This window comes from Chenopodium album, chromosome 3 (assembly GCF_948465745.1).
Source record: "Chenopodium album chromosome 3, dcCheAlbu1.1, whole genome shotgun sequence".
Taxonomy (NCBI): Eukaryota; Viridiplantae; Streptophyta; class Magnoliopsida; order Caryophyllales; family Amaranthaceae; genus Chenopodium; species Chenopodium album.
The window spans coordinates 70,112,237-70,256,415 of record NC_137836.1 but is presented as its reverse complement, the minus strand read 5'-3'; the positions used below and the strand labels follow the sequence as shown (position 1 = coordinate 70,256,415).

Genomic DNA, 144,179 nt, shown 5'->3' with positions numbered 1-144,179 from the left:
TGCTTTTAACGTAGGCGCACTTCGAGCGACGCCTACAATTTGGCGACTCCACTGGGGAGGATTCTTAATTATTTATCGATTTGAGTGATCGGTATTTAATTAAGATGAGTGGATGAGACTTGAAAGATTCTTGAAAAAATATTCCTGTGATTAATTTGTCATTTTTCCATGCATAGACGTTTTAACGTTGCGTTCAGGTCTGTCCCGTAGGAAAAATTAGATAACTTGGTTGCGCGCGAAGGAAAAACAGGGCACCAGTCAGATTTTCTGACTGCCGTGTCACGGCAGAATCTGCCATGTCACGGTACAGTGCACCGTCTGACGGTGCACAGTACCGTGACACGGGAACTCCTGCCGTGTCACAACAGTCCTAAAATCAGTCCGGTGACTTATATTCTTTCCTCACAGTCGACTTCCTTCGATTTTTCTGAAAAACGTATGTGTTCTACATGCGTCTTAGCCCCGGGGGATTTAAGCTCTATCGACCCAAAAACGCTCATGGCAATAAGGGTTCATCCGAGTTTTTAAATCCACCCAAACCATGGAGTCGAGTTCGATTTCATCACGAACTCGCGGAGCCGCCCGTTGGCATACAACCTCAAGGGAGGCTGCCTTGCTAACGCGTCCAAACTCTTAACCATGGTACTCTTTTGACACCCAAAGCTTGACCAATAGCTGAACATGGATCTCGACTCTAGGTTGCGAACTTTTTTTTTACATCATCGTGCCTAAATGCTATGTGGTTGTTTGATGCTAACCTTTATGTGTTTGCTCTTTTGTTTAACCCATGACCGAGGGTTTTTATTCTCACATAGTAATTAGTACGGACCTAAAATCGGTTAAAATCTGGAAAAATCACAAAACTGACCTGGAACTGCGCACCGTGTCACGGCATTTTCTGCCGTGCCACGGTGAACAGTGCCGTGACACGGGGTTGCCTGCCGTCTGACGGTAGACTGCACCGTGTCACGACAATCTGTACCGTGACACGATGCCCAGGAAAGTGTCCTGTTAGTCTTTTTTTCGATTTTTTGTGCGAATGCTGTGTCCAGTTTTGTGTCGTGTCTAGCTATACGGTCAAAACACGCGTCTATAATCTCACCTAATCACTCACATATCGTGTTTACACACTTTTTTAGTCGTGCACCACTTTTTGACCGTATTTTAGGGAAGTCTCGTTTTTGTGTCGTTTTTTTTCGGAGTAAGTCGGATGGTATTCTCCCATGTTTTTTTTAAAAAGAAAATAAGTAGAGTTTCAAAATTATAGATTTTTAATAAATTTTTTTTTTCTTTTTAATCCGGATAGGTTAAGGTTAAGTTTGGTCGTTAAAGGTGTGTTTGTTTCGGTGTCACAGCACTTGGACAAGAAGCAGGGGTAGATTGTTACGGTTCGAGTCCATACCTCAACAACCTCTTATACCAAAGAGGCGTACAAGGAAACCACCTCAATCATCTCCACAAGATCCATCTCCAGTCTACTTTCAACCAATGGCCACTAAGGAAGACATTGAGAACCTCAACAGGGCAATTGAAAGATTGTCTGACATGATGCAGACACTCACCACTAGAGTCAACACTGTAGAGCAAGACAATCAAAACAATGTCACTACTGCTGCAATGGACAAGATTAAGGAACAGATGAGCAAGATTTATGAAGAGTTCACTTATGTGGAACAGCCTGTCACCTCTTCGTCCATAAGAGAGAAGCTTCCTGAGAAGTTTTCCACTGCTGACATTCCCAAATTCAAGCCTACTGATAATCCGCTTTTCCATTTGAAGGTTTTTTCTGCAACTATGGCTCTTAAGGGAGTAGATGTGACACTCTTCCCTACGGTGTTTCCTCTTTCCTTAGAGCATGTCTGTCAATAGTGGTTCTATTCTTTGGAATCCAAACATGTCGCGACCTGGGAGGATGTTGCTGAAAGCTTTATGAATCGGTACAAGTGTAACATCCAGGCCAAGACTTCTGAACGTGAACTCTCCATTCTCAAACAGAAAGAGAATGAAGGCTTCACCACTTACTTAAGCAGGTGGAGAGAAACAGCTGCGCTCCTGGTGGATCCTCCCAAGGAGAAGGAAATGGTTCGCTTGTTCATTGCCAATCTGACTCATAAGTACAAGCAACACTTGAAGTTTCTGCCTCTAAGTACCTTTGAAGCTGTATACGATATTGGACCAATATCGAAGATGAACTGATGAAGTCTGTTGGTAGCAACAATAACAACAACACTTGGAAAAACAAGAAGAACGACACTCCTTATTCTTCGTCTTCTAAGCCCAACAATGCTACCAACAATATCAACATCAATGATGTGCTGACCCTTAATGCTCCTCCTCAAAGATTCCAAAGGCAAAGGAGGGTTTATACGCCTTTGGGAATGACTTATGATGCTGCTTATGATCGTTTGCATGGTCAGGGACTGATTATGCCAATCGGACCATTTCCAGAACCTCGACCTGAGAATAGGACCGCTGGCTATGACCCCAATGCTTATTTCAAGTTTCATCAAGGCAAGGGTCATAACACTGAGAAGTGTTGGAGGCTGAAAGATGCAATCCAAGACCTGATTGATGCTAACCAACTTCCTGTCCCTCCAGAGGGCAAGAAGCCTAACATTCAAACAGGTCCTCTTTCTGATGCTTTGGCTATCATGGGAGATGAAGTCTCCTTTGATCCGTCAATACTCATTCAACCTGTGAATGAACCTCTGCCGGAAGTTGTATTTATCTCAAGTACTGAAGAAGTGAATGGGATCTGGGATAGTGATGATGAAGACGTCTATCTCAAAGACATAGCCTGTTCATCTCTTGGCACCAGTGAAGATGTTTGGGGGGACTTTGAAGTCAAGGTTCTCACCAGAAGTGGACAGTTGCAACAACCTAACCCACTTTCACCTCCACCTCCACCACAATCACATCCGATAGTTGATCCCATCGACCCTGTGAACAACGATGTGGTCAAACAACTGCAAAAGACCAAGGTGGAGATGAATGTATGGAAGCTTTTGGCCACTTCCCACGAGCATCGAAAGGATGTGATGAATTCTCTGGTGAAAATAGGAGTCAATGATGACATGACTCCTCAAGGATTGGTCAACTTTCTTACTACTGAGCTGCCAAGTACTAGCAATCTGATTTCCTTTTCTGATAAGGATCTACCCCCGGAAGGGGACCAACATAATAAGGCCTTACACCTCACTGTAGTGTGTAGGCAGATGAATGTTCCCATGAGCCTGGTTGATAATGGCTCTGCAATCAATGTGTGCCCACTCCGTACTGCAAAGAAGTTGGGTATAAATAATGAAGAATTGACTCCCTCCACTCAAGGGATTCGAGCTTATGATAATACTCGCCGTCAAGCCGTGGGTACTATCATACTGAATATAACTACTGGGGCCATTGAACGTTGCACCAAATTTCAGGTGGTGGACATTAAGGCCTCTTTCAATCTGTTGTTAGGACGCCCTTGGCTTCATGAGCTAAAGGCGATTCCGTCATCGCTTCACCAGAAAGTGAAAGCCATAGTTGGAGGGGTTCCGATTACTATCGATGCTTCTCCTATGCGCATTCAAGTTATTGATACTCCTATCGTCCATGTTGAACATGACGAAGAAGATGAAGATCTTTGGGGGTTTTCACTAGATGATGTTCTCGTGATCGAAGAGGTGGAAAAGTGCCATCTCGACTTCGATCCCTATTCAAACACCAGTATCAATGCCATTCTGAAGAAGCAAGGTCATTTCCCTGGAATGACCCTTGGACTCAAGAAGAAAATGGCTGACTCTTGGGGCCATCCTGGTGCGCTCAAGAAGGATACTTTCGGCTTGGGATTCAAGCCAACAAAAGAAGATCTGAAACAAGTTGCATTGAAGATGAAGGCTCGCAATAACGCTCGAATCACGAAGACGGAAATGGCCATGGATCCGTATCCGTTCACCCTCAATGGCCAGTACATCAAAGAAGGGGAAGACTTCCCATGCTATGAATTCCCTAAGCCATTCGTCCATGATGGGATCCGTGAACCAGGATTCGAGGTGTTCCTCGATTGTGACTTCGTTGACGAAGACGAAGAGCTCTTCACAACCGAGAAGCCAGCTAGCCTGAACTCTGATGATCTAGGAATCAACCTTCTTTTTGGAATGGAGAAAAATGAGTCCAAGACGGTCCGCAATGATAACTCCGAGCTCGTTCAAGCTGTCATAGCGAACAAGGATTTTGACCCCTCCGAGTTAATCGTCCAAGCTGACAACATTTCAAGAGGATGGCGCAAGACATTGAGGATCACTATGCCGAGTGGAGAGAAGTTGGAAATAACCGTTGGCGAGGGTCCTATGTTTGAAGAGTCTGAGTCGTCTGGGTCCGAGTCCGAGTCTGAGTCTAAGTCTGTAGACGAGTCCTTAGAGTCTGAGGCCGACCCTCTTTCTTCTATAGAGTTCAACCCTAAGTCTCTTGTTGAGTCCTCTCTTTCTAGTCCTAATAATTCTGGTGAGGTCGCAGCCGACCTTGCCTCTCTTGATGTATTAGCCAGTGAATTCAATAAAATGAGTACCTTTGCTTACGATGCGTGCCATTCCCCTAGCCCTAATCAATATTGCTTTGCTAATGATAAAAATGACAAAGAAATAATAAAAGCAATGGAAGAACACGAAAATAAAACAGCAGTTATTGAAGATACAGAAACAGTTAACATTTCCAATGATACGACTGTTAAAGAAGTAAAAATTGGATTAACACTAAGTCAAGATGAACGCAAAGAGCTAATTAACTTGCTTAGTGAATTTGTTGATGTATTTGCTTGGTCATACCAAGATATGCCAGGAATTTACAGGGATATAGCTCAGCATACAATACCACTCATTCCAGGTATGAAGCCTGTCAAACAAAAGCTGCGCCGAATGAAACTAGATGTGGCTCTCAAAATCAAGGAAGAAATCAGGAAGCAATTGGCCGCAGGTTTCATCAGAGTATCCAAGTATCCGGAATGGATAGGAAATGTGGTTCCAGTTCCAAAGAAGGATGGAAGGGTCAGAATGTGTGTTGATTACAGGGATCTCAATAAAGCAAGCCCAAAAGATGGGTTCCCTCTACCTCACATTGATATTCTGGTCGATAATACAGCAAACTATGCACTCCTGTCATTCATGGATGGTTACGCCGGATATAATCAGGTATTGATGGCCGAAGAAGACATGGAAAAAACCACATTCATCACGCAATGGGGTACATATTGCTATACGGTAATGCCATTCGGGTTGAAAAACGCGGGTGCCACCTACCAAAGAGCAGCTACAGCATTATTACATGACATGATGCACAAAGAGGTGGAGGTCTATGTCGATGATATGATCGTTAAGTCTAAAGATCGCCCAGACCATATTGTTGCACTTCGCAAGTTTTTTGAAAGACTCCGCAAGTACAACATGAGATTAAATCCAGCAAAATGTGCATTCGGAGTCACGTCACGCAAATTACTTGGATACGTGATTAGTTCTCGAGGGATTGAAATAGATCCTACAAAAGTAAAAGCGATCATGGCCATACCACCACCTAAAAATGAGAAGGAGATTCAAGGCTTCACTGAAAGGTTACAGTATATAAGTAGGTTCATATCAAAGCTCACAGCGATATGTGAACCTATATTCAAGAAGCTTAAGAAGAATGCCCCAGTCACATAGGATGATGACTGCCAAAAGGCTTTCGACAAGATTAAAGAGTATTTAGCAAACCCACCCGTGCTAGCGCCAGCAATACCTGACTTTCCTCTTCGACTCTACCTTACGGTCACAAGAGAAACGATGGGGGCAATGCTAGCACAAGAGATCGAAAGCAAGGAGAATGCAATCTATTACTTGAGCAAGAAAGTTCAAGGATATGAGACGCGATACACACCACTTGAGAAGTTGTGTCTCGCACTTGTATGGGCCGCACAGAAACTAAGACATTACATGCTCACTCATACAGTGCATGTCGTTTCCAAGATGGATCCTCTCAAGTACTTGTTCGAGAAAGCAACACTCAACGGCAGATTATCAAGGTGGATAGTCAATCTGGCTCAGTTTGACTTGAGATTTGTGCCACAAAAAGCCATCAAAGGTTCTGCAGTTTCCAACTTCTTAGCAGACTTTCCGCTAGAAGAAGCCGAAAAAGAAGAAGATGAGTACGATTTCCCTGACGAAGATTTACTCATGACCGAAGATGATAGCTAGACGCTCTATTTCGATGGAGCTTCAAACCAAAAGGGATGTGGTGTAGGAGTCTTGCTCGTATCACCCAATGAAGAACACATCCCAATTTCCATGAAGCTCGACTTTGATGTCACCAACAATGTCGCAGAATATGAAGCATGCATTTTGGGGTTAGAAACAGCTGTCGCCTTGGGAATTAAGAAACTCAGAATCTACGGTGATTCTTCACTAATCATTAACCAAATCTCCAAGAGATGGAAAGTGAAAAGTGAAAGTCTCGCTACGTATCAAGCTCATTTAGAAACTCTCACGGAGCAACTAGATGAAGTGGAATACACGTATTTGCCAAGAGAAGAAAACTAGTTCGCCAACGCACTAGCTAAATTAGCATCAATGGTGCGAATTCCAACTGATACAATCAGAATGCCACTGACCATAGAAAGAAGATATGAGCCAGCTTATGTTCATGCACTTGACGATGAACAAGAACCACAAGAAGAAGATGAAGAGCCATGGTATACGGACATCCTTAATTATGTGACAAGAGAAGAATACCCTCCTAATACTGATAAAAGGGCACGCCGTGCTTTGAGGCTCCTGGCCTCATAGTATGTGCTCATCAGGGGAGAACTCCACAAGAGAACTGCAATGGGAAGAAATCTTTTTTGCATAGCCAAGAAAGAAGCACATAAAACCATGGAAAACCTTCATGCTGGTATATGTGGAACACACATGAATGCAAAGATGTTAGTCCAAAAGATTCAACGACAAGGTTACTATTGGACTACTATGGAGAGAGATTTTCACGAATACGTCAAGAAATGTATGAAGTGTCAAGTCTACGCAAACTTACAGCATGTTCCACCTTCGCTTCTCTACACGTATACTTCTCCATGGCCTTTCTCCACTTGGGGGATTGACATCATTGGAAAAATAACACCACCAGGACAAGGGGGGCAAGAATTCATTCTCGTAGCAATCGACTACTTCACCAAATAGGTCGAGGCTGCCTCATATGCCAAGCTGACGGCAAAACACGTAGCTCAATTCATTGAGAAAAATATCATATGCCGCTATGGGGTACCACATGAGATGATCAGTGATAATGGAACACATTTCCAAGCCGAATGCGCGGAATTATTACAGAAATATCATATCAAGCATCACCGATCATCACCTTACAGACCACAAACAAACGGAGCAGTCGAATCGGCCAACAAAAATGTGAAAACTATCATCGAAAAGATGACAGAAAATTACAAGGATTGGCCAAGTAAGCTACATTTCGCCCTTTGGGGTTATCGAACCTCTGTTCGTACATCAACAGGGGCTACCCCTTTCTCTTTGGTCTATGGAGTTGAAGCTGTACAACCAATCGAGCTCGAAATCCCTTCTCTTCGAATCGCATTGGAAAGCTAACTAGATGAAGTCGACTGGATTAGAGCAAGATACGACGAACTGGTCTTGCTTGATGAAAAACGCTTGGCAGCTTTGCATCATGTCCAAACCTACCAACAGCGCATGGCACGACATTTTAATAAAAAAGTCAAGACCAGAAATATCAAAGAGGGTGACCTAGTGCTTAAGGCACTTCGTAAAAATGTGTTAGATCCAAGAGGAAAATTCAGACCGAACTGGTCAGGCCCGTACATTGTTAAAGTCATCCTGTCTGGCGGAGCGGCACAATTGGTAGACATGGATGGTAACGGCTTCCATAATTTAACCAACTTGGATCAACTCAAGAAATTCTATGCCTAGTCGCATGGGTTCATGACCCAATAGAGCTACGTTTGGCCTGATTCCTTTTTAGGATACGTAGGCAACCCCTCAAGGGGGCCCGGCCACTTTAAAATAAAAAATCCTCCCTCTGTTGATCAAATATGCGCGTCAGTTCAGCATTGCGTCACGGCCAAAAAAAAAAAAAAAAAAGGAAAATTGATGCGACACGGGACATCCCACCGTGTCACGGTACTGTTCACCGTGACACGGTGGGCCTGAACGAAAAAAAAAGGGAAGGGAAATTCCCGTGACACGGGATTTTATCCCGTCTGACGGGAGAAGTTCCCGTGCCACGTCACCTTTTGTCGGCCAACAAAAAAAAAATAAATAAAAAAAGGAAAATTGCCGCGACATGTTCAATAGCTACGAATGGAAAATTCCCTCTTTGCAAAGAAATTTTTCCAATCTTCATACGACATGTTCGCAAAGTAATTCTTTTTCCTGCGGACTAGGTCGTTAGGGCCATATTTTTCAACATCGTCGGGGGCTTCGAATAGTTCCAAACGCTCCATCAACCAAATCTGCAAAAAAAAAAAAAAAAAAGAAAGAAAAAATCAGTCTAAAACAAAAAAAAAACGTGTAAAATATTCCCGTGACACGGGATTTCATCCCGTCTGACGGGAGAAGTTCCCGTGTCATGGCAGCAAAAAAAAAAATATCAAGCAGATTCCCGTGACACGGCAGGTTTTGCCGTGTCACGGCAGACACTCACCGTGACACGGTGCCTGTTTTGTGTCACGGGGGCTACTCGGAGCGTATTTTTACCTGCAGTAGTACCAGAGAGCCCTTCCTGATGGCTTTCTGGTCAGCTTTTGCCTCGTCAAGGCCACGAAATGTCTCTCCAAGGCACGTCGGCATAGGAGATCTTCCAGATTCGACATGCTCAAGAACAGACGCTAGACAAGCATGTCCTACCCTACCGTTGGCAAATAGAAGCTTGCTAAACATGCAAAAATTATATGCCCTTCTACGATACACATGATAAGACTCAGAGATAGGGCGATTAAAATATAAATTAGCAAGTTTTTCTAAATCTACTTCATTGCCATAAACAATTCTATTTAAATCTGGATCTGTTAGATTCAGATGGCGTTCAAAATCTTGGTAATAATATTCACGTAGGGTAGGCATGGCAATAAGATTTCTAGCAAGAAATCCAAAGATTGCACCAAATTCCTCCGGCAGAGGACAGATTTCATCATAATCAAATTTGAAACAGTGTGTTTCTGGACTCCAATAATCTAATGCTGCCCTAAGAAAATCATATTCAATAGCTATGTGTCGCAGGGCTAGCAAACCCCTGACATGAAATAATTCTAACTCTCTTTTTTCAGCATTGGTCAAAGAATAAGACCAATCGCGCAATGTATTATCAAAATTCCGAGACATGATTATTGAAATATGAAATTCTAAATTATTTTGTGTTTCGTAATTATGCATATCATGAATAAACTGGTCTTATTTTATAGTAAAAGCGCTCGAAACTGCCCAGAATTTATCTTTTCATACGCGTAAAACACACCGCTGAGTAATACGCGTCCCGTGACACGGGAAGTCCCACCGTGTCACGGGAACTTTTGCCGTGACACGGCAAGTTCTGCCGTGACACGGTACACAGTGCCATGTCACGGCACTTCACGCGTTTTCTTTTTTCATCTTTTCCCGTATCTATCCGGATTTTTATAGTATTTTATCTTCGCCGTCTATTTTTCAGTTTTTCTGAGAGTTTTATTTCTAATAAAATTCTCATTTTTTTTATCTATATTCTTGTTATTATTATTATCTTTATTTTATTTATTTATTTATTCATCACTTTAAGATTTTATTTCTTTATCACTTTATTTATTTTTTGTCTTTTTATTTTGGGGAAGGTAATTTCATTTATTTTATTTCTTTATCATTTTATTTTTTGTCTTGGGGAAGGTAATTTCATTTACTTTATTTCTTTATCATTTTATTTTTTTTTTTCTTTTGGGGAAGGTAATTTTATTTTGCTTGTCTTTTTATTTCTTTTTCTTTTGGGGAAGGTCGGTACCCTCCATTACTCCACTTATGTTTTTTCGTAGCGTCGTTAATAAATACACAATCACACACAAGGAGTTTCAAGCACACACTAACACACAATAATAAATACATAAACCGTGAATAATGTACAAAGAGTCGTAATAAATAAACATGTCAAATGTCTAGTATGTACAAATAAAAACCCTCGGTCAAAAGTCTCTAGAGCCAGAGTCAGTATCATCTCCACCCTGCGCATATGGGAACGGTGAGCCGAAGAGTCCCTCCACCATCCGAGTATGGGGAGTAGTTTCCCTACTAGTCCCTGTAACCCCAGCAGTAGTCAAGCTCAAGGCAGGACCCGTCCAGCCGGAAAACGGTGTAGACTGGCCCAAAGACACTGGAATCGTCGGTGAAGGCATCGTCTTATACATCGGAACTGAGAACAAGCCCGACACCGGTGGAGGATTCCCGGACAATGGAGCTGAAAATGAACCAGGATCCAAAGGAGTCAAAACAGACCCAAGCTCAGGCTGCGGAGGCTGTGAAAACGACTGTCGCTGCCCCTGACTCTGGCCCGGAAAGCGCTGGGAAGACTGAAGCTGCTGCCACTGAGCCTCCTGAAATGGCTGAGTAGTCTGAGGCTCTCGCTGAGAATGAGAACGCCGGCGAATCTCAGGAGATCGTCTACCACGACCAAGCTCCTCCTCGTCCGAGCCTCTAGGCCTCGAGCGCGAGCGGGACCTCCGTCGCTCCTGAAAGATACAAAATCAAAAGGTGTCAACAATGCAAAATAAAACAAATGGTAGAAGTGAAAAAATGAATGATACCTCAAGAACGTCGCTAGAGTTCCGACAACTCGCACCACGCCGAAGCTTGATGATGCAATACTCCAGGGCGTCCACCAGCTTCATGAATCCCATCATCTCCGGGCGGTTAGGCTGAGGATAAAACAAAGAAAAGTCAGTAACAAGCAGTGTTAAAAGGGTCAATAATGCGTCGAAGAAAACTCACCAGCTCAAAGACCTCGGGCAGAGACTCCTGCGCCTGTCTGTAACCCTCTGGCGCGTCAGCAATATGGTCCTCCGTGATACCAATCGGTCCTGGATAGCGGACAGACTGAGGAGGAATCTCGATCCTCCCCACAGGGCGGATGGTCGTCTGAAAATATGATCGAATAATTAAGTTATTCGACTATTTAAAACAGAGACTAGTAAAGAAGATCCTTAAAAGAAATCATACCTCAGGAAGACGGGGTGGAGGAGCCAGAGAGGGAAGCAAGTCCCGCGCATAGTCACTCTCCATGTGAACAAGCTCCTGCCATGGAAGAGTATAGCGCTCTCCCCTGTTGATCAACTCTCTGATCAAGCGGGAGTCCAGCATCGACTCTGGTGGAGATGAGGGCACCACAAAGCGATCGCCGCTATGCTGACGGACGACTCGCTCCCCCAAATACCAGACAAAGCGTTCGGTACCAACCAAAATGGTACGGTACGCTGAAAGACGCAGGGCCTCAGGTAGATCAGTCATCCCGGCCAAAGGACGATACTGGACATCAATGGCAACCTGAAAACCATAAAAAGTCGGCATGAAACAACGGAAACAACGTCAGAGGGAAAATAACAGCAACAAAACTGAGTCTTACGCCGACAGAAGAGGTGCCTCGGCGTAGCAGCCCACGCAGTGCAGGGACAGACTCCACCCACGACTCTCCTCGATCACGCCAGCTGGCCCCGACAGGGAAATCATGGACCGCTCCACGACGCCGGCGAGGAGCCAAGCCTGGGAAGTACTCGTAGAACCATAGCTGCAATGAAAAGTAATCTTTAGCACATGATTCGAACAAGCTAAAGTGAAATAAAAAGGGAAAAGATCATCACCTCTACGACTCTCCACAGACCATAGACGGTGATGGGAGACTCGTCATTCAGCTGCCGACAGCCATGACGTAGCGATAAGAGGAGATCGGCGTATCCAAGGCTGGCCCAGCTATAGGATCCTATCTCATGGATCCTGACCAGAGCGGGGAGGTAGCAAAGGAGTACACGTGAACTCCTATCAGGAGAAAGGGTCATAGAGATCAGGATCAGGACAAAGATCCGCACCCGCTGCTCAGCTGTCGTATCCTCCATCTCAAAGCCACGAGCTAGAACTGAAGCCAGCTCCGATCGTCCACTCCTAGGACCACCTCGAGACACTGGTCGGGTCCTGATGTGCTGGGCGATCGGACCCAACAAATCAGCTGTCTCAGCCGATCCCCAAGACAGATCAGACATCTGAGCTACAGCCCGGTCGGTGAAGCGCAACCCGCTGATCATACTGAAGTCTAGGGGGGTCACCGTCATCTCCCCCCAAGCAAAATTAAAAGTGTTGGTAGTATCCCAGAAATACTCCAACAATGCGCGAACGACCGTCGCACCGCAACCCCGGGGGCGGCGAAACCCTACAACCGCCGTGTAGAAATCTAATAAGCCAGCCGATTCCCATAAGGCGTTCGTAGCAGGATCCCTCGTAATGATCTGGTGAAGTCAAGGGATCAAATCGCCGGCTCCGGAACCATGTTGGCGAAGCGTGCCATCGACTATGCCGGAGAGTGGGCGATGAGAGACATGGTTTTCACGGCAGAAAACCAACTGGTCTGGAGTCCACGGAGGTGGAACCCACCTACCCCTACTCGTAGAAGTCCGAGGCTCGGACTCTAAGACCTCGTCGTCCATGCCCTCAGGAACGGTGGGTGTGTCCTCCCGAAAAGCACGACGCCGGCCTTGGGTAGAAAGATCGCAATCTCGTCGTCTAGGCATGCTATTATCAAAATCTAAATGTTTAGCATCATTTCCTAAACATTTAATTCAAGTTGCATATTTATAAAAATAAAAATAAAAATACTTAGCATCATTTCCTAAGTTATTTAATTATCTGTTGAATTATATGCTAATTTTTTACCTCCAAGCTAAAAATTGGCAAAATTATGGTATTTAGTTTCTCCATGACAAACTAATACTACAGTTCTCCTAGTCGCATGATACTATGTTCTCCATGACAATATAGTACATATGCAAAATATGAATCAATACATCATTTCACAAGGTTCACCACCATTTTTTCACCATGAACATCCTTTCACAAAGTAATACCCAAAAATGGTGATTTACTCAATTCTCCATCAAATCATGCAATTTTTGTCTTAAATTTCTCACAAACACACATACATACATATACAAGTAAAATCATGGCAAGAATTTCAACATAAAACCTCAAAATCAAAAATCCCCAAATTGATTTTTAAGGGTTTTTTTTTTCCATGAAATTACTTATTTGAAGCAAATTCAAGACAAAAATCAAAGGAAACTTACATGGATACCTGTAGAGGGTCGAAAATGAGGAAGATAGCAAGAAATTAGAGCAAAATTGGTGGAAATTTGAGCTCCAAAAGCTCGAAGAACCTCGAAGAACTGCGCGGCCGCCGTGACACGGCTGAGTTTTGCCGCGGCTCGGTGGAGAACAGACGTGTCACGGGGACCAAGTCCCGTGTCACGGGAAGAGCACACGTCGCCGGAGCCTCGTTGTGCAGCAGCAGCACCGACGAGCAACAACAGCGAACCAGTAGCAGCAGCTCGCAGCAGAAACAAAAAAAAAAAGAAGAAAGAAAAAAAAAAAGAAACCGCCGTGTCACGGTTGCCGTTACCGTGTCACGGTGACGCCAGACGTCCGCCGGATTCTCTTAACCGTGGCGCGGCGATTTGTGTTAGCAAGGAAGTAAAAATGGAGAAGATAGAGAGAGGAGGTGAGCAATGAAATGGCGATGGTGAAGCAAAAGCGTGAATTTAAAGCAAAAAAAAGGTAACCGTTGCGCACCCCGTTCACCGTGCCACGGTTACCGTTATTGTGTAACGGTACAATTTGACGTGGCGCGCTGATTCACGTTGACCAATTCAAACAACAAAATAAAAAAAAGGGAAAAAAATATTCCCGTGACACGGGATTTTATCCCGTCTGACGGGAGGAGTTCCCGTGTCACGGCAAAGAGGTGACGTGGCACGGCAGACTCTGTGCATTGTCTGCGAATATTCCTGACATTTTTGACCAGTTTGAATGATTTTTTGAGCTTATTGGGTGATTATTTTTCGCTAGAATTACGCGGAAAATTCTAACTGATATTTAAGGGGGACTAAAATTACCATTTTACCCCTAGCAAACATCAAAGTCTATTTTTCGGCATTTTAAGCACTTAATATGGTCGGATAATCGGCTTAAAATTATGAAACATCTGCGGCCCACGTTCGGGGATAATCAAACCATCATAGACTTACAAATTTCAGCAATCCTCGGCTTTCCTCAGACTTGGAAAGCGTTATCGGTGGATTTTTCTTCAAGTATAGAAAACCGCCAAGTCGGCTTTCCTCAGGCTTGGGAAGCGTTATCGGTGGATTTTTCTTCTAGTATAGAAAACCGCCAAGTCGGCTTTCCTCAGGCTTGGAAAGCGTTATCGGTGGATTTTTCTTCGAGTATAGAAAACCGCCAAGTCGGCTTTCCTCAGGCTTGGAAAGCGTTATCGGTGGATTTTTCTTCAAGTATAGAAAACCGCCAAGTCGGCTTTCCTCAGGCTTGGAAAGCGTTATCGGTGGATTTTTTCTTCGAGTATAGAAAACCACCAAGTCGGCTTTCCTCGGGCTTGGAAAGCGTTATCGGTGGATTTTTTCTTCGAGTATAGAAAACCGCCAAATTCTTTTGTCGGCTTTCCTCAAGCATGGAAGGCATTATCGGTGGATTTCTTCAAGCATAGAATGACACCAAATTCGTTCGTCGACTTTCCTCAGGCATGGAAAGTATTATCCGGTAACTTTCTTCAGGCTTAGAAAGGTACCAAACTCTTCAGTCGGCTTTCCTCAAGCATGGAAAGCGTTTCAACAAATGTCACTCGGTGGATTCCTTCAAGCTTAGGAAGCTGCCAAATTCGTTTGTCACCGATACACTGGTGCCAGATACGTATTCTATCCCTTTACTCTTTTATATGTGGAATTAACATTTTTTCTGCAGGTATCGGCGTATGCAGAGTGATTTAGGATCGCAGAACGTCTTAAATCATTCTCCGTCCCTATCGGCTATTTTGACTATCGTTTTCGAAACTGATGTTTCTACAAACCCAGTCAAAGTGGGGGCTTCTGTAGACACCTAAAAATGTCTCCCCAAAACCAAACCCGATGATAAATAACCTTTCACCGCCACTATTGGTCGGGTTTAGTATTTAATCCCGAGAGTGCTTAAAAAATCATATTTTATTAAATTCATACTTTTGAACGGTCCATGGATTAGTCTTGATGTTTGGTAAAAGCATAGTTTTAATTTCAGCCCAACTTATTTTAAGTCCAAACCTTTTTTATTTTATTGTTTTATTATTTATTTTTGGCCCAAACCCTTTATTTATTTTTATTTAATTATTTTCTTATTTTAGCCCGAATAATAAAAGTCAAAAAAGGCCCGAAATTATCAATCGGCACTTAAAAAGCCGAAGGAAATTAGGGTTAAAAATGTATTTAGATGGAAAATGGACTGAAAAATTCCTGCGCCACGGCAGACTGCCACTGTGTCACGAGAATCCTTCCCGGCTGACGGTGGGACTTCCCGTGACACGGGAGGTCTGCCGTGACACGAGACATTCCGTGTAAACCCTTAACGCGTTTTTTATCCCGTTTTCTGAAAATTTCCCGCGTCACATCAAAAATGTACCGTGTCACGGGAAATTGTACCGTCTGACGGTGGAGCTTCCCGTGTCACAGTACAGTCTGACCGTGTCACGGGATACTTTTTTAGGGTTTTTATCATTTTAGGGTTCCGTGTGCTCCCTCAGCACATTTTCCCTATAAATACCCCCTCATTTCTGATGTACGGGGCACCAAGAATTTTATTATTTTATTTTCTCTCTTCTATGCTTTAGCCTAAACACTAGCCTACCCTTTTCACTTCAAAATTCCTTCTTCGAGCACTCAAAGGAGTCCATATTTTACTCGAGGTTCTGTCCTTAAGCCAAGGCGTGAAAGGTAGAACTGTTTGAGGGTTTGACCCCAAAATCAACTTTATCATATTTAATTTAATTTAATTATTGTTTATTTATTTCCTTGAAGTTACTAACTCGTTTATTATTTTGTAGTTGCAAACAAAAAGAATCAAAGTAAGGATCATGCTCCTTTTATTTTTATTATTTTTCTAACGATTTTATGTTGTTGGAATTGTGATTAAATTGGTTTTAATATTAATGTTGTTTTATTATATTTATTGATCACCATATTGCATGTTCAAAGGGAATATGTAATTGAAAATCACGCCTAATAAGATAATTTGGACAATCGGTTTAGGATCCTTTTAATCTTATTATTAATTGAAGTGATCACCAATATTTTAGAATTATGTGTGCATTAATCTTAAACCAATTTAGTTAAATAATAGTTTGGAGCGAATTGAATTATTGTTTGTATGCCTTTGAGATCACAATAATACTTTTCACTATAAGAATCGAGTAGAGGCCAATACGGGCGAATGTGACTCCATGACTCACTTCGTACCATCATCCCCGATCCTCCTTTCGTGGTTCCGAACCATATGGAGTTAGTAATCTCATGGATTATGAATGGGGTGTAACCTTCACGGGTCAATCGTTGTTGCCTATCGTTGTCCCTTATTCGTGGTTGCCTTTTTATGATCCGTGAACGGTTTACAAGTTCCTTAAAAAATTGTTGGCGGCTCCCTACTTTCCTTGTCCCTAATCGTAATGTCAATTCCCACTTCCTATGAGTGCCAAGCATATTCACACATGCTTTTAACGTAGGCGCACTTCGAGCGACGCCTACACTCGTTCGGCCTATTCACCATCTTTGCAGCCTTGTTTCTCCATCTAGTAATGAAGGCGGAAAACGTCTCATTAGGATTTTGTGCAGTTGTCTCCAAATCCCTCCTTGTCACATCGATCTCTTCATTATATTTTTATTGGCTAGAAAATTCTCGCACAATATTGGCCCACGAAGTTTTCTTTGAATTTTCCAGATTAAGAAACCAATGAGCGGCAGCCCCATCTAAATATTGCTGAAACAATTGCGCCATTAAAGGTTCATCAACACCCCAAGGACTCATAGCCCCTACGTATAATTTTAAGAAATTGGTGGGACTTCCTGTACCATCAAATCTCGTGAGATTCGGCATCTTAAACCCAAGTGGCAGTCGTGCTTTCGGAAATAAGGTGAGACCATGAATATCTAACCAAGGTTCTGCTTTGGTCATACCCTTCAGTACTTCCTTGAGCCTGAGAATATCTTCCTCAATTTTGGTAGGAGCTTCTCTATCACCATTTCCATCATCCAAATGCAACGGTGAAGCTACCTCTGAATCATGGTGAGGAGGAGGAGCACTTGCACTCTGTCTTAACAAACTCTGTATTGTTTGCTCCATAGTATCTTGACGATCAAGGATAGCTCGCATCATTCCTCGAAGATCATTGGATGGATCAGGGTTTAGCGAACTTTCATGGCCAGGAATCTCGGACATTTCGCTTGGTGGTGGAGAATGAATTTCCCTTGGTGTCGAATGACCCGGTGAGAAGGCTACTGAATCGGATTGTAAACTGTGAAAAGAGGTTTTCCGGACAAGCCTAGATCCTGTGCGGGTCCAGGTGGATTTCCTGGGTAAAAAGGGAACATTACAAAAAAAAAAAAAACTTCTTCAACAAGCTAAAAAAAAAAAAAAAAAAAAAGTAAATAAATGATTTTTTTTTAAAAGAAAAATGAACACCACTTTTTTCTAAAAAAAAAAAAGAATTTAAAAAAAAATAAAATAAAAAATTTTGGACCCTACTACGAAGATTCCTTGCGTGTTGAACACACTATTGGTTATTGGCTTATAAAAAAACTAAAACTTGAACAAGGATTATTCACCCAAACTTCTTCTCTCTCTAAAATCTCAAGTGTTTTCTTTTGAGATTTTGCTTACTTTGCTTAAATTTAAGTTATGGATCCTAATGCCTCACGCGTTAGAGATTTAATTCACTTCTTCTCTGACACTTCGCGCTCCTCCCTCCAAGAGTTACGAGAAAGAGAACGCAACGAGATTCTTAGTTCAATACGGCCAGAAGATCATCCATCTCAATTTTCTAGGGAAAACCTCTATCTCCCTTATGATCAAAATTCTACAGCTATCCCACCTTCAGTTCCTCAAGTGAAACTTGCACTAGTGACTGGTCCACCCCAGGTATTCGAGATAAATAACTCTCCAGAGTCACTTTCCTTATTTGTGGCAGATAAAATGGTGCTAGCTATGTCTCTATTTCTACGTTTCTCTGAAGACTCGTTTTACCCTATCATAGCTACTATAAGCCAACAAAACCTCCCATTCTCTAGCCAACTCGTAGAGAGTCCGAACCTGCCATCACATTTCCCTTTTAATCTTCCTATGTACTCATCTCTCAGGTTACTGTTTTGGGATGCTCGTGGGTACTGTACGAGTCAAATATTACATAATATCTCCCTATTACACAAAACCCATATTCCTACTTGTTTGGTCTTACTCATCTCTAATTTGTCGATTGGCAAGGAGGTCTCTGAAAACATAGATTTAACAAGGTCTTGTATTCTCGCAGGGCATAATTCTCTCCCATCAACTCTATTCCTATGGAGTGACACGTGTTTCCTTTCACTCACTCGATTGTCTGAAGGATCAATAGCCATATCGGCTTACAATACCCCTCGCATTATTTATTCTGGGACTTCCTCACGCCAAGGGAGAGGCCCACCCCAAAGCTCAGTTAATCATCCCTGGTTGGGTGTATCAGACTTCATAACCTACAATCACTTAACAATGATGATGGGTGGTCCTTCAAACTATCGAGAATCTAAGGAGAATTTTCTTCAAAAACTACCTCCGCGTCATAGGCGTTACGTGTCTCGTCTCCCTGAGACTTTATGGTCAATAGGTCAAAGGAGTCTCTTCATAATAATAGATAGATTAACTAAGGCATTGTCGACTACTCCTTGGTCACAAGAAGATCCTCATACTCTATCTCTAACAGCCTTATCGGACGGCTCAGATGGATGTAGAGGTGGGTATATATTGCGAGAGCCCGGGCATGTTTGGAAGTTTGGTTTTGGTTCAAGGCTTAGAGGACCTAGCTTCTCCTTTTTCTCGCTTTGTTTACTTCAAAATGGATTGCAAAAGGCTCGCTCTCTAGAGGTGAAACAATTAGAAGTAGTGATGGACGTTAACCGCTTCATCTCATCTCTGTCTAGGCTTGACGTCTACCCAACAAATACCGAGCAAAAGTTATGCGACATACTACTCCTAATGTGGTCTCGTGGTTGGGAAGTTAGTATTCGACATTCCCCTCAAGACATACTTCGAGGAGTCTGTCTTATGGTTGATCATTGCCAAGGGTTTACTTGGGGTCAAACTGAGGTGTTCGAAGCTCCCCCGTCTCCTGAGATTCAGTTAGGGCCTTTTTGACTTTTGCATTATGTATTTTTTTTATTTACTGTTACGGTTATATCACTATGTAAATAGGAATTAATGTTCTTTTTCGTCTATTTTCCACCTCATGATGAAGGAAAGCAAAATAAATAAATAAATCAATAAATAAATAAGTGAATCCTGCAGCAATAACAAACTGTTAATGGTCGGGCTCGAAGGCTGCCTACGTATTCCTGAGTGCGGAAATGTGCTGAGTGTAATGTGATTCAGGAAATCAGGCCTATCGTAGTTCGACACAATAAGGAAACCAACTTTTAAATTTTTGCGACTGCACTCAAAGCGAGCTGCCTACGTACCCTGTTACAAGATTTTTTTTTTCATTTTTTTTTCATTTTTCATTTTTTTTAGGGATCAAGTCGCTCGTAGTTCGCAACAAAAAAAACTTTTACAAAAATAACTTTAATGAAAATGACACTACCATGCATCTATTTCCCCGGTCAAAAGTCTCTTCTCCCAAGCAGCTTTCCGTTTAGCAACATAGAAAGGGTTATCTTCTTTGTCCAAGATCCATGATGCCCATGCTTTACATATTACGGTGCATGATTCCGTTGTAAAAAGGTCGATGTTGTTGAGGAAGATGTAGGGTTCCATGATTCCTAGAAGAGATGCCACTTTATTTGCAGATGTTTCAACCCCCTCACAAGGAACTGCTATATCTTGGTCGTAAAGCCAATTAAACCTTCTTCGGATATCATCGGCCTTTGCCTTATTAGGCATCCAATTTGTCTTGTCCTGTTCATTCTCCGGAATAGGAAAATATACTGTTCTTTTTGCAAAGGGTGGACGCCTTATTACTTCAACAGCTTCACTATTTTCTATGCCATAACCTGCTGTGCTTATGGTGTTTATCCAACCACCATACTGTGACGAGATTTCTCCTTCATAGGCTCCCCTGCTATAGTCACCACATATAGTGATGATGCCCCATGACGCTCTCATTCTTAATTTTTGATGTAAGCTAGACGAGACTGCTTTACACCCGTGAAACCATGGTCTCCCTAGTAATAAGTTGCATGAGAGTCGAAAATCCACTACCATAAACTCTACGCTGAACAGAGCATTCTCATGTACCAAAGGTAAGACTATAGACCCCGTCACTTCCCTGGTTAATTGGTCAAAACCTCTGAGAAGAATGGAGCGGTAAGTGATATGTAAATCATTGTACCCTATCTCGTACAGGTATTCTAAGGAACAAAGATTAACATCAGATCCGGTGTCAACCAAAATGTGATTAATATAACTTGCACCGTGTCGAAGAGTGATATGCAGTGGTTCATTGTGATAGTGATTAGGGGGTAAATCGCTATCTGTAAAGGTGAGTCCTGGATCAATATCGTGATGTTCGACATTTTTCCCTTTTTGTGAGGAAGAGTGAAAAGCGTCTAAGGTTTTAAATACGTTTTGAGAATACATCGATTCATGGATAGGCACATCATATAATAATTCTGGGCTAGTTTGACGAGAATGGGGGGCAATGTTTTCTTGGCGAGAGGCCTTGGATCGTTCTATAGTGGAAACTTTTGGATGTGGGCTTTTATCATTTGGAGATTCAGGCCTTAAAGTTAAACTCTTAGAGCCATCATGGAAGGTCAAGAATTCACGAAGTTGGGCCGGCGTCTTTTGGGATTGAACTAACATAAGGGGATGAAATTGGTAAATCCAAGGCTGACCAAGTTTGATATCATAGGGAACTGGTATATCACAAATTATGAAACTTGTGGTGAAACTTACACCTTTGTATTTAACAATTGCATCAATTTTACCACATACATTTTCATATAAATCGTTGTTACAAAAATCATCTATTGTTACAGGTTTAAGTTCTTCTTCCTCGAATTCCCAATCAACAAATGTATGGTACGGGCACATATTAATGGAAGATTCTTCATCAATGTGAACATGATAATACTTGATGTTATGACATATCGTTGCATGATCCAGTGAGTCATTTATAAAACCCTTTCTAATCAAATCGTCTTTGACCTGGTGCGGATCAAGTTTGAAGATTTCCCTCAAATCTCTAAAAGGGGTTGAGGTGTTTATGATTGTTCTTTTGAGATAAAAGGGGTTGAGGTGTTTATGAGGGGTAAAGGTGAGGCTTTCCGGGTCGTCGATTACTTGAAACTTAGCATTACAAACCCAATCATGATATCCTAATGGTAAGGTGATTTCCCTAATTGCCTGCATGAGAGTGCGATCGCTTGTTCTAACCACCTTCTTCGAGGGTCTTAAAGGAGCGTCTTCACACCCTAATTTCTTGAGAATCGTTTTGCTGCAGATGTTGAATGTGGACTCTCTATTTACCAAAATTCCTGAGACCTTGTAACAATCCGATACCAAGGTAATGGACAAGGGCCGGTCATTACTGTAGTCATTCGGCAAATCTGCATCGGTAAATCGTAGAGTAGGTGGAGTCCACGATCTTGGAATTGGAACTTTCCCATCATCAATGAGTTGTTGGACTGCATGTCTCAGATCACTACAAACATTTGTATTGTGTCCGTAGTCATGACAATAGTTACAATACTTTCCCATATCAGCCCCAGGAGACGGCATAGTGTAGTTATTGTGTTTTGACTTGAGGAAACCCTGTAACTTTAGCCGATGATATATAGAACTTAGTGATTCACACCTCCTAGAGTAAATCTGGCGAATGGAACCCCAACGTCGTCCTCCAATACACATTTGTGCTCCTGTATCCATATCTCGATCTCTAAACAACAAGTAAACTGCAATTTCAAGAACATGGTTAAGAAAACCTTCAAGGTGTTGAGGGGTATAAGACTTTCTTTTGAAAAGAACATTAACTCATATATTAATTCATAGATAGTGATTAAACCATTCTTTAAGTTGAAAAGGTTTTAAAGGGAGGTTTTGGCATTGCTTAAAATGCACCACATGTGGTGTTAGTAGTCTTAGAAAGTTAAACTCTCTTGAGATCATATTAGGGAAGGTCTAAGGATAACTCTTAGTTTATTGTTGGGTCCATAAGTAAGGTTTCTAAAAAAAAAATTCACTTAAAACAAGTTTTTGTTGAAAAAAAAAAAAAACTTTCATGACAACACGAATGAATCATTAACACAAATGACCGTAGAGTCTTCATGTATGTATTGATGCACATGTTTCTTAATCTAAAGGTCAATCCATTTTGAGGAAATTATTAACCAAGTGGCCTCATATCACTTCCAACTGTGAACACCGAGGTTGGACGTTCCTAACAGAGCCGATTGCAGTAGCGCACGGATGTAGGTTTACATCCTTAATTCATTAATTTTGTTGTCTAAATCCGACCTTACCAATAGGCAGAGGTGCCGGCCTAAAAAAGAAAAAAAAATGAATGCTTATGCTCATGACAATTGATGAATGACCACATGCGTACACTTAAACAAATTAACAACGCAAATTCAGGTTTAAACCACTACACATTTATATATAAAAAAAAAGTCCCCAGTGGAGTCGCCAGACTGTGGTACCTGGTTTTTAGTGGACAGAAATCAGTCTATAAAAGGTTCCACTTAGGTGTCTGATAAGACTTATAAACAAAACTTAGAGTCGCCACCTTATTTTTATCCGAATAAGGACGGATTTTAGAACAGTCAATTTTAAGAAATTAAAACTTAATAAAAATCAACTGCTAACTCCATAATAAGGAATAAGGCACAGGGTTCGGGGTTTAGGTTAAGATAATCGAACGTCTGGAACTCGTCTTCTCTTCCGTTCTATGGAATGGGCTCTTACTATTGCGTCAAAAATCAAGTTTTAAGACACATTAACCACATAAAAAAAATAATTAATACAAGGTAGGTTTGAGCACCAAAGTTGCACTACGTACCGATCATAGTGAAATTTTGAATTCACTCACGGATCAAAACCTTCGTAGTTCGGACAAATGCCATGTTTTAAATAACCAATTCCATTGGGTTTTTAATTTGGGTTGTTGACATAAACGTCATTTTTGTAAGTGGGATTTTAGTGATCTTTGACGGATTCACTCATAAAAGTAAAATGAACCACCGTGGTTGAGGAAAATCACCCCGATTAGTGATCACCAAAAATGTCTTTTGAATAAGACAATTCAACAAATGCGTCCCAATTGACGACTTTTTAGTGGGTCAAGGTATTTTTTGGAGCAAAACTGTAAGGGTTCACTATATAATCTCACTTTGGGTTTAAATTCACTCAAGGTTAATTTTTGTAAGGTTTTAAGGGTTATGTGTTTAGGCTTAATGGAATTGGCCAAATAAAGCACGACACCTGTCAAGGCCTTACATCCAAATAAAAGGGAACAATAAACTATTTAATCATATCCGATTGTCAATTAATCCATCGAGTAATTATGATGAGATTCAAGTTTATTTTCATGGAGATGGATAATTGTTACAACCTTATACAACTAAATAATTAATCTTAACCTCATGTTTGGAAATGAGGCCATAACCTCATATTAACTATCATTACTTATTAAAAACAAACAAGCAAAGTTATGATTCATTCTCGTGTCACAAAAGTATTTGAAATAAAAAGGTTCACGAAATTATAAAAGAAAATAATGCTTGTTAAGACTTTATTTCTGAAGTCATCTTTAAAAGAAAATTAAAGTTCTTAGGACATTAATTATTTCAAAAGTCATCTTAAAATTAAAGATTTTTAAAACAACGACATTTAGAATTAAAGACTCTTATTTCTGAAGTCATCTTTAAGGTAAGATTAAAGTTTCTCAAAATAACACTTAGAATTAAGGCTTGTCAAAACTCTTATTTCTAAAATCATTTTTAAAATAAGATTAAAGACAATTTCATTAAAACTTCATAAGTTAAGAAGTATATATATAATATAGTGTAATATAGGTTTCATACCACCATTAATAAAAATTTTAAAAAGCAATTAAGAGAAAAACGTGCATATTTCATCTTTTTGATAGTTTGAACTAAAAGAATCATTAAAAATCATAGAAAAATCGAAAAAATTATTGTGAGATATGGTTGGAAAGATCTTGAAAAGTTCTATTACTTGAGCTAAAGAACTGGAACTGATTCTGGTCGTAAAGGTTCTTTAATAGGCCATCTTTGGGACGTGGTAAGTAGTTCTTTACTCTTGAACAACCTTTGCTTAAACTCTTAATTCCTTAGGTCTTTAAGTTCACATTAAGAAATACATCATTCTTTTAATAAAAATATTAGGTAGTCACGTGAATGCATTAACCTTTTATATTTAAAATGCATTATAAAGAGATACAATGCAAAATGCAATTAACCCCTCCACTTTGTAACCTATCACCTCACCAATAGGCTTGGCTTCCTAATGTGGAGTAATGAAATATTTAGGGCTAATTTAGCACCTAATATCGTCATTACCCCTATTGGTAACACCACATGAAAACAAACACATTAGTTAGCATAATAATAATAATTAAGGAAATTAAGAAAGGAATAAAGATAATACGTTGAACTAGATGTAGCAATATTTTTGGATAACCCTTCTTACTTATCAAGAATGAAAAGATGATTACTCCTTAGTTAAAGTGTAATAAAGATACTAAGTGATTTTTTTTGGAATTTTGAGATATTAAAAGAAATTAATGCAAAATAAAGCTAAAGAAATTTTTTTATGATTTTTTTTTTATTATAGAAAATAATCTTGAAAAATAAAACTAAATCTTAAGAAAGAATTTTTTTTTTTTTTTGATTTTTTTAATATAGACTAGGATACTTGAGCAATTAAACTAATATTTTTAACAAAGATAATAATAACAACAATACTTGAACTTGAATTTTTTTTTTTTTGTGTTTTTTAATATAGGAATTAAAGATAATAACAATACTTAAATAAAGAAATAGCAACTTAATTATAAGATGCTTTTAATAAGCTAATAACTTAAAAATAAAGCTAAATTAGAGAGATTTTGACTAAAACAAAGATTAGAAGAGAAATTTTTAGAGAGAATTTTTAGAGAGAGAAGTTGTAAGAATTTTTTGATGTCCTTAAAACTTGAGAATTAGAGGGGTATTTATAGGAAAATAAAGGGGTTAATTTGTAAAAATAAAAAAGTAAATAAGTTAAAATTCAAGGATTACTTTGGTAAATATCAAGATTTTGGTAATAATGAGAATCTTGATATTAAATTCTCTTGTTTTACATGTAACAAACTTGCTAATCTGTTTTGCAACGCTTAAACTGGTAAAATAAAGAAAACCGTAATAAAATCAACTCTAATATTCACATAATAAAAAGGTTCTAAAATGCCATGGTATATATATATAAAAAAAAATATGTATGACCAAGTCGTGTCATAACTCAAAAAAAAAAAAAAATACTCACATGGTATACAATAAAAGAGTGCCTAAATTTAACTAGTCACTATTATACTCACCAAGGTGTTAAAACAACACTTATAAAAAGTTAGTTCTGAGATGTCAGCTCTAAAAGATACACAAAGACATTAGGTTACAATACTAAAAGGGTTGGACAAAATATCTCAGAGTTAGTAAAAAAAAAAGAAAGAAGAAATAACCCCTACTCTTATTAGATAGTACATATAAGTTTACCCAAGAACATCTGAACATACGACAAAACCTTATACATACGAGTATTTCAAATAATAACCCTTACTAAAAAAAAGCGGATCATATAAAACCATAAGATTGACATGGTCAACGTGAAAATACATCATACAATACTAAGTCATACAACATAAATTTAAGGTGGTCAAGAGTAAAATATATTCCCTTAACCGAATGACCTTAAAAAAAAAAAAAAAAGTGAACTCTTATCTTACTTTACTCTACTAAAACGCAAATTTATATTTATCATAGTCGTAAAAAAAACAAAGACAAAAGATACAAAATTAGATCAAAACAACAGGAAAACAAATAAAACATAAGCCAAATATATGTCGGCAAAGTAAATTTTCATAACAGAAATTACTATTTGGAATAGTGCCAAATAGTGTTTGCATAGTGTCAAATAGTGTTTCGAATAGTAAAATACAATACATGACGCGTATGAAATCCTGCTGTCCCAATTAGCGTCGGATAAATATTGATACAATTGATCTAAATTGAAATTTATTGGATACCACATTAATCGCGGGGGATAAAAAAAAAGTAACGTTAATTCACTATTGACAATTGCTCATCAAAAATTGACAAAGGAACACACAAACTAGACTGAAATAAGCAAGTTATACAGAAATATAAAAGATAAAAAAAAAAAAAAAAAAAAAAAAAAAAAAAAAAAAAAACGACACTGAGCAACGTACAAATGATGAATGATTGAAAAGGAAGAAAAAGACAAAAAAAAAAAAAAAAGTTCCAAAATGCATGTCTGATGTCTCCACTTCATATATGTCAGTAGTGATTAAAACCATGCATTGGCATGGTGATCCGCAAAATGCGCCGCCAATACAATAAATCCTAACTGAAATCAAGATAAATACTCCACTGTCTGTACTCACCGAAAAACAGACCGTATTATTTCTATACGCGTAACATTCTAACCATCAAATTCCCACTGTCTCGCAAATCGCTCACGTCTATATATCTATCATGCTAGATAAATGTTGGTACAATTGGCCCGAATTGAAATTAATCGGATCCAATATACATTGAGGGAAAATAAAAAAATAAAAAGGTAGTATTATCTTAGCTCATACCTCATAATGGTAAAAAGTGTTAATTCAAGGAGGTCCCTTTAGGACTACAACATGTAGTACCCATTTAGATGTGGGAATGTTTGTCACTTCCCTATATTGGTTGGACATGAGTCTTTAGAGTAATGGACTTTATAGCTTAGGTAAATTGGTCATATAATAGGGTAGTGCACAAGTCACAAAAAAAAAAATACTAGATAAAATAAAAAGCACCCTAACGGTCTAAGCGAACATATTAATATACTTACTATACTCTAAAGGGTTAAACGATACTTGTTTATAAGGAAAATGACATATCCCCCTGGCGAGACAAAAAATATTGTACTTTATACTATACGATTATTATACATATACGTATAAAAATACGGTCTAAAATACTTACTTTTACTATAAAAAGAAATTACCCTTATCCAAAATCTCCACTCACCACTTAATTCTTATCTTCCTCCATCTTCCTCCTTACCCGAAAAAAATCAAACAAAAACCACCATTAAACTCAACCACCATGATTCAAGAAAACCAGGAAGATCAACCTGTCTTCACCTTTGAGGAAGACATGAGGATGATAAGGGTGTACTTCATGTACATTGTGGGGCTAGTGGTCCTCCTAATGGCTGTATTAATTTACTTGTTAATCCATAAGTAAAAATCCGAAAATTACTTCGGTGGAGCAGGGTAGAAATGTATGTAGTGTCAGTTGTACTTCAATATTTTGTAATTTAGTAATTTAGAAGTACAAATTGTAACATGTATTTTGGAAATTATGAATAAAAATCATTATTATTACTCGTTTCCTTCGTTTTATGTAATAAAACAAACGTCATTAAGTTTATAAAAATAATTAGCAAAATAATAATTATTATTTGCAAAAAAAAAAACAATAATTTTAGTAATAAAAAATAATTAATAGTGATAATTAAAAAGGTAGGATCAAAATTTGGTGTCTACAGGAGTTTACTTTGTATAGGGTAATATTTATCTTGTAATCTAACTAACTCTTCCTTCATGGAAGAGGATTCTACTAAGCCTACTAATGATATAGCTAATACATCATCTATTAATTCACCTTCTAGTGATAATATGGATGTTTGTCACCCACCTGTTTCCAACATGGATAACATACAATCCAAAATTATGCCTTCTTCAGTCTCTTTTAGAGAAGCTGTAGCAAGTTCTACTCGGTGGTTCAATGAAGCAAGGAATATTGCTAATACATCTTTAGACTAGGATGATAAGGTTGTAGGGAATTATAGGTACTACGCAGCGGAAATAAACATGAATCATATTCATACAGTACCTAATCCCAAGATCTAATGCATAACACATAAAGAACATATAATCGTACCTTTGAAGCGTGATTCCACGTGCGATCGAGCAAGAACAATGGGAGATAAAGAACCTCAAGCGTGATTCCTCTACTTGGTCCACGGGCACAGATTAAGACCTCCACTAATGCTAGTTAGTTGCAATTGAACCCTTCAATTGACCTTCTATGGAGAAGTGCGAGCAACGAACCACCATGAATCACCACAAACCACCACACGTGCCACCAAGGTGGCCGGTCGTACGGACGAGGGGAGGAGAGAGAAAGTCGTGAGTTAGAGAGAGGAATTAGGGTCTTTGGGATTGGTTGCCTTGATGTCAAAATACACTGTGTGTGGATTATGACTACTTGCTTGCAACCCTAGGCATGGATCTTATTTATAGATCTCATCTCTAAATAAGAGCCCATGTCAAAAGCCCAAAACTTAATTCCAATCTAACTATGCTAGCCCAATCCATTTCATGATTAGTTAATTGCTCATGAGGCCCATTAATGGACCTCTAACTTGCTTAACCCAATACCCTTGTGTGTGACCTCATAGGATCCATTCTAGCGGGCTTTGGACTATTTGACTAGCCCAAAGATCATCTCTCATATTCTAACAACAGATGATGACGCCCCAAGAGAACGAACTTATTATCTCCATAATAGTGATCCTTGATATATCTAGTAATTGCACTTATCGAAGACACAACTCCTTCAATCTCCCACTTGTCTGAGACAAGTGCGCAATATTAAAATTCCTTAAGTCAATGTGTGTCGATTTGATAATATGATTGCATCTCATGTCGTGATCATATTAGTTTACAAATCTTTTCTTGAAAACTTAGTGAGATTCACAGAACAAATGATTACTATGTAATGCATTTGAGCACGACCATGCATTTTCTGAATTCTCCCTCTTCAAGGGGCCAAGACACATTCCTAATTAAATAGGTAGACTCTATCCAATCTTGTGGCAACCAAAGCTCCCACTCAACTTCTGAAATAACCGGGAAACACCCTTTATAATCTCCAGTTACGGGCAGACGTTTGAGTGTACCACAGCCATAACATCCATTGAATGAAATCAATGTTCCACTCATGTCAAAGGAATCCACTAATATATCCGGAAGCTTTATACTTGAACTTCAAAGTAGGTCTATAGTTCGATCATGCATCATTCATGCATATCCATGTGATTGACCGAGCTTCACTACGCTCCAATAGCCCATGAAACTGCGCTATCCAATCAATCTTACATGCTAGTCCACGAATTGAAATCATTTATGTCCAGTTTAATGATTCCGAACTAGGAACTTAAATAATATATGAATTTAGTTCACCTGTGGGGTTTCATTCACCAGGTCATCAACCTGATAAGCCCATCAATTCATAATTATTTTGGAAATTTTATTTAATCTTGAAACCACGATTAAATAAGATTGAAACTTTGTTTCAATTGATAAACATAATTCTGCAAATGAATGTATTACATATGTAACTTGTTTTTCTCAAAAAACAAATACAACTTCTAATTACATTATTTGCCTCAATCCAGTTTCATTAGCATGTTTCCCATGCTTTGGAAATGGAAGGGGTTTACTAAGTAGAGTTAATGAGACATTCTCATAAACATGAATTTTGCAATTTCTAAATCTTATAATCATTTTCATCTCCATACACTAAGAATTTTCCTTCGCTCTTTCGCAAGGAACTCTGGAATTTCTAATTTGTATTCCAACGTTACATTGGATTTCGACTGAAATCTATCATCACTTGTTCTTAAAACATGTGAATCAAATATACGGGTATAGTCCATGACATGCATGATGCATCCTTTGCAAACTGCATAAGGATCATCACTCAAGACCTTAATTTCATCAAACTTTCTCAAAGTATTGAATCATTAAGCAATGTGCCATGTTACATGGGATTGAAACTCCTTTCAATATAACGTTGAACTTTATAAGGATCTTATCAATATAAGTTTCTTAACCAAGCTCAAACATCCATCAAAACCTATCTCTATAGATTTTGAATCCCAAATGTACTCATCTTCTTCTTCAAGATTTCCATACAAAATGCATTAGCCATCACTTGACCCTTCAAGAAATGAATAATTGCTCTTTGTACTAGACCAAGAAGACTTCATAGCTCCCACTAAACATCTTGTAAACACAAGACCTTTTCTTCATTTTACGAGAACATCAAACGATTTGATTTACTCACAAAATTAAGAACATTAACTCCATGATGCTATGCATCCCTAGGATTATTGGATCTTCAAACTTTTGATTGTATCATATACAAATCTTCTTTCATGAACAATTCAAGAAAGTGTTTTGAAATCCATCTACCAAATCTTATAAGGTAGAAATCACTGAAACATCTTTAATAGATCTTTGCAACGTGACTAATGTAAAGGTTTCATCGTAATCATAGTCATACTATGAATTAGTTGAATCCTTTAACAAGTCTTTGCTTAGTTAGAAAACACTTTTCTTTCTTGTCTGCTTTGCTTACAATGAGTCTTACTCAATTACGCAAATTATTCTAGTGTCATACACTTGCTTATAGACTTAGAATCTATTTCAGATTTCCTGGTTTTTAAACCACTTGGAGTTATAACTTGTCAAATCATATTTATTACTTGCATTATCATCATGTTCCAAAATGAATATTTTAGAACTCTTAATCAATATGAAATCATATTTCTTTGACTAAGTTTTACATATGCTAGTCATCATTGTGGGTTTTGATGCAACAATTGAAACTTATACAACAACTTTATTTAGTTTCAATGAGAAACGACAATTGAGGATGTGCACTTGGAATGTACTACCTTCGACACATGGTTATTATTCCCATTACACTTAATGAGACCATGCGTTGTCACTTGTAACATGAGGTGAATCATGCTCATATTGTTGCTTTGATTCGATTACTTCTCAAATTTCTTCAAGATTTTCGAAATCACTTTTCTTGAACTTTTCAAGGCTTTCGAACTTTTCGAGATTCTTATACTCCCACTTGCCTTTTTGAGGAGGCACTTTTTAGCATAGGGTGAACCAACCATGGTTTGAGCCATGTTTGTTTGTTGCTTTTCTCGAACTCTTTCGAGATTTATACTACTCCCACTTGACCTTTTGGAACAATTTCCATAAGGGCACCTACTTGAGCAACAAACATTTTGTGCTAAGTATGATTTGTGTGGTAGTACCCTGTGCTCTGTATAGGAATTGATCGTGCATTAAACAATTTAATACAACTTTTATTCCTTGCTTTGTAGAAAGACTTAATAAGAACTTTTCTTATCCATATCACATATGAAGCCGTTGCTACATTTTGATTTGACCTATGTAGCTTTGTTTAGTTTTGTAGCTTATCTTAAAAGTATATCCCTCGAACAATTGTTGGAAGATAGGTAATTTTCATCCATTATCAAAATATATCTCATATAGATTGATAGCTCCCTTCATAAACACTTCATAAGGTTTTCTTTCGGAGTTTGTCGTAAAACAATTTCACAACTCTTGGATGTTCATTAAGGTCTTGGCTTAAATTTTCATTATTACGATCATATCGCAATATTTTGAATGTGTTGCCAAGTACATGTCTTGACTTAAAATTTCACAATTACAATCATATTGTACTGTAAACATTTATCTTAACAAGTTGATACTGAACTCCATACTGAACCTTTTGAATCATTTTCAAATTTTTCACTCTTATGCTTCAACTAAGCACAAGTAGTGTTCGTATCACAAATGAAGTTTCATTGTCCGTCTCTAGCCTTTGAACCTTTGGTTTTCTTACATCGATATGTATTCGACCTCGAGTTCGCATCATCATTTCTCTAAATGGTGACTTTGTCAATACTTTCAAATTAGAATGATATTTACATATATCAATGGATTCATAATCCAATGATATTGAAAGTCCATCCCTTTTGATCTTCCGCATGCAATGTTCATTTTCATTCAAATTTTTGACATTTTAGAGACAATTTATATATAGAATTGGCTTAATTTTTCTATCATATAGAACTTTGAACCTATTTAGCAACTCAAAACACATTATGACTCAATGAAGCATAGAATAACATTTATTCCACGTTTTTGAATCTTCGATGCGTAGTCATTACAACATTGAATGGTGTTTTGATAATGGCAAGAATGAATAACATTTATTTAATTCTAGCCAATAACAAGGTAAGGTGAAATATAGGTTCTACTTGTAAAGTTGCAACTTTTGCTTCCAGACTCGTAGATTCTACTTGTGAAGTAGCAAAATTTGCTTCTAAACTTGTAGATTTATTTCTCCTTTAGTCATACTTCTTCATTTAGTTCAACCTTATTCTCAATAAGAGAGAACTAAACAAGACATCATATGTCCAAGAAGTAGTAATGTGCTAAATCAATTTCTATAATATACTTCTTAAATTGGAACATTTTCCATTCTTTTACATTCCAACAATATGAGGTAGTTTCTAATCAATTGGAATTGGTCCATTTAATTTGAAACATTTGTTATTCATAACAACTTTTAGCATGTAAGTAGTTCTAGGTTTGAGAAGTAGCAACTTGTTTGCATTTCTTGGCCTATAACTTCTTAATGCAATCCTCATATATTCCTAAACCATTCCCATTTGAGCCACTTAGAACACTTCTTTTAGGTTCAAAATGATGCTTTGCTTAACTACTTTAAGCACTTTTCATGATTTTGCTAAGTCTATTCAATCATTATTTATAATAGAGTTTAATCAACTATTTAACTCTTATATAAAGTGGATGAAGAATAGCGTCATTTGATCAACTTTTGATCATAGAGATTTCCAATCACTTTCTTATATTCAATCATATTGAAGATAAGAGATTTTATTGGACTTTTATACTTGTCTTTTAGAGGGTTTGTACCTCCCATCTCATTATATCCCTTGAAACACTTTTCAAAATGAAGATGTGTTGGCATTTTACTCAAACATTTTGAATAAAACCAACTCTAGACATGTGACATGGATTTCTAAAACTTGCCTTTTAGAACCATCTTAGAAAAATTGGAATATAGGTTTATGGATTATCTTTTAAACTTTTGAGAACGTTTCTCAACTTTATTTTCAATCGAGGAGATTATATATAATAAAATTAGAACGACATGTTACTTAAAAGTAAACGCAAAATTCAATTATGTTTAATAAAAATTTTAAAGTACCATAAGCGATTATAAAACTGGTAACTTTAAAACATTCATTCAATTTAATTGATCCCTATTGAATAGAATGATTCCAAGATCCTTTATTTGTGAAATAATTGACCGGACTTTGGCCCTACCATCAACTATTACATTTTCAAGGTGAGTAAACTCTTTACTGATTACAACTCTTTGTAATTCTTGGTTGAATAATTAACCATCACATGTTTAATTATTACCCTTAGCTTCAAGGTTCTAAACTCTTTAGGTAACCTTGTTGAGTATAACCAATCAAAAGTGTAAAATTTGTTTTACCCCCACTCCCCTAAGATATAATATGACACCCTACTTTGGCATGACCCATCATAAATATCAAAGGTTTCATCGGGTTTTTGATTGGAAAAGCAACCTCAATATTACCGGGACCTAGATTTATTATGTTGTGATTAAATAGTGAACTCTAGCGCATCATCACAAAACATCAATAAAATCTAACATGCATAAACAAGACATAACATGGCCCCTAATCCTAAGAAACTAATAAAGCAAAAAACTCTCACTTAAACCTTCATGGATCTCATCCACTTTGCTCCTTTGGGCCTTCACTTCATGGGCTTCTTGGATTAACTGCAACCTGTAATTTTACTCTATTCTATCTACTACTTAAATAAAATGAAATAAAATTACAAAAATACTTTATCGGTACGTAGACCGTACTAAGATTACAAAAAATACATCACGATGCGCAGATCGTATTTAGTAATCTACTGGGCCATACTAGTCATTATATAGCGATAAATAACATCATATATTATAAAATTGCCACATAATAAATCACTCATCATGCTTTCCTAAACTACAACATCGAATGTTCACAATTAAGGAAACATGACACCAAAATATCTCATATTTTAATTAATGCAATTAGATAATATCATATATTATTCATGACCATCAATAAAATATCATATATTCTAAATTAGTCATGAGATAGAATCAAATCTTATTTTAATCTTAAAAGATAAATCATATTTATCCTCAAAGATTATCCTAACAAAATTAGGAAATTCTATCCTAATTACTAGCCAATCACAAAATTTTAAATCAATTATTATCCAAAATTAATTATGGGATAATCACATTATTTAAATCAATTATTATCCTTTTGGAATATGCTCATAATATCCTAACAAATCTTATCCAAAATTAACCACTTTAATTATGGATAATTACCAATTTAACAACTTTAAATATGGATAATATCAAATATAACAACTTTTGAATATTTGATTTTATCCTAAAATAAAATATTTTATCCAAATAAAACCAATTTTATCTTTTAAAAATAAAAGATCATATTTTCAAAATACTTTATCTTATCCAAAATAAAACTGATTTTATCCCAAAATAATTCATAATTATCTTGAAATAATTTTTCAAAACAGTTTTTTTTTTTTTTTTTTTTAAAAAAAAAAAAAACTGCAAGCCACCACCGCCGGCCACCGTGGTTGGCTAGCCACGGTGGCTGGCTGCCATAACAGCAGCCACTGCCGCAAGGCAGCAGCGGGCAGCTGCTCTGCCAGCCGTGCAACACTTGCACGCTGCTGCCCACAGTCACCCCGACCTCCGCCCTCCCCTTCCCTCCCTCTTGGACCACCACCTGGTCGGCAGCTGCCGTGGCTGCGCCACCCAGCCGCGGTTGCCGACCAAACTAATATTTTTTTTTTTGTTTTTAATTTAATTAAAATAACATTTATTAAAATTAAATTAAATCAGTCCATAAGATTAAAATTAAATCACATTCAACTTTAAAATTAGGGTTCATCATGAAATTAATCCCAATTTAATTCTAACTTTTAAAATTAAATTGATCATCATACATAAAACACTTTTATGCATAAATTAATCCGATTAAAATTATGAATCATAAAATAAATCGAATTAAATCAAAATCAAGCACAAAAATCATATTTTAGGGCTAGGAATTTCTAAAAATTCGAAAAATAGGGTTAGGGAGTTCGAAATTTTCGAACATATAAGGGCTAAAATTCGGTCTCTTCATGGCTATTTTGAGCATAATTAAATCACATTTAATCGATTCCAAAAGTTTAATCACATTAAATATAATAATTGAACCATAATTAAATTAATCTCCCTCTTAATTCAATAGGCTAACTGATACCACTGTAGGGAATTATAGGTACTACACAACGGAAATAAACATGAATCATATTCATACAGTACCTAATCCCAAGATCTAATGCATAACACATAAAGAACATATAATCGTACCTTTGAAGCGTGATTCCATGTGCGATCGAGCAAGAACAATGGGAGATAAAGAACCTCAAGCGTGATTCCTCTACTTGGTCCACGGGCACAGATTAAGACCTCCACTAATGCTAGTTAGTTGCAATTGAACCCTTCAATTGACCTTCTATGGAGAAGTGCGAGCAACGAACCACCATGAATCACCACGAACCACCACACGTGCCACCAAGGTGGCCGGCCGTACGGACGAGGGGAGGAGAGAGAAAGTCGTGAGTTAGAGAGAGGAATTAGGGTCTTTGGGATTGGTTGCCTTGATGTCAAAATACATTGTGTGTGAATTATGACTACTTGCTTGCAACCCTAGGCATGGATCTTATTTATAGATCTCATCTCTAAATAAGAGCCCATGTCAAAAGCCCAAAACTTAATTCCAATCTAACTATGCTAGCCCAATTCATTTCATGATTAGTTAATTGCTCATGAGGCCCATTAATGGGCCTCTAACTTGCTTAACCCAATACCCTTGTGTGTGACCTCATAGGATCCATTCTAGCGGGCTTTGGACTATTTGATTAGCCCAAAGATCATCTCTCAAAGTCTAGCAACAGATGATGACGCCCCAAGAGAACGAACTTATTATCTCCATAATAGTGATCCTTGATATATCTAGTAATTGCACTTATCGAAGACACAACTCCTTCAAAGGTAGATTAGCTACCAATATCTTCGTTGGTTGTGGGATTTACCCCTAAAACACTTGCTCGATTAAGAGAGCCTTGGAAGCTAACTCTCATGGGTAAGTGTCTTGGACTAAATATTAGACCAAATTTTATGGCTTCTCGTGCACGAATTATGTGGAAGGTTCGTGGCACATTGGAAACAATTGATGTTGGTAACAATGTTTATCTTTTTCGTTTTTCTATGTTGGATGATTATGAGAGAGCTTTGTATGGAGGTCCTTGGTTTATACTAGATCAATATCTAGAATTATCTAAATGGAAACCAAATTTCAGATCTTCTTCTACAAAATTTGACATTATGTTAGTTTGGATTAGATTTCCGGAATTACCTGATGAGTACTATGATAAACAAGCTCTTTTTGAGATTGCTAAGAGAATTGGTACACCTATAAGGGTGGATTATGCTACGGATAAACTATCTAGAGCTCGCTATGCTAGAGTTTGCATAGAGATTAGCATGACCAAATCTCTAATAATCACCAAAGTCTGGGTTGGCGGTGGATGGCAACACATCCAATATGAGAACATACATTCTCTATGCTTTACGTGTGGTAAAATTGGGCATCAATCCAAATAATGCTCCCAGGTGTTGTATGGCAATCCCACTGCTGCTATGCAAGAGGATGGTGGCCCACAAAAAAATTTGGCACCGAATATGGATCCCACCTCTTCATTGACAAAACAAAGCTCAGTTCCGCATTGGGTTGCTAGCTCAAGTAAGGCCAAGACTAAAGTAGGGGCCCACTCTAATTATTCCTTTGATAATCCGGAAGGGTATGGCCCATGGACTTTAGTTAGTGGGTCTAGAAAGCAAAAAGGCAAATCTCAACCCAATGCCAAAAATAGCAGCAACAATCCAAATGGAAAAAATAAAACCCAAGGGAACAAAGTTCAATTACAGAAACAAATATTACCAAGCAATAAGTTAGCTCAAGGCTCGAGGCATTCATGGCATTTACTTGCTGAAGGTACTACTAAAGATGAAGAGACTCCAGTTGCTATTGCTAGCAAATTAATGTCACCTAACTCCTTCCCATGCAATAAAGATGGTACAAATGCTACTTCCACTCTTCCGAGTACTATTTGTACTCTTGATAAACTAGAGCTAAGTCCTACTTCTCAACACTTGGATACTGTGTCAGAGAACAAAATTAAAAAAGATCTTAAAATTCAAGTTTTACCACAATTGCACTCTACCCACTTCACAAGTTATTCCCACAAATGATATTTCTCCCAAAGCATTAAATACTCAGCCTTCAGTCATTACTACTACAATAATTTCACCTTCTGCTACTTCTACTATTCATCCATCTTCCTCGTCTGATTTTTCTCAAGAAAATGGAAAACAAAAAAGTGATAGTTCCTTCCATTATGACTTTAACTCAGCCACCAACAACATCAACCAACCCATCCATTCCAGTTTGGAAGCCAGTTCCTACAAGGAAAAAACCCATCCCATCTCTTCCAACAGTTCTGACCCCACCCCCATGCACCTCACTGTAGGGAATAATTTGAAGCTTTAACCCCTAGCTTGAACCCCACTGTGATCATACACTAAAGTACGGTGGCGTCCAAAAGGGAAGAATATAGAGCAAAAGAGTCGCCAACAAGTTTTTTAGGAACTTGTAAACCGTTCACAGGGTGAAGGTTACACCCCTTAACGATCCAAGAGATCGTCAACTCCATAAGGTCTAGAACCAAATAAGGGTTCGGGGATGAAGGTACAAATCCAACCTAAAAGAGATTGAACCTGCCCTAATAATAGGCCTCTACTTTATTCTGATCGTATTCATGTGCGCTTTCTAATTAACATGCAATCAATAGGATTAACCCTAAACCTGCTTAATCTATGTCGGTTGAATTTAATGCACAAATAAACTATTATTGGCGATCACTTGAATTATAATCAAATTAACCCTAAACAAGATTATTAATATCTTATTAAGCGTGAATACAAGTATCAATTCCCTTTAAACACGCATAAAGGCGTGATCAAGCAATAAAAATAAATATAATCAAGCAACATAATAATAATCAACATCACAACAATAAAATTATAATCATCATCAAGATAATAATAATCATAAAAATAATAATCATAATAATAATCATCATAAATAAAATCATCATCAAAATAATAATAATAATTTTCATAATCATTATAACAATTATAATCATAATCATGTTCATGTTAACATTAAAGCATAATAATAATAGCAAGATCCTAGGCATGATAGTAACAAGATTAATAACAAACCCTAGCATGTCACTAAGCAATAAAAATCAAATCTTTAGCCCTAACATGATACTAGCAATCATAAATATTAGGAAGAATATAGGAAGCATCGCAGGAATCATAATAAGCATATTTGATATTATAACCTTTTCCCTAAACATGATACTAGGAATATCATAATAACAATATAAACATGATTTCTACATCATAATATCAATTAAAACCATTAAAGAACTTACTTTGATGCCTCGTACCTCTTTCTAATAACAAAATACACACGTTAGTAACTTCAAGGAAAATAATAAACAAACAATTAAATTAAATAATTGAAAGAGAGATTTGGGACCAAACCCTCAGAAATTAAACCTTTCACGTCTAGAGCGAAGGCAACTTCGAATATGGCTAGGTGTTTCTAGATCTTGCGAATGCGGAATTTTGTATTTGAGAAAAGGCTAGTTTAGAAAAAGAGAGAGAGAGAGAGAATAATCAAGAAAATCTTGATGAGAGTTGGTGAGAATTAATGAAATCTGGTTATCGAAAACGGAGTTTTAATACGTTATTTATAGTGAAAATCAGCCAAAAAGATAAATTAACAAAACAGAGTCTGGCGCACGCAAAACGAGGTTGGCGCCAGGCATTGGCCATTGGCGCCAGGCGCTAGGCCTGGTTCCAAGCGCCAATTCCTGGAGTCAGGCGCCAAGCCCGTTTTTAACGCGTTTTTGTTTTTATCATATCTTTTGATCCGGAAGTCCAAATCAGGCATATAATATGTCGTTGGAAAGCTCTTAAGATCTACTTTCCAACCCAATTAGAATCAGATTAAAATATTTTGTAGATAAAAAGATATGGCCAAAATAGTGGAAGGGTGTCAGTTTTGGATAAAGTTTCATGTCACATTCATATCTTTTTCGTTATAAATCGGATTTAATATTATAATATATCATTGGAAAGATAATTTAAAGATCTATCCAACCATATAAAATTTGGATAAATATTATGAGGCACGAAAATAAAATCTGAATATATTCCACTTCGTACAAAACAAGGATTCTTAAAAGGAGTAGTTTTATTCAATTTCAAACTCTTTAAAACATAATTATCAATCCTAACTCCATTAGGATTTAAAAGAACCTTCTAGAGTATTCTAGAAGACTATAATCAATCCTAATAGCTTTAGAAATGATAATTAATAATAGGCCCTCCTCTAGATCATTGGGCCGCATATTAGGCTCAAACCGGGCCCAGTTTGGTAAATTGGCCATAACTTCTTCAATATTCATCGGAATTGGGCTTATAATATATCGTTGGAAAGGTCTTTGCAAGCCCCATCCAACTACACTACTATTGGACCCATATCATGGACCAACCAAACTGGATTGGCTGTTTTCTTAAAATAAGTTTTCAAAAACAGAGAGAAAAGAAAAGAAATTAAAACTATCCGCAAAGCTAGACTTTCCACACTTTCACTTCATTCGATTATGATTCGACGCGAAAGGTACTCATCACTGGGTTTGGTTTTGGGGAGACACAAATGGGTGTCTACAAAAGCCCCCACTTTGACTGAGTTTGGAGAAACGCAAGTTTCGAAAACAAAAGTCAAAGTATTGATAGGGACGGAGAATGATTCAGAACGTTCTGTGATCCTAAATCACTCTTGTAACGCCGATATCTGCAAAACTAGCGTTAGTTAAACAGATAAAAGAGTTAAGAAACGCGTATCTTGCACCGTCGAACACACGTCTCTGAAAGTAACCGATTTGCTGCCGCTTTGCTGTATCCTTGCTTTGATGACCTTCTGCAAGCTAGAGAATGTCATCCCGCTTGAAAACCGCTACGCCTGTAACTGCTTCCAAATTAGAAGATTGCTTCGCCTTAAACTATTCTCTCCGCAATGATAATATTCCACATCCTAGGGAACATTATCGAAGATTATTTCTCTTGAAACAATCCTCATTCGCATTGACAATATTCCACATCCTAGGGAATACTATCGAAGATTATTTCGCTTGAAACAATCCTCAGTTGCTCGTGACAACTCTCCGCAAGCTAGGGAACGCTGTCGAAGATATCTTCTCTTGAAGTCACCTTCGTTTGATGCGATAATTCTCCAAAGGAAATTACCGAAGATCCACGCCTGTCGATCTTTTAAAGTTCGCCTGAACTTTGCTTCCGCTATGCCTGTACGTCGGCGCTTCCGTTGCTTTGAACCAGTATGTCGGTACTTTTTGCTGTGATGACAATCCTCTTTTCTTTGGGAATAGTTGCCAACACAACTCTTGTATTATGTATGACAATCCGATTTAGGGAAAGTTGTCAATGCTTCGTAACAATCCATCCTTGGAAATGTTGCCACGATGAAGCGACAATCCGTATCTCGGAAAATTTGCCAAAATCCAATTTTTGGGAAAAGTTGCCAATGCTTCGTAACAATCCTTCATAAGAACTTTGCTACGATCGACAATCCACATCTTTGGAATATAACTCTTGAAAGCAATCCACCTTGGAAATTTGCCAACGCTATGCGACAATCCTTTTAGGAAATTATTGCCACAATTGACAATCCGCGTCTTGGAACATTTGCAAAAAAGAGTAGACCGACAATCCACTACGAGAAAATTTGCCACTTACTAAAATGAATGACAATCCACGTTGAGGAACCTTTGCCGAAATTTATGATGAGTAAAGACCTACAACAATCCTTTGGGAAATTTTGCTATAGGGAACTGGGTGTATGACAATCCAATCTCGGAAAACTTGCCAGCGATCTATGAATGTATGACAATCCAAACTTGGAAAAACTTGCCAAACAAAGAAGGAGCTCGACAATCCACGCTTGGAAACTTTGCCAGAGATGACAATCCAATCTTGGAAAAATTGTCGTTGAAGAAGATGCACGACAATCCATTTTTGGAAATATTATCAATTGGGGATGACAATCCAATTATTGGAAAACTTTGTCGTTTAATAAGAATGCGCGACAATCCATATTTGGAAACATTGTCGTTTAAGTGCTTGCTTTTGAACCTATTGTAATGAGCCAGTGTTTTAGGCGCTTAAGCTAAGTGAGACGATTTTTTTGTCAGGTCAATCACTTACTACGATTGTAATCGAGCCGACTACTAATCATGTCAAATTGCTTATAGGGGCTAACTGGCGTACCAAGGAACCCGAAATTGCTGTATGAAGTCGAAATCACCTTTCTAAGAGGCTTCGAGCTCTGTCGTTGCTGAAATATCTCTAGCGCCAGGAATTGGAGTAGGGTCTTCCCTATTCTGATGCGCCTGTATTTATTTTTTACTATAGAACTTTGCCAATTTCTTTAATTATCTTAGGGTTGACCTAAGGCTTAATGTTGCTTGACTCATAGACTTGACACGACTCAAGGTATAAACTTACCTCGATATATTTGACTGACTCGAGGTTGACTCGACTCGAAGAGTAATGGCACATGTGTTAGACTCAAATCAAAGTGATATGGCACGACATGACTCAATGTGTACATGACTCGTGTGTGCATTGTAATGTGATTGTGCGACTCGAAAAACGCAAAAAAATTTCGTCAATTTTGTGGAGGATACCGACTTTCTCCCGAAAAAGAAAGACGTGAAAAAGAAAATCAAAAGTTTGAAGATGCATGTTGAATGAGCTTAGTCAAATGTTGTTTGATACTATCTCTCAAGGTTCAAGGATTAATTCATCCTAGGCTATCTCAACTGTTGACTCCATGATGAAAGTATTTGGGTAACTTAGGCACGGAAGCTAAGCACTTCATACTTCGTGATGCAATGACAATTATGAGTGATTTTGACGAAGCATGCTTCAGCGTTAAGATTTCATGACAAAGGGTTCCTAAGGGAAATATATTTGGTCATGTATGCGTGATGTGTGTGAAAGTGACACTAAAGTTAGGTCGCAAGAGCCAAGTGTGTGGAAAAATATATTATTGAAAAGAGTCAAATGGTGGTGACTCTTAGGCTAGGTAAGCTAATGATGTAGGGATCAAGCCCCCAAGTCTAGCTCTAAATGAATAGGGATGAGCACAGGGGATCCCTTGATATGATCATGGTGTAAGTGTGTGAATGTGAATATGAATGCATTTTTATTACGGCCGCACCTTGATGTGAGGTTGCCTACGTATCCGTTAGGAATCAGGCCGAACGTAGCTCTAGCCGAACCTCGCACAAGTGTGTATACCTCAAAAAAGGTCTTTTTAAGGGTTGTAGTGTGGTTAGGCTAAAGGTTTGAAGAAGAAGGGGATAAAGGCTCAAGACCCTAGATAAGCCCCCAAGGTGTGCAACCTTGCTTTTAAATATTTGTATTTTTATGCTTGAGGTTTTCTACTCTTTTTTTTAGCTCTTTCTTTTGTTTTAGCATTTATTTCATTTTTATAAGTGTGGGCAATCTCGATCATGCGGTCTATCACTCACTTGGCATTCATGTTTCTCGAGCACTCGATAAGAGACGCTCTGAGACGTGTTCATATCGAAGATATTTTCATATCAAAGACATTGGAACACTTGCCCGAGAAACGCAAGTTTCGAAAACAAAAGTCAAAGTATCGATAGGGACGGAGAATGATTCAGAACGTTCTGCGATCCTAAATCACTCTTGTAACGCCGATATCTGCAAAACTAGCGTTAGTTACACAGATAAAAGAGTTAAGAAACGCGTATCTTGCACCGTCGAGCACACGTCTCTGAAAGTAACCGATTTGCTGCCGTTTTACTGTTGTTTTGATGACCTTCTACAAGCTAGAGAATGCCATCCCGCTTGAAAACCACTACGCCCGTAACTGCTTCCAATTTGGAAAATTGCTTTGCCTTAAACGACCTTCCTCCGCTATGATAATATTCCACATCCAAGGGAATACTATCGAAGATTATTTCTCTCGAAACAATCCTCATCCGCATTGATAACATTCCACGTCCAAGGGAATACTATCGAAGATTGCTTCTCTTGAAACAATCCTCAGTTGTTTGTGACAACTCTCCACAATCTAGGGAACGTCACCTTGCTGTTTTGATGTTCACTCGTCTCTGAACAAAGAGCTTCTTTTTTATATGACTCTAATTTCCGCTGTGATAGTCTTCGAATAGATCACTGCTTCTTAATGTTTGCTATGCCAGTACGTCGGTACTTTGCTGCTTGTGAACCAGTATGTCGGTGCTTTTGCTGTGATGACAATCCTCTTTTCTTTGGGAATAGTTGCCAACACAACTCTTGTATGATGTATGACAATCCGATTTAGGGAAAGTTGTCAATGTCACGTAACAATCCATCCTTGGAAATGTTGTCACGATGAAGCGACAATCCGTACCTCGGAAAATTTGCCAAAATCCAATTTTTAGAAAAGTTGCCAATGCTTCGTAACAATCTTTCATAAGAACTTTGCTACGATCGACAATCCACATCTTGGAATATAACTCTTGAAAGCAATCCACCTTGGAAATTGCCAACGCTATGCGACAATCCTTTTGGGAAAATATTGCCACTATTGACAATCCGCGTCTTGGAACATTTGCAAAAAAGAGTCGATCGACAATCCACTTCGTGAAAATTTGCCACTTACTGAAATGAATGACAATTCACGTTGAGGAACTTTTGCCGATATTTATGATGAATAGAAACATACAACAATCCTTTGGGAAATTTTGCTATAGGGAACTGGGTGTATGACAATCCAATTTCGGAAAACTTGCCAGCGATGACAATCCGAACTTGGAAAAAATTGCCAAACAAAGAAGGAGCACGACAATCCACGCTTGGAAACTTTGCCAGAGATGACAATCCAATCTTGGAAAAATTGTCGTTGAAGAAGATGCACGACAATCCATTTTTGGAAATATTGTAAGTTGGGGATGACAATCCAATTTTTGGAAAACTTTGTCGTTTAATAAGAATGCGCGACAATCCATATTTGGAAATATTGTCGTTTAAGTGCTTGCTTTTGAACCGATTGTAATGATCCAGTGTTTTAGGCGCTTAACCTAAGTGAGACGATTTTTTGTCAGGTCAATCACTTACTACGATTGTAATCGAGCCGACTACTAATCATGTCAAATTTCTTATAGGGGCTAACTGGCGTACCAAGGAACCCGAAATTGCTGCATGAGGTCGAAATCACCTTTCTGGGAGGCTTCGAGCTCTGTCGTTTCTGAGATATCTCTGGCGCCAAGAATTGGAGTAGGGTCTTCCCTATTCTGCTGCACCTGTATTTATTTTTTACTATAGAACTTTGCCAATTTCTTTAATTATCTTAGGGTTGACCTAAGGCTTAATGTTGCTTGACTCATCGACTTGACACGACTCAAGGTATAAACTTGACTCGATATGTTTGACTGACTCGAGGTTGACTCGACTCGAAGTGTAATGACACATGTGTTAGACTCAAATCAAAGTGGTATGGCACGACATGACTCAATGTGTACATGACTCGTGTGTGCATTGTAATGTGATCGTGCGACTCGAAAAATGCAAAAAAGCAAAAATTTTCCGTCAATTTTGTGGAGGGTACCGACTTTCTCCCGAAAAAGAAAGACGTGAAAAAGAAAATCAAAAGTTTGAAGATGCATGTTGAATGAGCTTAGTCAAATGTTGTTTGATACTATCTCTCAAGGTTCAAGGATTAATTCATCCTAGGCTATCTCAACTGTTGACTCCATGATGAAAGTATTTGGGTAACTTAGGCACGGAGGCTAAGCAATTCATACTTCGTGATGCAATGACAATTATGAGTGATTTTGACGAAGCATGCTTCAGCGTTAAGATTTCATGACAAAGGGTTCCTAAGGGAAATATATTTGGTCATGTATGTGTGATGTGTGTGATAGTGACACTAAATTTAGGCCGCAAGAGCTAAGTGTGTGGAAAAATATGTTATTGAAAAGAGTCAAATGGTGGTGACTCTTAGGCTAGGTAAGCTAGTGATGTAGGGATGAAGCCCCCAAGTCTAGCTCTAAATGAATAGGGATGAGCATAGGGGATCCCTTGATATGATCATGGTGTAAGTGTGTGAATGTGAATATGAATGAATTTTTATTACGGCCGCACCTCGATGTGAGGTTGCCTACGTATCCGTTAGGAATCAGGCCGAACGTAGCTCTAGCCGAACCTCTCACAAGTGTGTATACCTCTAAAAAGGTCTTTTTAAGGGTTGTAACGTGGTTAGGCTAAAGGTTTGAAGAAGAAGGGGATAAAGGCTCAAGACCCTAGATAAGCCCCCAAGGTGTGCAACCTTGCTTTTGAATATTTGTATTTTTATGCTTGAGGTTTTCTACTCTTTTTTTAGCTCTTTCTTTTGTTTTAGCATTTATTTCATTTTTATAAGTGTGGGCAATCTCGATCATGCGGTCTATCACTCACTTGGAATTCATGTTTCTCGAGCACTCGATAAGAGACGCAATCTGAGACGTGTTCATATCGAAGATATTTTCATATTAAATACATTGGAACACTTGCCCTTTTGTACACTTTTATATATTTTTTTGCTTTTGCTTATTTTTACTATTTTTTGAATTTCTAAAATCACTCAAGCTTTGTTCTTTGAAAATTGCATAAGTTGCACACCATCCCATCCCAAGGTTAGATAGATGTAGGTTGAAAAAAGAAAGGTCTATTGTTAGACGAGGCTCAAAGTGGTTTATGAAGAAAGGATTTGTAAATTAGAAAGGCGAAAGGAGATATGATGTGGCTACAAGGGGTGCCTCAAATCATTGGTATACCTTGTGCTTAATTCGACATGGATTTTTTTTTCTTTTTTTATTTTTTTTTTATTATATTTGATGCAATATAATGAAATGATCATATATAAGGAAATAAATGCTCATTTTATTAAAAAGGGAAAAGAAAAGAAAAACTACAAAAATAATCTAAAGGAAAAGAAAAGGTGCCTATGCTAGACTTATTGGGGAAAGGAAAAAATGAAAAAGAAATAGAAAAATAGGTCATGAAATCTTGTCATTGAAGCTCGCCTCTTGTCTTGTGTTGTTTGCTCCGACATCATCCAGTCTTCTCGTTAGCTAGAGGCGATGGGATCTTATTTGCCTGTATGAGATCTTGAATGAGGTTTTGAAACCTGTAGCATTCATCAGTAGTATGACCGCGCCCTCGATGGTACTTTCAATAGGAGTTTGGATTCCATCTCGAAGATCGATTTTCTGGTGTTGGATCCTCGGTAGGGCCAATAGGTTTGATTAATCCTCGATCATAGAGACGATCGAAAGCAGCATCGTAGGTCATTCCAATGGGTGTGAACTCTCGCCTGGGTTTCCTTTTAGATCCTTGATTATCTATGGCTAAGACACCATTATGGTCAAAGGTACTAACATTATTACTAGAGTGGGCGTTTTCGGAAGAAGAAGGATTGTCGTTCTTCTTTCCTTTCCAGCCACCGTGGTTACTATTGTTAGTAGCTTTTTGCTTTGCGAGGTCGTCTTCGATTTCAATTCCGATGTCATAAACGGCCTTGAAAGTATTCAAGTTGTGTTGATATTTTAAGTGCTTTGAATACTTTTCTTGGAGATTCATGATAAACATCCTCACATACTCCTTTTCGGTGGGGACCTCAATCATCTTGGCGGAAGTTTCCCTCCATTTATTAAAGAAAGAAGTAAAGCCTTCATTCTCTTTTTGTCTTAGCATCTCAAGTTGTCTATGGTCGGTTTCAACTTGGATATTGCACTTGTTCCTATCAACGAAAGCGTTCACTATCGATTCCCAGGTAGAGGTTTTCTCCTTGTCAAGGGAGAAGAACCATTGTTGGAAAACGGTTTCAAGAGATAGTGGGAACAGAGAGGGGAAAACCTTCTTATCGATACCCTTAATGCTCATTATTGTTTCAAAAGCTCTTAGATGGAAGTAAGGGTTATCTGTTGCCTTGAATTTAGGGATGTCAGTGGCGTTGAACTTATGCGGAAGAAGTTAATGTCTCAGTCACAGTAGCCAATTGGTTCTTAAGATCATTGACTTCTTCTTGAGTTGCCATTATCTTCTTAGCCTTCCTCTTTTGACGAATCGGTTTATCAAAAAGCGAGACTTGAATAAAGAGGTTGTCCTTGATTAATCGCCCTTCTCTCCTCGACCAAGTACTGTGGAAAAGGAATTTGGGGATATTCATTATTAATTATTTGACTCAAAATTTATTCAACATGCAATGGATGGTGGAAGTGAAGAAAGATTGGAATAGAATGTGAAAGAAGATTTAGATGGAGGGATATGAAGAATTAGGAATAGAATGTACCCCCCAACTCAAATGACGGAAAAGACCGACTTGTGCATGAACCTAAGACATGGTCATGGTGATGCATACTCGAAGTGTGTGCTAAGACTAGTGAGTGTAGGTGACATGTTAAGACTCGTGTCATGACCATGTGGCTAGACAATGTGACTAGACTCAAGCAAAGACTAAGTTAAGACTTCACGTATATGCATTAAACTGGACAGACTGTGGTATTTTAGTCATAACTTTTGATCTGCGACTCTGATTGGGATGAAACCAACTCCAAATTAAAGATAAAACTCGGGGCTACAGATCCATATGTTGTACGACTCGTAGTGCTTCCTAGAACTCCGGCTATGACCAAAACAAGTTGACGTTTGTGCAGTATACGGGAATAAAAATCCGGGTTGACCAAAACAAAGTCCTTTAGTCATTAATCAGTTTATTTAGTCTTAACACAAGTCAAACAAATGGTTAGGAAAAATCACATAGAGTATGCACAACAAATAATGCACAATTAGTTAAGTAGGCACAATATGATGCAATGAGTTTGCAACCTAACCATGGCTCTAGTTCTCTAAAGTTCGGAATATGGGTTAGTCAATAGAGGGTCCATGGTTAATTGTCCGGATGCACCGCGCGGAAGCCTAACCGTGAAGGGTTGGCGCGAGTGGATGGGACACCGCGACTTTTAGAAAAAACTCGCTTCCATGGTTTGGTGAATTCAACATCTCGGATGTACCCTTTGTTGCACGGAGCGTTCAATCGGGTAGATGGAGCATGAATTCCCAGAGGGTTATTTCCATATGTAGAACACATATGGGTTTCAGAAAAGTGAGAAAAAATTCAATCAGGAAGTAGGATCGAGCAAACAATACGAAAAACCGGTCGAAATTAGAACGCATATTTCTGGCTCGGTATTGGGGGAAATTGGCGCCAGCAATCAGAGACTGGTGCCAGCTTTTAACTGTAGCGCCTGGCGCCAATACTGGCATCTGGCGCTACGACTAAAATGCTGGCGCCAAGCTCTGGCCCCTGACGCTACTTCCCACATGCCTCAGCAGCTTTCTGTGCTCGATAAAATTTTCCAGTTTCGCGCGGTGTTATTTCAGTCCTAGTTGTGAAAGATATTCCTCAAATTTCCTACGTGTAAAATCCTATGTTTTTAACTCATTACGGATGGTCTTTCCAATGAGATATTTTTTATGCATATGACAATAATGTTAATCAAAATTACGCACATGAAATACTTAGAACTTTTCGAGTCTCATCCACTCATTCTAAATCATTGCCGAAACAAATTCAGGAATTAAAATAGAAATCCTCCCCAGTGGAGTCGCCAAAAAACTGTAGGGAATAATTTCAAGCCTTTAAATCCCACTAGCTTGAACCCCACTATGATCATACACTAAAGTACGGTGGCGTCCAAAAGGGAAGAAGATAGAGCAAAAGAGTCGCCAACAAGTTTTTAAGGAACTTGTAAACCGTTCACGAGGTGAAGGTTACACCCCTTAACGATCCAAGAGATCGTCAACTCCATAAGGTCATGAACCAAATAAGGGTTCGGGGATGAAGGTACAAATTCAACCTAAAAGAGATTGAACCTGCCCTAATAATAGGCCTCTACTTTATTCTGATCGTATTCATGTGCGCTTTCTAATTAACATGCAATCAATAGGATTAACCCTAAACCTGTTTAATCTATGTTGGTTGAATTTAATGCACATATAAACCTATTATTGGCGATCACTTGAATTTATAATCATATTAACCCTAAACAAGATTATTAATTATCTTATTAAGCGCGATTACAAGTACCAATTCCCTTTAAACATGCATCAAAGGTGTGATCAAGCAATAAAGAATAAATAATGTATCAAGCAACATAATAATAATATCATGATAAAAATCATAATCATCATAAAAATAAAAATAATAATATTCATAATCATCATAAATTATAACAATTATAATCATAATCACGTTCATGTTAATATTAAAGCATAATAAAAATAGCAAGATCCTAGGCATGATACTAACAAGATTAATAACAAACCCTAGCATGTCACTAAGCAATAAAAATCAAATCTTTAACCCTAACATGATACTAACAATCATAAATATTAGGAAGAACATAGGAAGCATCATAACAATCATATTTAATATTAAAATTAACCTAGACATGATACTAGGAATCATAATAACAATGTAAACATGATTTCTACATCATAACATCAATTAAAACCATTAAAGCACTTACTTGGATGCCTCGTACCTCTTTCTATTAACAAAATACACACGTTAGTAACTTCAAGGAAAATAATAATCAAAACAATTAAATTAAATAATTGAAAGAGAGATTTGGGACCAAACCCTCAGAAATTAAACCTTTCACGTCTAGGGCGAAGGCAACTTCGAATATGGCTAGGTGTTTCTAGATCTTGCGAATGCGGAATTATTTATTTGAGAAAAGGCTAGTTAAAAAAAGAGAGAGAGAATAATAAAGAAAATCTTGATGAGAGTTGGTGAATTGAAATAAGAATTGATGAAATCTGGTTATCGAAAACGGAGTTTTAATACGTTATTTATAGAGAAAATCAGCCAAAAAGATAAAATTAACAAAACAGAGTCTGGCGCACGCAAAACGAGGTTGGCGCTAGGCATTGTCCATTGGCGCCAAGAGCCTGATGGCTAGCACCAGGCGCCAATGGCTGGCGCCAGGCACCAGGCCTGGTTCCAGGCCAGGCGCCAATGCCTGGAGTCAGACGCCAAGCCCGTTTTTAACGCGTTTTTGTTTTTATAATATCTTTTGATCCGGAAGTCCAAATCAGGCATAATATGTCTTTGGAAAGCTCTTAAAGTCTACTTTCCAACCCAATTAGAATCAGATTAAAATATTTTGTAGATAAAAAGATATGGCCAAAATAGTGGAAGGGTGTCAGTTTTGGATAAAGTTTCATGTCTCATTCATATCTTTTTCGTTATAACTCGGATTTAATATTATAATATATCATTGGAAAGATAATTTAAAGATCTATCCAACCATATAAAATTTGGATAAATATTATGAGGCACGAAAATAAAATCTGAATATATTCCACTTCATACAAAACAAGGATTCTTAAAAGGAGTAGTTTTATTCAATTTCAAACTCTTTAAAACATAATTATCAATCCTAACTCCATTAGGATTTAAAAGAACCTTCTAGAGTATTCTAGAAGACTATAATCAATCCTAATAGCTTTAGGAATGATAATTAATAATAGGCCCTCCTCTAGATCATTGGGCCGCATATTAGGCTCAAACCGGGCCCAGTTTGGTAAATTGGCCATAACTTCCTCAATATTCATCGGAATTGGGCTTCTAATATAACGTTGGAAAGGTCTTTGCAATCCCCATCCAACTACACTACTATTGGAACCATATCATGGACCAACCAAACTAGATTGGCTGTTTTCTTAAAATAAGTTTTCAAAAACAGAAAGAAAAGAAAAGAAATTAAAACTATCCGCAACACTAGACTTTCCACACTTTCACTTCATTCGATTATGATTCGACGCGAAAGGTACTCATCACTGGGTTTGGTTTTGGGGAGACACAAATGGGTGTCTACACCCTTTTGTACACTTTTATTTTTTTTTTTGCTTTTGCTTATTTTTACTATTTTTTGAATTTCTGAAATCACTCAAGCTTTGTTCTTTGAAAATTGCATAAGTTGCACACCATCCCATCCCAAGGTTAGATAGATGTAGGTTGAAAAAAGAAAGGTCTATCGTTAGACGAGGCTCAAAGTGGTTTATGAAGAAAGGATTTGTAAATTAGAAAGGCGAAAGGAGATATGATGTGGCTACAAGGGGTGCCTCAAATCATTGGTATACCTTGTGCTTAATTCGACATGGATTTTTTTTTCTTTTTTTATTTTTTTTTATTATATTTGATGCAATATAATGAAATGATCATATATAAGGAAATAAATGCTCATTTTATTAAAAAGGGAAAAGAAAAGAAAAACTACAAAAATAATCTAAAGGAAAAGAAAAGGTGCCTATGCTAGACTTATTGGGGAAAGGAAAAAATGAAAAAGAAATAGAAAAAGAGGTCATGAAATCTTGTCATTGAAGCTCGCCTCTTGTCTTGTGTTGTTTGCTCCGACATCATCCAGTCTTCTCGCTAGCTAGAGGCGATGGGATCTTATTTGCCTCTATGAGATCTTGAATGAGGTTTTGAAACCTGTAGCATTCATCAGTAGTATGACCGCGCCCTCGATGGTACTTGCAATAGGAGTTTGGATTCCATCTCGAAGATCGATTTTCTGGTGTTGGATCCTCGGTAGGGCCAATAGGTTTGATTAATCCTCGATCATAGAGACGATCGAAAGCAGCATCGTAGGTCATTCCAATGGGTGTGAACTCTCGCTTGGGTTTCCTTTTAGATCCTTGATTATCTATGGCTAAGACACCATTATGGTCAAAGGTACTAACATTATTACTAGAGTGGGCGTTTTCTGAAGAAGAAGGATTGTCATTCTTCTTTCCTTTCCAGCCACCGTGGTTACTATTGTTAGTAGCTTTTTACTTTGCGAGGTCGTCTTCGATTTCAATTCCGATGTTATAAACGGCCTTGAAAGTATTCAAGTTGTGTTGATATTTTAAGTGCTTTGAATACTTTTCTTGGAGATTCTTGACAAACATCCTTACAAACTCCTTTTCGGTGGGGACCTCAATCATCTTGGCGTAAGTTTCCCTCCATTTATTAAAGAAAGAAGTAAAGCCTTCATTCTCTTTTTGTCTTAGCATCTCAAGTTGTCTATGGTCAGTTTCAACTTGAATATTGCACTTGTACCTATCAACGAAAGCGTTTACTATCGATTCCCAGGTAGAGGTTTTCTCCTTGTCAAGGGAGAAGAACCATTGTTGGCAAACGGTTTCAAGAGATAGTGGGAACAGAGAGGGGAAAACCTTCTTATCGAAACCCTTAATACTCATTATGGTTTCAAAAGCTCTTAGATGAAAGTAAGGGTTATCTGTTGCCTTGAATTTAGGGATGTCAGTGGCGTTGAACTTATGCGGAAGAAGTTCCTTGTCCAGCGAGACCCCTTGCGAACTCATGTCCTGAAATTTATAGTCACTAGATAGCTTGCTTAGACTCTCTTGCATGAGATCCATCTGTTGTTGCTTCACGGGATCATCGACCTTAAATGCGAGAAGTTTCAGTGTCTCAGTCACAGTAGCCAATTGGTTCTTAAGATCATTGACTTCTTCTTGAGTTGCCATTATCTTCTTAGCCTTCCTCTTTTGACGAATCGGTTTATCAAAAAGCGAGACTTGAATAAAGAGGTTGTCCTTGATTAATCGCCCTTTTCTCCTCGACCAAGTACTGTGGAAAAGGAAATTGGGGATATTTATTGATAATTATTTGACTCAAACTTTATTCAACATGCAATGGATGGAGGAAGTGAAGAAAAATTGGAATAGAATGTGAAAGAAGATTTAGATGGAGGGATATGAAGAATTAGGAATAGAATGTACCCCCCAACTCAAATGACGGAAAAGACCGACTCATGCATGAACCTAAGACATGGCCATGGTGATGTATACTCAAAGTGTGTGCTAAGATTAGTGAGTGTAGGTGACATGTTAAGACTCGTGTCATGACCATGTGGCTAGACTATGTAACTAGACTCAAGCAAAGACTAAGTTAAGACTTCACGTATATGCATTAAACTGGACAGACTGTGGTATTTTAGTCATAACCTTTGATCTGCGACTCTGATTGGGATGAAACCAACGCCAAATAAAAGAAAAAACTCGGGGCTACAGATCCATAGGTTGTACGACTCGTAGTTCTTCCTAGAACTCCAGCTATGACCAAAACAAGTTGACGCTTGTGCAGTATACGGGAATAAAAATCCGGGTTGACTTAAAGAAACTATGACTCGACTTTATGTTTATTTATTAGCTCAAATTAATTAATTAATTAATTAAACAAAGTCCTTTAGTCATTAATCAGTTTATTTATTCTTAACACAAGTCAAACAAACGGTTAGGAAAAATCACATAGAGTATGCACAACAAATAATGCACAATTAGTCAAGTAGGCACAATATGATGCAATGAGTTTGCAACCTAACCATGGCTCTAGTTCTCTAAATTTTGGGATATGATTTAGTCAATAGAGGGTCCATGGTTAATTGTCCGGATGCACCGCGCGGAAGCCTAACCGTGAAGGGTTGGCGCGAGTGGATGGGACACCGCGAGTTTTAGTAAAAAACTCGCTTCCATGGTTTGGTGAATTCAACATTCTCGGATGTACCCTTTGTTGCACGGAACGTTCAATCGGGTAGATGGAGCATGAATTCCCAGAGGGTTATGTCCATATGTAGAACACATATGGGTTTCAGAAAAGTGAGAAAAAATTCAATCAGGAAGTAGGATCGAGCAAACAATACGAAAAACTGGTCGAAATTAGAACGCATATTTCTGGCTCGGTATTGGGGGAAATTGGCGCCAGCAATCAGAGACTGGCGCCAGCTTTTAAATGTAGCGCCTGGCGCCAATACTGGCGTCTGGCGCTACGACTAAAATGCTGGCGCCAAGCTCTGGCCCCTAACGCTACTTCCCACATGCCTCAGCAGCTTTCTGTGCTCGATAAAATTTTCCAGTTTCGCGCGGTGTTATTTCAGTCCTAGTTGTGAAAGATATTCCTCAAATTTCCTACGTGTAAAATCCTATATTTTTAACTCATTACGGATGGTCTTTCTAATGAGATCTTTTTTATGCATATGACAATAATGTTAATCAAAATTACGCACATGAAATACTTAGAACTTTTCGAGTCTCATCCACTCATTCTAAATCATTGCCGAAACAAATTCAGGAATTAAAATAGAAATCCTCCCTAGTGGAGTCCCCAAAAAACTGTAGGGAATAATTTCAAGCCTTTAAATCCCACTAGCTTGAACCCCACTGTGAACATACACTAAAGTACGGTGGCGTCCAAAAGGGAAGAAGATAGAGCAAAAGAGTCGCCAACAAGTTTTTTAGGAACTTGTAAACCTTTCACAGGGTGAAGGTTACACCCCTTAACGATCCAAGAGATCGTCAACTCCATAAGGTCTAGAACCAAATAAGGGTTCGGGGATGAAGGTAAAAATCCAACCTAAAAGAGATTGAACCTGCCCTAATAATAGGCCTCTACTTTATTCTGATCGTATTCATGTGCGCTTTCTAATTAACATGCAATCAATAGGATTAACCCTAAACCTGCTTAATCTATGTCGGTTGAATTTAATGCACAAATAAACTATTATTGGCGATCACTTGAATTATAATCAAATTAACCCTAAACAAGATTATTAATATCTTATTAAACGTGATTACAAGTACCAATTCCCTTTAAACACGCATAAAGGCGTGATCAAGCAATAAAAATAAATATAATCAAGCAACATAATAATAATCAACATCACAACAATAAAATTATAATCATCATCAAGATAATAATAATCATAAAAATAATAATCATAATAATAATCATCATAAATAAAATCATCATCAAAATAATAATAATAATATTCATAATCATTATAACAATTATAATCATAATCATGTTCATGTTAACATTAAAGCATAATAATAATAGCAAGATCCTAGGCATGATAGTAACAAGATTAATAACAAACCCTAGCATGTCACTAAGCAATAAAAATCAAATCTTTAGCCCTAACATGATACTAGCAATCATAAATATTAGGAAGAATATAGGAAGCATCGCAGGAATCATAATAAGCATATTTGATATTATAACCTTTTCCCTAAACATGATACTAGGAATATCATAATAACAATATAAACATGATTTCTACATCATAATATCAATTAAAACCATTAAAGAACTTACTTTGATGCCTCGTACCTCTTTCTAATAAAAAAATACACACGTTAGTAACTTCAAGGAAAATAATAAACAAACAATTAAATTAAATAATTGAAAGAGAGATTTGGGACCAAACCCTTAGAAATTAAACCTTTCACGTCTAGAGCGAAGGCAACTTCGAATATGGCTAGGTGTTTCTAGATATTGCGAATGCGGAATTTTGTATTTGAGAAAAGGCTAGTTTAGAAAAAGAGAGAGAGAGAGAATAATCAAGAAAATCTTGATGAGAGTTGGTGAGAATTGATGAAATCTGGTTATCGAAAACGGAGTTTTAATACGTTATTTATAGTGAAAATCAGCCAAAAAGATAAAATTAACAAAACAGAGTCTGGCGCACGCAAAACGAGGTTGGCGCCAATGGCTAGCACCAGGCGTCAATGGTTGGCGCCAGGCGCCAAGCCTGGTTCCAGGCGCCAAGCCCGTTTTTAACGCATTTTTGTTTTTATCATATCTTTTGATCCGGAAGTCCAAATCAGGCATATAATATGTCGTTGGAAAGCTCTTAAAGTCTACTTTCCAACCCAATTAGAATCAGATTAAAATATTTTGTAGATAAAAAGATATGGCCAAAATAGTGGAAGGGTGTCAGTTTTGGATAAAGTTTCATGTCTCATTCATATCTTTTTCGTTATAACTCGGATTTAATATTATAATATATCATTGGAAAGATAATTTAAAGATCTATCCAACCATATAAAATTTGGATAAATATTATGAGGCACGAAAATAAAATCTGAATATATTCCACTTCATACAAAACAAGGATTCTTAAAAGGAGTAGTTTTATTCAATTTCAAACTCTTTAAAACATAATTATCAATCCTAACTCCATTAGGATTTAAAAGAACCTTCTAGAGTATTCTAGAAGACTATAATCAATCCTAATAGCTTTAGGAATGATAATTAATAATAGGCCCTCCTCTAGATCATTGGGCCGCATATTAGGCTCAAACCGGGCCCAGTTTGGTAAATTGGCCATAACTTCCTCAATATTCATCGGAATTGGGCTTATAATATAACGTTGGAAAGGTCTTTGCAATCCCCATCCAACTACACTACTATTGGAACCATATCATGGACCAACCAAACTAGATTGGCTGTTTTCTTAAAATAAGTTTTCAAAAACAGAAAGAAAAGAAAAGAAATTAAAACTATCCGCAACGCTAGACTTTCCACACTTTCACTTCATTCGATTATGATTCGACGCGAAAGGTACTCATCACTGGGTTTGGTTTTGGGGAGACACAAATGGGTGTCTACACTCACAAACAACCCTCAACATCCTCAATCTGAACTTTCCACCACCACAAACTTCACCCCCACCTTCAGTAGTATACCAAATTCAAAAACCAGCCTTTGTGAGGGAATGGACATACAAACCTCCACCATCCCCCCATCAACTCTACCCCTTTTTCCACTAGTTCCTCGTCCTATTTGCACAACCACAAGGATTCCATCGTCCCAATCCCTCCGGACATCATCTGCCATGGCAGCTCTGGATGCTTTGAGAAGGAGGGAGGAGGTTTTACCTCCTTATTCCAGGATGAGCTTATCTCTCAATTGGCTGTCTCACGAGAGATTGCTTCAGTTCAGACGCATGCACGAAAAGTTAGCAATCATTCCCTTGCAATGCGCAATAGAAGGTCAAGACATGGCTCTTCAGGGACTCCCTATGGCGATCTATCAGACACAAGGGGAGGTGTTAGGGATTCAAACTCAACTGCTATGTCAGGAGGAGAACTACAGGATCCTCCTAGCTCTCAGGACTTACATCTTCCCGGTCAAGGTGGAGAATGTTCACAGCCTGGGATTTTGGCAACAGTGGAGGGATTGGGAGGAGTTCTTCCTACCAATCAATCATCTACCAGGTGATATCCCTAGGTTATCCCCTTAGTGAACTCTTCCTAACTTAAAAATGAAATTGATAGTTTGGAATGTTAGAGGTGTTAATAATGATGACTTTTTATCACATGCATGGGATTTGATTAAGATGCATGGGCCTAATATTTTGATTTTGCTTGAAACAAAATGTGATGATGGAAAATCTTGTGATCTCATGAAACAACTAGGGTTTCATGATAAAAAAAAAAAAAAAAAAAAGTTATTCCTGCTAGGGGAATGAAGGGAGGAATCTGTATGTTTTTCAAAGCAACTGTTGATTTGATTCTGTATGACAATGATCACAATAAGTTCCACTCACTCTTTAAATTCCATAATCATAAGCCGGAGGTGCTCGTCACTGGTATGCATGCCCCTAATATTTCTAGGGAGAGGCATGCTTTCTGGAATGACATGCAAAGCAACGTTCCCCCTCCCACTACCCCTTGGCTAGTTGTAGGGGACATGAATAAAGTGACTTCCTAGGGAGAAAAACAAGGAGGCAGACCATTTAGAACCTCTCATTGCAAGGATTACACAAATTTCACAAATGAAGCTGGTCTGATGGATCTTCATGCAATTGGCAATCCCTATACTTGGGAAAATGCAAGATATGGAAGAGCCCTTATTAAAGAGAAATTGGATAGAGCCATTGTTAATGTTGCCTTTATGAAAGCCTTTCCTCAGGTATCTGTTACTAATCTTGTCAAAACATACTTTGATCATTGCCCTATTTAGATTAGTTTATGCTCCCAAAGAAACAAAGGCCCTTTCCCTTTTAAATGTAAGAAAGTCTGGCTTCAACATAAGGATTTTAAAGACTTTTTCAATTCAAATTGGATTAACAATGATCATCACATTTCCTTTTTAGAAGGTAGATCCAATTTCCTTAAAAATGCTCCTTTCTGGAATGATAATATTTTTGGGAATTTAAATAAAAAGAAGAAGACTCTTTTGGCCAGAATAAATGGTATACAACTTTCTTTAGCAAAAAAGTATTCTGCCTTTTTAGTCAATCTTGAAAAATCTCTTCTTTTTTATTTAAATGGAATTTATAAAATGGAAAGAATAATTTGGGCTCAAAAAGCAGGTATTAACTGGAGAAAATTTGGTGATTTTAACACCAAATATTTTCATATCCTTGATAAAGTCAAGAAAAGCAGAAGCAGAATTGTAGTTTGACCAATGCTTCATGCATTTTAATAGAAGATCAAATGCTTCTTAAAGATCTAGCTAGGGCTCACTTCATTTCTTTGTTTTCTAGTTCTCAACCTAGTCAAGCTACTCTCTCTTGTGATTCTATCACCACTTTAAATCCTTCAGATAAAGAGCTCCTTTCTGCTTCCCCTTCACAGGATGAAATCAAATTAAACCTCTTTAGGATGGATCCTATTAAGAACCCTGGTCCAGATGGTATCCAGCCTCTTTTTTACCAACATTTCTGTAATGATTTGGGAGTTTCCATTCATGATTTTGTAGTAACAATTTTCAGAGATTCAGCCATTCCAGATGATTTGAACCATTCCTATATTTCCCTCATCCCCAAAAAAGATCACCCAAGTACCATGAATGATTTTAGACCAATTGGCCTTTGTAATACCATCTATAAATTGGTTACTAAAATCATCTCTTCAAGACTAAAATCTGTTTTGCATAGAATGATTAGTCCCTTCCAATCTAGTTTTATACAAAATAGGTGTATGGAGGACAATATCATTCTTATTAAGGAAGTAGCTCACATCTTTCCATAAAAGCAAGAAGAACAAACATATCATGGCTTTGAAATTGGATTTAGCTAAGGCTTATGACTGTCTTGAATGGTCTTTCATTGCAGATACTCTCAAATGCTTTGATTTCCCAGATTCCTCTATTAGTCTAATTATGCATTGTGTGTCTTCCACTAATATTTCTATTCTTTGGAATTGGGAGATCACAGATAGCTTTAAACCTTCAAGAGGAATTAGGCAGGGAGATCCTCTCTCATCCTATCTTTTTGTTCTTTGTATGGAAAGACTCTCTTTGCTAATTGAAAATAGTGTTAGAAGTGGTGATTAGAAACCTCTTAAAATCACTAAGAATTATAGACTTTCTCACCTATTCTATGCTGATGATGTCTTCATGTTTGGGACTGCTAATGTTCAAAATTTGTCCATAATGCTTTCAACTCTAGAGGATTTTGGTGCCTTTTCTGGTCTTAAAGTCAATGACTTAAAATCTAGCATTATTTTTCCACCAAAAATGGATTATAATGTTAGGAAACATCTTTCTGCTATAAGTAATTTCAGATCTAGTCTTTCTTTTGGGAAATATTTAGGTATTAATATAAGCCCAAACAAGTTGAAAAAAGGAGATTATTGGGAGTTAATGTCTAAGTCTTTGGATAGGATTAGAGGGTGGCAAGCCAAGCTTTTGAATATGGCAGGGAGGTGTACTCTTATCAAATCTGTCCTAAGTTCTTATCCAGTTCATGCTATGCAAATTAGTCTTCTTCCTATTTCAATCCTTACTGATTTAGAGAAACATTACAAAAGGTTTCTTTGGAACATAACATAATCTGCTAGATACACTCCTAGAACTAAATGGAATAATGTAATTATTCTCACAGCTTTAGGGGGTCTAGGGCTTAGATCTTTAAGAGATTGGAATATGTCTTTTATGGCAAAATTGGGTTGGGTCTTTTTGACAAAACCAGATAAACTATGGGTTAAAATCCTAAAAGATAAGTATGTCAGAAGAAGCAATTTACATGATTGCATTCGTAATGCTTCCCAATCTTCTATATGGAGGGACATTTTAGAGGGGATGGATCTTCTTTTTAAGGGTATCATAATTAGGATTGGTAATGGAGAGGATACATCTTTATGGTATCATCATTGGGTAGATGAAGCACCTCTTTATCAACTCATTGAATCAGATGTCCCTCAATCAAAGTGTCACTGGAGAGTCTCTAACATCATTAGAGAGGGGAAATGGTACATTGATGATATCAAATATCTACTTCCTCCTGATTTGATTCCCCTCATCTTAAGTACTCCTCTTTCTATGATGGAAGTTTCATCATTCAGGGGTTTTCACAGTCAAATCTGCTTATTTCACTTCCACTAACCCAAACAAAATTCCTCTCCCCTTTTCTTTTAATTGGAAATCCTTTTGGAAAATCAAAGTGTCTTTCAAATATAAAATGTTCATGTGGAATTGTGTACAGTCCATTATTCCAACAGCTTCTCTTCTCTCAACCAGAATCCCTGGGTTTGATGCAATCTGTACTAGATGTGAAAGCCATGATGAAACTTTCATTCATCTATTCAGAGACTGTAGTTCTTCCATTGTTTTATGAAAGATGATTTTCATGAAACTTAAACCCCCTCCAACCTTTAACTATCATATCTTCATGAATAGTGATTGGACAGACTGGATTGCTTACAATTTCAAACAGACTCCAAAATGGAAATGCATTTTTATCATGGGAATGTGGCAAATTTGGAAGCTTCGAAATGGTGTCATTTTCAATGCAGAGATATATAATTGTAATTCTGTTTTTAACATATTTATTATAGATTATCAGATTAATACCTTTGTCTTACAGGGAGTTTGGAAAGGAAAGGAAAAAGTAGGTGATGAAGCAGGCCCTTCTTTGCCTAAGCTTGCTAGTTGGAGACCCCCAAAGATAGGTTTTTTAAAGCTCAACACAGATAGTGCTTGGATTTCCTCTGAACTAGGAGGAGGGGGTGGTGTTTTCAGAACAGCAAAAGGAGAATGGCATTTTGGATATTCTAGCAAGTACAATGCTCCTAATGCGCTTGGAGCAGAACTGTATGCTTTGAGGGAGGGCTTGAATTATGCTAGAGCAATGTCCCTTCAGTTTCTTGAAGTTGAATCTGATGCTGAAAGAATCAGAGGTCTTCTTAATAGGGAAAGTGACATTATGAACAATGAATTGGCAGCTGTTATCATTGATGTTGCTTGACTTCTAAACAATAGGGAAATGACTGTCATTTTCAACACTATCCCAAGGGAGCTTAATTGTGTTGCTCATTACCTGGCAAAATACGCTATGGACATGAGTCTTGGTCATATCGATCATTTTGTCTGTCCTATCAGTGCTGCAGTAGCTTTTGATGCGGATCTCAAAGCTATTACCCAAGCTCCTTAGTTTTATTGAGCTATGTTTATATGTCTCTTTGGAATGTTTCAAAAACTTTGGTAGTAAATATTTAGAATGGTTTAGTAGACGATGTTTGTTTAATGACTGCATTTTGAACATAAGCAGTTTTGTTAAACTTAGGATGTAATGTTTTAATAGGGTAATACCCAAGTAATGAATGCTACTGTTTAAGTAAAAAAAAAAAAAAAAAAAAACATTTGTAAAACCGGCGCCAAAAAGCACAAAAATAAAAATAAAAAAAAATTAAAAAAAAAATCAATCGTGCACACCACTGAAAACTCTCTCTCGGTCTCAGGTCTCTCCCTTCCTTGGCAAGCTTCTCCTAATTTTCATTTCGAATTCCAACTTTCTTAAATTCAACCGCACTTCCTTTGTCTCTCAACTCCATAACTCAACACACAAAGCTATTCTACTTCTTCTGTAACAAAAATGGCTACCCATTTAAAAGTCCTTGAACTTCGAGCCGAACTCTCCAAACGCTCCCTTGACACTTCCGGTACCAAACCCACTTTGGTAAGCGCGTGATTTTGTCATGCACGAACACGACTAATATTGGTTTCGAACAATTTTATACTTGTATTAATGAATTGGATTTTTGTTGAATTGTAGGTGCGGAGGCTGGAAGAAGCCCTTAGCAAAGAAGGCATTGTCAAGGATGATGATGCTCCGAATACGAGGGCGGCGAAGAAGAGGGAAAGGGTTGATGAAGATGGAATTAATGAGGAAATTGGAAATGGGTATGATGAAATTTGTGAAATTGAGAGATTACAAGGGATGAATATTCAGAAATTGCGGAAAGAAGCTTCTAAAAGAGGGGTTTCTAGTAGTGGAACTAAGAAGGAGATTATTCAAAGGCTTTGTGATTCTTCTGCTATTGATGGGGATGGTATATTTCTTGCTATTTTCTTGCCAATTTTCAATTGTTGGTTTTCGATTTCGAGTTATTTTGTTTTTGTGTATGTTTAATTGTCAAATTTTATATGGTAGATTGGAAATTTAATGATATGAAGCACAACATTGTGATTTTAGCCTATTAGAAATTTTAGAATACTCAAAAAAGTAAAATTTGAAATTCACATTGGTATCAAAACAACACCTTCATTAGGTTTTGGTGGAAGTTAACAATTGTTATGACTTTCGGAAGAAGTTGGTTGACTCATTTGGCTTGTTTGGAAGAGGTTACATTTTCAAATGCGTAGTTATGTTATGTGAATTGTATATACTGAGAAAGGCTAATGGGTTTGGATTAAATTCCAAATGTGGTTAATAGTCAATAGGAAGTGCATTTGAATGTATTGTTTGCACCTTATATAACAAACTCAATGTGGTTGATACAAATATTTCTTTTTAATTGTCCCCAAGCTAGGCAGACTCTATACTTTGCTATTAGTACATTGGAGCAAATATAGTCTTTGTACAAATTATAAGTCCCTTTTAACTTTAAGGAGTCTCTACGGTCACATATTAAGAGCTGGATAAACCTAGTTGAAATCTCATTGGTATCGTACAGATTCTAAATTTTGCATTGTTTATATAAGATTGTCTACAATCCTACATTATTGCTATAATGTGACATTTACTTTTGCAATAACACGTTGCATTTGATAAATGTTTTGGATTAATGGAACTTGAGTGTAATGACACTTATCTCAAGTCAGAGGGAGTTTAATCTTATGATAACTTACACAATTAAGAATAAATGTTGAAAAGTGAAACCTTGGGGGGTAATACGACAGGATTTCCACCAACTTCAAGTTCCATTGATATATATATATATATATATATATATATATATATATATATATATATATATATATATATATATATAAAATAAAAATATTCTTCTGCTGGTTCATGATTTCAATATTGTGGCGGTATGTTAAGCTAAAGGAAGAGAGGGAGAAGAAGATAGACAAGACGAAGAGATGGTAAAGGAGGTTAAGAAGGAGAAGCTGGTGAAAGCGACTAAGAAAGGTTCAGCTGTCTTGGATCAATGGCTTCCAGACCATATAAAAAGTTCATATCATGTTTTGGAACTGGTAACTTTTGTTTACTTGATTAAGTTTGTATGACACGAGGGATATATTTTAATTTAAATTATTATTTTTTTTATTAATTTTTTTTTTTGGGGGGGGGGGGGTGCGGTGGGGGAGGGTTTGAAAATCACTTTAGGTACTGTTGTACTGATAATGAACTTTTCTGATGTTAGGGTGATGACATTTATGATGCCATGTTGAACCAGACCAATGTAGGGGACAACAACAACAAGTTTTATATGATTCAAGTTCTCGGTGAGTTTAAGAGTTTGTTAACTGACTTAACACTCTTTGGTATGCTAAAGATTTTATGTTTAAAGAAAAATATATTTATATATTATTTTTTCATTTAGTGAAGTTAAACATAAGTAATTAAGTATAAATATATTTTTCCAGTCCTTGAAAATGGGTTGTAATTCTTTTGTTCAAAATCTTCAAATTATTTATTAGAATATGTTACTGTGATGTTTATCAATGCATAGTATTATTAATTTATCTGATTATTTTTATAGTGCCTCTATTCTTGAATTTATATATCTGTCAAAGTGTCAATGCTAGTATATGCTTCTTGCACCTTCACTGCTCAGCAAAATTCCATTTACCTGCTTCTTGTACAAGTGCAGAAGTTGATGGTGGTGGTCTATACATGGTTTACAATAGATGGGGCAGAGTAGGTGTGAAGGGTCAAGATAAGTTGTTTGGTCCCTATTCATGTCGGGAAAGTGCTACCGAAGAATTTGAGGCGAAGTTTTTGGCCAAGACAAAAAATCATTGGTCCAATCGAAAAGATTTTGTTTCTTACCCAAAGTGCTACACATGGTTGGAAATGGATTACAGTGAGAAGGAACAGGTATAAATTGAGTTCATTTTCTGTTGTATTGAACATATTTTGTTCTACCTGAATATTTGGATGCAGTAGGTTTTGGAGACTACATCTTCCTTTATGCAGATATCTGTGGTATGCTTGGGGAGTTACAATATAGTGTACGAGTCATTACGTCAGGATTAGGATACAGTATTTGTAGCTTTAGTTGTTAGTTTATAATAGTATATAACTTGGTTGCTGGATGCTCATTTTTCCTGATCTTGAAATATTATGTTTATGTTCACTTTCAGGACCATGAGAAGCCGTCTGCTTGTACTAACATTCAACCTCAGGAAAGCAAACTTGAGCCAAGTGTTGCAAAGTTTATTTCTCTTATATGCAATATCAGCATGATGAGACAGCAGATGATGGAAATAGGTCAATATCTAGATACCTAATTTTTTTTTAATCCTGCTTTCCTTTGGAAAAACTTAACTAAAAAATGTAATTGTGCTGTTAACTAAAAAATGTAATTGTGCTGAGAAGTAGTTTCTGGTGTTTATTATTCATAGATATTCATTGAGTGTTTGCTTTCATTATCAGATGTTCAATTTTTCTTGTGTGGGGGGAAAGCCGAAAAGGGGTTGTGATGTGCTGGTTTCTCAGAAATTGATTGCAACAGAGCACTCTTATTTTCTGCTTAATTAACTATTTTGTGTTATCTTTTAGTTTCATATTTTTAATGTATTTTCCTTTTTATTGTTCAGGATACAATGCTGAGAAGTTACCACTTGGAAAGTTAAGCAAGTCCACAATTTTAAAGGTTATTTAAATTTATTGTTCAAACTTTGCTTATTGTAAAAATGTAAATGTTGATTAGACCTTGAAGTTGTCCTGGTTAGGTAGCATCTGTTGTTATCTAATAAATGATGATGTCATTGTAATAATAGTATACTTGCTGCAAAGTAGTTGTCTTCTCCCCCCAAAAGAAGTGATGATACCCTTACCTTGTCAATTATAATACAGAGTGACTACTAAGGGTTGAGTAATTCACATTGATGTGCATTTCAAGGCCCAAATTTCTGGAATAAATGTGCTAGTGTTATTATTTACAATTTTAGCAAAAATAGTTGATCAAGGCTTAAAAAATCCCAACCTTCCCTTTGGTTATTTCTATCTATAGAAGCTTATGCTTGTCTCATGTTTGTCTACTTTTAAAAATTGATTTAAATGCCAGTATTTCTGATGCTGGTTATTCATATGTTTGATTTAAGGAAATTTCATTTTGATTTGCCAATCAACTTAAAAGTTGGTGGCCTTATGGTAAAGCACATTGTTCAGCAGCTCTTCAATTGTTTAATCAAATATTCAGTTGTATAGTCTGCTTTCCTACATCAGTTATGCACTCAACTTGATTACAGTTTCTTGATCCTGTTGCCTGGATGTAGGGTTATGATGTTTTGAAGAGGCTTTCTGAAGTCATTGGGCAATCAAATAAAAAGCTAGTTGAGCAATTAAGTGGGTGAGTTTCTGTTCACCGTGTCTATTTCCTTGGATACTTCTTGGCAGATCAGCTTGTTATATATGAATATACTTATTGTTTGTCTTTTAAATTCCTCTTCATGTCCATTCTAGTAAAACCCATGCATTGCTATCTTTTTCAGGGAATTCTATACTGTCATTCCTCATGATTTTGGGTTTAAGAAGATGTGTAAGTTAATTTTGCTCATCTAGGTGGAATTATTTTGAAGTTTGTTTTCATTGTTTTGGCCCTTCCTTTACTTTCGAAGTTTCACAAATGTGTATCAGTTGGCCCTTTAACACTATTATAGAGTGTGGCTATAGCTAAGCTTTTATTTAATATATATAATTGTAAATGCTGGCAGGTGAGTTTGTCATTGACACGCCTCAAAAATTGAAACACAAACTAGAAATGGTAAGCTTTCATAGTTGCAACCTTTGACTTCAGATAGTGCTTTCTTATTATCTTGTTACCTTTGTTGGTATTAACTTTTCATTGTATGAATCTTCCTGCAAATTTGAGTTCTAGTCTTATTATTGTTTAACAAGAGATGCTTGATGCTCATTGGTACTGAATGGCTCTGCTACTGCTATGATTTGTTAGGTTGAGGCATTGGGTGAAATTGAGCTTGCGACAAAATTGTTGAGTGATGATATGGGAATGCAGGTACACACTTGCCTTTATGCCTTTTGTTTGTTAGGATACTTATGATAGCCTGTTCTCTGGGCCAATTAAATTGGTGTAAATGGGTTCAGCTGATCTTCCTGTCAGAATAAGTACTATATATTTAGCTTCTTGATCATCACATTTTGTCCTCTCGAGTATCTTATTGACTTTGAAAATTGTCGCAGGATGATCCCTTGTATGCTCAGTATGAACGACTTCATTGTCAATTGATACCTCTAGAAGTTGATTCAGAAGAATTCTCCATGGTATGACATTGGTACCATATTTTCAGATGTTCAAAATACCTTTGTGTGTGTGTGTGTGGCATTCTTCGTGTGGGAATTCATGGTTTAGTTCCTATAAATCATGTAAAAGTCCCTGAAAGAAATTACTTTCAATGCTGTTGTCTACACTGTTGCACTTCATCCCTTGATGTGTGACTGATGTTTTGAGAATCTCTCAATCATTTGGCTTGAAACGTGTCTGATGTTAATGTTCCTGCTCACTATCACACAAGTGAACCCTGTTGATATATTGTAGTTCTAGTAAAAGATATTATTCCAGAAATTTTAGATTTATGGATTGACTTTCTCTGTGTTTAGATCCAGAAGTATACAAAGAATACTCATGCCAAAACACATTCAGACTATAATGTAGATATCGTTCAAGTTTTTAGAGTGTCTAGACAGAGAGAAGAGGAGCAGTTTAAAAAGGTAAATTTCTCATAGCTTCTTATAATATAAATGCATTATTTGTACATCAGAAGTCTTATGTATAGGATCGATTTCAGTGCCTATTTATATATACTCGCTTTGGTTTCTGACCAGTTTGCTAGCTCAAGAAATAGGATGTTGTTGTGGCATGGTTCTCGGCTTACAAACTGGACTGGAATTTTATCTCAAGGTAATACTAAATCCTATAAAAGACAAGCAAGTTTATCGCTTTTTGCTACTCACAAAGTTACTATTGATGTTCCTTTTGAATGCCCCTACTTCATTATATCCAGGATTGCGCATTGCTCCGCCTGAAGCACCTGTGACAGGATATATGTTTGGCAAAGGAGTTTATTTCGCTGACATGTTCTCCAAGAGTGCAAATTACTGCTTTTCCAGCCGTAGTGCTCCTACTGGCGTTCTACTTTTGTGTGAGGTATCTGTTAGTACTTAGTAGCTTTATCACTTTTAAAAGTTTTAATGATGAGAGTTTAATTATATTGTAATCTTTCTGCTATTTTAATCACATTTTACTGATATGTTTAGCTATGACTTCACTGCTTCACATGTGTATAATGGTTTTTGTATTTCTTAAATGTTATTTAGATAGGTTCACACCCAGAAAGGGTTTGTTTTTTAAGGCCTCGACTGACCTGTTTCTGTTGACAAATTAATTAAAACTACTGCTCTTGTACTTTGATGGTTAACTATCTTCACCTTCCATCTGTATGGTTATGGTACTGTTTTGTCCTCATCCTTCAGGTGGCATTAGGTGAGATGGCGGAGCTTCTACATTCAAAGTACGATGCAGATAAATTACCGGCAGGAAAGCTAAGGTGAGGCTTTGCTTGTATATGTTCTTTGTCATGTTCAATCTGATTGACAGCTGAAAGTGCTTAATTTAAAACCTGCTCCCAGCATTCCTTGCCTCTTCTACACACAAAAGTTCCGTTGCTGTGTATAACATGTCATGGTGCTAGTGCATACAAATTCTTACTTACCTGCTTTCCTCTTTGCATTTGGTACAGTTCTCTCTTATTTGTGGAAATGCATATTTAGGACTTGAAGACCAAAAACCTAGAAACTTAAAGACTAATGTTGTTTTCTGAATGACATGTATCAAGTTACTTTATGCCTGAATTTGTCTTGAGCTTTAATGAATGGTAAAATGTCTCTGAGATCTACGATCAAAATTCTTTAACTCATTTATTTTATATCTAGGAACCTAATGTATTCGCCAAAAAAAAAAGGAACCTAATGTAATCCAATGTTGTACCTGCCCTTTCACATTGTTCTCAAATTAATTTTTTGCATGGCAGCACGAAAGGAATTGGTTCAACAGAACCAAATATGTTGGAGTCCCAGGTGCTCGATGATGGTGTCGTTGTTCCCTTTGGAAAGCCAGTACAGAAGAAAGATGTCAAGGTAAGCAACTAATACATATTAGCTAAACAATAATTCTCTGGAGAGTGTCACTTCTGATTTCACACATGATGTCTCATACTCTCATTTATAATTTACTTCAGGGTAGTCTACTGTACAACGAGTACATAGTTTACAATGTAGATCAGATAAGAATGCGCTATGTTATTCAAGTCAAATTCAACCATAATCGGTGAGAATGCTGTGTTAATGTGATACCTTTATCTAAACCGGAGCTAATATCGCTTAATGCTAGAGTACTGTCCAAAGGAGGAGGAAGGTTGAGAGAGGTATTAAGTTGTGTAGACGCAATCGCATATATGGTGTTTAGTTGATCGGAAATGTATGTATTTTGAATCCAAATTGCCTTACATTTAAATTTTCAGGTGTTAATGATGAGGTAAAGCATATGTAATTAAGGAATTTTGTTATATAATGTTTTTTGGGAAACCATGCATGTCCAATGTATTGTGTATTTCAAAGATGTTCAATAATTACTCCTTCCGTCACTTATTAATAGTCTTTTATGGCCAATTTTAAGTCTCAAAATGATAGGTTTCATTTGCTTTTTTCAAGTATCGTTAATACTCCGTCCGCCCACAATTATATGCAACATTTGCCATAACTGGGTGCTTTCTATTATGTGTAATAATTTTTTATTTCTCCTCTAATTTTAAAATGTAAAAAGACCATTTAACTTAAACATATGAGATCATTTTCTCTCTCCTATTTACCACTCACTTTAACCCACTAACAAACATAAAAATGTGGGACCCTTTCTCTCTTTTATCTCCATCCTTTTTACAATTTAATTAACGGGATTTTCACCAAATGTCCTTGAACTTTTCAAAAATTCACCAAATACCATTAAGTTTTTCAAAATTCACCAAATACCACTGACGTTTGCTAATTTTCACACCGTGACCTCAAACAACCCCTGACGTTAAAATTCCGTTAGCAATAAAATTAAATTCACCAAATGCCCTAACTTTGTTAAATAATTACACAAAATACCCTTATTTTTTGAAGTACAATGTCTAGTTTGAAATTTAAGGAAACTAGCTGTTAGTTTTGATTCTCACCCTTTTTTTTTGCATAAATATCGATACATAGCATCCCTCTTATTTGCCTAACCACAAATTTTTAACACCATGAGTTATCAATCTAAATCATCCTCCTCAATGTATGAGAGCTTTTGTGAAAGAGTTGCAAACAAATCTTGTTGTAGAAGAAAATTTGCAATAAGAAGTTCTGAGTCTGTTAGCCCGCGGACAAGCCCAGACTGTTTATTAGGGTGGGTATAGACTAATTGTCAAGCCGCATAAAAGGGGCTTGAGTTTGCTATTTAAATTTCGCTGGATAAATATGAACTATAGCTCGATTTGTTTTCTGCCCAAGCCTGTAAAAGTAATCACCTCTATTTCATTTAGCCCTGTTTGCGAGGTCTCCAACACTTCTTTTTATGAATAGAGGATGTTTGCAACTCTTACACAAAAGTACTCATACATTGAGGAGGATGATTTAGATTGATAACTCATGGTGTTAAAAATTTGTGGTTAAACAAATGAGAGGGATGCTATGTATCGAGTATTTATGCAAAATAAGGGTGAGAATCAAAACTAACGACTAGTTTCCTTAAATTTCAAACTAGACGTTGTATTTTACAAAAATAAGGGTATTTTGTGTAATTATTTAACAAAGTTAGGGCATTTGGTGAATTAAATTTTATTGCTAACGGAACTTTAACGTCAAGGGTATTTTAAGGTCACGGTGTGAATATTAACAAACGTCAGTGGTATTTGGTGATTTTTGAAAAACTTGAGGGTATTTGGTGAAATTTTGAAAAGTTCAAGGGCATTTGGTGAAAAAACCGTTCAATTAAATTACACTAAAAGTTTTGCCTAGAAGTCAGCAAAAATGACGTTTGGTGCAGATAATCGTGGGCAGAGGGAGTATTATTTATTTTATTTTATTTTTATCAAATTTCTCTCCAATTTACAACAATATTTGTGCAAATTTACATTTTCCACGTACTTTTATTATTTTTTTTTGTCTACTTTTTTGCATACCCAATGTAAATTTACATTTTCAAATGTACTTTTACTACAGTACTTATTTATTTATGTTTATTAGTTTCTATGAAAATTGCCCGTAAGAGCCTATCATTGAGGGACATAGGGAGTACTTAGTATCTAATTACCAGCTAGCCTCCAATGATATCCTATATTATCTTTCTTTTTAATGTGATGATATTTTGGAAAATAAAATCACCTCTCTCTCTCTCTCTCTCTCTCTCTCTCTCTCTCTCTCTCTCTCTCCCTCATGGCTTTGCCGAATGCCGACCATCCCCTCCCATGGCTTTGCCGAATGCCGACCATCCCCTCCCATGACCACTCATTTTTCTCTCCTTCCCTCCCATGTCCACAATTTCCTTCTCTCTCCTCCTCTCCCATGGCCTTGCCGACCATCCAACCACCATTACGAGCCTAAACTGGCCAAGCCAAACAAAAGGCACCTCAGTAGAACATATGTAAAGTGGGCCCAAACTAACTATTTAGGAAAAGGGTGGTGCTCGCGGAGGTGCGATGGTTGTCTAGTGAAACTAATGGTTGTGCAGTGGTTGATGGGTGGTGATAGTGATTGTAAGATGGTCGAATGATGGTGTTAGTGGTCGTGCTAGTCAAAAGGTGGTGCTAGTGGTTCAGTGATGATAGAGGAGAGAGAGAGGGTTTTCTTAAAATTTACTATTAAAAAAAACCTTAATATAGGATATAAACGTGTATTTGCTTAATAAATACTGAGTATTTAATTATAGAAAATAAATTATCATATATCATACATGAAATTTATTTGGAAAAATTGTCAAGAATAAAATGGCCCGATCGGTTGGTCTTCCACAAATAAAACAACCTTTTTGAACGGTTGATAACTTGTTTAATAAGTTAATTATGACACATGTTGTAGTGTGAATGGTCATTTTTTTTTTTGGCAATTTTCTTAGAAAAAAATTGATTTTTTCAAGAAAACTCGCCGACCTCACCCCATCCCTGCCCCACCATTGCCCAACCACCACTAGCCCTCGCCCCACCTATCATCACTAGCCCTAACAAACCCCATCCAAGCACCAACCACGACCACCGTCACCCCCATCCCTAATTCCCATCAGCCACCAGCCCCGAAATCTACTACGACCAGCCTCCACCCCATCCTCCACATCCCCAATCTAGCCCAAACTAGCTTGGCCAAAACCCCTACCCCTAACCCTCTACGAGATGGGAACTTCCCCTTCGAAATCCTTCCACCACCAACCCTTACCCCCACCATTTTAAAACACCCACAACGAAAACCAGTTGTTGCGCCCCTTGCGTGAATCAAGAGGGGAAGGATGAGGGCTTAGGGTGCTGCGGGAAGTGGGACGGGGAGGGGATGGATGGCTGGCGGGAAGTAGAATAATGAATGAGAGATCAGTCAATCCCTAAATTCTCATGAAATGCTATAACTAGAATTCTTGCTTGTAAGAAATGTCATCTTGAATTGGAGCTAGGAAGCTTGTGTTGCAAAGATGGGAAAATGTAGCAAGACACTCCCATGCTTTTGGAGACATGGGCGTGCCTCAACGAAGAAGACGCAACACTCGCCTTGACATGCATGTGTAAAATCTGGCATACCCGTGTCAGGTTCCATGCTAGGTGCATCACAGGGGTAGCACACCCATGCCCTGTGCGACACATCCGTGTCAATTCGATTTAGAGCTCCTGCTTTGCTACAAATGAGGGGGCATGCACATGCCTGGTGCAGCACGCATATGCCCGGGGATTTTCGATCGATTTTAGTTGGTTTGTTCATAGGCTTTATTTCCTTAATTAAAGCCTATCTTTACCAGTCTAAGGGTTATTATAAATGCCCCTATGTATTGTTTGGATTCAACCATTTCGGTTCAAATATGGGATTTGAAATCTAGAATTTCAATTACTCACATTCAATTCCAAATTATATGTTTAGGAGAAATAAGAATTTCAAATTTTATTATTTTAGATTTATTTGCCATACACCATCTCCAATTACCAAAACCAACCATTCTCTTTCCTCTTACCTTGCTTCCTCCTCTCGGTTCTTTCTCCACCTCACATGTTCATCCAAATTTCCCAAATTATCAACCCAAATTGGTGAAAGTATGGCTCAAATTAATTTCTCCTTTTAAAAAGCTAAGATTAGGTTTATGAATTTCAAGATGATGATGCTTCCATTGAAGGACTTGCACCGGAGGTGACGGTTGTGAAATTGCAACGATGGAGGAGGTGGTTCACGGAGGTGAAGGCAACGACTATGCGGTTATCGACATGACGACAACGGTTACGAAGGTTGTCGACGTGAAGACAACGGAGGATGTTTAGAGTGGGTACGAGATAATGTCACCCACAATTAAAGTGATAGAAGATCAAGTAACTAGTAAATGTTTTGCAATTGGGAGAAATCAAAAAGGAAAGAGAAGAAATGGTTTGAAGGATTTGAAATGCCATCAATTGATACTGGATTTCAAATCCTGTAAATTGAACCTTAATATTGAAAGACTAGAATTTGAATCAAATCCAAATGCAAATTTAGTAATTCCGAAACAGGCTATTTGAGACAATTCCATCATTTGAAATGAAATGACAGCTTTCAGACAGGCCACTAGGTTATTTCCTAGCCGTTACTATAAATTAGTTGAGTGATTTTTTAGGTAATTTGAGAGTCTTTTGTGTGCACATATGTCAATGCAATACTTTGACTATAATATCTTTGTTCTTAAATTATCATAAAGTAATAAAACTTGTAACAATTGAAATTCATTGAGATGATTCCAACAAGTACTCACAATACTATATTTATTCTTATGTATAATAAATCTCAAGCGTTAGTCAAAGTGAATTAGATGAATAGTGTAAAAAGTCAAAATGTTTCATTTATTTAAATATGGAAGGAGTACAAAACCATAGAAATTTGAGAGAAAATAAATATGTTTTCAGTGATTGGTCTCAAATCTATTCTTAATCTGTAATCTGTTTCCCTGAAAAGCAATATAACTATTACTCTCGCCTGCTTGTAGACGTAGCCAACGCGTTGTTGGTGAACCACATGTATTTTTCCTGTTAATTTTACATTTAATATTTGTTCTTTCTTACATCCGTTATAACACTCTAAAAACTAATATCCATTAATTTAAGAAACAAATCATTCTATTATCCCAATATGGAAAAATGAAAAAATAAAAAATAAAAAAAAAATCTTAAGGAATTATTCATAATGATACTTTAATTTGATTAGTCAATAGGAAACAAATATTAAGTATAGCATTTATAACTTGAGAAACACTTTTTTAATAATTATATAACTATTAACTCCTTATTTATTTTTAGCCTAGGGAAAAATCAACTTAAACAAAATATAATTCAAATGTAAATTGGCGTAACATTTCATAAAATAATAGCGTATTTAATAAAATTCTACTTTATATAACTATACTAAAGCTCGCTTTTTATTCAAGAAGAATCTTATATTTTTAAACATCCAAATTACAAGATATAATAAGTGGAAAAATAAAGTAATATAATACAACATATATATCTTGATATAAAAAAAGAAAAAAAATATATTATAATTAAGGAAATATTTGATAAAATCTTTTAATTAATTAATTAATTAAGTATAAAGGAAGGATAGGATAAGGATATGGTTTTTATTTGCAGATATTAGGAAGAGGAAATATATTTTAAAATTTATTGGTAACCAATTATATTAAATGCAAATATTCTACTGAAAATATCTTATTATGATATATTTTGATAATGTCCATTTTATCCCTTGTATTTTATTAGAATATTCTAGATTTAGGGTTTATTGTTCGCAAACCCAAACTCTAGTATATGTGTATATATAAATCTCACTACATAGAATAAAGTATAGCACACTTATTCACCCTTATAATCCATCCTCTTTTATGAGAAGAGTTTTTAGTTTCACCTCACCTATATATTAAATTACCCTTCCCATACAATAATTTTCCTCACTTTAATTAAAATTACTTCTCAGATCTCTCTCTTCCATCATCCCATTGTTGTCGCCATTCATCTCCTTTTGGTAAGCTCGCATATCTTAAGAACCTCTTTTTTTGTTTTTGATTTTTTAATGTTAATTAATATTGATAAATTTTTAATCTTTCAACATTATTGTTAAGCAATGATTATTAATCATAATTATTACTATATTTTTTGCGTAAGGTATTGATTTTTAGGGTTAGTATACTTGAAATTTAAGATCTACACAGGGCTTAAAGGATTTAAGCAGTAACTAAAGGTATTTTTGTATTGTGATGAGGATCGCCTTGAATAATACAGAGTAGTTCATCTATTTATCCAATAACTAATATAAAGCATGTGTAAATTGTGAAAAATTAATCTTAGTTAATAAATGGGGAAAACATTTTTATAATTTGATTTTTGTTTTGTGAAGATGAGAAGAAAGATAATGTTTAGATGAAATTTTTTTTAACCAAAAGATAAGTTAGACGTGTTATACATAATTTATCTATTCTTTATAATCAAATTAATTTTTTACCTAGAAAATCAAAAAAATTATACATAAATCTCGAAAAACAAATTATTTTTTTCAGCATTATTTTATTACTTTTTTTTAATAGTAAAATAAATCTATTAATAAAAAGTCATACAAAATTTACAACGATAATCAAATTTAACAAATACATAATTTGAATCAAATAAAAATTTCCTTCATAAAAAACTACGATCGTCAAACATATCTTGCAATGTGGAACCTATTCCGCTTATATCATTGGAAAGTACAATGTTGTTGGAGAGACAATCAAACGATCCCTTAAATATTACTTATGTGACTCTAAGTTTTTAAATTTGTTTAAAATTCTATTATCTTATTAATTGATTATTTCTTGATTTTTTTTAAAATTATAAAATCATTAATATCTTTAAGAAAATATCTTTAATTATCTCCTTGTAAAAAAAGTTTAAAATTTTTCTTATATAAATTGTAAAGCATATATCATGATGGATATGAATATCTCAAATGACAATATTTTCTTTAGGAGGTGAATGGTGTAAAATTACAACTTTGCTATTAATATCAAATGACCGAAATATAACATTATTCATAAATTTGGGAAATGTAAAATTTATGATGGGGATTCACGAAAAAAAAAAAAAAAAAAAAAAATTTTTTTGAGAACTAAGTTTATTTATTTATTTTTATTTATAACAAAAGTAAAAAAATTACATAAAATATCATGTTATATGCACTAATCTATATTCAACACACCATGATTGTTTTTAGGAAAATTTGTGTTTTACCACCCCTAAAAACACCGCTTTTTTATTTATTTTATTTGTCCACCCTTTTTTTAAAAAAATTAAAAATATCTTCCTTAAACTTTTTTTTTAAAATTAAAAAAAAAAAGTACCGTTTGTCTGAGTCTGACAATTATTTTTTTTGACTTGGGGCCACATGACGGCTAATTTGCTCCTTTTATAAACATTTCCCCTTGTTTTTTTTTCCTCCCCTCATTTTATAAATCAACGCTTCCAAATACTCCAAAAATTTGCCACAATTCAACAAAATAGTTAGAAAATTCCTTTCAATAATTGTCCAAAAAGGTAATTTGAAGACATTGAAGCTAACAAAACTGCATTTGTAGAACAACCTTTTTTTTTTTTTCCATTTCATGCCCAATCACATTGTACAATTATTATGTTAATTGTTATTTAATATGTAGTGAATTTATTGTTCATTTAATGCTTAAATTGTTGTATGAGGTACAGAGTAGTTAATTTGAGTGGTAGGGAAATTAGAGTTCATGTAAATGAAATTGAAAATATCTTAAAGTTGAACAATAGTTGCAACTTAATCATATCTGTTAGGTTTTTATATGAATGGTTAATCATTATTTAATTGACAATGTTAGGGCCCTTCTCCTTTTCTCTTGAGGAAGCAAAGAGAGATAAGTTCAATGAATTGACACCCTAATACTTAAGTTCTATGTAAGGGAGGTTAAACGAATTGACAAGGAGATTAAATGATAGGAAGGTTAAACGAAAGAATTTAGTGAAAATGGTTAAAGTAGAGATACATTAGTATATAATAGGAAAAATCGTGGAAATAAAGAGAGAAGGTGGGCCCTAAGTTGGAAAAATGGTTAGGTGGATCTTGAAATATACGTAGTAAGATTTTTATTTATTTTTTATTTTTTTGATCGGACGTAGTAAGAGTTAAAGGAGCCTATTTTTTATTTATTATTATTTATTAGTTTTTTTCACCTTTGGGTATTTAACTCGATTTTCAAATAACCATATACGCTTAACAATTAACCTTAACAAATAAAATAACCCCGATTCTATCTTGTAATTTACTTATTAGTAAAACAAAACTAATTCTGACCGTTAATATTATTGTACGAAATACGGAGTATGTGCCATTTGGCATTAACTTAATATACGTGTCATCAACTTTTATTTATTTTCTGTTTTGTAATGTAAGCTTTCGACTTAACGTTGCAGTCCTTTCTGTCGATCTCTCTCTCCTCCATTGAAGCAGCTTCCGAGCTTTCTCTTCATCGAAACAGCTTCTGAGGTAAAAAAAAATTCTCTTTTTGTTCATTGAATCCCAATTTCTCAATCTAGGGTTTAGTTTCAACCTAATTTTACTGTCAATTTAGGGTTCTTCTAAGGTGGACTATTGATTATAATTACTCAAGTTGTGAACGATTATAAACTGCGATTTTGTTGCTATCTATGTGCAATTACGTTGATATTCTCAATGTAGAAGATTTTTATGTGATTTATTTACCCTAATTTGATAATTGAGTCACATTTGATTGCTAATGTAAAATGTTTTTCGAAGTATTAATTTCCTTGATTTACAATCATCTCATCAAAACGGATTTTCTATCATTTAATTTAATAAGTGAACATTATTGTAAATGATAGTATTTACTCAATATTAAAACAATGCGAGTTATGTGCTAGGATTTTGAAGATGAATAATAAATGACTGATTTGAATGGTTTAATGGGTGTTTTTTTTTTTTTTTTTTTTTTTGGTATTTGCATCCCCATTGGTTTATGATTTTAAGTTTGATCTTTTAAGTAAAACTAAGCGCTGAATTTAAGTATCTGACACGGGTACATGTCCAAATGTCTAACTCGACTATGCCTATTTTGTAAAACCTTTCCATGATCTTGAACTAAAATGAAGTGTCTAAGTGTCCTATTCACGTCCGATTTTCGAGAGTCTGACACGATACTTGAGGTGTAATGAAGAGTCCAAGTAATATAGTATACTGATTTAGGCTCCTATTGGTTGAACTGAGAATATCATTCATCGATTTTATTATGATATGGAATTGAATGAGAAAGTGAGCAAAGATAATTTTTTTCTTTACTCTGATAAATCCTCTTTAAGTCACTTGTCCCTATCATTTTAACAGGGTTATGTACTTTGTCTCTCACTATACACTTTCATATTTAAGTTGTGCTCCTGTGAATATATTATTTGATGCTTTAAAATTAACTTAGATTCTTGCAGAATTAGGTAAAGTATCAATCACAGTATCAAGATGACTTGTGAAAAAGAAGATGCCTCGGGACATGGAGAGGAGTTGATGGATGTTGATATTGCTGACGCTAGCAATGGGTGTATGACTGAGATAAGGGAAAATGGTTTGCTTCTTTGGCCGGTATTGCCACAGGAAGGCGGAGAGGGTCTTCCATATGCCCCTGTAAACTGGCCAAGCCCTGGTGATATATGGGGTTGGAGGGTTGGCAAAAGAGTAGCTGCTTCTGGATATTATCTTGACAGATACTTGTATCTTCCTTTGCGTTTCCAGAAATCTAGGCGCAAGAGGGATGGTTTCGCAAGCAAGTTTTCAGTCGAACAATATGTTCGAGCAAGGTTCCCTGGTTCTAATGTCAATGCTTTCTTTTCGTCTTTTAGTTGGAAGATTCCTTCAAATCAGGCATACTTGTTGAAAGGTCAGCATTTTATCTCAGTAAATGAGCACTTGGAATTGGTATTAATATTCTTTTAGCCAATCACATATATGTTCTTTTACCTAGATGTGTACCATTTTTTGTTATATGCTCCTTTTCTACGGGTCTCTTAGGGTTTAATTTTTAACCTATTTCTTTGGTGAGCATGCAAATAATAATTTCAGATTATTGCTACTTGGTTTCGGTAGCAGATACTAGGTGGTAATTTGGTTGAATGTAGGAAGTAGTAAAAGTGTGTGTCCAAGTATTTCCATTTCTTAGCAAGTGCCAAAACTGTTTGGTTGATCATGGGAAGTAAATAGGAACTTCCACTTACCTAAGGGGTGTCTAGGGGAACAAGTTCCTCTACTTTGTGGTATACTTAACTTCTAGCGCACTTCCTATATTTTTTGTCAACCAAACTTCCCAAGCTTTCCACTTCCCAGACCTTTTTATGTCAATCAAACAAGCAGTAAGTCGATCTTCATCCAAGGATGTTGTGTACTAAATGCTAGCTTGATAGGATTCATCTATGCTGTCTTTGGTGGTACAATTTTACTCATTGTCTCATTAATATAACTTAGTATGGCTGATGTGATGAAAGCATTAGTTCTTGTTATTATATACTCCCTAGTAGAGTTTTGAAAAGAAATTATAAGAAGAGACTTGTTTGAGTTTTTTCTATTGTTATACTTGCTTTTTAAGCAATTATTTGTTTATTGAGTATTTGAGTTACTCTTTAGAATCTTAAACAATTAATTCCTCCGTTCCCCTAATATTGCAACAAGGGGAAGACACGGAATTTAAGATGAGAGATAGAGAGAAATAAAGATAAGGACCCATGTGATGAGGAGAGAGGTAGAGAGAAAGCATGTGCATATATGGTAATGTTGCCAGTGTTTATTTATTGAAGTCCAAAAGGGGTATTTTAAAACTTACAAGCTTCTTTTAAAATGTAAATTTGATCATATACTACCACTTTTTGATGATTGTGAAAAATTCCTAGGTCTACTGTTAGAAACAATTATCTCCCTTGATGCCTAATTATATTTTTAACTATATGCAACACCTACTGATTTCGTGTTGTTGATATCAGTATTTCAACTATGTTCCATTTTAATAATGTCGAAAGAGTACAATAGGCTGTATTAAATGTCTTACTATCCCTACTTTATACGAGTGCTACTTATCTATTGTGAAGTAGGCTATGTCTTTATCTTTGTGGAAGTAGTCAGACGCCTCTGACCCCCTCTATTGCATTCTAGTTTGAATCCTATTAGCATTGCTACGGAAATCTGACGGGTAATTGTAAATTTGTACTAGTCCGATTGTAAGCCCTGAGTTGGAAGTTGGAACACATCCGTGTGAACACGGTCCTCATAATTTTAGAAATACTTGGCAATTAATTTAAAGGAGAGAGACTATAAGTCTATAATATCTAGAATAAAATTAAATGAGTTCAAATAATTTAGATTGGTTAAAGATCAAATAAATTCAGATAAGAAATTAAGTTCTTATACGATGTGAGAAGCTATATTCCTTAATTAGTTGTTCCATTTTGGCTTCCGACACTATTCACCTGCTTCACTTTGGCCATCATTTGCTAATTATACATAATGTAAAACATAGCTATGTTGGGTCTTGTTAAATTCGTATTAATATATATATTTTCAATATATATAATTTTTATGATCACACAATCAAAGATATTAAAGGTCAAAGTTGTGTGTGTGTGTAATTGTGCCAAGTCAAAATGGAACAGCCAAAAAAAAAGTGGATGTTATAAGCTACTACGTAATTCACAACTACAATGGATTCCAATAAATCTTGAATTGTCAAAATAAGCTCTAATTGAATTCAGAAAGTTAAAATTAGTTCTTCCCATTCAAAAAGGAGTTTAGCTAAGTCTAAATAAGTCAAATAAGCTCAGGTAAGTCTAAATAAGTCAAAATAAGTTGAATAGAACATACCCCTATCTTTTAAGGTGTGTTTTGTTCAACTTATGTTGGCTTATTTGAACTTATCAGGACTTGTTTTGTTTACTTATTTGAATAATTCAGTTCGAACTTTTTTTGAATTGAACCGAGTAGCATTTTAAACGTATCAGAACTTATTTTGCCTTGAGTTCTGTAGGCTGCTCTGTATTGCCATGCTATTACTTGCCAAATATAAATATATATATATATATATATATATATATATATATATATATATATATATATATATATATATATATATATATATATATATATTCTTACAATTTGCTTTGAAGTTTCATTATTTAAGATATTCTTGGTTTGAATAAGTGGATACCCTATAAAGAAAATTGGACAGTTGATCAAATGTGTTGGAGAGGAGTGTTGATGATGTTTCAAAACTCAAAATTTTCAATTGTGTTCTGTCGTTTGCACTGATCTTTCAGTGCTATCATGTTAAGCTTGATTCAGTCATCAATATGCTAGTTGATAGGATAATGTTTTGAGCTTTAGTCTGTACACGTCCTTGAAATAAATTTGACATATCTGGATTCCTCTTTAACTTCATAATTTTGAGATATAGGTTGGTTTAAACTGTGGCTGGCATTAATTTGATTGTTGCATGTTCAAATTGTTTTCAATGACCAAAGGTGTATCTTTCATAATAGTACACAAATTAATTAAGAGCTAGCAATAGATTCACTTTCATAGCTGAATATTTTGTGCTGGAGGCTGAATTCTGCCAGTGTCTTTAATGGTAAGAATAGTGATCATATATATTCAGATCTCATGCAGTATGAGAGTTTAACTAGCTTCTGGAGCTCCAGTTTAGAGGTATTTACTCTTTCGATAAAGGTGTTATATATCATTACTCATTAGTGTGCCTTTAAAGGACATATATCTTCAGCGTTGAAGAAGAGAACATTAAAACATTATTATAACTTCTCTTGATATTTAAATATAGGCTTGTAAGAATGGGATATACAATAAAATGGATCTCCATATTCTTTAAAAGTCTCCCCATCTCTATTATAAGTCACCATCAATATGCAGCTCACTCATTATCGTATTGTAGTCATATCTATTTAATGTCACTCCATTTTTACTGCACACTCACCTTATGCTAACGCTACCTTTGCATCAGTGATTTTCCCGATTTTGGAATGGTAGAGTTTAATTTGATTTCCTCGTGCCCCACACACGACTCTTAACATTAGATTTTGGGGATTCTTCAAAACTGAAACTTCATGTTTTATAATTGAAACATACAAGGTTTCAAAATTTCTTTTTGGAAAGAAGAGAGAGATAAAAAGCTAGTCCCATGTGATAACTCTGATGAAGAGGGACCATTGCCAAAAGTATTGTTGTTGCAACTAATATGCAACTTCCCAGCATGGGAGATAAAGAGAAGTATCTTTGCTCACCAAAATATATAAACATATCAAGTACATTTAAATCAACTAAAGACTTAATGCCAAAGTTCAATCATAAAAGGATTTCGAAAGATAAGACTCCTTTCTGTAGAAACTCTAAAACACAATAGAAACATCAGCTTCTTGCATCTTGAAACAGATGGAGAGCCTTTCGAGATATCTTCATTTCGACTCTAAAATTTCTTAAATTGTCTGATATGAGTTCAAGATTTGATTTATGATCCATATACCCCATTTATGGTATTCTAGGTAGTAAATATGATGTCCGGGTAGTTGATTTGATGTTTGAATTATGATGTAGATATGAATCATAAACTTGTTATAGTACTTTTTAAAATTAAGGATTCTGTACTTTGGCTTGGTTTTGTAGACAGTGCACATTCTAAATTTCTGACTATCACTGGTGGAAGCATTTTAACTTTTGGGCTATAAAAGTTATTTTCTGTTCATTGTTTAACATTGTGTTGATTTTTGTTTTGAAGATGAACATGGTTCTTTCCGCATATCATCTGAAGAGATGGCAGCGCAGTCTCCCTCTAATTTGCCTCCTGGTGCTGTGGGTTGTAAGGCTGGTAACAGTTTTTGTTCTAGTCTTCTGGAAGATCAGATGTCTCCTGCAGCTACGCAATCTTGTGAAATTTGCTGCAGTGAACCTAGTTTTTGTCGGGAGTGTTGTTGTATACTATGTTGCAAAACCATAGATATAGCCTCTGGTGGCTACAATTTTATCAGATGTGAGGCAACAGTAAGTGATGGTATAATATGTGGTCATGCGGCTCATATTAACTGTGCTCTCAGATCGTATATGGCTGGGACAGTTGGAGGAAGTGTCGGGCTAGACACTGAATACTATTGTCGGCGTTGTGATACACGGACTGATTTGACTAAGCATATCACAGGGCTTTTGAAGACATGTGAATCTATTAAATCTCAGGATGAGATTGACAAGATATTAAGTGTTGGTGCCTGTGTTTTGCGAGGATCACAGAAAAAGGGTTCACAAAAACTGCTGAATCGTATCGAATCCATTCTGCAAAAGGCTAGTATTATTTTTCGGGAAACTTCTTATTTTTAATTTGTTTTTTTTTTTTTTTTTTGGGGGGGGGGGGGGGGGGGGGATGTTTTCGTTTCTCTTTTGACTTGCAAGTTGCTGCTTTAGCTGACTACACTGTTCTGACAACAGCTAAAAGTTGGGAATGATATGGAAGATGTCTGGAAAGTGGAAGTGGACATTTTACCTATTCCCACAGGTGAATCTATATCTCAAATTCATTATCATTTCAGCTCTTATGACGAGAATGGTGAGTTGTCAGAGCTCAAAGAAGTTGACAGTGAAATACCTTTTCTGTTAAATAGAGATATCTTTCCTTTTCCAATTGCAGGAGCAGGACAACTGGATGGTCTGGATCATTCAAACTCTGCATGCACAGACCTAGGTGAAGATGATCTTTTGTATCAAAATGGGTATCTGAAATTGGAGGAGGAAATTACTCAAATTCTTCAGGAACTTAAAAGGTCGCAAGACTATGAATTTAGTATTGCTCATGATAGGCTTCATGCTCAAAAAGATCACCTTTTTAGCCTCTATCAACAAGTTTACAAGGATAAGCTAGAACTATTACGACCTTCACCATCAAAGGACCGTGATGCCTTGCTCGGATCTATTGCAGCCAGAGAAGAGCATATTAAACATGAGCTCAGCAAACTCAGAGATATGGAAAAGGTTGCCAATGGATTTGGAAAGACTCCCAAAGAAATTCTAAAAGAACACTTTGATCTGGATCGCAAAGACTGATACCTGCATTCACACCAACTTCAATTGTCATCTCTTCTTTTTCTGTTCTTCAATCCCAGGAAGAAGGTGAGATTCCACCAATGAGTTCCTACTCGAAGGACTTTGTTCATATAGCTGTTGAAAAAATTTTGGATGATTAAATAAGCGTCACATCTGCCTTTGAAACTACCTTCTTCTTTTATACCCTTCTTTTGTGTTTGTATACACACATCAGTCACATGTACTTTTGTGCTTGTTTCTTGATGCTTTTTCATCATTACTACTCCCTCCGTATTAAAAAAATTAGCCACTTATGTAGTCAGTTGACGTACATTAATGGCTCATAACGAGTTACATGTCACAGTGGGTAATCTTTGGGATGGTCTGAGTCTTTTTTTTTTTTTTTTTTTTTTTGGTGGAATGTTTAATTATTTCTTGTCAGTAGGCTGTCTTTGCGGCTTTGCCTAGGACCTGATTATGTTGTAAGATTTTCATTTCAGACTTTTCTTATGAAACTGTAGGGAAATTTGTCGACAACATCAGTTTAACCTTATTTTACTTTGAATATACCTACCTTTTAGTACATTTTTGTACTCGTCATTTCATATCATTATCTTTTATCATTTCTGGTGTTAAAAATTGCTGTATTATTGAATGTTATTCAGAGCTAAGCACCGCCTTCTTATTTCTTTTTTATTTGTTTAATTATACACCCAGGAGAAGTAACTTTGAACTGATCAAATTGCTTTGCCTTCTTCCTGGTTGGATTTTAATAGTACGGAGTAAGAAGTATGTTAGAAATTTTCTTTTCAGATTGAGATTAGGACTGATGCAATTTTCCAGGCAGCTGTATGCATTCCATCACAGGATTAGTTAATATTGTTTGTGTAAATGTCGTTGATTATGTAGGGAAATAAACAATTGGTAATCAACTTTGTGTCTGGCTAAAGATTATAGACTGATTAGGTTATGCAATGTATTACACAAATTTATTTTTGAAGTTGTAGTAAACACATTCTCCTTGACATTGTTGCGAAAACATCAGTGTGTTTGGATGAAGACGACTCGGGAAGGTAGCAAACATGTATTCTCCTTAAATGTAGTGCATAAATTATCTAGAACAATACTATCCTATCCTATTTTCTTAGTAGCCTTGGAACTTTTTAGAACATTAGGACTTTAAGAAACCGCTACACATTATTTGTAACTAATATTTTGTAACTAATATTTTCTTTCCTTTTTAGGTTGTCGTTTCTTTCTATCTATCCCCTCATTAAATGCATTCCTATTTTTCTCTCTCCGTCTATTCAAAAACAAAACTTTCACCTTGGGAGAAAAACTCCTAATGCATACTAACCTTGAAACGTAGTCGATTATTATATAGATTAAGTTAGAGATTCCACTCATTATTTTAATGTTCTACGGTTACTAACTACCAAGTAATTTACTAACCAACTTTAATTTGCTTCTACAGTAAAATCTAAACCTCATTACGGAGAAATTGTGTAATTGTATCTTTCCTTAAGAAAAACTGTTGGAAAAATATAAAGGGGCAAAAAGTAAGAAAAATATTGTTCTATATTCAACTTCATTTAAGACACATACAATTAAAATGAAGGAATGTAAAAATTTAGATGACATAAACCTAGATCATTTCATTTGCAAGTGAGAGCGATTAGCTTACACCTGCTCTAGGTACACCCGAGTACATAATACAATTCCGTAATCCATAACTAGCACATTATTGAACAATAATAAGATTACCCATATTACCCTTAAACCCGCCTTTACAATCACCACCCCTCCTATCCATCTCACCCCAACCATTCTTAGGCACAATCACAACAAGTTCCCCACGAGCATATATCGCGGTAGCAAGCTCCGGGCGCGCAGACGACGGAAGCCGAAACCGCCACACATCAAGCTCAAGCTCATCAACGATCGGCCGAGACAAATTCTCTCTACTCCTAATCACAACTTTGGTAATTCCAGGATGAACTTCAACAACATGAGCTTTAACCCCACTAGTATACCCAACTCCAGCAATACCACCATCATCTTCAACCGTAAACTTAAAACAATCATGTCGTTCTTCAACGACAACATCGGCATCGGAATCAAAGGGTAATTCCAACACTTTGCTGAAAACATGAGGAAGTCTTCGTAATTTCTTGGAATTTGATGAAACACCCATTAATGGAGATTGCTGCTGTTGTTGTAGGGATTGATTTGTGGAGGAGAGAGAAAGTGAAGAGAAGTTGCGTTTTTCAGGCATGGTGAAGATGGGGGTAATAAATTGAGTAATCAAAAGGAATAAAATTAGAGTAAAGTAGTGAAATGGAATCATCAACTGACGGCGGGCGTAAACGATGATTTTTAAAAGGAATACATTGCGATTAAAAAAGAACGGAAATCGGAATGATAAATGTTGTTAACGTTTATGGAGAAAATAGAACAAAAATAGGGGGATATGATGTTGTAGGAATCAAAGAGATGGGAAAAGCGAAAAGAGGATTCGGAAAGAGGAGATTTGTATAAGGTGATTTGAAAGGGTTAGGGATTTGGGGTGTATTTAAAGGGATTGGGGGACCGACATGTATGTAACGTGTGGCGTAATAGATTGTGTTGTTGTATTAATTAATTATTTTTGTTTTATTACGCGTCAATTGTCAATTTGTTGTATCTTGTATGTGAAGTTATTGTGTAATTTCTAGTTCTCTTTAGTAAAACACAAGGAAAAATTCACTAATTGGGGTTTTTATATCCTATGAATTCATAATATTGCTTCTGCTTTATATTATTTGGTAAAATTTGCAAATTACAGCTATTTAAAGTTCGTATTTTGCAAATTGCAATCATTTAACATTATTATTAATACTATTATTAATGTTATTATTATTAATGTTGTTGTTTTATTATTATTATTATTATTATTATTATTATTATTATTATTATTATTATTATTATTATTATTATTATTATTATTATTAATTATAATTAGTAATAATAATTATTAAAATTATTATTATTATTATTATTATTAAAATTATTATTATTATTAATTATTAAAAAATATTATTATTATTATTATTAATTATTAAAATTATTATTATTATTAATTATTATTATTAATATTAATAATAATAATATTTATTATTTATAATAATATTATTATCATTAATAATTATTAAAATTAATAATAATAATAATTATTATTATTAATTATTAAAGTTATTATTATTATTAATTATTATTATTATTATTATCTCAAAAACAAAAGTCATACAACCTACAATAAATTAGTGGGAAGCCGAGATACAATCTGGGCCCCCACTCCTCTAGCTATTGCAAATCCTACCCTAGTGAAGATATGAGCTGCAGCACGAGCCCCAATGTCTTGCGTCGTCGAGAACCTCTGAATCCGCTTCAGTAACGCAACAACCTCTTTCTCCAATTCCCCAAGCGAAGAAAAGGAGAAGGGAATGAAACCATATCCAATCGCCTGACAGCGAGCTTCATACTTAACCCGTTTCCGATGAGCTGCATCAGCAACAACCCGCCCAGGAAAGAAGTCAGATAGCCCTGAGTGAGTCAAAGGAGAAGACCCTGTCAAATCAACACAGACATCACGACCACGATCCCATGAATAAAGTAACACATCCGCGGGTCTGAGGGCCTCGTCGTTCCCTCCGGCCAACCCAATGTCAACCTCTTTTCTCGCTGAAATCCCAGAACGATAGCAAACATCAACAAGGGTATCCCGAACAACATTATGCTGATGTTTAATACCCACAATACCAGCACAAGACACCGCGTGATCACCAAAAATATCTCCAGCAAAAACCCTCAAACAAGCAGAGCACAACGTCGAGATAGAGAACAATGGAACACCCAACCGATAGGACAACACACAGCGATAAGTCTTGGCGTTCATCGTCTGACCCAACCCTGAAATAGGAACCGCCCGAAGCCAAGCAGAGGTGTGATCACCCTGTTGTGATTTCCATAATGCTGATTGTCGAGGAGTTAAAGAATAACCAGATTCTGCAGAAGCGGTAACCTTTGTGAAATATATATCTGCCAATTTCTTCATGAGTTTAGGGGCAGCGACCTCACTAGGGTTACTCAAAATGTCAGACTCCACTGTTCCATTAAACAGACTCAACGCATCCTCAAAGGCTCGTCCAAGACCAACAATGCCAGCATGCCGAAGAAGTTGTGTCTGCAACCCAGCTGACTGTAACCGAGAAGCAAGAAAAGCATAGTGACGAACATCACCTGCAGAATAAACACCAAGCCCTCCAAACGCAAATGGTAAGGTGGCAAGTCGCCACTGCCAATCACCAAACCCAGGCCCCGAAGCAGTAACAATACGCTCCAAGGAAGATCGAAGAGCAGTATCAAAAGTGCGCTGAGCCACCTCAAAAGTACTAGGAGGACAAGTACGTAACGCAAAGTAGAGTTTTGAAACTCCAGTACATGCCCTAAGTAACAACAGCTCACACTGAGGATCATCGAGCATAGCGACCTTATCCATAAGGGCAATGGTCTTGGTCACCCTCTGCATCACAAGCTCACCACCAAAACCAGAATCGGAACTAGCGGGACCTCCAAGCAACCTTACACCACGCAAAGGTCGAGCAATATTAGGTGGAAAGACACCCACCAGCCTGCTTCGAGGGTCTTCTGTAGGCCAGAAAACTTCAGTTTTTTCCACATTAAGACATAACCCAGAACGAGGTCCTTCCTCCATAATCAACTGCAGAACTTGCCCCACCACCAAAGTGTCACCAATAATCGTGCCATCATCCAAATACCAAGCCTGAAGACATACATTAAAAGTCTCTTTGATTTTACACACCAGGGGTTGTAAAACCAAAGAAAAAAGCAAAGGACCAAGGGGATCACCCTGCTGCACCCCTTGAGATGACCATAAGGTATGGTCCCCATAGTACAACCTGGCTGGATTAGAATAGCAGAATTCTACCCATCGAGAAATGCCCGGACATCGACGACGTACCTCACGTAACATGACTGAACGATCAACCAGATTGAAAGCATTTTGAAAATCCACCAACAACATAGATAGACCAACATCAGAACCACGGTCCTCAATCAACCGATTCACCGCATGAAGAATTGCCTCACCACCTGAAGAAACCCCAACACCAAATTGAAGGCCATCAAAGTAACTCCCTAAAGACTGACCAACCATAACAGCACCCACCTTCGAAACGAGACGCCGCCAAACCGTACCCACAGCAATAGGACGGATACCACCACCGGGCTTGACAAGTGGCGTAAGAGGAGCACTAGCAATGTACTCTCCTAATTTCATAGGACATCTCCCAGCTAGAAAGAGATTAACCACCCCAGTAATAGAGTCAACCAACTCATCTGAGACTGCCACAGCTGAACCACTCAAGCAATCCATAAGATGTTGAGCACGCAAACCATCTCTACCACATGATGTGCCACGAGGGAAACTCCTTATTCGATCCAAAACAACAGCAGAAGTTGTAACGAGATGAAGCTGATCAATAGGTATATCAGGCAAGGATGGAGCTGGAGATGAAGGGTGCTTTGACTGTAAATCTGCAAGAGTGGCGTCATTATAAGGTGCAACGCCTGAAGAAGAAAGAACCCGAACTGCAGCAGTGTAATGGCCATCGCAAATCTTCCTACGACACTGCTTAATATTACGCTCTTCCAAATCAATGTCCTCATCATCAACCGACGACAAAGTAGGAGAATCCTCTGCCAAAATTTCCCTCACAAGCTGCAAATTACCACCCGCTACACTCCAAGAACAAATAGCACGGGAAATACTCTCTTCTTGATGCCGACGTCTAACCGAAGACCGAGACTCACGACTACTCCGCGGGCGAAAGATTTTAAGGATGCAAAGAGGTAACACCAACAAAGAGACCCAATTAGAAATGTCATCAGGCTTAGAGATCACCTTATCAAGAGCACCTTTCAGAACCCGAGAAAACCCCAAACGACACTTGGGAGGGATAGACTTAACAGAGCGAAACCCCTTAGAGAATAAACAATCAAGGAGAGCCACATCAAAACCACCGCTTTGATCTCGCACCAATCCATCCCTACGATCAACTCGAGCAGGAGAAGAAGGAGATTGCGGCTTGGTGAAATTATGAAGCACAAAACGAACAACACCATCACCTACATCAGGGGGTGACACATCCTCATCCCCATCATGACGACACTTAATACGTACCGTGTGCGTTTTATAGCAAACTCCACATAACCAAATCCCCATACGCCTAAAAGTAACTTCTGCCTCATTATAAACAGCCAAATTAGAAGTAAGAGAATGACGGGTGATATCTCGCTCACCGATACAACAATGGCGATCACTAAGATGTTTGATTAGAGAACGTCGAGTAAGGCCATTTCCACTCCCATCTTGACAACCACTAAGTCCCACAAAGGGACAATGAAACTTCACAACGGCAGCCGACATAACTGACTTGAACCACCCAAAACAACACCCAAAACAGCACCCAAAACAACACCCAAAACTGCACCCAAAATTGCACCCAAAACTGCACCCAAGAGCTGCCGAAACTGCCGCAAAACAACACCCAAAACTGCACCCAAGAGCTGCCGAAACTGCTGTAAAAACAGCACCTGAAAATCGCCTGAAATTGCACCCAAAAACACCCCAAAACTGCCCAGAAACTGCACCAGAAACCAGCCTGAAAATCGCCTGAAATCAGCCTAGAAACTGCCAGAAACCAAACCGGAAAACGCTTGAAAACTGCCCTTTGCACGCCTAAATTACACCCAAAACTAAACCGATTGCTGGCAACCAGAATACCCCATGAACAAGACCAGAAAATTGCTAGAATCGAGCCCTGAAAACAACCTAAACTCGCCTAAAAAACAGCCCGAAACACGACCACTAAAGGCTCCCTGAAAATTGGTTCGGGACCCCCAATAGCCACTCAAAACTGGAATTATCACCTGAAATTGCCCCCAAAACTACGCTGCTTGGAATAAACGCGACTGAAAACCGCAAGCAAAAAGGGTTGATTCCACTCTACGCCGATACTAATAACCACCGGAAAAGCTTACACGAAACCCACCAGATTATTGACGTGGAAACTGCCGGATTATTGACGTGGAACTTGCCGGATCATTGACGAGATCGCAGACTTTGTCATTGACGAGATCGCAGACTTTGTCATTGACGGATTATTAATTAATTATTATAATTATTATTATTATTATTATTTATTATTAATATTATTATTATTAGTATTATTATTATTAATTATTAAAATTATTATTATTATTAATTATTAAAATTATTTTTAATATTAATAATTATTATAATTATTCAAAATAATAAATTATTATCATCAATACAATATTAATTATGATTATTGAATATTAATTATTATTGTTGTTATTATTAATCATTATTTGAAAATTAAGTAGAGCAGAGCCGAGCCGAGCAGAGCAGATCAGATTTCTTTTGAGCAAAGCAGATTTGATTTGAGCAGAGCAGAGCATAGCAGAGCAGCTCTAAAGAACGGGGTCTTACTCGTCTACTTAGGGGTAGGGATTCCCTTACTCTCCTCTCTACTCCCAAGTACTATTTGGCTTGTAAATACTGAATCAAAAAAACCGTGAGGAATGTAGCATATACCATAACCAATTTACCGTGAAGATCTTATAAGATTATACAGAGTAAGAGCATAACATTGTAATGTCGACCTATAAACCAAGCAAGCTGTTGGAGAATTGATTATCTTTTAAAAGAAAATAAGTTATAAATTAATCATCATTACTAATAATTAAAATATACTTTGTATATGTGTTAATGCACCGAATAAGAAATCAAGATATTTGCACTTTGTGTGCGTAAACGTAAATAGATTTTTTTTTTTCTTCGTGGATTGATAAGGAGAAAGGCGGCCCTATCGGTCCGGAACCACTCATAGATCCTCCCTGTCCAGATTAGTAGGTTAGACACTATAGAAGTGGGATAAAAGGATAAGGGAATCTCCACCTCCAAAATGCCTCTATTGGAGTTGGACACAACATCTTGGTTGTGAAATTTGGTAACATGTAAATATATACATATATCAAACTTGTGAAGGAAATCAATGTTGAAAAAAATGTGCACAATATTGAAGATTAGAGATTTAAAGAGCTTTGATGAAAATTGAGAAAATGGCCTTCTAATTTATTAGAAGAATCATTTTGGGAATTGACCAACTTAGAATTCCTTATTAAACATTTTGTAATCAGTCTGACACATTATGAGTCTGACACATTATGAGTCGACACATTATACACACAACTACACAAGAAAATGTTGTACATTATGTCCCAATTATACTTAGTGTTATATTAGTAGCAAATTGACTAATTGCCAAATAAGACTTCCCATCCACACTATAAGATAAGCTTCAACTATATATGGACACATGCACTTGAAAGAACATACAAGTTTACTTGAAAGTTAATTTGCTACATATTTTCAAACCTAAAGTTCTAGCACCATCATCAAAAATTCAAAACATTACCTTTATCACTTTTCTCCACTCTCTTTCTCTACTTAAACTCTATAGATTTTAATCGCTTACAATATTTGCAAAACCCGTCATTATCATACAAATTTTGTAACAGTATAATCACCATAAGTTCTCTCCATTTTGAATTTTTCACCTTTAAATACTAATCTCTAATTAAATATGTTGGAGTAAATTAAAATTGGGAATATTGTGTTGCCACTAGTAATCACGAATTTCAAAATTTCAATCACGTAAGATTTGCAATAAATTTTACTCCTTTTTATATATCAGTGTTCCGTTATATATGTCATTAAAACTTTTATATTATCATCATGCACTCGTGTCCATGATCTAATTACGCAGCTCAAAATTACTACTTGGATCCTTCTCCATGCCCAAAATTCAGGTCCATTGCTTTTACTACATTAAAAAATTAAAATGTTGGGTTCCTAGGAATTTTCCAAAAACAACATTATTCGAATGAAATGGACGAAAATCTTTGGGTCTTTCTATATATAAAGGTTTCCGTCGCTTTTGTGCTGTGGTAAGTTGAAGCAAAGGAGTCTACGTTTGTTAATTATTGCAAACTTATTGCACACAAAGTAACAGAATAACGCATGAGTTTGGGAACCAACGAAAGTGCTACGATGTTTCGCAACTAATACACGCATTGTAAAGACAAAATTAAGTTTCCAAACTTAATTGTCCTTTTTAGGTTGGAAAAGATTTATATTATTTCGAATACAATGACGTTCTAAATTTCACTGTCTTGAGAGAAGACGTACCTAATTTCACGTTATGTTTTACATTTTTAGAAAAAAAATATATTTATACAAAAACTTTTGTATTCATCCAATGTACAATAATATTACTATACATCGAAGTAATTTTTGTTAAATTTAGGGTAACTTTTATCCATAAAGGTTAATTAACTTTTATTTATATCATGATAACTTATATATACTAGGTAACTTTTATTTATTATAGGGTAACTTTTGAACATTTTAAGGTAACTTTAAAGTGGATATACAATATTTTATTATACATCCGATTTTTTTAAATGTTTGTCATATATATATATATATATATAGTGTTCTAAACCTCGTTGTTTCCTAATGTTTTTAACACTTCTTTTTTTGAAGAAAATGTTTTTAACACTTTAAATGTGAACCAAATTTCTACTTTTGTTCAAAAATGTTTGTTTAAAGTAGTAAAAAATAATTGTGACACTATAAACTTTGGCGGTTATCTTTTAGGAAGACTAATTGACCAGAGTAAAACTCACGCCAATGGAGTCTTAGTCTCATAGACAAAAACCCAAGTCATCCTCAAAAATGTCACATGTCCATCCATTTCCAATGATTTTTAACTACTCTTGTACTTCGTATGTTCTAGACTTAATTTCTATAACATGAACCTTTGTAGTTTGCTAGTTGTAACCTGTAAGTTACTTATCTTCATAAGTTTATAACTGCTCGAGTTATGGACATCATATATTGGCGCCGAAGATATTACAGCATAGTGTATGCAGCAGTCCTGCTTTGGTGCTTGCACTGTTGCATTCGAAGTATTTATAAGTATCAACGTTGTCTATGATGAACATGAAAAATATTTGAGTACTACGTAGAAGAATACGAAGTATTTATAACTATCAACATTGAAAAAAATTCAAGTAGAAGATAACAAGCACTTCAATATTGATAGTACATGTAAACATCAATGATCAATATTGAACGGTTTAACCCACTACAGTTACATCAATGATCAAGTTTAAACATGTACATCAATGATCAAGTTTAAACATTAACATGATTCCAAGGGATCGAAGAAGAGATTTTCGATCCATTGCAATGCTTGAACGAATGGACAATGAAAGTAAAAATACTAATCTAAGAACCAAGACCAGAAAATGCCCGAGGCTGAGGAGCAAGATTAATTCACACCATAGGACGAAAATACCAGGAAACCTCAAGGCAAAAATAGAACAATGTTCTCTTCAAACAAAAGCACGATTCATTTTTTTGTGCAATTACTATAAACTTTATTCATTCTTTTCAAATATAATTAGGTTTCTATAGGCCATTACAATGAATAACAAAAACTACAGATTCGTCTATATCAGGTATCATATTTAACATAGATACAAGAGTAAAAAATGAAATGAAAAAAAAAATCTCTAAAATCATTAATAATAACCTATTAACAAATAGCTCCAACGTCATGGTATTAATCTCACCCAAAATCGATTCCTCTTGAGTAGAGATCCGCAAAATAGGTGTTGTAGGATATAGCTTCTAAAAAAATCAAAAAGAAAAGAAAAACATCCATTAAAGATCATGAAATATACTGGAGAAATATCATTATGAAAATACACAGTACAAAGCACATATATAACGAACCTGGGAGGATCAACACGTGCATAATTCATTAATTCTCCACAAGATTCTGATCTATCGTATATGATTTTCTGCATTAACCATAACAGAATCACAAATAATCATGAAGTAACCTAAACATATATTTTTCAAGAAATTAGTATTATACTGCATATAGGTCAATGAGCGAAATGCAACATAAAGGAGAAAAGGCAAGAAGTATTTCAATATCCAATGAATAAAAGCAAAATCCAGAAGAAGAAAAATTGAAGTTGGTAAACATTAGAAATTCAGTAACATTGCTGGCCACTTTGCCAGCCTAAAATTATGAAAAAAAAAAATCATCATTACAGAGTCCCCCCCCCCCCCCCCCCCCCCTCCTTCCAATTTCTCTTTTTAGTACACCAAAAATATGAAGAATGATATTCTGAAATATACATACCATGACAAAAAAAATGCATGACCAAGCATCAATCAAGGCGGATTTGGAGGAGATGGAACTTCCCTATGGCGAAATAATTTTACCAATGCTCTACGCTCACAATCCTTAAAAAAATTCCAAAAACAAAAACAAGGTTAGAAATCTTCTGCATTTTATAAGCGATAAATCCGCATGATTGGTAAGACTAAACAGCACAAGTCAAAAAGAATCTTGCAATAAAAGTTGTTTAACAGGATCAAAATGCATCGCCACCAAAAGAAAGATACAAAATATTACTACAACAAAATACTACGAAAATCTGTCATGTATTCATATGATGTTGTGAGAAACAACCAAATGAAGCTGGCAAACACAATCCCATAACTAATAAGTCAATTTAGGGAAAACATAACAAGCTAATACCAAAGAGAAAGAAGAGAGAGAGAAGGAAGGACTGCCGAAAAGTTCATCACTAAAAGATTTGTTGGAGTCAAACCATCACAAGAGTGGATAATTGCTTTGATCTAAAAAGTTCATTGATCATGAGGTTTCCTGATTAGGAGAGAAAGGTAACAATACAGTCACTGGCAAGCAAAAGGGAGGCAGTAGCAACACTAGCAAGAATATTTTGGGATGCAGATCATGTCAAGTAAAGAGAAAGTTCATTGTTGATACTATCAAGAGTAAAATTGGCAGTTTGGCATAACCACCAATACAGCGATGAAATACAGGGTAACACTGTTCGGCTAACAGCTTCCAGCTGATGATAGAATATATGAGGGCCTAACTGAAAGACCGTAGAGGCGGAGAGGTGGATAGACAGAAATTGACAGACTGGCATCAAAGAAGACTTATCATGAACTTCCATACTCTGTTCCAGTTACAGCCTAAGAAAATCTACATAAAATTTTTCATCATAGTAGAGTGACAAAGTATTATGCAAGCATGCTGAAAGAATGCTACCTGATTTAATAATAACAACTGACCTTGAACATATTAAGAAAAAATGGTTTATCAGGATTCGATTGCTTCAATTTCAAAAAGGTATATGCAAAACTAAGTTGATCACGGGAAGTGAAACGATCAACTTCATTAAACCAGAGGCACGAGAAGAGATTTGACATAGGTGTGTGGGCTCTGATAATTAAAGAACCTTCAGGCACATCTGCACATATGGTAAGGATAGCTGTTAAATTTAATGAATTCAGTAGTGGATTAAGAAGAAAATAAATAAATAAATAAATAAATAAATAAAATAAAATAAAAATAAAAATAAAAAGGAAAAAAGGGTTGAAAGAAATTGTTGCAACAGAGACAAAAATAAAAAAATATTAGAAAAAAATTAAAAAAAAAAAGGGATTGATGTATGGATAGGAAAAAGTTACTTGAAATAGGAACATGAAGTCTATTTTGTTACATCAGATAAAAGGAAATGTGAAAATATTAAGGGACAAAGGGAGTAAAGCATTAATGTACTAAATAAAGATATTAGCACCCACAACTTGGAAGAGGAATATGTGGATCAGATGAATTAAACTTGGTTAGCCCATCAGACTGGTAAAACTGAAACTGCTCATCAATGGCAGTGTGATTATACTTATTAAGACGCTTATTTTGGAGCACCTCCTCCCAAACACATTGGCGATCATAATGTTTTGAGATGGCATACTCTGATTTTGTTCGCCATAGGAAGTACTCCAGGATCAACAAAGGATCAGCATTAAGCCGCATCTTGCTATCAAGCCAAATAGAATACCTACACAGCACCAAAAAAATTTATTACCAGACTCTAATGATGAAATGACATAAACTAGTCAATTTAACAACTGAAATGAGGTAACCTACCTAGAAGATGGGAATAGACGATGTGCTAGGAGCTTTGGCACCTTACCAGTTCTCCGCATGTCTTCATATGGCAAATTTCTAACTACTACTATTCTCCATAAACCTATGAATCCTCTGTCGTCAGGAACATTTCCTTCTGATAACAGTTTCTGCAGTGTTTCCTCATCCAAAAACATAACAAAACAGACATTTGTCTTTGAAAATTCACTGATCTGTAACAAACATATTTCCACGTTACCTCTACAGCATCAATTTAACAAATCATACTATTTTTAAGAGAGCCTAATAAAAACCCACAGTACATGGAAGATATCCTCTGTTACTCCAGTACGCATGCATAGCTAAGAAGCTCAACACATCACCATGGTTGTCACAGTCCAAGTGTTTTGACATCAGATCATGTGGCACACTCTAGCCTATCTGTCAGCAAGGGTGCAAGACTGCAAACTCTATCCAAAAAAGTGTACACATAGCAACACAAGCAGGTGTCGAGAACATCAAGTTGCAATACTTTACTGAGTTGGAATGCTTTAAAATGAATGGCAGCACAATAATTAATGGGCTAACAACGCACCACAAGTATTAAAATAAGGAAACACAGGGTAAGAACTTATGATTCTCATTCATTAATCATCACCTCCTAGTGAGCTTTATTTTGGAACTAAAAAAATTTCCATGGATTGAACATAATAATTTCCTCTAAAACATAGAATTCTTACAGAAAAGTCCTAAAAAGCATCTAACATTGAAAGGAGGGTTGGATTCTAACACTTTTGCTACACTTCTACATAATAAGTGTGCCTATAAATCTATAATCTCCTATGAAGTCTGTTTACAGTATAAATGCAGGCTAAGCAATCCAGAATTCTAAATTAGCCTACAGGCTATAGCTAATTAACTGCAATTAATGACTAAAAAAAGTACTACTTCCGTTTCTTATTATGTGCAACAAAGGAATATTTTATGTTTCACAAATAATAACCCTTTGTTGCACATAATAAGAAACGAAGGTAGTATTCAAAACTTGTCCGTCTTAATCCAGCTTCTTCTCCTATAATAGGAACTTTATCACTATGTGGTTCTGAAATTCCGAACCAAATGCTTGACTTCTATAAAAATTCAAGGGATATGACTCACTTCCAGGGTTTCATAAAAGGACATTATGAGATTTACGACTTCCCTTACCCTTTGAAAGTGCTTAACAGCTTGTTCCATTTAATATTATTTTCCTTTCCCATCTTGAATTTTCCCTAAAAGTGGGCTTTCCTAATTGCCCTCCATTTTGTTTCAAAAAAAAAAAAAAAAAAAAAATTTGCCCTCCATTTCTTCCCCCTACCGTCCCCAAAGACTTTACATATCCTCATACGAATGGGGAAATACATAACCTTAAGGGGAGGTAGGGGGGAAACAGCCTGACTATAAAAGAAAACGGAGTAGCCAATAGTACAAGAAAGAGCCTCACTAGTAACAAAATACAGCCAGTATAAACTGAGAGGGAAATAACATATGATAGCACAAGAAATTCTGAAATTAATAACTCACCAATTTACTTGTTGGTCGTCTTAGAAAATCAGAACTCCCAAAAATGCAAGATGACACAACAACAACACATGACTTCATAAACTTCTGGTCCTTCTCATCCAAATCAAATCCAGTACTTCCCATACCATAAGGCCCCTTTACAAAACCACAGTGCAGAGATTGATTTATCGCAATAAATGACCTTTCCCGTGCTTCCAGAGTCTGATGACCAGCAAATCTGAGTTTGTACGGGCTCGCCATCAAAGATTCCTCTTCTTTTTCAACATAGTCCACTTCAAAATGTGTGATGTTTAGATAGTCCTTGGGCTCCAGAATGTACTCAACAGACTTTGCCAATTCAATGTCACAAGGATAATCTGGAAGTTTTTGGCAAATTGAGAAAAGGCAAATTAAAAAATAGGCAAAGATAATCTGATCCATTATATATGATGTCCAAAGTTCTTGAGAACTCTATGGGACAACCCTCTTTTTTTTACCCATTGTAGAACATAGGCTTACCGTTTATTTGGGATTTATTGACGCAGATATGTCAATCATATATTGAAATTTTGAGTTAAATTGTGAAAAGTTAAGACTAAAGTTTCTCCTAAAAGAGTGACTTCTTAAACACCAAATCGTTAGCAAATCTTAGCATTTTTCAAAAACCTTAAGCCGGAGACAGATAGAGTTACATAAAAAAAGAAATAATTAACGTACAGCACAACCAGGTTAGTCATCCAAAAGGGCATTACTACATCTCCCAAGTCCCAACAAAAAAAGACAACAGCACACATAAATCCTGGCTCACATACATGCTTACCCTGGATGAACCATCCCATCATACAAATTCATATAATGTACAACTTCCATCCAGTTTTAGTGCCATCTCTGTCAATCTATTTCAATTTCTAAGCAAAATTTAAAGGACAAGTAGAAAGGGAAGACCAGAAAATCAAACACATGGGCTAACTGCTAACATGAAAACCAATATAATTAATGGTGACAAGATGGGACACTGGGAAGTATGAGCAAAAGCATTTTCAGTAACATAAATAAACAAGACAATTAATGAGCCCATGAAGATATATTAGTTAATTACTCCCTTTGCTTAAGCTAGGCTGACATACTAATCAGTCTCAAAATCTAGCTCAATCTATGTTCAGTTGTTCAATAAAATATTTATAAATGAGCCTGTCTTGAACCTTTACACAACAAATCAATAAAGAAACACAAAATAAACTTACGCTTAGGAGACCTTCTTTTAGGAGGTATATTGCTCTCAATGCCTCTTTTTGGCACATTGAAGACAGATGATATGACATCTTCCTTCCTACCTACATATAAAATACCTCATGAAGATTATATAACATTAACTACAAAACCTTCCAGAGGACATACAAAGTGCTTCCTTGAATACAGTAAATAAATTAACCATCTATACATAAGAATTTTTTTCCATCCTCTAGCAATTAATCAATAGAGAAAATCACTTACTTGTTGGAGAACTTGTTCTTTGGTTAATATAACCCTCAAGGCCTCTTTTTGGCACACTGAATAAAGATGAAGTGCCATTTTCCTTCTCACCTACAAATTATATACCATCATTATGATCTTTTAACATACCTACAAAACTTTAAAGACGACTTACAAAGTGCTCAAGAATACAACGGAAATCCAAAGATTCCTAACTACCTATGCATAAGAATTTCTTATTCTGCCCATAAGCCATCAAGAAGGATATAGATTGAGCAAAGGGCAATAAAGAAACAAGTGGCAAGGATATTGGTTGATCACAGACATACTAATGGGCATAATGGCTAGCATTTAAAGATTCAATGCTTCAACACCGTTAGATTAGAGAGATGAATATGCAAAGGAAATCAGAGCATTTAATGACTACACATCATATTATTAACTTTAAGCTCACTTGATAAAAGAAATGTTTACTTCCTACCATGGATACCTCCATTTATGATATGTTAGTTAACGAAAAATCAAATAGAAATTGGCATCTCAATAACAGATTACAAATTACAATGCTATTATCAGATTCTTTCGCCCAGTCATCTCCTTATATACAACTATTGACATCCTCCAAGAAGAGCATTTCTTTGACTCTTATCTACAAAATATCTGCTGAATACTCACAACCAGAACCTCATTGATCCATAAAATACAAAATTAGAAGTAAATCAAACCGATTCAGGCAAAAAGTGGACCTCATTCATACTAAGCTTAGAAATACATTAATCAAGCCAACTTCAAAAGAACAAACAACTAGATCCAAAGAATTGAACTGTCTTAAAAACATAAAAATATAAGATTTAACTGTCTAAAAAACATATACTTGTATATACATATCTACTATGTCGTTCCGGAAATAAATAAATTCTTATACTTAGATGACTTCATGCTTAAAAATGATGCATTATATGGACCAGAAACACAAATTCTCACCATGAAAGTGCACTTTAACTACAAAACCTTGCAAAGGACATACAAATTGCTTCCTAGAATACAATTAATGTATTAATCATCTATGCATAAGAATGCTTATTCCATCCTCTAACAACAAATCAAAAGAGAAAAACACTTACGTGTTGCAGAACTCGATTGGGTAACATAACCCTCAAGGCCTCTTTTTGGCACACTGAATAAAGACGACATGCCATATTCCTTCTCACCTACAAATCATATACCATCATTAAGATATCTTAATGTTACCTACATAAGTTTTAAGATGACAAACAAAGAGCTCAAGAATACAATGGAAATCTTAACTATGCATAAGAATTTCTTATTCTGCCCATAAACCATCAAGCTTGAAGCAAGGATATAGATTGAGCAAATTGCAATTAAGAAACAAGCGGCAAGGATATAAATTGATCACACACATACTAATGGCTAGCATTAAAAGACTTCAACACCAATAGGTTAGAAAGATGAATATGCAAAGGAGATCAAAGCATTAAATGACTTTAAATCATTTTTATTACTTTTAAGATCATTAAAAAAAGAAATGTTTACTTCCTACCATGGATGCCTCAATTTATGGTACATTGGTCTTTTAAAAATAATATTACATTGGTCTTTTAAAAATAATATAGAAATTGGCATCTCACTAACAGATAGATTATTACAATGCTCTTATCCAATTCATTCCCCGAGTCATCTCCTCATATGGTACTATTGACAAACTCCAAGGAGAGCATTCCTTTGACTTATCTACTATATGCCTGCTGAATACTCACAACCAGAACCTCATTGATCCATATAACACGAAATTGGACGGGGCAAATCAAAACCGGTTCAGACAAAAATGGAACTCATCAGGGGAAAAAAAAAAAAAAAGAAAGAAAGAATTCATTCAGACCAACAAGAAGGGGAAAGGTGGAACTGCGGAGCCAAACCAAAAAAAAAAAAAATTGAGTAGCACTTGACAACAACAAAATATTTCACTCCAGTCCAGCAATCCAGCCCTCAATAATTTCCTTTTTTTTTTTATCTTCTCCCTCTATTCTTACCTTTTGGTTCACTATAAACCAGATGTCCAGATTGGACAATTTATGCCATCTATGATTCCACTATTTTTTACATTCTTATAAATTCCAATGGAAGAAAGACGGATAGACCTTATAGAACTACAGAAGGTAAGAGCTAGGACAATTGGGTGGGTAGGTGGGTAAGGAAGAACATTTATGCCTTAAGTTTTAAAATAAAGAATTCGATGTGTTTGTGTACAGCGAAATAAGAAACCAAGGTCCGTTTTTCTGAAGAAGATGACAGTACTGTTATCTAGCTAGTTCAGATATGATCTATTTTCCATTCCGAGCCAAAGTTTACAAACACTTAACTCTTTAATCCTCCCCCCCCCCCCCCCCCCCCACACACACACACACACACTTTCCACTATTCTTCCATACTAAGCTAAGAAATACATAAATCAAGCCAAATTCAGAAGAACAAACAACCAAATCAAAGGAATTAAACTATTAACATGTATATACATATTTACAATATCATGCCGGATGCTAATAAATTTTTATACTTAATGACTTTATTTAAAAATATATATATGCATGATATAGATCAGGAACACAAATTCTCACCATGAAAGTGCACTTTAACACTGAAAAATGTCATGTACATGAAGAACACAGCTCCAATAAACAACAACCAAACCGAGAGTCTTTGTCGACTAATCGAACCGAACTTCCTAGGCCTACGAGCAACTCGAAGAGGGACTCCATCACCTTTTTCATTAGACTTGGAACCCACACTAACAATAACATCTCCTCTTTGGTGTATACTTGCCATTTTACCCTATAAGAATGCATTCTCACAGGGCACATTCATCTTGACATAAAACCACCCTCATATCTGCAATATATCATTGCAAATGTGGGTAAAATCAAAAACCAAGAAATCCCCATTACACTAACTGACTAACCTATGATTTATGCTATAAATTCTAGCTCAATGAAATTACCACCTTCATAAATGCAGGTAACAATCACTACCCATAAACAATATTTGAGATTTTAATCTATAATTGAGCGTAATTGGATTAATAATTGAACAAAATCATCAAATAGTACTACCCAATTCAAATTAGAGAAAAGGGAAAAATAAAAGATTGAATTTTTAAGAACCCATTAATCAAATTGCATTAATCTGTAAATTCTGATGGAAGTAGGATTTCAATCAAGAAGAAAATATACCTGTAGTGGAAGATCTGAGAAAGTGGGGGTAAAAGGAGGATGAAAGCGGGCACTTTTTCAAGTTCGAGGGAACAGAAGAGTCGGTGATGTTGGAACTTGGAAATCGAGTGTAGATACCAAAAAACTTGAACGATTTCCCACTGCTTGGAGAAAATTCAAGTTTGTTTTCGAAATAAAAAAGAGGAAATTCAAGTTTTGTCTCCTACATGGGATAAACTTCACCGAAGGTTTAGTCAGGTCACGAGACTGCGACATTTGGCGTTGGATTATTATCGATAAAATCTTATATATATATATATATAAAGGGGAGTTTTTTCTCGAGTTTTTAAGAGAGCCACATAAGATCTAATTTTCTTAGTGTGCCATGTAGGATTATAAATTTTAGTACTAACCAATTAAATAGGAGATTATTAAAATCTTTTATAATTAAATAATTCAAATGCCACATAAGCAAAATTGGCGAATGAGATTTTCCAATTTAAATTAATTAAATATAAAATATTATCTTTTGATATTAGGAATTTTATCTAAATATATAACAAATTTTAGCACATAAATATATGTATAAAAAAATTATTTTTAAAAATTCAAACAAACCGTGCATCGCACGGGCTTCATCCAGTAGTTATATATATACAAACTAGATGAAGCCCGTGCGATGCACGGTTTGTTAGTATTTTTTAAAAAAAATATTTTTCATATTTATGTGATTAAAATTGTTATTATATTAGTTTTAAAATATTAGATAAAATTTCTAATCTCAAAAGATAATATTTTGTACTCCGATTTAATTAATTTACACATTAAAATCTCATTCGTCAATTTTGCTTATGTGGCATTTGAATTATTTAATTGTAAAAGAAATTAATAATCTCTTATTTAATTGGTTAGTACTAAAATTTATAATCCTACATGGCACACTAAGAAAATTAGATCATATGTGGCTCTCTAAAAACTCGAGAAAAAACTCCCCTTTATATATATATATTAGATTAGATTGAATTATAATCTTATTCAAAAAATTATCTTATAAATTTATTTTTTATAACATAATATTTTTTTTGGAGCGAAGGAAGTAGTTCAAAGCGTAAACATCTATTTCTAATATATACTAAGCGGTTAAAATTATATACTTCACATTTCACAATCTAATAGAATGGAGACCTGACAATTAGATTTGGGTCATGAGTCATCTCGGATTAAGTCACTTCAGGTTATGAGTCAAGAAATGTTCAACTCTTGCCCAAAGTTTTGGGTTCAGGTCAATCCAACGTGTTTTGAACATTTAGTTTATTTTTTGCTAATTTTATTTTATTTTATTTTTCTTAATATATTAAGGCCCTGTTTGATTCACCTTAATTTTGCTGAACTGAAATTATTTTTACTGAACTGAACTTATTTTTAATGAACTGAACTTAATTTTACTGAACTGAAATTAGTTTTACTGAACTTAAATTATTTTTACTGAACTGAAATTGTTTTTACTGATTTTCTATTATAATTCTTCTTTAAGAAAACTGAATTTTACTGAACTTAACTTATTTTTACTGAACTGAACTTATTTTTTACTGAACTGAAATTAATTTTACTGAACTGAACTTATTTTTACTGAACTAAAATTATTTTTACTTAATATTATTTTTTTAAGGTGAAGAGAACAGGACATAAATCGAACATTTTCACCAACGTTATTATTAATCATTACATGTAGAGATGGCAATGGATCGGAGGTGGGTCGGGTGATGCTTCATCCGCCTCCATCCACCAACGATCCATCCATCACCCGACCCATCCATCACCTAATTTTTTTTCATCCACATCCGATCCATCCGTCATCCATGGATGAATCGGGTGGATCGGGTGAAATAAATATATAAATAAAACTTTTCATTTTCATAATTAAAATCAAGATTTGAAAAAAAAAAAAAAAAAAAAAAAAAAAAAGTGATCAATTTTATTAAAACTTTGATACATCTTTCTAATAATTGTTCCTTTTTTACTAAATTAAAACAAATGTCAATTCCTAACACTACAATAGACATTAAATTATTATAAAAAGGTATTTATTTTTATTTTTTTATATATAAATTCAACGGGTGGATGGATGGGTCGGGTGATGGATCGGGTGATGGGTTGGATGTAACACCCCAATAATTCTCCCTTTTCCAAACCACTTACTTTAAATAAAAATAGAGGAGAACCATTGGCATGTTACCGCCACGTGTTAAAACGTTAAGGCTTTATCAAAGTATTGCAGCGGAAATCCAACTTAAATATTAAAATAATATAATTTAGAAACCCAATAAGTCAAAGCTTACAAATTGGAACCATAAAGGCCCTTATTTAAAACCAAACCAATAATCAAAGTCCCAAAACATAATTAAAGTAGTAAAACATAAATAAGTTCAACACAAAGAACGAATACTCTCAATCACACTAATCCCTTGACAATGCGTATGTCAAATCATCGAACTTCACATCATCAAGCTAACCTGTGCAATACTGCTCCCCAATAATACAAGTGTAATAATTGGATCACCACAGGGTCATTGAAAGGCGAAGGCCATGACCAAAGAAAACACACAAAAGCACGCAATCAGCAAAGCTGAGTACATACAAGCTACAACGCACAAATCCTGACATGCTCAACTAATTAAAGTAAATAAACATACAACTTGAATTCATTAATCAAGACTCCACACTTAAACAATTCAATTGACTCAACATACTTTCTAACCAATTCTAAACACTCGACTCTTTATATTTAATTTAATTAATTTAGTTTGGAGTAAGCAATAGACGAGGTTGTCCAATCCACCAAATCATTTTGGTCCCAAATGACCATTTAAAATAAAAGTTTAGCGCGATGCAAGAATGGGCGCGACTCCATTCTTACAAAGTTAGTCAGGATCTCATCTAACTTTCATTATAAAATAAAATGTAAATACCAAAAGAAAAGAGGACATGTTGATCAAACAAGCCTCGGAAAGCCACGGGCTACCACCGTGTACCCCAACCCATAATTGTCAATACTCCAGAAGTGCACGCTTTCCAGAGTTTTATTGCTCATCCATGTTTCACTTTACGTGATTACAATTTTAATTGATAGTCGACTCAATCAAATAGACCATACATAAAAATCATGCATCAATTTACTTTTAATCTAATTTAGGACAATGGTGATCACATCACAAATTGACCTTTAATTTCATTAAACTTCCAAATTATCCAAATTGTTGAACATAGTCAACCCACCTAGCCAATTCGGCTTAATCCACCTTTACTCAACATACTAACAAGTCATGCTTGATTAATAAATAAAATAAATAACAACCTTGTGGAATAATTAATAAATTCATTCCACTTAAACCATTCAATTTCAATCCTTTAATAATCCAAATGTGGTTAACAAACCAATCCAATAAAATATGTTTGTATCAACATTTCATACAAACAATTAATCTAATATAATTCAACATACTTGCATCCATAATTCCATACAAGCATAATTAATTCACCAAAACATGCCTCATAAACATAAATACATGAATTAATTAAATATATAACCAAACAATTTTCATCCAATTGTTCTCTAATCATGAAATTAAGTTCTTTTCTTTGGTACCTAAACATGATACTACTTACAACGAAGTAGACATGTACGTACCTCGTATAAACAATCCTTTGCGCCACTTTTAATCAATTAAAAATCTCCTAGAGAATAATCACCTCCTAGAAAACAACCAATAATCACAGATTAACACTTAAACAAATTTTCAGCAATATAAATTTGATTAAAAGTCCTTAAAACTTCATTAAAAACATGTTTTATGCTTAATTAATCATTACAAATGCAATAGGAACAAAAGCCCCAAATTAATTGATCATAAGAACCCTAAAATCCCAATTTGAATAATTTGAACCCTAGGTTTTAAAATTACAAAATCTGAAAATTTATAACATAATTAAAATCTGAAATTATAGGTTTAAGCTATCAAAAACATGATTTTGATACTAAAAATATAATCTTTATACTACAAAATCAAAACCCAAAACAATTAAATCAATTTTAAGCAAAACTAAAAAAAAAAAAAAAAAAAAACAAAGGAGGAGGAAAGGGGAGTGGGCCACGACTGGGCTGCTGGTGGGTCGCCGGTGTCAGGTGGTCGGTGGTGGTGAGGGGCGCCGGCGGTGGTGAGGGGCGCCGGTGGTGGCTGGGCGGCATAAGGGCGGCAACAATGGTGGTGAGTGTGAGTGAAACTCGCGTAAGGAGGAGAAAGAAATTATAAATAAAAAATAAATAAAAAATAAAAAATAAAAAATAAAAGAGAAAAGAAAAGAAAAGAAATAAGGGAAAAATAATAAAGAAATAAAATTAAAAGAAGAGAGTTTACTAACCTTTTTGTATGGGGAAAAATTTGGGGATGTATGGGGTATTTATAGGAGAGAGAGTGGTGTAGGGCAAGTTATAAGATTAGGCCTCATAAAATTAATGGGTCAATCAAGTATGTAAAGTGAGATTGACTTTGATTGTTTAAACATGAAATTATAGAATGATGGTTTATAAAAATCATATTGTAATAAAAATAATTTTCCACCCAAAATAATTTGAAACTTTTGAAATTAAATTTCGGAAAAATACAAATAAATATTATAAATAATATATAATTTCATTTATAATATATTTTAAAAATATGGGGGATTACATTGGATGTATCATCATCCGTATCCGACCCGATCCATCACTCGATCCATCCATCATCCATCCGTCATCCGCTTAAGTTTGGGTTTTTCATCCATATATATGGATCGAGTGGATGGTTATCCATCGGATTTGGATGATATTGCCACCCCTAATTACATGTCTACTAGATGACAAATCGTGAAAAAAACATAGATTATAAATTTATCTTAAAATTCAATAAACAACCCGAGCATCGCACGAGGCACAAAACTAGTAAATTTATAAATTTGTTTAAATTAATCAAGAAAGGTTATTTTTTTTTTAACGGGAAATAATAATATCAATAAATAATAGTCATACGACATCTACAATAATAAAGATCTAAATCACAGAAAATATCGTAACTTTTACAATCAAAACCAAAACTAATTTGCACAACTAGGCCTACCATACCTCCATTTCTTGTGATTTAGTGAGTCAAGTTTAGAGCGGACTAAAAAGTCATATTGGTGATCCGGATTTTGCGTAAACAAAGTTCATGATCAGCGTATGTGTCATCGACCATCTTACCAACCAAATACCCCTTCCCCAATATTTACTTCAACAAGTAAAGTGGTCAAAATTAAGCAAGTTTGCCCGTCGTGCTCCTATAGAATTTGAGCCAAAAATTTGAAAACAATATACATGTATGACTCGTGACCCATTCACATGTCTTCCGTGCCCATACGAGGTTGTGGTGGGTTGTGTCACTTTAGGATTTTATGGCATGCTTAATCAACCCTTTTATCGGCTAGTCCATGCACTACAAGAAAAATCTCTTTTCGTAGCGATTATTTCGTAGCGATTGTACATTCGCTACAATATGCAAGTATGTTTGTGAAATAATTAAGGATGTCGTATCATTTTTACAATCGCCATGGTTTTCCCATATAAAATCGATACGGAAAACATAATAATACATATCCACACTATTTTTACACATTTATATAATTTTGAGAAATCGTATCATTTACAATCGCCACTAAATCCTAAAAATCGATACGAAAAGCCTTTTCAACACTAAATATATAAATATTGTTTGACAAAGAATACATAAAATATGTCATAGCTTATTGGTAAAACATTTAATATAAGAGTTTGAGGTTGCATGTTCGAATCTTGTAAAGATCATACGCGTGTTTTTTTTTTTGAAGAAAATGAGTTAAACATTTATAGTGATTGTAATCGTTACAATAATCACCACGATTAGATGTAGTTTTTCGTATCGATTATTGAGGTTAACCCCAGCGATATTGAAAACCACTACTAAAGGCTAAGGCAACGGGGGATATTGTATCGAATGACCATTCGTTGGGAAAGCTTTTTGTTGCAATTACAATCGATACTAAAGGTTAAAATAATCGCTACGAAAAGGTTATTTTCTTGTAGTGATGCCCACATGTCAATCATCTACGAAATATGAATCTATAACTTACTTTGTATTCTTTATGACTCTACCTATGGCCTACCGCCTACATAGTCAAGACCATGATCGACTTTTATCGAATATATTATTAACAGTCGTAAAATAATATTTATGATTCGTAGATACTCTAAATAGAATTTAACAGTTTAAAAGTGTAATCATGTTATGAAAAAAAAACAAACTAGTTTTTGGCTCGGATGATGTCACAGGTCACTATATGTGTAAATATACATTAAATTAGTTACATTTAATAGTTATCCCAAAAAAATGAACATTTAATGATATAGAAATGACCATTTATAATGATTAAAATGAATGCTCTATATAATAGGTAATTCAAAACTGAAAAACAACTAAGATATGTCATTAACAAGGAAGTGGGGGTGCAAACAACAAATCTGCCTACTTCATGGTAGAATTTGTTATACACACCCGGGTTAGTTTTGGCTCTTCATTTGATGATAAAATGAAGAAAATTTTGACATTTGCTACCAGTGAAAGAACTTTGGTTCACATTTCCTACCGGTTTAATTTTATTTTATCTTACTTCTACCCAAATCCCAAAAATTTAGATATTACTACATGTTGCTTTATGTTGTTACTATTTCTGTTAGTGGGGCCTAACCACCGTCCAGCCACCTCAATGCCACCTTCTAGCCACCGCTCCATCTTCAACCACCCGTATTGCCACCGTCCAACCTTCACTTCCCATCAACGTCGGCACCCAAACGATCCTCCGGTGCCTACGACCCCACCCTTCCCTTTCCCCAATCAACATTGCCCCGAAACCACCCTAAACATAAAAAATGAAACACTAAAACCCCCACCTCGACACCACCCACTCCCCCTTCTCCCCATCGGACATGACCCCTTTCCCCCAACCGAAAACGACCCCATTCCCCTCCCTCAACCTGAATCGACCGCCCTCCCCTTACCCCACCCAAAAACTGGCACCAATACCCTAAACTTATTCCCCGAAACCACATTAATCAGGTTTTAGGGTTTTGTTTTCACCCGTTTAGGGTGGTTTCGGGCAACGTAGACTTTGGGAAATGGTGGAGCAAGGTGGGCTTCGCCGACTTTAGGTGAGCGTTTCGACGTCGACACGAGGAGGGGGAAGGTGGCTGACGAGGAGGGGGAGGTGGTTGAGATTTTTTTTCAAAATTTTTTTCAAAATAAAATAAATTATTATTTAATGAAATAATGGGCCTCACTTAACAAAATCTTAACAGGTTCTATTAAGTGGTAGTAATAACCATAACTTTGGGATTTGGGTGGTAGTAAGATAAAATAAAAATTAAACTGGTAGCAAATATGAACAAATAAGGTTCTTTCGCTGGTAGCAAATGTCAAAAAAATTTTAAAATGAAAAACAATTATCAAAAGGAAAATTTGCCAAGATTAACACGACCTTTTAGCGGTCTTTCAAAAATAAAACAACCTTTAAATTATCTCAAAATAACACGACTTGTGACACATATCTTCAAAAAATCGATAACTTGTATTGTAGGTTACATTCGACACATGTCTTGTTGTAATTTGTTAAGATTTTTTATTTTATCGATAACTAAATTTTTTTAAAATAAAACAAAAACTGAAAAAACAAAAAGCCAAACATCACCCTCCCCATGAATCCTTCCCTTTACCTCCAACTCCACCACGAACTCCCTGGAAAGCACCCTAACCCAACCAGCCACATCGAAACAAACCCTCTCCCCGACACTAGCCACCCTCGAAACCTAGAGGTAATAAAAAATTGGGTCGGGCCGGGCCTTAACACAATTTATCGTGCCCCAAACCCATAAAAAAGTAGCGGGCTTCTCAGGCCAAAACGGGCTTTTCGGGCTTTTTAACTAAAAATACGTTTTTATGCTTGCCCAAACCCGCCTTATTTTCGAGCCGGATCAGACCGGGCAAATGTTGATCACCTCTATCGAAACCGCCTTCCCTTCCACCCCTATACTCGAAACGAACCCATAAATCCCACCCCTTGCCTTTGGAATCGCCGCGAAACCACATCCCTCCCTCCTTACCGCCATGAAACCACTGCTCCACCTCGGAATCCAATTGAAACTTTAACCTATCGGAAAAGATAGAGATCGCGTGAAGGAGAGGGGAGTGCTAGCATCTAAAATGTGGTAGGGTAGGGGGACGAAATTAGGGACGGGGTAGGAAGTGGGGGTGGAATCGGGGACGGGGATGGGGATTGGTACGAGGGCTGGGAACGGGGAAGAGAATGGTTACGTGACAAAGAAGCCGAGGAGAAGCCCGACGCCGGCGGGGAGTGGGGGATTGCGCAGTGGAGTATGAGGGGTGGTTGAGCCGGGTGGGGCTGAGTAAGTGGTTTATTTTTTATTTTTTATTTTACATTTTAAAATTTCATTTTTTTTAAAAAAAGAAAATTGTAAAAAAAAATAAAAATTGACCAATGACACTTTGACACGTATTACATGTAACCTATTAAACAGGTTATTAACAGGTCATGTTTCATTTACGGAAGTTATATGTCAAAGGTCGTATTATTTTTGGAAACCCAAAGCCTTATTACTTTGGCGGAACTCGATATTAGTTAATAAAAAGACATCGCTATCGATTTTTTTTTTTTTTTTTTAAAAAAAAGTGTACGACACCGGAGTATAATGGACAACAATTTGTAGGAAAACTTTTGTATACACCCGGTTTTCAGTAATTTACTGAACATCGGGTACACTTTTGTCAGATTTAGTGTCACTTTTGTCAAATTATCAATAAAGCATAAATACGTATATATGTCAAGGTAACTTTTGTGCGTTTTAGTGTAACTTTTGCACATTTTATTGTCACTTTATACCGGATGTGAACATCCGTTTTATTTAAAAGTTTGTCCAATTGGTAATCGTATCAAGACTCGGCCCATTTGTTTATTGGACGGATCTGACATTCTGACCCATATAATACTGGGCAGGTTAGGGTTTTCTTTCTCTTTCTCTCAGTTCTCCATTGAAGCGCACTTCGACATCGCACTTTACGTTCTCCATTACACATTACTTGTTCGAGGTAAGTTGTTGGTTTCTCTTACTAATTATCATATCAATTTCATAATCTAGGGTTTAATTTAATGTTCAAGTCTAGGGTTCGAAAAACTCAACTAAATACTACTAGTATGATTATAACCAGCGATTGTGTTGCTAGAAATTTGTTAATTGAATCACATATCCCTAAAATTATGAGATTTATTTGATAATTTAATCACATATCCTTAAATGTTAGGAATTAGATGATAAAATTTTGAATTCAAATTGAACTTTAGGGCAAATTTAGGCAAAGCGTCACAGCTCAAGTTTGAATTCAAGTATAATGAGCAAAGTTTGCTTGATTAGTACTCCTAGTTGTTTTGCTCCAAGTTTGATTGCCTAATAGTTTTTCAGGTTGTAATTTTTAAATTTAGACACTTGAACTTTAATAACCTCTTAATTTTTTTTTGATTAAATTTGTTGTTAACTGAGGCCTAAATTGTATTTTGTATGAGAATTCCTTCTATATTTGCTTAAATAACAACTGTTTCTGTATGCTAGCTCAATTGACACAAATGGGTTTTGTTGGAAGGTTGATGGTAAAAGTTGTCATCAGCACTAGGCTTTGTCACTGATATTAGATTGACGAGTCGTGCTATTTGTGAGCAATGAACTTGAATAATGTTCTACAGTGATTGAATAGAGCTAATATAAAGCTATACAATTATTATAGATAAGGCTAGAGTGCTTTTAGTTACACGACGAATAAGGATAGTATTTGTTAAAATGTTTAGTGTTTGTTAAGGTCTATCCTTCATCAAATCAATCTTTGTTACCAGTGGATTATGTCTTCAGTTGCGTTTTCTGTGATCTGCGGAAGGCTTCCTGTATATTGTCATGTCACTATTATAGGTGTTTGTAAACTTAGTATTAGACTGAGTAACATGGTGTAGTTGACATGATGGTTAGGGTAATTGGTATTGTCGTAGCTTGTGAGCCAAGGTGTACTATGTATTCGTATTGTTTATATCTATGCAGTACTTCCTAATGTATCCTGTTTTACTAATACTTTTTTTTTTTTTAATTTCATTTTCAGTCTAACAATGGAGGAAGATGTTCCAGTAAGTTCTAAATACTTCTGCATATATTAATTCCTAAGTGCTCTGTGACTAGTAATTAATTGTTCCATGTTATTCTTTCAATTATCTAACATGGTTATTTTTTCATTCTCTTTCCAAATTGTGCAAGTGGTTTTGGTCGTTTTGGGTTAATTTAGTTTTGAAATAAATTCTAAGCTGATAAGATAATATGATTTCAGGTCTAACATGAAATGAAAAGATAGATGTAGGTCCAATAACTCCATATAATGATAAGCTTAACTGTTCAAGGCTTTTAAGGTCAAATTAGAAACTTTTAGGGCTTATGAGTTGATAAGATTAATATCATTCCAGTAGTGTGTGTGTGTGTGTGTGTGTGTGTGTGTGTGCGCATCGCTACAGTGGAATTTCGTTGTATAAACTCCTGAAAGCTTCTTGGAATACAAAATTTCCAAAATAATATTAGGGGGATATAAACTGTATGTTAGATGGACTGCAAGAGGAATTCGCGTAGTAGATAAATAAATGTTGGTTCAAGTTGGAAATGAAATGTATATAACTGTAAATTTGTTGACTCAGTATCAATATTGTTGTGACTTAGAAGGTGCTTTGCATGTAGTTTTAGATAATGTGCTCACTCTTCTGTGCTAAGGTGTTATAATAAGGTGCACCTGGAATATATTGGACTTTATTAAAATGGCTTCTGCACGGACTATGCTTTAGATGGCCTGTCTAATTTGTCTTCTGTTAAGTGTGTTACCTGATTATGTTACTTCTACACTCAAGCTAATGAATGTATTGTTTGATAACTTTTGCTAGGGAAAGAATGAGGAAGAGGAGTTTAATACTGGTCCACTATCTGTACTTATGATGAGTGTCAAGAATAACACGCAGGTACTAGATAACTACTTTATTCACATTTTCTCTTTTAAGTTGAATTTGTCATTATTATGATTTCCAAAATATATTGATATACACTCCCTTTTCTATTTGCTTTCATATTCCAAAATATTACTCAATAAGAGGAGCATGTTTTCACATCCCTATATATCACAGTATGCTCTGTTGGTATATAAATCTTCTGATTTACCTCTTCAGGTCCTTATCAATTGCCGAAACAACAGAAAATTGTTTGGACGTGTGAGAGCTTTTGATCGTCACTGCAATATGGTTCTTGAAAATGTCAGGGAGATGTGGACTGAGGTTTGTCTTAACTATCTACACTCCACTTCCCCCCTTTGCCCCATGATTAAAAAACACTTAGTATTAGGTCCTGAGAACAGAACCTGCGAATGTTATCTCCCTACATCATATAACTGTTTATGCAGTTTTACCCAGTAATACTACAGAACTGTCAAATTTATTTATTGAAGTTAGGGAGCAAAGTTATTTATCTCTTGGCTTTTCACTTGCTGTGACATTAATGTAATTTCTTGTTGGCATGTTGCAGACCCCGAAGACTGGAAAAGGGAAGAAAAAGGCACAGCCAGTGAACAAGGATAGGTTCATTAGCAAGATGTTCCTTCGAGGAGACTCAGTAATCATTGTCTTAAGGAATCCAAAGTAATTTCGCAGTCACCTGATTCGCGTGAGTGGCTGATTCTGCGGATGGCCCCTTTTATGCCAATGTAATCCAAGAGTAGTATTAGATTAGTGGAAGTGTGGAACTTATGTTGGACAGAAATATGTTCTGAATAGATGTAGCTTTATTCTCGTGAGATTGGTCGCTGGATAATGCCATAAGGGTGTCAACTGTGCCGGGATTACATTGAAGTATGGCCAATTAGTATGTCTGAGTTGCTTTAGTTAGACTCAAGGATAGAAATCTGATTGTCTCCCGAATTATCTTTGCTTTGGTCACATATATATTATGTCACTTTATCTTGATTTGCAGTATCGGATTCACAGTTAATTGTTAATAATTTGAAATGTAGAACTTGTGTGAAATATCCAAGTAATTCTACTGATTATTGTCAACCTATTATTATGTTTTAGCCATCGACAAAAATGTTTTAAGTTTTCCATGTCCTAAATTTTTCAGGTAATCTAGGTCAAAATTAAAACAGGGACAGTCAGTGAAAAACAGTAAAGGTGATTTTACTACACAGTACACACCAATACACCATAGTTCTTTCAGCCCCATTGCCCTTGTCCACGAGCCATATCTTCTCTTCCCATAATAGTGAAGTAGGTAATTTTGCCTCAGACTCCTGAACCTGTGGAGGATAAAGATGATATCCAGGAGATTATTTGTGAGTAATGATATTGTTAAATAGATGGGTTGTACTGATTTAATTTAGTTTGTGTGGATTAGGAATTCGTCCAATCGGGTTCTAAAATGTAGGAAGTAATAGTGTATTCATTGGATATTGTTTTTGATTCCGAGTACCCATGCTTGTATATACTTTTTAAAAGCCAGCGAAAATTATAATTCTTATTTTAGTTTGGTTCTTTTTTAGTGTCTAATATGCAAAATTATAATTTGGGTAAGGTAGTGTAGACACCTAAAAATGTCTCCCCAAAACCAAACCTGATGATGAACAACCTTTCACCGCCACTATTGGTCGGGTTCAGTATTTAATTCCGAGAGTGCTTAAAAAAAATTGTATTTGATTAAATTTATATTTTTGAACGGTCCATGGACTAGTCTTGATGTTTGGTAAAAGCATAGTTTTTATTTCAGCTCAAACTTATTATTTAATTTTAGCCCAAACCCCTTTTTATTTTATTTTTGGCCCAAACCTTTTGTTTATTTTTATTTAATTATTTTCTTATTTTAGCCCAAATAATAATAAGTTAGAAAAGGCCCGAAATTATCAATCGGCACTTCAAATGCCGAATGAAATTAGGGTTAAAAATGTATTTAGACAAAAATAGGTTGGAAATTCCCGCGCCACGGCAGACAGCCACCGTGTCACGGGAATCCTTCCCGTCTGACGGTGGGATTTCCCGTGACACGGGACATTCCGTGTCTTTTCCGCGTAAACCCTTAACGCGTTTTCTTTCCCGTTTTCTGAAAATTTCCCGCGTCACACTAAAAATGTACCGTGTCACGGGAAAGTTTGCCGTCTGACGGTGGGACTTCCCGTGTCACGGTACAGTTTGCCGTGTCACGGGATACTTTTTTAGGGTTTTTATCATTTTAGGGTTCCGTGTGCTCCCTCAGCACATTTTCCCTATAAATACCCCCTCATTTCTGATGTACGGAGCGGGAATTAACTCTCTGATTTATTTTTCTCTCTTCTATGCTTTAGCCTAAAACACTAGCCTACCCCTTTTCACTTCAAAATTCCTTCTTCAAGTGCTCAAAGGAGTCCATACTTTACTCGTGGTTCTGTCCTTAAGCCAAGGCGTGAAAGGTAGAACTGTTTGAGGGTTTGGCCCCAAATTAACTCTACTTTATTTAATTTAATTTAATCATTGTTTTATTATTTCCTTGAAGTTACTAACTCGTTTATTATTTTGTAGTTGCAAACAAACAAAATCAAAGTAAGAATCATGTTCCTTTTATTTCTATTATTTTTCTAACGATTTTATGTTGTTGGAATTGTGATTAAATTGCTTCCAATATTAATGTTTATTATATTTATTGATCACCATATTGCATGTTTAAAGGGAATATGTAATTGAAAATCACGCCTAATAAGATAATTTGGACAACCGGTTTAGGTTCCTTTTAATCTTGTTAATTAATTCAAGTGATCACAAATATTTTTGAATAATGTGTGCATTAATATTCAACCAATTTAGTTAAATAATAGTTTGGAGCGAATTGAATATTTGTTTGTATGCCTTTGAGATCACATGAATGCTTTTCAATATAAGAATCGAGTAGAGGCCAATACGGGCGAATGTGATTCCATGACTCACTTCGTACCATCATCCCCGATCCTCCTTTCGTGGTTCCGAACCATATGGAGTTAGTAATCTCATGGATTATGAATGGGGTGTAACCTTCACGGGTCAATCGTTGTTGCCTATCGTTGTCCCTTATCGTGGTTGCCTTTTATGATCCGTGAACGGTTTACAAGTTCCTTAAAAACTTGTTGGCGACTCCCTACTTTTCTTGTCCCTAATCGTATTATGTCAATTCCCACTTCCTATGAGTGCCAAGCATATTCACAACATGCTCTAACGTAGGCGCACTTCGAGCGACGCTTACAGGTAGATTACGGTTTCGGTGTTAAACTGCTAAGAACTTTGTGTTATTTTTAATTAAATCGATTAAATATTAGCTATGGTAATCGTTTTGTTACTTATCCAAAATTTCTACGCTTTTTAAAATTTATTAGGACAAATTTTATATTGAAAATATGACTAACGCGTGTGTGTCGATATTGTGTATGTAAGGAATGTTACGAATTACGAAATACTATTTTTAGAATTGTAACTGTATGTACACTTATAGAATATATAAGATGTAATCATCTAAAGAAGTTGAAAAGTTGTACTTGATATAAAAATTATGTAAAGAAGTTGAAAAGTTGTACTTTCTAAGTCATAAGTTCTTTTATTCTTTCTAGATTTTGTCATGATTGTTGGACTTCCTCTCGTTGGTCAGTTGAAATCTTTCTTTTGCATGGTGTATAAATTGTGCCCTGCTCTGCTGTCTTGTCTTTCATTTTCCTATTTTTCCTATCTTTTTTTTTTTGTTTCATCTTTCCTTTTTCTCTGTGTTTTTGTGCTTGCATCTTACCATCAACAATGGCTAGCACTGATAGCACGGCTACTTCTGGGAAAGTCTTTGCACCTCCAATCTGGAGGCCAAATCAGGCTAGGTCACAGGAGCAGAATGTTGCAAGTTTCCGGGTCTATGTTATGAGTATGACAATGAAGATGAACAATCATCTGGAATTGCTAGAACAAGGAATGTCAAAAGCGGAGAGTAATAGAGAAAAAGGAGAACCGAGCAACAAACGAAAGCGAGGAATTGAGAGGGATGGCTGTGGAGAATGGCCTGTCATCATTGTTGAGTCAGACAGTGATGAAGGTAAAACGAAAAGCAAGAAAGGTGGTGAGACAAAAGATCATGGAGTGGAAAGTAAGGGAAAAGCTGAGACCAAGGAAGATGTCGAGAAGGAAGCAGGGGAGTCAGAAGAGGAAGGTGAAGAATCTAAAGAAGATGAAGATGAATCTAAAGAAGATGAGGAGACTGATAAAGATGGCGAAAGTGATGTGGATTCTGATTCTGAGATTGAGAGGATGGAAAAAGTGGTTGCAGATCCAGAGGATGTGTCAACTGAATCTAAGAGCAATGATGATGGTGATAGTGGTTCGGCCTCTGATTCTGGGAACGGTGTGGAAGGAAATCACGAAACAACCGAAGACTCTTCTATGTTTCATATGAAAATTTCTGACTAAAAACTGAATGTGGAAGATTGAGTGTAGGAGTTGTGTTTTGCTTATTTTAGGAAGGTTGTTTTTGGGCAAACTTTTCAAATGTTAGGATGACTCTAGAGTTTTATTGGTTTTTTTTTTGGGACATTAGTCTATGATCTGAAAGTTTGTACTGATTAATGTTTTGTAAATATAATTATGAAGAAAGAAGTAGGGTGTAATGATGTTTACTCCCTCCGTCCCAAATTACTTGCATCACTTTCCTTATAAGGTCGTCCCAAATTACTTGCAACATTTCTATAAAAGGCATGGTCCCACTATTTTTTTAATATTTATCTCAAATATCAATGGCCCACTATTATTTCACTTTTGTAAAAAAAATGATAAAAAATTAACACCCCACCCCCCCCCCCCCAACAAAAAAATGTTATGGCCCACTTCCACTAGCTATAATAAAAAAAATGCCCACTACCAACTTACATACATTATAATAAACAAGTCAATTACTTTGCATAAAATCCAGCGCCAGTCAAACCGTTGCAACTAAACCGGGACGGAGGGAGTATTATAATAATAGTGGTTTTTGATGAGAAATGGATCTTATTTCTATCTTTTCTCTTGCATTGTTTATTATGCTTGATAATGGTTTGTATTTTTTTTGTTGGTAGTATAATTTCATAGTAGGCTGTATTTGTTTTTGAGTAAAACCTTTATTTTAATGTTTTTTGGGGTTGTTGAAGTTAGTGTTGAATGGTTTCATGTAAACTCTGTGCTTAATTTGAGATGAACTGATCTGCATTGTATATGTAGCCTAAAGAGATTTTTGAGACTATTTTTTATATGAGTAAAGGAAAGATTTAAAAGTTATATAAGGGTATAAGTAGGAGGTGATGATTAGATGTGGGGATATCTTTTTATTTTAACAAAATGAGTAAGTGATTTATGAGATCAATGGCTATTGCGAACTCTTTTAAGAATGTGTAATGCTGTAAGCTATGCAACTATGCCGATTTAGGGAAGCTGATATAACTGTGCTCAAGCGGTATAAATTATTAGGTTTGCTTTTAAAGTGTTGCATGATAAGCTATATATAAGCATTTGCACTACTTAACCATAATAATCACTTATATTAGCTCGATATCGTAAGTACAAGCTACTGATTACAGCCATAGGAACATAAAGCTAAGCTTTTGTTTTTTTAATTACAATATTGGCTGATAGACTATAATCAAGCATTTAGACAGCAAAAGACTATTTTTGCTAAAGTAGTGTTACATAGGAACAAGTAATATAAGCTACCTGTTCCTATATAAAACCAAAATGTCTGATTGGATTTCTATTTAACTCTAGGGAATCAGACAACAAAAGGTAGGCTGATTACACTACTAACGGTGTTGTTTAGGAACAAAAATTTCTATAAGTTCTGTTCCTTTCCAAGACCACAACCTATAAAAGCCTTAAGCATAATTGATATGGCTTATATATGTGATGTTATTGTGGGACAAGTAATCTAAGGATACCTATCTTTTATAACATCTACATAATACAAAATATTTAGTTGTAAGGCATAGTCCTAATAAGTATGTACATACCATAAGATTAATAATTGAAGATGTTATCCAACTGATCTGTCACAGACTTTCTTGTTCTTTTTCATTCAAAGGTCATCAGAATCATCATCTTCAAACTTGAGTGCTCTGCGCTTGCTTTCTTTCTCTTTTTTAACAGGTAGCTTTGTTTCAGCAGCAACAATTTGTTTGTCAAAAGCCACACCCTTTCCTTTAAGTGCTGCATGATTTGCTAGATCTTTTTCCTTTTATGTCATGATCTTGCTGGCTTGTATTGTTGACTCTATTTCAGATTCAATGGCATCTTTCACTGGTGTTGCAGTTTCAGATTCATCAATAGGACGAAGTATTTTCCTTTTTGATCCAGACTCTCCTGTGCTTGACTGAGCTGCTTTTTGTGCTACAACCATTGATTCAGCTAATAAGCAAGCATCTTCCTCTTCCTGGCTAAAGATTGATAAGTCATAAGCATGAATTGTTTCTTTTTTTATGGTCTTGCTTAGGAGCTGGCTATCTTTAGCTGCATCTGGATTGCCTTCTTTAGTTGCACCATGTTCTGTATAAGCTGGTGCTTTTGCATGTTTGCAATCAGATTTTTCAGAGCTGCTTCCTGCAGCATTAGCTGTGATGGTATCTTCCATCTCTACACCTTTTATACCCCATTGCAGCACTTTGTTCTGTTCCAGAGCAGTTGTTGGGCCGATCTTGAGTAAAAAGTAGGTGTTTCTCCTGAACAAACTTTGTCGTGTCATCCTATAGTATTCATAGATTGATAGTTAGTCTTTGATGTAATAGCTTAAAGAAATAAAGGATTTATGATTAGTGTTACTAAATACTAAATGTAACAGTGCCTTCATGTGATAGATATCTGCAGCTGACATGCTAAGCAGTGGCACAGAATTTTCAATAAACGCAGTAAGTTGAAGTGCTCTAGTTCCATCCGAAGTAGTAAAAGTGATATTTGCTCTGCAAACATGATAATTTAGTGTGAGTTTTCAATTTTTGTTAGCAATATATCATTGTAGACATTTAATCTAATCCATAAGTGTGTTGGGTACCTATAAGTAGCAGATACTTCATTTCTCTCACAAGCTATGCAACCATAGACTGCTCCTAAAGGCAACTGTGTTCTCTTTCCACAGTAAGAACATCCTATGTATGTCTTGAGCCTGTCATACTGAATATTAGATGCTGTAACTCTAAGCCAATAAACTTCCTGTGGAAGTGTCTTTGCTGCCTGCATTGTCAATATAGATATTAGGAAAACGAACACGAAACATGTTATTGCTATCAAGAGAAGACGAAGAAGGCTGTGGAACAGCAACACACAACTCTTGTATAGTAGCATCTACCTTTTTGGTCTTGATGTGGGCTATTGTTGTTAGGATTCTTTCTGCTGGTGGATTCCAAGCAGCTGTAACTCTATTATGATGTTCAATTAAAACACTTCGATGTTTTCTTGCCCTGTTAGTGTTACCAATGAATATAATGTGCATTAGTGTCAAAGAATTTAACTTACATGCTATTAACTAATCAAAGAAATGTATGATAACTAAGATACCATTCAGTCAAGGCAGCTGCTTTCTCGCCTTCAGGCGATTCAATTATCACAGTTGACATGGACGATTTAAGCTGAAAGCCTGGGGTTTGAGAAAGGTAAAAAGTATTATTGAGTGGTTGATAATGAATAGAAAAGGTAAAGTTAGACATTTATTTATTATCCTGTTGTGTAGGCTACCTTTGCGAGTAATAGGGCGAAGAGCTGTGATGCCAATCACTTTGAAATTGTCACTGTCTGAAACAAGAGTCTCGCATTGATTTCCAGATAGGTCATTCCAAGTACAAACTTTTACTGGTGAATCAGTGCTGAGAGTAGGTACATAGAATTATTATAGCTATGGTAATACTGCAATGACAATGAATTTATGTAAGGCATATATGCATGTACCTATGATCTATAACCATCAAGTCGCATACAGATGATTCTTTGTTCAGGGTTATCACAATCTTCCTTGGTTTATCTGCAATATACAGCACAATAACAAGGATATCTACAAAAGAAAAGCATTTATGAGTAAATTGCAGCATACAAACTGGATATAGTCACTTAGAAACATATATTATTTTCTATGTAAATCTTCCTTACCATGTCTAACATCATCAGTAGAAATTCTAGGTACAGAAGCAAGAGATTGATATCTAGGAAACACTTGTTCTCCTCCAGGATCTAAAGACTGGATAAGGGTTCTGCTTCCTATAGTCATCTGAAATGGCAGATCTGATTCTTTAGCTTTGTATTGCGCATCTAGTGGCCTTATTAAAGCATTAGCAATGTCATAGTTGCCTCTAAACAGGATCACATCCTTATATGCATCAATTTGATCACCAAATAATGTCATTTTCATGCGATTTTTCTGCAAAAAGCACAAAAGAATAGGTTTATGTTTGGTTATCTGTTTTGATATGCTGTAACCTTATAAATGGCATGCATAAATCATACCTTATCATCTTGTAAGATGAGATACTGGTACAATATCTTTTTCTCAGACTCTTGCTTTCTACCTTTTTCCGCAATGTGTACCTTAACCTTGTAAGACTTACTTGATGTATCAAGCTCATCGAGAAATTTTCGTTGTGGTGCCATAACACAATCTTCTGGAAATCAGAATGAAAAGATCGAATAAGTTTGGATTTTAGAAACAAAATATGATAACTTATTAGGTGCTATGACTTGCTAAATTTTGTATGTATGTGTACATATAGATGCTTATTTTTAAGAGTAAGTAATTAATTAAACATTGTGTTGTTGTTATGCTGATTTCATTTAAGACTAAACTGTATTTACTCTTATACTTTAAAATAAGTAGGGTGCATATTGCTTTTGTATCTTTGGTATTAAGTAGTTTATTCTTGTAGCTCAACTCACTTTTTGAATTCAAAATTTGATTTTAAGATGTCTAGCTTATTATAGGGAACTCACTTGTATAACAACTCATTATAACCCAAAAGGCCAAAACAACTCAGTATCTCAGCTTTAGGGATTTATGACCTGTTTTGTGTTATCTGATATAATTCTGTACATCTCCTAAAAAGTAGATCTTACAAGCATTTAAAGAATGATATTGTATACTATGATGTATGTAGTATATTCTAGTTTGAAATGTTGTTTTCTAATTTGGTAAAGCTTACTGAGTGTAACAATTTATTGAAGCTACCAGATCAAAGGTATTTTTAGATGCTAGTTGCACCAAACAAACAAATTGATTCTACTTAATACCAATTTCATTCAAAAATCAAATTCAATGTATATAGCATCTGTACATTAACCTACCAGTGTAAATATAGTTAAATAACCATTAACCGCTGAAAAGAGGTAGCTCACTCATTTATGTTTACAGAAGCATATTATAAATTCATAGAGCACATAAGAGCAGAAAGAAAACCATTTAGAATCCTGATGCTTAATTAATTAAGCCTATAGGACTATAATACTTAGTAGTTTTCTAGTGTGATGTAAATATATTGATATACCATTTAATGAAAAGGGTCTGATTAGGTAAATACAGAGGGATAGAATCAAGTAGAATACCAGCCATATTCATATTAATTAACATGGTGAACAAACATGTAATTTTGAGCATCAACAGGAATCTATGCATGGTATAAGTAAATTACATACAAACAAATAATGACTTTTTTTTGCTACATGATACCTAAAGTTGTTAAAATATTAAATGCAAGCACATATGAAATCTATTATGCATTTTCAGTGAGCAATAACTGCTAATAAAATTAACTCAGAAATTGAATAAGAGTCAACAAGCTGAATTAGTGTATAGGCGTACATACCTGTCCAAGAGCAGAGGATTTAATGTTGATGTTTGAGAATATGAGCTTCTTTTACTTTTGGGTTTTTTGTTTTGGCCTTTTTTTTTGTTTTTCTAGTGGTGATATATATACTGCCTAGATAATGAATCGCATGAGAAAGCAGTAAGACCTATTGTTTTTATTTATACTATAATATGAGTGAGCATATAAAAGAAAATAATAAAAGCAAGAAGCAAGAATTCAAACTTACTGTTGTTGTAACAGTATTTTGTTGTATTTCTTTGCATAAAATCAGTAACCTTACTTGTAAAATAGGGAACTGTATATATTAGAGATATATAGGATGTACTTTCATAATATCTAAGTATAGATTTTCAAATGCATCTTCATATCTTTTAGCTTGCATATATTTTTCTATATAATACCTCTTATTGTACTGTTGTTCTATCTAAATTAAAGCAAGTCAAATGTTATAATTTGTAAATTTCTTTGTGCTATGGCCTAAAATGATACTGAAGTAACTGTTTGTGTCACATGCATTACATGTATAATAATAGACCATATCTTGTGCATGTGGTTTGTATTTTCTTTGCCATTTTCTAGGAACATCTTTTCTCCTCAAATTCTTCTCTTCCATTAGTTTTCTGTCTACAGGCAGTGGTAGCTAAACCAAAGTACCCCCCCTTTTTAAAGAAAAAGTATACAATTTATTTTCTTGTTTTCTTAGTAGATTTGTTGCTAATTTTTGTATTTGTTAAATTCTTACTCTATAATGACAATGCTTTTGTTTTCAGTATTAAGCAAACACAAATAATGTATTTAAGGCATTACAAACTACATAAAACTAAAACCAATCACAGCAGTCTATTTTCTTACTTACTATATACATATACATAAAATGTAGGCTGATCATGATAGGTTGTTGTTTATATAGTACATATAAGCAGCTTGGTAATTAGAGATACTGCTTGGTTCACTGTCTTGGGCATAGGCATGAGGGAGAGCCCAAAAGCCAAGCTGTTACTGTATGGCTTTGTGATCAGCAAAAAAGGCTTCCAGCACTATACACAAAATCCAACAGGCATTTAGAAGATGTCAGTAGTTCATTGAAGCTAATAGTATACCAGAATCTAAAGAAAAATGTTCAAAAATTGTTTAATAGCATACCATATCTTAAATAAAACTTATATTGTTGTTTAGTGAACTATGCTATACTGAAAAAGGATGTCAGTTGATTGAAAAGGCTAACCTGGAGAAAAGAATCAATTCAACAATTAATCAATTAAAGAAAAGTATCTAGTTGGATAATCTAATCTAAAAATAAACCAGAAAACTTGAATGGACTATTATAAGAAGAAGTAAAAAAAAAAATAGCACTCTGTACGCGTCGCTCGAAGTGCGCCTATGTTAAAGCATGTTGTGAATATGCTTGGCACTCATAGGAAGTGGGAATTGACATATACGATTAGGGACAAGGAAAGTAGGGAGCCGCCAACAAGTTTTTAAGGAACTTGTAAACCGTTCACGGATCAAAAAAGGCAACCACGATAAAGGGACAACGATAGGCAACAACGATTGACCCGTGAAGGTTACACCCCATTCATAATCCATGAGATTACTAACTCCATATGGTTCAGAACCACGAAAGGAGGATCGAGGATGATGGTACAAAGTGAGTCATGGAGTCACATTCGCCCGTATTGGCCTCTACTCGATTCTTATAATGAAAAGTGATTCCTGCGATCTCAAAGGCATACAAACAAAGATTCAATTTGCTCCAAACTATTGTTAGGCTAAATTGGTTTAATATTAATGCCACATATAATTATAAAATATTAGTGATCACTTGATTTAACAACAAGATTAAAAAGGATCCTAAACCGGTTGTCCAAATTATCTTATTAGGCGTGATTTTCAATTACATATTCCCTTTAACATGCAATATGGTGATCAATAAATATAAATAGAATAAACATTAATATTGGAAGCAATTCAACAATAATAACGTTAGTCAAATCAAATATAAAATAACCCTAATCATGATACTAGCAATATTAAAATAAAATAAGAGTAATTAAATTAATGAATTACTCACATTCCGCACGTTCCTTTAAATTGCTACATCATAAATAAACTATTAGTAACTTCAAATAAAATATAAATCAAATTAAATAAAAAGTAGAGTTGTGTAGGGAATAATTTCAAGCGTTAAACCCCTAGATTGAACCCCACTGTGATCATACACTAAAGTACGGTGGCGTCCAAAAGGGGAGAAAATAGAGCAAAAGAGTCGCCAACAAATTTTAGGAACTTGTAAACCGTTCACGAGGTGAAGGTTACACCCCTTTAACGATCCAAGAGATCGTCAACTCCATGAGGTCTAGAACCAAATAAGGGTTCGGGGATGAAGGTACAAATCCAACCTAAAAGAGATTGAACCTGCCCTAATAATAGGCCTCTACTTTATTCAGATCGTATTCATGTGCGCTTTCTGACTAACATGCAATCAATAGGGTTAACCCTAAACCTGTTTATCTATGTTGGTTGAATATTATACACAAACAAAACTATTATTGGCGATCACTTGAATTATAATCACATTAATCCTAAACAAGATTATTAATTATCTTATTAAGCGTGATTACAAGTACAAATTCCCTTTAAACATGCATAAAAGGCGTGATCAAGCAATAATAATAAATAATATCAAGCAACATAATAATAATCATAATAATTATTAAATTATAATAATGATAATTATAGCAATAATAAAATTATGATCATAATCAAAACAATTATAAAAATAATCATAAATCATAATAATGTTAAAGCATAATAATAATAGCAAGATCCTAGGCATGATACTAACAAGATTAATATCAAACCCTAGCATGTCACTAAGCAATAAAAATCAAATCTTTAGCCCTAACATGATACTAACAATCATAAATATCAGGAAGAGAATAAAAGGCATCATATCAATCATATTTAATATTAAAATTACCCTAGACATGATACTAGGAATCAAAATAACAATCTAAACATGATTTCTACATCATAATATCAATAAAACCATTAAAGTACTTACTTTGATGCCTCGTACCTCTTTCTAATAACAAAATACACACGTTAGTAACTTCAAGGAAAATAATAAAAAAAAAACAATTAAATTAAATAATTGAAAGAGAGATTAGGGACCAAACCCTCAGAAATTAAACCTTTCACGTCTAGGGCGAAGGCAACTTCGAACTTGGATAGGTGTGTCTAGATCTTGCGAATGCGGAATTTTGTATGTAAAAAGCAAGTTTAGAAAAAGAGAGAGAGAGATGGTGAATGATTAAATGAGAATGAGAGAATTAATGATTGCGAATGAAAACTGGTTGTAGGTGAATATAGATGAATGTCGATGAGAATTGGTGAATTAAAACGGAGTTTTTAATACGTTATTTATAGAGAAAATCAGCCAAAAAGATAAAATATCAAAACAGAGCATCTGGCGCACAGAAAAATGAATTAGCGCGAACGCTGGCTGTTGCCGCTAGGCGCCAACACTAGCGCCAGGCGCCAAGGCTGGCGCCAGGCGCTACAGCTGGCGTTTGGCGTTGATTTCAGATTTTCACGCGTTTTCTAAAACCAGATAAATATTTCCGTATAGGAGGATAAAATCGTATCTTTCCTCAAAAAATGCTCTTTGATTTTAATTAAAACTTTGAAAAGTCAACAAAAGTCAATTTATCAATGCTAATTGAATTAGGGATGAAAAGAACCTTCTAGAAGAATCTAGAAAATTAAAACCATTCCTAATTGCATTAGGAATGATAAATCATATTAGGCCCTCCCCTAGAACATTGGGCCGCATATAAGGCTCAAACCGGGCCCAGTTTAGTAAATTGGCCATAACTTCCTCAATATTCATCGGAATTGGGCTTATAATATATCGTTGGAAAGCTCTTGTCAAGCCCCATCCAACTACACTACTATTGGATCCATATCATGAACCAACCAAACTGGATTGGCTGTTTTCTTAAAATAAGTTTTCAAAATCAGAGAGAAGAGAAAAGAAATTAAAACTTTCCGCAATACTAATTTTTCCACACTTTCACTTCATTCAATAATGATTCGACGCGAAAGGCGCTCATCTCTGGATTTGGTTTTGGGGAGACAGAAATGGGTGTCTACAGAAGCCCCCACTTTGACTGAGTTTGGAGAAACGCAAGTTTCGAAAACAAAAGTCAAAGTATCGATAGGGACGGAGAATGATTCAGAACGTTCTGCAATCCTAAATCAATCTTGTAACGCCGATACCTGCAAACTAGTGTTAGTTAAACAGATAAAAGAGTTAAGAAACGCGTATCTTGCAACGTCGAGCACACGTCTCTGAAAGTAACCGATTGTTGCTGTATACTTGTTGTTTTGATGACCTCCTGCAAGCTAGAGAATGCCATCCCGCTTGAAAACCGCTACGCTTGTAACTGCTTCCAATATAGAAGATTGCTTCGCCTGGAACGATCCTCCTCCGCATTGATAATATTCCACGTCCAAGGGAATACCATCGAAGATTGTTCCTCTTGAAACAATCCCCATCCGCATTGATAATATTCCACGTCCAAGGGAATACCATCGAAGATTGCTTCTCTTGAAACAATCCTCAGTTGTTTGTGACAACTCTCCACAATCTAGGGAACGCCACCTTGCTGTTTCGATGTTCACTCGTCTCTGAACAAAGAGCTTCTTTTTGATATGTTCACGCGCCTCCGAAAAAAGAGTTTCTTTTCTTTTTTTTTTTTGGATATTTTCACGCGCCTCTTAACAAAGAGCTTCTTTTTTATATGATCTTCTGAATGATGTGTCCACGCGTCTCTGAACGAAGAGCTTGATAATAGGATGCCCACACGTCTCTAGAGCAAAAGAGCTTGATGACATGTCCACGCGTCTCTGAACAATAGAGCTTTTGAATGATATGTCCACGCGTCTCTGAACAAAAGAGCTTTGAGAGAAATGTCCACGTGTCTCTGAACAAAAGAGCTTTGATGATATGCTCACGCGTCTTTGGAGAAAAAGAGCTTGATGGAAATGTTCACGCGTCTCTAAACAAAAGAGCTTTGATGATATGTCCACGCGTCTCTGAACAAAAGAGCTTTGAGAGAAATTTCCACGCGTCTCTGAACAAAAGAGCTTTGATGATATGCCCATGCGTCTCTGGAGCAAAAGAGCTTGATGGAAATGTTCACGCGTCTCTGAACAAAAGAGCTTTGATGATATGTCCACTCGTCTCTGAACAATAGAGCTTGAATGATATGCCCACGCGTCTCTGGAGCAAAAGAGCTTTGATGGAGATGTTCACGCGTCTCTAAACAATAGAGCTTCGGTACTTGAACGTTTGTTGCGATAATATTCTGAAGAAAAATTTTCGAAGACCAACGTTTGTCGATCTCTAAAGCTCGCCTGAACTTTGCTTCCGCTAAAACCAGTATGTTGGTGTTTCCGTGATGAGCCAATTCTTAGGCGCTTTAAGCTAAGTGAGACGATCATTCATCAGGTCTACCACTTATTGTGATTGTAATCAAACTGACTACTTAAACATGTCAAATTGCTTATAGGGGCTAACTAGCGTACCAAGGAACCTGAAATTGCTGTATGAGGTTGAAATCACCTTTCTGAGAGGCTTCGAGCTCTGTCGTTACTGAAATATCTCTGGCGCCAAGAATTGGAGTAGGGTCTTCCCTATTCTGCTGCACCTGTATTTATTTTGACTATAGAACTTTGCCAATTTATTTAACCATCTTAGGGTTGACCTAAGGCTTAATTATTTTAGGGTTGACCTAAGGTTTAATGTTGCTTGACTCAATAACTTGACACGACTCAAGGTATAAACTTGACTCGATATGTTTGACTGACTCGAGGTTGACTCGACTCGAAGTGAAATGACACGTGTGACTCATGACCCGTGTGTGCATAGTGTTGATTATGCGACTCGAAAATGCAAAAAAGCAAAAATTTTCCGTCATTTTTGTGGAGGGTACCGACTTTCTCCCGAAAAAGAAAGACGCGAAAAAGAATCGAAGTTTTGAAGGTGCATGTTGAACGAGCTTAGTCAAATGTTGTTTGATACTATCTCTCAAGGTGCAAGGATTAACCCATCCTAGGCTATCTCAACTGTTGACTCCATGATGAAAGTATTTGGGTAACTTAGGCACGGAGGCTAAGTACTTCATACTTCGTGATGCAATGACAATTATGATTGATGAGCGATGTGACAAGGCATGCTTTATGTTAAGATTCCATGACAAAGGGTTCCTAAGGGGAGTATATTTGGTCATGTATCTGTGCAGTGTGTGAAAGTGACACTAAAGCTAAGCCACAAGAGCTAAGTGTGTGGAAAGATATTATTTGTTAAAAGAGTCAAATGGTGGTGACTCTTAGGCTAGGTAAGCTAATGATGTAGGGATCAAGCCCCCAAGTCTAGCTCTAAGTGAATAGGGATGAGCATTGGAGATCCCTTGATATGATCATGGTGCAAGTGTGTGAATGTGAATGTGAATATGAATGCATGTTTATTACGGCCGCACCTCGATGTGAGGTTGCCTACGTATCCATTAGGAATCAGGCCGAACGTAGCTCTAGCCGAACCTCGCACAAGTGTGTATACCTCAAAAAAGGTCCTTTTAAGGGTTGTAACGTGGTTAGGCTAAAGGCTGAAGAAGAAGGGGATAAAGGCTCAAAACCCTAGATAAGCCCCCAAGGTGTGCAACTTTGTTTTTGAATCTTTATAATTTTATGCTTGAGTTTCTACTCTTTTTTTAGTTCTCTTTTATCTTTTGCTTTAGCATTTATTTTATTTTTGCAAGTGTGGTCAATCCCGATCATGCGGTCTATCACTCACTTGGCATTCGTGTTTCTCAGGCACGGTACCGAGCACTCGATAAGGGACACAATCCGAGACGTGTTCTTATCAAAGACATTTTCATATCAAAGACATTGGAACACTTGTCCTTTTTGTACACTTTTATTTATTTGTTTTTGCTTATCTTTATTTTGATCTTTTGAAATCACTCAAGCCTTTTTAGAATTGCATAAGTTGCACATCATCCCATCCCAAGGTTAGGTAGATATGGGTTGAAAAAATGAAGGGTCTATCGTTAGACGAGGCTCAAAGTGGTTTATGAATAAAGGATGTATATTTGAAAGGTAAAAAGAGATTTGATGTGGCTACAAGGGGTGCCTCAAATCATTGGTATACCTTGTGCTTAGTTCGACATGTTTTTTTTTTTAATGCAATGCAATGAAATGATCATATATAAGGAAATAAATGCTCATTTTTATTAAAGGAAAATATATAATGATCCTACAAAATAAATCTAAGGAGAATAAAAAGGTGCCTATGCTAGACTTATTGGGGAAAGGGTAAATAAAAAAGAAATAGAAAAAAAAAGGTCACAAATTCTTGTCGTTGAAGCTCGCCTCTTTGTCTTTTGTTGTTTCCTTTATCATCACTCGCTCTTCTTGTTAACTGGAGGCATGGGAAGCTTGTTATTATCAATCAAATGTTGGATATCCTCCTTTAGCTTCCAACAGCTCTCAGTAGCATGACCTCTACCTTGGTGGTACTTGCAGTGTTCGTTTGGATTCCAACTAGGCAATCTTTTCTCAAGTGGGGGATCTTGAATAGGTCCAATGGGAGTAATGATTCCCTTGGCATGGAGTCGATCGAAAGCATCATCATAGCTAATTCCTATAGGGGTAAATTCCCTTTTTGGTTGCTTTCGATTACCCATGGCTAGGATCTCACTAAGGTCGAAAGTACCAACACTATTACTAGAGTAGGTGTTTCCAGAAGAAGAAGGATAGTCGTTCTTCCTCCCTTTACAGCCACTGTTACTATCGTTACTAATCTTGGCCTTCTTGTCGCGCGGAGGAACATGAAGGAGATTTGAATCAATGAAGTCTTGAACAAGATCCTTGAGGGCGAGGCACTTTTCAGTAGTGTGACCGCGACCTTTATGGTATCGACAATAGGAATTTGGATCCCAATTGGGAAAACGTTTTTCAGGTGGAGGTTCTTGACCTTGATCACGAAGACAGCCAAAAGCTTCATTGTAAGTCATTCCTATTGGTGTGTATTCTTCAATGGTCCGTTTTGCCTGTGGCTTAGGAGCATTGAGTTCTTCATTAAACCCTCGGCGAGAATTTTGTTCGATGGCCATCACCCGATTTGCTAATCCTTCTACCACATTCAAGAGCATGGCAACGACATCTTGCAATTTTTGAACGTCCTCTTTTAGACTTGACGAGTCTTCCCTGGTATTATCTAAGAAAAGAATTTCATCCTCCTCAATTATGGCCACTTCATCGAGAGAGGTCATATAAGTTGTCTCAATCATGGGCTCTCCTACAGGTGTGATAAAAAGTGATGGATCGAAGGACGTTTGACTTTCTTCGATGGCTAGAATCTCAGAAGTTTCATTGTTATTGATCAGATCTTGAATAGCTTCTTTGAGTTTCCAACACTCCTCAGTGTTGTGACCCTTTCCTTGATGATATTTGCAGTGCTTATTAGGGTCCCACTTAGGTGGTCTGGCTTCTGGAACTGGATCTTTGATGGGCCCTATGGGCATGACTAGTCCTTTGGGATGTAGCTTCTCGAAAGTTGTTTCATAACTCATACCAAATGGAGTGAACACCCTTTTTGATCTTTGGATTCGTGGTTTAGAGGCATTCGTGGCATGTACCTCATTAATGGGAGAGGAAGAAGAAGGATGGTCGCTCTTCTTTCCTCTCGCACTATTATCTTTCAGAAGGTCATCTTCAATATCAATGCCTATATTATACACAGCCTTGAAAGTATTCAAATTGTGTTGATATTTTAAGTGTTTTGAGTACTTCCCTTGGAGATTCTTGATAAACATCCTCACAGATTCTTTTTCGGTAGGAGCCTTGACCATAATAGCGGAAGTTTTCCTCCATATGTTGAAGAAAGACGTGAACCCTTCGTTTTCATTTTGTTTTAATATCTCAAGTTGTCTATGGTCTGTTTCGTCTTGGATGTTGCACTTATATCTATCAATGAAAGCGTTTGTTATCGACTCCCAAGAACATGTTTTTTCTTTCTCGAGAGAAAAGAACCATTGTTGACAAACGGTTTCGAGAGATAGTGGGAACAGAGAGGGGAAAACCTCCTTATCGATACCCTTAATGCTCTTTATAGTTTCAAAAGCTCTTAGATGGAAGTAAGGGTTATCTGTTGCCTTGAATTTAGGGATGTCAGTGGCGTTAAACTTATGCGGAAGAAGTTCCTTGTCCAGCGAGACCCTTTGTGAACTCATGCCCTGAAATTTATAGTCACTAGATAGCTTTCTCAAACTTTCTTGCATGAGGTTCATTTGTTGTTGCTTCACAGGATCATCAATCTTGAGTGTGAGTAGCCTCAGTGTCTCAGTCACGGTGACCAATTTGTTCCTAAACTCATTGACTTCTTCTTGAGTTGCCATTATCCTTTTAGCCTTCCTCTTTTGACGAATCGGTTTATCAAAAAGCGAGACTTGAATAAAGAGGTGGTCCTTGATTAGTCGCCCTTCTCTCCTCGACCAAGTAGTGTGGAGAAGGAAATTTGGGGATATTTATTGTTAATTATTTGACTCAAACTTTATTCAACATGCGATGGATAGAGGAAGTGAAGAAAGATTGGAATAGAATGTGAAGAAAAAATGATGTAGGTGGAGGGATATGAAGAATTGGAATAGGATGTACCCCCCGACTTAAATGACGGAAAAAACCGACTCATGCATGAACCTAAGACATGGTCATGGTGACATGTACTCAAAGTGTGTGCTAAGACTAGTGAGTGTAGGTGATATGTTAAGACTCGTGTTATGACCATGTGGCTAGACTATGTGACTAGACTCAATTAATGACTCGGCAAGGCATGATTGACAGCGAAAATTAACTGAATTAATTAGCAAACTTGTTAATTAGACACTAGGTGATGACTCGACCAATAATCCGAACTGTCGGCCAAACGACAGGACTGGCGTTGCACTGTGTAGCTTGGCGCCAGACGACAAAGCTGTCGCCAGGCGCCACACTCCACAGGGTGGCGCTACAGTCCAGATTTTGGCGCCGATGGTGGAGCTTCAATCTGGGACTGTTTTCGGTGTTATTAATCAACTAGGGTATGCCTAAAGTCGTATTAGGTCAATTCTTATTAAAAATATTAGACTTTATTGACTCAAATTAATTAAATAATTAGGCAAAGTTCTTTATGTCATTAATGAACCAGCGCCAACGCTCGCTGTTGGCGCTAGGCGCCAACACTAGCGCCAGGCGCTACAGCTGGCGTTTGGCGCTAATTTCAGATTTTCACGCGTTTTCTAAAATCAGATAAATATTGCCGTACAGGAGGATAAAATCGTATCTTTCCTAAAAAAATGCTCTTTGATTTTAATTAAAACTTTGAAAAGTCAACAAAAGTCAATTTATCAATGCTAATTGAATTAGGGATGAAAAGAACCTTCTAGAAGAATCTAGAAAACTAAAACCATTCCTAATTGCATTAGGAATGATAAATCATATTAGGCCCTCCCCTAGATAATTGGGCCGCATATAAGGCTCAAACCGGGCCCAGTTTAGTAAATTGGCCATAACTTCCTCAATATTCATTGGAATTGGGCTTATAATATATCGTTGGAAAGCTCTTGTCAAGCCCCATCCAACTACACTACTATTGGACCCAGATCATGGACCAACCAAACCGGATTGGATATTTTCTTAAAATAAGTTTTCAAAATCAGAGAGAAGAGAAAAGAAATTAAAACTTTCCGCAACACTAAACTTTCCACACTTTCACTTCATTCGATTATGATTCGACGCGAAAGGCACTCATCACTGGATTTTGTTTTGGGGAGACACAGATGGGTGTTTACAAGTTGATTTAGTCCAAACCCTCAGTTAATTCTACCTTTTCACACCTTGATTTTAAGTATAGAACTTTGGGTAGTATGAACTCCTTGGAGTGCTTAAGGGAAGGAATGAAAGAATAGGGAGGCTAGTGTTTAGGCTAAAGAGGGAGAAGAGAATTATTTGATGATCAAGCTTATTGATGATTGAAAAAATGGGATATATGACCTCTATTTATAGGGAAAAAAGAAGAGTCGAAAAATTAAGATAAGATCCAAATTAAATCGGAATAAAACTCGATAGACTGCAGTTTTTGCGGTTTTTGTTTTTATCATATCTTTTGATCCAGAAATTGGAATAAGATGAATAAGATATCGTTGGAAAGGTATTGAAGTATACTTTCTAACCCAATTAGAATCAGATTAAAATATTTTTTTATAATAAAAGATATGGCCGAAATAGTGAGACGGTGTCAGTTTTGGATAGAGTTTGACATTTAATTCATATCTTTTCCGTTATAGCTCGGAATGGATATTATAATATATCATTGGAAAGATAATTTCAAGGGATATCCAACCATATAAAATTTGGTTAAAAACTATGAGGCACGAAAATAATATCTGTCTATCTTTGAATGTCTTTCAATTCAAATAGAATTAGGACTCCACCGGATGAGTTTGGTGACAAATGAGTTTGGTAGCTTCCTATACTTGAAGGAATCCACTGGATGACGTTTGTTCAAATTCTTTCCATGCTTGAGGAAAGCCGTCAGATGAGTTCGGTAGCTTTCTAAGCCTACAGAAACCTACCGGATGACACTTTCCATGCTTGAGGAAAGTCAACATATGATTTTGTCGTTTTTCTATGCTTGAAGAAATCCACCGATAATGATTTCCATGCTTGAGGAAAGCCGACAAAGGAATTTGGCGGTTTTCTATGCTTGAAGAAATCCACCGGATAATACTTTCCATGCTTGAGGAAAGTCGATAGATGATGAGATTGCAAGTCTCTGTGTATTGAGAACCTTGCGTCATGAAATGATGGTGGTTCGATTATCCCCGAACGTGGGCTGTAAATGGTTCGCTTGTCCCCGAACGTGGGCTGCAGATGGTCCGCTTGTCCCCGGACATGGGCTGTAAATGGTCCGCTTGTCCCCGAACGTGGGCTGTAGATGGTCCGCTTGTCCCCGGACGTGGGCTGGTTGTAAATGGTCCGCTTGTCCCCGGACGTGGGCTGTAGATGGTCTGCTTGTCCCCGGACATGGGCTGGTTGTAAATGGTCCGCTTGTCCCCGGACGTGGGCTGTAAATGGTCCGCTTGTCCCCGGACGTGGGCTGTAATTGAGACCTGCAAAATAAAATTTGCCAAGGAACTCGTATAGACTATGATTGACTTGACCAACTAACTTGACCAAGTTTGACATGACATGACATGATATGTGTATGACTTGTGATTGTGTGTGTATAGTTTGAGTGTGTGTGTGTGCAGACACAAGCAACTAAAAATGCAAAAGCAAAAAAAAATTCCGTCATTTTTGTCATGAGACGAGTGGAGGGTACCGACTTTCTCCCGAAAAAGAAAGACGTGAAAAATGAAGATTTGTTTTCGAAATTCCCTCGATGAGAAAATTTTGAAAAAGTTTTTTGAACTTCCTTACAAGGAAAAACATGAAAAAGGGAAGAAGTTTTGAACTTCCTCATTGAACAAGACGAAATGAATCGTATGGATTGAATTGCTTGTCTTGAAAATAGTTTATGCATGATGCATGTTCTTAGGCCAGGAGGCTAAGGAAAATTACATCATGTGACACGATAGATGAATGAACTTAAGTCATGGAGCTAAGCATCATATATGGTGTAAAGAAACGATCTTGAACGTCACTTAGGTTTGGAAGCTAAGCACGTATACAGATGAAGTGATTATTGCATAATGAACGTTGCTTAGGTCAAGGAGCTAAGCACGATATGCTTTGTATGATTAAAAATCATTGATATATAAATGTTTCTCAGCACATTATGCGATGCATGAAACAATGAATATTGCTCAGGTCAGGAAGCTAAGCAAGTATACAATGTTTCTTCTAATGAATGTTGTCTTTAAATATGATGAAACATGCACAGTGTTGAAACAAGATTTCATGATAAAGGGCTCTTAAAAGGAAGGATGATTGATATGGATATGGATGTGTGAGTGAAGTGTGTGAATGTGATACTAAGGTTGGCTGCAAGGGTTATGGTGATGGAAAGAGATGTGAGAAGAGTAAAAAATGATGACTCTTTAGGCTAGGTAGGCTAAATGATGTGGGTTCAAGCCCCCAAGTCTAGCTCTAAATGGTTAGGGGTAAGAATTGGATATTCTTTGACTCGATCATGCATGGATATGAATATGAATGTGGCCGCACCTCGATGTGAGGTTGCCTACGTATCCGTTAGGAATCAGGCCGAACGTAGCTGTGACCGAACTTTGCACAAGTGTATGTACACCTCAAAGAGGTCTTTCAAGGGTTGTAATATGGTTAAGTTGATGGTTTAAATAAGAAAAGGGTATAAGGCTCAAGACCCGAGAGAATCCCCAAGACGTGTAATTGTGAATTTGAAAATTTTGAATTTTGCAAGTTTATTTTCATTTTTTTTTTGATTTTTTTTATAATCAATGTGGGCAATCTCAGATCATGCGGTCCATCCCTCACTTAGCATTCATGTTTCTCAGGCACGGTACCAAGCACTCGATGAGAGACGCAATTTGAGACGTGTTCATATCAAAGACATTGGAACACTTGCCCTTAGACATTGTTTTATTGTTGCTTTGCTACTTTTTTTTTTACTTGCTTTTTGAATGTTACACAAATTGCACATCTTCCAATTCCAGGGTTGAGTGAATGTGGGTTGAAAAAATGAAGGCCAAACGTTAGACGAGGCTCAAAGTGGTTGATGAAGAAATGGAATGTGATTGAACGGTTAACAGGGAATGACAGGGTTGCAAAGGTGCCTGAAATCATTGGTGTACCTTGTGTTTAGTTCGGTAATTGATTTTTTTTTCTTTTAATCACATGAACGAATGTAAGAAAGAGATGCTCATTTATGAAGAAGGTAAGAAATGTGACACATAGACACATGGATAAGGAGAACATATGCTAGACTTTTTAGGGGGAACGGTTTGAAACAAAAGAAGAAGAAAACATGAAATCTTGGTGAGAATCTTGAATCGTGCTTTGTCTTCATGGCTGTTTATGAGTTACTTCTTGCCGCCTGCTGAGGAAAAAAGTTTCTTGTTGTTGATGCTTTAATTGGAAGGAAAGAAGGAAGGAGTGACGTTCCCCTTATTCTTCTATTGCCTAGTTATTTTAGACTCGAGTACTGTATAAGGAAGAACTCACTTAATGCATTCACTCAATACTCGGATTGAAAAGGAAGAGTGTATGAAACGATTTTGAAAATTGATGGGAAATACTCCACTCATTCCTATTACGACGGAAAATGATGCATGCATGGTCCTAGTATACGATCATAAACAATATAGTGCATTACTCGAAGACAAAGTGTGTGAAATGACTCAACATGTGTGATTAGGTGAGTTTATTAAGACTTGTGGTATGATCGCATGGCTAGACATGAGGACGTTGTGAAAAACAAAGGACCCAAGGACCAAATAACACGGAAGACTAAAAGACAAACTAACTTGATTAATTTTGTCCAATTTTAATGTTTATGCTATTTACTAGGTGAAAATGATCCATTGGCAATCTTTAGTCATAAATAAGATCAACCACAATCAAAGACAAAGAACACATGTTAAGGTTAGCACAAAAATCGATCACAAGAAACTAGGAAGAGGACTAGAATTCTAGAAGAGTTAGGACTCATGGATATAAAAAAAATAAATAAATAAAAATAAAAATCTATAATCCTATGTTATATGAGTTGACACGGATTAAAGGACTTGGCTAAGACTAGCTTGACACGAAAATATAAAAAAAAAAAAAAAAGAAAGAAAGAAAGTTGACACTAAAAAGACACACAAACTGGACATGCTTTAGTATATTGGTTATAAATTTTTATCTCTGACTCTGATTGATACGAAACCAACGCCAAATGAAAGATAAAACCCGGGGCTACAGATCCATAAGTGGCATGACACGTAACTCTTTCTAGAACTTCGGCTATGACCAAAACAAGTTGACTCTTGTGCAGTATACGAGAATTAAAATCCGGGTGACTCAAAAATTTTAAAAAAAATCTATGGCTCGACTCTAATAATAAAAAAAAGGGTTTTGATAAGAGAAAAAAAATAATTAAAAAAGGTCAATAAAAAAAATGCACACATAAGCATATAGTCACGCATGATGCAATGAAGTTCGCAACCTAAAGTCAAGTTCTATGTTCGACTATGGTCAAGATTTTGGGTGTCAAAGGGTACCATGGTTAAGAGTTTGGACGCGTTAGCAAGGCAGCCTCTCTTGAGGGTGTATGCCAACGGGCGGCTCCGCGAGTTTGTGATGAAATCGAACTCGACTCCATTGTTTGGGTGGATTTAAAAACTTGGATGAACCCTTATTGCCACGAGCGTTTTCGGGTTGATAGAGCATAAATCCCCCGGGATAGCCACATACGTAGAACACGTACTATTGTGGCAAAATAGGTAACCTAAAAAAATCATATGTATATGTGACAATGCCAATTAAATCGCAGGAATACAATTCAAGAATCTTTCAAGTCTCATCCACTCATCTTAATTAAATACCGATCACTCAAATCGATAAATAACCAAGAATCCTCCCCAGTGGAGTCGCCAAATTGTAGGCGTCGCTCGAAGTGCGCCTATGTTAAAGCATGTTGTGAATATGCTTGGCACTCATAGAAAGTGGGAATTGACATATACGATTAGGGACAAGGAAAGTAGGGAGTCGCCAACAAGTTTTTAAGGAACTTGTAAACCGTTCACGGATCATAAAAGGCAACCACGATAAAGGGACAACGATAGGCAACAACGATTGACCCGTGAAGGTTACACCCCATTCATAATCCATGAGATTACTAACTCCATATGGTTCGGAACCACGAAAGGAGGATCGGGGATGATGGTAAGAAGTGTGTCATGGAGTCACATTCGCCCGTATTGGCCTCTACTCGATTCTTATATTGAAAAGTGATTCCTGCGATCTCAAAGGCATACAAACAAAGATTCAATTTGCTCCAAACTATTATTAGGCTAAATTGGTTTAATATTAATGCCACATATAATTCTAAAATATTAGTGATCACTTGATTTAACAACAAGATTAAAAAGGATCCTAAATCGGTTGTACAAATTATCTTATAAGGTGTGATTTTCAATTACATATTCCTTTTAACATGAAATATGGTGATCAATAAATATAAATAGAATAAACATTAATATTGGAAGCAATTCAACAATAATAACGTTAGTCAAATCAAATATAAAATAACCCTAATCCTGATACTAGCAATATTAAAATAAAATAAGAGTAATTAAATTAATGAATTACTCACATTCCGCACGTTCCTTTAAATTGCTACATCATGAATAAACTGTTAGTAACTTCAATTAAAATATAAATCAAATTAAAACAATTAAATTAAATAAAAAGTAGAGTTGATTTAGTCCAAACCCTCAGTTAATTCTACCTTTTCACACCTTGGTTTTAAGTATAGAACTTTGGGTATTGTATAAACTCCTTGGAGTGCTTAAGGGAAGGAATGAAAGAATAGGGAGGCTAGTGTTTAGGCTAAAGAGGGAGAAGAGAATTATTTGATGATCAAGCTTATTTATGATTGAAAAAAGAAGAGATATGACCTCTATTTATAGAGAAAAAAGAAGAGTCGAAAAATTAAGATAAGATCCGAATTAAATCGGAATAAAACTCGATAGACTGCAGTTTTTGCGGTTTTTGTTTTAATCATATCTTTTGATCCAGAAATTGGAATAATATGAATAAGATATATTTGGAAAGCTATTGAAGTATACTTTCTAACCCAATTAGAATCAGATTAAAATATTTTTTAGAATAAAAGATATGGCCGAAATAGTGAGACGGTGTCAGTTTTGGATAGAGTTTGACATTTAATTCATATCTTTTCCGTTATAGCTCGGAATGGATATTATAATATATCATTGGAAATATAATTTCAAGAGCTATCCAACCATATAAAATTTGGATAAAAAATATGAGGCACGAAAATAATATCTGTCTATCTTTGAATGTCTTTCAATTCAAATAGAATTAGGACTTTAAAAAAAAGGAGTTTTATTCAATTTTAAACTCTTTAATCTTATCTTTTCAAAAAGGATAATTAGGATCTTTTAGAAAATTATAGAAGCTTCTAATTAATCCTAATTTGTTTAGGAATGAGATTAAATAATTTGGACCCTCCACATGATCATTGGGTCGTAGGTAAGGTGGGCTTAGGTTCGGTTTGGGCTCAGTTTAATATTTTGGCCATAACTTATTCGTTATAACTCAGATTTGGGCTTATAATATATCGTTGGAAAGCTCTTTTAAAGCCCCATCCAACTATTAAATCATTGGACCCAGATTATGGACCAAAATAAAATGGATTAAACGTTTTATAAAAAGGACACGAAATGAATGATTTTAAGGGATACGAAATGAATTATTTTGGGTTTAAAGGCACGAAAAGAGGAAAATAAGTGAAGGTTTGGGGAAATGGGATAGGAATTGGGTTGGTTCATGAAATGAAAATTTGGATTTGAATATGGATTTAAGCACTCCAAAGATTAAATACTAAACCCGACCAATAATGGCGGTGAAAGGTTGTTCATCATCGAATTTGGTTTTGGGGAGACATTTTTAGGTGTCTACACACTCACTGATGTAGCTAGATGATGCCAGCCATACAAAGAATATCATAGGATACCACATTTCTAACATAACCCAGATCTGCCTGATCAACATCCATATCAGTTATAACACTTACATTTGCTGCTTCTCGAGCTCGAGACAGGGCAACATACAATTGACCATGTGAAAAACATGATCATGGAAGATAGACTACAACTTTATTAAGCGTTTTCCCTTGAGCTTTGTTGATGGTCATTGCAAAACTTAGCTTTAAAGGAAACTGTTTATGCCGAAATTGAAAAGGATAAGCTGAAGACTCTAAAGGTCTTAGGTTAATTCTTGGTATCAATACATGCTCTCCATTATGATGGCCAACAACAATTACACATTCAATGAGATTTGGGAAGAACTTTTTGCATATCAGCCTTGTCCCATTGCAAAGATCTGATGATGGTAAGATGTTACGCAATAATATAACTGGACTATTGACTTTCAATAATAGTTCATGAGGACTCATGCCGCCAGGACAAAGCTTATTTAAAAATTCTGTCGGATATATGGAGAAATTATCGTCAATCATGGAATCATAACTCTTGTAGGCCACAGCTTCACCCGGAAATTTTGCTATTAAGATTTCATTAATAATATCTACATCGTCATTGATTGGTGTGAGTATAGCTCTGGTGGTGAATATATTAGCGTCAAATGGAGGCATATCCATTTCTGGAAAAGCAACTAATGTCAGCTGCATATCTTGACCTACAGCAGCATCATAAGGCTGTACAATTGCTGGTGGAAGCTGAACAAGAGCATTTTCATTGTTCTGCAACTGTCCATTTCCTAATGCTAGCAAAAAGGCTGCATAGGTTGGATCTTGTCTAGCCCGAATATTCTCTGTTAATCTAAATTTAATTAACAGTGGCCACAGAACAGAACTGACCAGGCTAGCAGCAACTGCTTCGCGTTGTGTTCTTTTTGGGACAACCGGAAGAACTTGCCTGAAATCTCCTGCAAAGACGATAATTTTCCCTCTAAATAAGAATTCAGGGTTACAAATATCCCTGAGTAACACATCAAGTGATTCGACATTTTCTTTTTTGGCAATTGAAGCTTCATCCCAAATGATGAGGGTTGTTTCTCTTAGTAGTGCAGCTAGACTGCCTTGTTTAGGCACATTACAGGCAAGTGACTCAAGAGGATCCAGCACTAGGCGAAAAATGCAAATGGCCACCGGTTGAAAACCCCCCATTGCCACCGGTTTTGAACCGGTGGCCATTTGGGGGGTGGCAATAATGCATCAAATGGCCACCGGTTCAAAACCGGTGGCAATAGTGTTAATGGCCACCGGTTAACCGGTGGTAATACTAATTATGGCCACCGGTTAACCGGTGGCAATAATAAATTGGCGCGGTTTTTTTGCTGCTGAATGATGACTATTGCCACCGGTTCGAACCGGTAAACCGGTGGCAATAAAAGGTTCTAATTTTTTTTTTTTTTTTGGCCTGAAATTATTCCTGCAATTAATCCTGCAACTGAACCTGCTATAATATTCTTCCATAATATTGCTAAAAATTCAATAATCATAACAAGAATTAAAAATATATTTTTAGACTACTTTTATAATT

The 144,179-nt window shown here is 36.1% G+C and overlaps 5 protein-coding genes across 7 annotated transcripts; 3 read left to right on the top strand and 2 right to left on the bottom strand.

Annotated features, from left to right (window-relative positions):
* Positions 1–62,361: 62,361 nt before the first annotated feature.
* Positions 62,362–69,719, top strand: LOC145615463 (poly [ADP-ribose] polymerase 2-like). The gene is made up of 18 exons (XM_081670541.1): positions 62,362–62,571; positions 62,668–62,944; positions 63,943–64,097; positions 64,268–64,349; positions 64,718–64,944; positions 65,211–65,337; positions 65,667–65,722; positions 66,348–66,421; positions 66,564–66,610; positions 66,786–66,835; positions 67,025–67,087; positions 67,273–67,353; positions 67,690–67,800; positions 67,915–67,990; positions 68,094–68,236; positions 68,563–68,636; positions 69,120–69,225; positions 69,327–69,719. Exons 1-18 carry the CDS (start codon positions 62,488–62,490, stop codon positions 69,417–69,419), a joined length of 1,926 nt encoding a protein of 641 aa, XP_081526667.1. The 5' UTR covers positions 62,362–62,487; the 3' UTR covers positions 69,420–69,719.
* Positions 69,720–77,691: 7,972 nt separating this feature from the next.
* Positions 77,692–85,023, top strand: LOC145615445 (uncharacterized). 3 transcript variants are annotated; one of them, XM_081670526.1, is made up of 5 exons: positions 77,692–77,859; positions 78,803–79,258; positions 83,147–83,703; positions 83,848–83,965; positions 84,047–85,023. In XM_081670526.1, exons 2-5 carry the CDS (start codon positions 78,844–78,846, stop codon positions 84,457–84,459), a joined length of 1,503 nt encoding a protein of 500 aa, XP_081526652.1. In that variant the 5' UTR covers positions 77,692–77,859; positions 78,803–78,843; the 3' UTR covers positions 84,460–85,023. The 3 variants fall into 3 exon arrangements, with proteins under 3 accessions (XP_081526652.1, XP_081526644.1, XP_081526656.1); XM_081670518.1 differs by having other exon boundaries at positions 77,693–77,859; positions 78,813–79,258; XM_081670530.1 differs by having other exon boundaries at positions 77,694–77,859; positions 78,813–79,258; positions 83,848–83,914.
* A 9,993-nt stretch (positions 85,024–95,016) lies between these two features.
* On the bottom strand, positions 95,017–104,113 carry LOC145615434 (putative hexosyltransferase MUCI70). The gene is made up of 12 exons (XM_081670509.1): positions 103,871–104,113; positions 103,259–103,529; positions 101,747–101,833; positions 100,644–100,733; positions 100,394–100,483; positions 99,171–99,526; positions 97,629–97,840; positions 97,283–97,539; positions 96,770–96,948; positions 95,805–95,908; positions 95,387–95,454; positions 95,017–95,281 (listed from the first exon to the last, which is right to left on the bottom strand). The coding sequence occupies exons 2-10, from the start codon at positions 103,464–103,466 to the stop codon at positions 95,837–95,839; spliced, it is 1,551 nt and encodes a 516-aa protein (XP_081526635.1). The 5' UTR covers positions 103,467–103,529; positions 103,871–104,113; the 3' UTR covers positions 95,017–95,281; positions 95,387–95,454; positions 95,805–95,836.
* Positions 104,114–112,925: 8,812 nt separating this feature from the next.
* Positions 112,926–116,002, top strand: LOC145624100 (uncharacterized). The gene is made up of 5 exons (XM_081677060.1): positions 112,926–113,055; positions 114,109–114,133; positions 114,929–115,003; positions 115,208–115,312; positions 115,560–116,002. Exons 2-5 carry the CDS (start codon positions 114,116–114,118, stop codon positions 115,674–115,676), a joined length of 315 nt encoding a protein of 104 aa, XP_081533186.1. The 5' UTR covers positions 112,926–113,055; positions 114,109–114,115; the 3' UTR covers positions 115,677–116,002.
* A 26,748-nt stretch (positions 116,003–142,750) lies between these two features.
* On the bottom strand, positions 142,751–143,803 carry LOC145625278 (ATP-dependent DNA helicase PIF1-like). The gene has a single exon (XM_081678338.1). It carries the CDS (start codon positions 143,801–143,803, stop codon positions 142,751–142,753), a length of 1,053 nt encoding a protein of 350 aa, XP_081534464.1.
* Between the last annotated feature and the right edge of the window lie 376 nt (positions 143,804–144,179).

What these genes read in the sequence shown, in the direction of transcription:
- LOC145615463 (XM_081670541.1), top strand. Translation starts at nt 62,488, where the DNA reads ATGGCTACCCATTTAAAAGTCCTTGAACTTCGAGCCGAACTCTCCAAA. An exon ending in TTCTGCTATTGATGGGGATG is followed by an intron (nt 62,945 to 63,942) that starts GTATATTTCTTG and finishes CGGTATGTTAAG; the next exon opens with CTAAAGGAAGAGAGGGAGAA. An exon ending in ATTCAGAAGAATTCTCCATG is followed by an intron (nt 67,354 to 67,689) that starts GTATGACATTGG and finishes CTCTGTGTTTAG; the next exon opens with ATCCAGAAGTATACAAAGAA.
- LOC145615445 (XM_081670526.1), top strand. Translation starts at nt 78,844, where the DNA reads ATGACTTGTGAAAAAGAAGATGCCTCGGGACATGGAGAGGAGTTGATG. An exon ending in TCAGGCATACTTGTTGAAAG is followed by an intron (nt 79,259 to 83,146) that starts GTCAGCATTTTA and finishes TTTGTTTTGAAG; the next exon opens with ATGAACATGGTTCTTTCCGC. An exon ending in TCGAATCCATTCTGCAAAAG is followed by an intron (nt 83,704 to 83,847) that starts GCTAGTATTATT and finishes TTCTGACAACAG; the next exon opens with CTAAAAGTTGGGAATGATAT.
- LOC145615434 (XM_081670509.1), bottom strand. Translation starts at nt 103,466, where the DNA reads ATGGCAAGTATACACCAAAGAGGAGATGTTATTGTTAGTGTGGGTTCC. An exon ending in AAGAACAAGTTCTCCAACAA is followed by an intron (nt 100,484 to 100,643) that starts GTAAGTGATTTT and finishes TTTTATATGTAG; the next exon opens with GTAGGAAGGAAGATGTCATA. An exon ending in ACATATTCCTCTTCCAAGTT is followed by an intron (nt 96,949 to 97,282) that starts GTGGGTGCTAAT and finishes CCATATGTGCAG; the next exon opens with ATGTGCCTGAAGGTTCTTTA.
- LOC145624100 (XM_081677060.1), top strand. An exon ending in GTGTCAAGAATAACACGCAG is followed by an intron (nt 115,004 to 115,207) that starts GTACTAGATAAC and finishes TTACCTCTTCAG; the next exon opens with GTCCTTATCAATTGCCGAAA. An exon ending in TCAGGGAGATGTGGACTGAG is followed by an intron (nt 115,313 to 115,559) that starts GTTTGTCTTAAC and finishes GGCATGTTGCAG; the next exon opens with ACCCCGAAGACTGGAAAAGG.
- LOC145625278 (XM_081678338.1), bottom strand. Translation starts at nt 143,803, where the DNA reads ATGGGGGGTTTTCAACCGGTGGCCATTTGCATTTTTCGCCTAGTGCTG.